Source organism: Cervus elaphus, chromosome 8 (assembly GCF_910594005.1).
Source record: "Cervus elaphus chromosome 8, mCerEla1.1, whole genome shotgun sequence".
Classification (NCBI taxonomy): Eukaryota; Metazoa; Chordata; class Mammalia; order Artiodactyla; family Cervidae; genus Cervus; species Cervus elaphus.
In genome coordinates, this window is record NC_057822.1 from 10,207,363 (window position 1) to 10,347,463 (window position 140,101).

At 54.2% G+C, this 140,101-nt stretch overlaps 3 protein-coding genes and 1 long non-coding RNA gene across 18 annotated transcripts; 1 reads left to right on the forward strand and 3 right to left on the reverse strand.

Moving 5' to 3' along the window:
- Positions 1–605: 605 nt before the first annotated feature.
- LOC122698423 lies at positions 606–6,018 on the forward strand. The gene is made up of 2 exons (XR_006342331.1): positions 606–1,133; positions 5,828–6,018. It is a non-coding gene; the product is annotated as an uncharacterized LOC122698423 (long non-coding RNA).
- A 1,341-nt stretch (positions 6,019–7,359) lies between these two features.
- AHDC1 (AT-hook DNA binding motif containing 1) lies at positions 7,360–72,343 on the reverse strand. 6 transcript variants are annotated; one of them, XM_043909408.1, is made up of 7 exons: positions 72,325–72,343; positions 71,537–71,634; positions 28,609–28,786; positions 23,250–23,361; positions 23,079–23,116; positions 17,794–22,704; positions 7,360–7,970 (listed from the first exon to the last, which is right to left on the reverse strand). In XM_043909408.1, the coding sequence occupies exon 6, from the start codon at positions 22,628–22,630 to the stop codon at positions 17,837–17,839; it is 4,794 nt and encodes a 1,597-aa protein (XP_043765343.1). In that variant the 5' UTR covers positions 22,631–22,704; positions 23,079–23,116; positions 23,250–23,361; positions 28,609–28,786; positions 71,537–71,634; positions 72,325–72,343; the 3' UTR covers positions 7,360–7,970; positions 17,794–17,836. The 6 variants fall into 6 exon arrangements, with proteins under 6 accessions (XP_043765343.1, XP_043765341.1, XP_043765340.1 ...); XM_043909406.1 differs by lacking the exon at positions 72,325–72,343 and adding an exon at positions 71,881–72,304; XM_043909405.1 differs by lacking the exon at positions 72,325–72,343 and adding an exon at positions 71,881–72,304 and having other exon boundaries at positions 23,250–23,466.
- Positions 72,344–78,977: 6,634 nt separating this feature from the next.
- On the reverse strand, positions 78,978–99,409 carry FGR (FGR proto-oncogene, Src family tyrosine kinase). Of its 9 annotated transcripts, none has more exons than XM_043909416.1 (13): positions 99,188–99,409; positions 91,725–91,787; positions 90,539–90,768; positions 89,962–90,064; positions 89,093–89,191; positions 85,447–85,550; positions 84,847–84,996; positions 84,014–84,169; positions 83,706–83,885; positions 82,862–82,938; positions 82,471–82,624; positions 81,564–81,695; positions 78,978–81,457 (listed from the first exon to the last, which is right to left on the reverse strand). In XM_043909416.1, exons 3-13 carry the CDS (start codon positions 90,756–90,758, stop codon positions 81,249–81,251), a joined length of 1,584 nt encoding a protein of 527 aa, XP_043765351.1. In that variant the 5' UTR covers positions 90,759–90,768; positions 91,725–91,787; positions 99,188–99,409; the 3' UTR covers positions 78,978–81,248. The 9 variants fall into 9 exon arrangements, with proteins under 9 accessions (XP_043765351.1, XP_043765348.1, XP_043765350.1 ...); XM_043909413.1 differs by having other exon boundaries at positions 90,539–90,771; XM_043909415.1 differs by lacking the exon at positions 99,188–99,409 and adding an exon at positions 98,632–98,688 and having other exon boundaries at positions 90,539–90,771.
- A 22,109-nt stretch (positions 99,410–121,518) lies between these two features.
- On the reverse strand, positions 121,519–125,089 carry IFI6 (interferon alpha inducible protein 6). 2 transcript variants are annotated; one of them, XM_043909420.1, is made up of 5 exons: positions 124,935–125,089; positions 123,541–123,644; positions 123,105–123,179; positions 122,870–123,019; positions 121,519–121,761 (listed from the first exon to the last, which is right to left on the reverse strand). In XM_043909420.1, the coding sequence occupies exons 2-5, from the start codon at positions 123,611–123,613 to the stop codon at positions 121,658–121,660; spliced, it is 402 nt and encodes a 133-aa protein (XP_043765355.1). In that variant the 5' UTR covers positions 123,614–123,644; positions 124,935–125,089; the 3' UTR covers positions 121,519–121,657. The 2 variants fall into 2 exon arrangements, with proteins under 2 accessions (XP_043765355.1, XP_043765356.1); XM_043909421.1 differs by lacking the exon at positions 124,935–125,089 and adding an exon at positions 124,596–124,678.
- Between the last annotated feature and the right edge of the window lie 15,012 nt (positions 125,090–140,101).

A 140,101-nucleotide genomic window follows, 5' to 3' on the forward strand; every position in this document is an offset into this window, starting at 1 on the left:
GGGTTCTGGGGATGGGCTATATCTTTCCCCCTCAGCCTGGTGGGGGGGGGGGGGCGCTCCCGGGGAACGAGCTGGTGCTGTTTCCTCCCTAGCGCTGAGGGTCAAGGGTACAGCCCAGGCTGTGTGGGTTCATCTGGAGCTGGTCTTGGAGCCACTAGGGCCCTCTGACCCCAGGGCACATCTGCTCCTCTCAGGGCCTGTGGGCAGGGAGGAGCCTCAGCTCGGCTCACACCCCAGGCAGGCATGTGTTTGTGCTGCGGGTGTTTGTGTGGGTGCGGGCGGGACATGTCAGGGCCCGTGGTTCTTCAGGGACCTGTGTCCCATTACATGTTACGTTCCTGGGTGTGTCTTCGCCTATGTCCATGCTGTCAGCAACGGCCTGCCTTAAACCTTGTGGGCAATCAATGGAAGTTTGGGGAGCTGGATGTTCCCCTGTGTGAATGTTCCTCTGTATGTGAGCCTGGGTTTCTTTCATAATGCAGACCTGCAAACTCTAGGCTGGAATGAACTGTGGTGCTGTGATAGCTGCCAGTGTTACCACACGGAGAATTCGGCATGGCGGTGTGTTGGAGTGTGTGTCTCTATCAGATGGTCAGTGCCTGTTTGTCCTCTGTATCAAGAGGTCCGCGAGTGTGTCTGTGTGTTGGGGTGTCCGCCACCTGATGACTCTGTTTCCGTGTGTCTGTGTGTGTCTGCCTGGATGTCATTTTGTCAACGGGCACCTCTGTGCCGGCGTGTGTGCCTGCTGTCAGCTTGATTTCGGGGGTCTGTGTGTCCATGCATTCCCGCAAATGCTGGAGTTGTCTGTGGGGTTGAAATCTGTGCACAAACTGAGCACCCCTGTCCCTCAGTCCTTTCTCAGTCTCCCACCATTTCTGTGTTGAAGGCCTCCGGCTTCATGCGGTGAATGTGTGTGTGTGTGTGTGTGTGTGTGTGTGTGTGTGTGTGTGTCTATCAGCCCCCAGCCCCAGTGCCTCCAGCTCTGAGATCTGCCCTCCCACCCTCTCTCCCTGGACTGAGGTGGGAGCTGAAGGAAAGAGGGCAGTCAGGACCCAGGCACGGAGCCCACCACAGCCGGGAGCCGAGGCCAGGCTGCCACCAGGGCACTGCCTCAGCTTTCCTCCGAGCAAGCGGTAAGCCAGAGCCTCGGTTACATGTAAACACCAGCTGTGTCAAGACAGCGCAGCTTCTTCTAGGTCAACAGACAGCTGTGGGGTTGCTAGGCAACCGCCTGGCTCCCCCCCTCTATTAAGCCCCCACCTCCCACTGCTTCTACCTGCAAACCCTTTGCTGGCTCCCCCCACCCCGGGATACGGCCACGCCCCCTCCATGCCAATTAAGACAGCGGGGCTGAGAGGGTAGGGGGTCAAGGCTGCGTGAAAGGGGGGCTCTGGGACTGGGATTAAGGTGTGGGGAGGTGTAACCCTTCTGGTGCCGCTGTCCGCTGGCCCCCAGTCCTCAGCACACTCCTTCACGCTCCCCCCTCCTCACCCGTCAGACAAGGGCAGGACTGGAGGGAAGGTAACTGATGCCCCCCGCCAGAACTGGAGAGATGCTGGAAGCAGATGGAAAGTGAGGGGTGCAGACCGTATTAGCGATTGGTCAAGTCCCCTCCCCCTCCCCGTCAAGCCTGGGGAAGACTGGCTGGAGGACCCTCTGGCAACGAAAGGGTTAAATCCCCCCTTTATTTCCCCCCTCTCCCAGGATAGCCACCCCCTCCTAGCCACCCCCCCGACCCCCCGTTTCCAAGACAGCACCTGCGCTCCCAGCTGCCAGTGCCCGTTTGGTGCCCGTGCCCAGGCCAGGCAGCCCCCGCAGCGCCCCAGGCCCTCGCCCCGCGCCGCCTTTCACCCGGCCTGGGCCTCCTCTGGGGGTCCCGCAGCGTCCCCCGCATCCCCGAGCCTCCCGACCGCCCCAGGCCCCAGGCCGGCGGGGTGTGTTGGCTCTCGGAGTGGGGTGCGCGGGCCTAGCCTCGGGGCCGGGCTGAGCGGGAGGAAGGAGCGGGCGGAGGGAGCGGGCCGGGCCGGGGCAGCGCCCGCGGCCGCCCCATTAGCATGCGGTCGCGCCATGGCAACAGCCTCCCCCTTGCAGCGCCGGCCAGGCCGCCCCGGGCGCAGCGCGCACCTCTCCTCCCACAGGTGGCGGCGCGCGCGGGCCGGGCACGCTCGCGCGGGCACGCACACTCGGGGCGCCTGGGGGCGCCTGGGGGCGAGCCGTGGGCGCCAGGTGCGCTGGGCCGCCGGGTCCCCGCGCCCGCCGCCTGTGGGCGTGTCCCCAGGTGCTCCAGAGTGAGCCCCGGGGTGGGGGGGAGTGTACCTCAGGATGATCTGCTTGTGCCTGGGTGTGTCCCTCAGCGCGCCTGTTGTTCCTCTGTGTCTGGTTGTCCTTGAGGGTATTTGCCTGCCTGTGCTCATTTGCCTTCTTACTCCTGATTGTCTGTGGCTCTGAGTGTGACTGCCCCAGCGTAATTGAGTGTGTGTCTGCCTTTGTGTATCTGTGTTTCAGCGTGTGGTTGTGTCTGTCCTCTTTGTGCCTGTGTGCCTGTATGTTCCTTAAGGGGCGTGTGTGTGTTTATGTCCATGTGTATGCCCATGGCCCTGGGTTTTCCTCGGGAAGAAGGCCATGTGCCTGTGACTGTATATCCAGGTGTGCCTAGATGAGTATTTGTCAGTGTGTACGTGTGATTTCTTTGCACATGACCCTCGGTGTTTGGCATCTTTGTGTGTGGTGGGGCGCAGCTGTGTGTTGAACGGTGTACTTGTGTGTATGTCCTCCAGAACCTACTTCTCCATGTATGTCATCATGTGTTCCTGTAAGTGCCCCGAGTTTGTGTCCTGGAGGGTGGCTCTGTGTCCAGGAGCTCCTGGCTCTGTGCCCTCCTCAACTTCACTCCCTGCTGCCTGAGTGAGCCGACACCTGCTCCCTGAGCACTGGGCCCCCTCCTCCCACCTAGCAAGGACAAGGAAGGACACGGAGACAGAGGCAGGCAGAGAGGCAGAGACAGAGAGACTTGGAAGGGGACACAGAGAGCCAAGCAGGCTGCAGAGGTGGTGACCCAGAGTCATGTGATCAGCCTCAGAGCCCTACACACAGAAGAGAGAAACAGAGATCCAAGATTCAGACATTAGAGAGACCCAGAGTCACACAGAGACCCAGAGCACCAAGTCCGGAACTGCTGAAACAGACCAGAGATCAAGGATGTGGCTCCCCAGCCTCCCTCCCTCTCTTCCTCCCTTCCTCCCGCTCTAGAGTTTCCAGCCCCAGCTGTGCCTCCTCCACACACCCAACGCAGAATTCTCTTGGCCCTGAGAGTTTGTGCCCTAGGACTGGAACCCAGCCTCCTCCTGCAGCAGCTGGCTGTGCGTGTGTGCATGCGTGTGTGCGTGTGCACATGCACGCGAGTGCTCCAGTGTGCATGTGCTACCATCTGTGTGCTATTCTTGGCTGGTGCCTACAATTGCACACGGCCCTCCCAGGGCCATGGGCATACACACGGACATAACCACACACACACACACACAGCCCTTAAGGAACATACAGGCCCACAGGCACAAAGAGGGCAGACACAACCACACGCTCAAACACATATACACAAAGGCACAGGCACACACACACCTCCCCCTTCACATACACACACACTGTTGTCCACATTTTCCCTGGCCCAGATCATGCACACCTTCATACACATGCCACACAGTCAGCCACACTCATTCACACCCGGAAATATGCCCTCAGTCTCCCTGTCTCTCCTCATCTATACACAGGGCCAGAAGATCCACCATGCGCACAACAGGTCTCACCTTCGTAAGTTCCCCCAGCCTGCCATTCACCCTTCAGCAACCCCTAAGGGGTTGCTGAAGGGGTCCCCTGGCACCCACAGGGAAAGACAGAAGACCAAATGTGTCAATTCCATCAGACCACACACACAAAGGCAGGAACCCCATCTGTCTTGTTCACTGTTGTATCCCCAGGTGCCTGGGACAGTGCCTGGAATCTTGTAAATGCTTAAGAAATATTGGTTGAATGAATGTGTTCACATCGTGTCTCTAACAGTCACTGAGAGAACCCATGGTAATTTACAACCATTCAGTGAAAAAGACTTGACGGGTACCCTAGTGTACACACGAGAGAGCATTTTATGCACACCTTGGACAACACGTTAAATATAGGTGTGTGCACACAGGTGGCTGCTTGTGTGCAAACATTCAGCACAATAGCTAGATTCAAGGTTTTCAACTTTGGCTGCACATTGGAACCACCTGGGGAGCTTTTAAAAATCCCCATGTCCAGGCCCCACCCAGGCCAACAGATAAAATCTCTCTGGGGTGAGAACCACTGATCTAGATGAATGGACTCGAAAATGTTGACGTCAGGATTATTACCAAGAATGGGGGTAGTGCGGGTTTTCACTTTGAACAGTATAGTGAAGCAGACTCCTGAAGATCGCTTGGGTTTCAATGGTGGTGTCACTAGTTCCTCATTGAGATGTCTTTATAAGTGACCTGTCTGTACCTGAGTTTCCTGTCTGTAAAATGGGGATGATAATCACTACAATACAGCCTCATGGGATTGTCATGGGGATGGAATGAGTTTATAGATCTAGTTTAGAACAGTAACTAGTACATAATGTTATATAATTATTTCTTGACCTTACTTCTATTATTTAAATTTTTAATCACAGAATCAATGAATTTGGGGATGAATTTTATAAGCAAGTCTTTTTTCCCTTTGTTATGAAAAAGCAATGGTTCAGAGTCAGACTCTGGGTCAACCTACTTCTGCCACCTCCTGTGGGATCTTGGGACAGGTTACTTTGTTTCTCTGAATCTGTCTTCCCATCTGTAAATGAGGTGAATATTTTTCTCTACCTCAAAGATTGTCCTGAGGAGTAAAAAGCCTCAGGGAGGGCCTTAATAAACAGTGGCAAAATCCAAATACCTAGGAGCCAAGTTGCCTTGACGTACTCTGGGATCAGGTGTGGGACAGTGGCTGTGAAGGGCCAAACTTCTGAGCAGGGTCTCTGCTCCCCTTCCTTCAGAAGCCTGAGGGCCCAAGGGCCAAGAAAACCTTCCATCCCAAGGGCCATGCCCTTGGCCCTGGCAGCTCCACTTGAGTCTGCTCTCCAAATACACCTCAGGTCCCGCCCCCCTCAGCCCAGACTAAGCCACAGACCCTAGACTGAGACCCCTCCACTTCCTGAGCTCCAGGAGCCTCCTTTTCACCTTTCAAGGAGGCCCGGTCCTCCTCACCCAGCCTCCCGCCCATCCCGGAAACCACAAGGCCTTCTCTGGGTTCCATCCCTCTCTGGGCGCCCCTCTCTTTTCAGTGAAACCTCACCCCTCCTACAGAGCCCTCTTCAAGTTACAGAGCCCCCTTGCAGGGCTATAATTACCTCCCTCAACTCCCATTTCCTTCCTGGGCCACCCCTCCCCACCCCCACCCCAATTCCCGGGCACACCACCCTTCTGTGTCCTTCTTCCTCTCGCTGAGCCCCTACAATGCCTTCCACCGAATAAGCCCTCCACTACCCCCTTCCCCCTCGGCACCCCCCTCCCCCTGGCCCTCAGCCCTGCTCACCGGGGCCCCACCCTCTACCCAGCCTGCCCCACCTGGACAGCCTCCCTAGGTCTCCTCTGCTTCCTCAGCAGCCAATGAACGTACTCATTTTCTCCCTGCAGGCGACTCTTGGGGCTGAAAACAAACATCTCAAGGCCTCCCCCGCTGGTCCCTTTGAGGCCACCCACCCACCCCTTCCAACCAGCCTCCCCCCCGCCCCGCCCCCAGCCCTGGGGTGACTTTGTGAAAGCCTTCTTTCCTCCCCAAACAGACTAGTGTCTACTCCTCGTCGATCTAGCCACGTGCAGCTTCCATCCCTGGCTCTTTCCTCCTTTGGGAACTCCCTGGTTCTTCTGCCTCGTACCCTGGTCTCGGCCTCCAGGAAACCCTCGCCAGGTCTTACCACCCCTGCCAGTCCCACCCCACTGCAGCCTGATGCCTGGGTCCTCACTGTGCAGGAGGGTGAGTCTTGAGACTGCAAAGGAGGGGGGCTTGGTGGGAGAATGAACCTTCACATCCAGCACAGAGACTGAAGTTTTGGGGGCTGTTACTTGCCCCCGTCTGAACCCTCCGGCGTCTTCTTTCAGACAGGGATGCCCAGAAGTTGGGGGTTTATCTTCTTCTCTCAGATCGAGGGTTCCTCTGACTCTCCCAATGCCTGGGCCATGCTGGTTGGGTGGGGTGGGGGGCAGGTGGTATGGAGCTGTCCCTTGGGGGTCACCTTGAGCCTCAGCAGGGAGGGACACAGAGCAGAGCTTTAATATAAACTGGGGCTATGGGAAAAGCTGCTTGCTTAGGACCAAGCAGCCCAATGTGGGCATTATTTGGTCAAGGGCAGCCAAGAGCTCGTCAAGGTCAGGGGGTGGGACACAGTTCGCCCTGCCAGGTCTACCAGAAATAGGCTCAGGATTAGGAGTTTTCTTTTTCCAAAGTTTACAGAAGCTGGGAGGAAATCCAGACCTGGCCTTTGGGGTTCAGGGTGGAAAGACAGGGGAAGGCAGAAATGTTGGGGTCACTGGCCTAGTCAAACCCTGCAGTTTGCAAAGGCGGGTGAAGGTGTGCTGGGGCAAAAAAGTGGGAGAGGGGGGTGCTGGAGACAAAGACGACCCAGGCCTTAGGATAAACAGGGGACAGGCAAACAGGGGATGCTCCAGTCCTTGTGGGGAAACGGGGTGAACCACAAGGGTTCTTGCCCTTAGGATGGATTGAGTGTCTCAAAGACAAGTATCCTGAACCGGAATATAACTGTGGGGCCCAAAGGCTGGGGGGACACAGGACAAATGAAGGGGCTAGAGTCAGAGACCCAGGGCTGAGGATGGAGGGAGGAGGTCGAGAAGCAGGGGGGGATCCAAGACCTGATTTATAATGGGGGTTCCTCAGGGAGACGAAACCTAGGACTTGGGGGAGAATAGGGGTCTCAGAATCAGGGGAGACCCAGGACCTAAAGCAAAATGAAGCTATAAAAGGTAGACTCCTTGGACCTGGGACAGAATGCATCAGGGCCTAGGAAACTTTGGGGCTAAGACTGAGGAGCTCAGAGGCAGGGGAGACCCAAGGCCTGGTGTGCAAAGAGAGGGGCCCAGATGCAAAAGTGACACAGATGTCAGGCAGAAGGAAGAACTCTGAGGGAGGGAACGTGGCGGAGGTATTTCAAGTTCTTCAGGGATCCGGTGGACGGTGATGACCCCCAGCTGTCACACCCCTTCCATTCTGTCCACCCTCATTCACCCCCTTTCACAAGACACGAGGTTGTTTTTTTGTTTTTTTTGTTTTTTTTTTTTTGCTTTTTTTCATTTCTTTTTAATACAAACTTGGATCTTTGGGTGTGTCCTGCCAACAGAAAACAACAACAACAACAGAAGAGAAAACCCAAAAGAGTGAAAAATAAGAAAGAAAGAAAAAAAAAAAAGCTCCCGCAAGAGGTTCTTCTCCCTCCCCCCCACCATGCGAATTTGCACACCACGGGACCACAGCAGGTTTACAGAATGCAATATACAATCCACGATTTATAATAAAACAGTATATACAATAAATAGGATATTGTTCATTTTTGTCAAACGACCTGTAGATAAATTTCTCAGTGCATACTTGCAGGGGCTCTGGACACCATGAGGCCCCGCTCGCAACCTCTTGCACACGCGCGCGCTCTCTCTCTCTCTTTTTTTTGTCTTTTTCTAAAACTGTGTTTTGTTTTTTAAGTTTTGTACATTTTTAAAAAGTATTTACAATTGCTGGTTTTGTGCAGAAAGGGCTCACCTTCGGCTTCTGCGTGGAGGAGATGGACAAGGAGGGGTGGGAGCAAGGGACAGGGCTGCAGGGGGTGCGGGCGGGGGGTGGGCGGCAGGAGGCAGAGGGGCAGGCAGAGGAGGACGATGTGGACGCTGGGAGGGGTCTTGGCGTTGGTTTTCTGAAAGCTGCAAAGAAACACAAGAGAAGAGGCAGAAGTCAGTGGCAGGGACAGACTCTGAGCTCCAAGAACAGGGAGTCTAAGAGCAGGACCCCCCACCCAGTTCACCCAGAAGTGAACTTCCTTGTTTCTCCTCCCAGAAAATTCCAAACAGCCCTGCTCATGAAACTCTGGCCTGCTTCTAGCCTGCTTTGAGCTCAATTTCCCCACTGGTAAGATAGATGTGTGCCCAAGGCCCACACCACTGAGGGATAAAGGATGTGCTGGATAAGAAGGTGGAGTTTCAGGCAGAGCAACCTGTTAAGAACTCGAGCTCCTGAGTCAGACACAGCTGAGCTCAAATGCTAGCACCTCCATTTCATAGCTCTATGACCTTGGGCAAGTCAGTGGATCTCTGCAGGCCTCAGTTTACTCATCTGTAAAAAGGGGATAACAGAACTATCCTGTGTATTTGTTGGGAAAATTCAGTGGTTTGAGGCAGATTACACCTAGTCCATAAATGCATCATAAGTGATACTAATTAGCACGAGTCATTATACTCTTGGGGCCCGGGCCAGCTAGGCTCTCCAAGTCTTAATTTCCTAATGTAACAGTAAGTTTAATAATTCCTCCTACTGAGGCTGTTCTGAGGAATGACATAATGGGAAGACAAGGCCCTAGCACAGCACAGGTGTGAACTGCGGCTTTAATTTCTTCCGAATCCAACCTTCTCCCCATTCCCTACCACTGCCATTCTGTTCCTTACAGAGGTGAGGTGATGAGGAAGTCTGTCAGAATAAAGGAAAAAAGACAACAATAGCATCTGTGTTGCCTGCAGCCCCTGCCTTCCAGAAGCTCAGAAACTTCCCCAGTCCCTACAATCATCAGACACTAGAGATATGAAGTCACCCACTTCCCTAGATGGTCCTAATTATGTTTGCAGGGCTCTGGGGACCTGATTTCCTATCCAGACCCCCAGCTTTGCTGCGGTGAGCAGGAAGATGTCCAGTGGGGAAGAGGTGATATTCTCAAGACCTCTAGTTACTAGCCTGGCTCTTTTGGGGCTCCATCTTCTCAGAGCCCTAAAATTCACATCTCCTATACTTGGTGAGTGAAATGCCACTGAAATTAACGGGCAGGCGTGGGGGGTGCTAGAACCACCTTTTGAGACTCCTCAGGGAGCCATCCCCACCTCCCCCCACCACCAGCAGCCACTGAAAGCCTTTCCTCTCTTGTCCTGTTTCTTGGCTTCCCTTTCCAATGGGGCCACATTTAAATTCTGCTCAGCCCCGGCTGCTGTCTGCTGGGCAGTCAGCCCCGGGGAAGACTTTTGTCCTGAGGCTGGACTTGCCAGGACTCCCCTCAAGGGCCAGAGGAGCCAGGTGGACCCCTGGGAGGTGGGACAGAATCCCATCCTGGTGCATCAGCCCAGGTGGCTTGCAGAGGCGTGAGTGGGAGGGCTGTGTCTTTGTCAGGCTGTCAGGTCTCCTGCTGGTGAGAGGAGGATGGAAAATTAGCCGTAGGGGTAAGAGGTGTGCTTGTTAGGGTGACAGGTGTATCACAACTGGAGTGATGGGGACCAGGGATGCAGTTGGGGTGGGTGCCAGTACTCCAGTTAGGGGAGTGATAAACGGGGTGGGGGGAACAGGTTCTGCTGGAGGGCTGGGGGCATCTATCTGTAAGACAGCTTTACTGCAGTTGAAGAACAGCTGCCAAGCTAAGGAACGGCCGCTGGGGTGACAGATATGGTGTACTGGGGTGACAAGTGAGGGGGAGATTCAGGACGAGCAGCTCCAAACCACTTAACAAGCAAACTGTACCGAACCCCAGCTTCCCCTGCTTCCCCTGCGGGCCCCAGGGCAGGCTGGGAGCCTCTGCACAAATCCCTGTCGCCCCCGCCCCCCTCCAGCCCTTAGCCACTGCCAGTGACCCTCTCCAAGCCAGGTCTCCATGGTGATCTCAGCCCAGCAGGCAGCTCCTGCCAGAACCATTCCCGTGGTGCCGGCGGCCAGGCAGCGGGGAGGCTTTCTCACCCTCTGCTAAGCCACCGCTGTCTCACCTTCCTCCTCCCACCGCCCTCCCCAGCTTTCATGACTTGGCCAGAATCTGGGGGATGGTGGGGGGGGTGGGGGATGGGGAGAGAATCAAAACCAGAGGCTTCTGAGCCAGGAAGGCAGAGTGCTGTGGCCATGTAGAACCTTGACCTCACTAGGTGCGACTCGCCCCGGCCCAGAAGCAATGCTGCTGGGCTAGGCGGCCCAGAGCTGGGCACTGGGGACAAAAAGAGGAAGACGGATCTGGTTCCTGCTCAGGAGGGGCTCCCAGGGCAGAGAAGGAAGCAAAGCAGACCCCCAAACCAGAGGATCACAAGGCAGGGAGATGGGGGTACGGCAAGAGAAGTCCTGGGGGGCTCAGGGAACACACCTCACCCAGCTTTGGTGGGAGAGACTGACTCTTCCAACTCGCTCGGAGCAGGGCGCCCAGCACACGCGGGGGTCAATGGTATACAGGGACTGAATGACGGAGCTGTGACTGGTCTACGTCCAGTGGGGGAGTCAAGGTCCAGCTCAGGTCTTGCACACCTCCAGACGCCTCCTCAGACCACCCTGTTACCATAGCTACTGAGGCACTTGTCATTCCCTTCCGAGCTCCTCCTGGGCATCCCGATGCCAGCACGCGGCTAGCGCCCCAGGACACCGGCCGTTGTTCACGAGACTTAACCTTTGAGTACCTCCATAATGAAGGGCTGCAGAGCTATATTCCACGGAGCCTGGTGCTCCAGCAGTTTTACCTGGTCTGTGGGGCCAGGTCTCTCAGTGGCCTCTGCCTGTCAGTGGGGGCTGGCACTGGGGGCACCAAGGGAGAGCTGAGTTGAGCAGGAATTTAAAATGCTGAAGACCACGGATAAACCAGGTTGTCCAGAGATCTGCTCTCCCTGGCAAAAGGAGCACACGTTCGTGCATTCACTCAAGCAAACCAGCGGAGAGGTAGTCTAAAATATAGCCCCACCTTCGAGTCTCTACCCTCCAGAAAGGGGGGTCTCAACATCAAATATGACAGTGGAACAGAAGGCAAAGAGTGTGTGAGAATTTGAGAGACTGATGTGCTGTGTGACCTAGGTCAAGTCCTTGCCCTCTCTTGGCTTCAGTTTCTATACAAAATAAGGGGGTTGAACAGGGAATGGGGAAGATCTTTAGGCACTGAGATAATGTGCCAAAGACAAGGGGGTCAGAGACAAGCCACAGCTGCCCAAAGGTGATCCATCCCCTGAGGTTTTCAGGCAAAGTCTGGCCTGTGAGTCCCTTAAATGTGGAGAGGACACTGCCATCAGGAGACCCAAAGCACACCTGGCAGATGGGGATACCCTCAGCTAGGCTGGACCCAGACACTGATGAGGGATGAAGCTTCCAACGGGCTGGGTAGGCTGTGGCGTGGGTGGGTGTGGCTCTCCCTGCTCCAGAGTTTTTCAGAATCCACCTACCAGTGACCAGAGGCATTCCTTCAACGCCAGTTCTGCCAGTCATTCCCTCTTTAGGGACCCTCCGTTGCTTCCCCCACCGCTGGGCACACGGAGGGATGCTAGTGAGACAAAGTGGGGTTTACATCCATGGCTGCCCACCCAGCTTGTGTGGCCTTGTGTGTATCGCTCACCTCTCAGAGCCTCACACTCCTTACCTGTCCTGGGAGGAGGTTATATATGTCCCCCTAACACCCATCTCTCTTCCCAACTGGAGATGCCTGTGTCAGGACAGGTGTCACCCACAGGTAATGTGTTGGGTATGCAACTGAATGGAAGCTGAGAAGTGGCAAGAACCTGGACCTGGGTGATCCCAAGGGTCCTCTCTGGCTCTTTGTTTCTGTGATTTCCTGCCTGGATGGCTGGGCGAGTCCCTCTTCCTCTCTGTAAACTTGAAGGGACTGCACTTGGAGAACTCCAGGAGCCTGGTGAGCCATGAGAGTTGGAACTGGTTTATTTACACACCCCACCCTTGCTCCATCCTTGGGAGCGTATGTGGTAACAGCGGGGTTGAGAGAAACCAGCTCATGTCCATGCCCCAATGCCTAACCCTTTCTCTCACAATTCTCCCTGGTCTACATGCCCTTCTTTGACTCAAGGGGGGAAAAAAAAAAAACACAAACCCTGACCTCAGAAATGTCCCAGGCACAATGAGACACTAAGGGGACAGTGCACAGAAATGAGTAACCCGCCTAAAGGAGCTGATGGCACAGTGAGGAAGTCATTCCCAGGAGAAGCTGTCACAGATGCATAAAAGGCTGCAGATTAATTGCGCCTGCGAAGGATCCTGGAACGCTTCTTGGAGGAGGTGGTGTCTGAGTGAAAGATAGGAACTGACAGGTGGGAGATGGATGGTGGCTAGGAAAGAGCGGCCCAGGCCAGGGAACAGCCAACAGCAAAGAGGCAGGCACGCTGGGGAAAGCTCTCTCCAGACCCCACAGTCTAGGGCTGGGAAGGGAGGCTGTGTGAACAGGAAGTTGGGGCTGAAGAAGCGGCCTCGAATGCCTAGAACACTAGGATAGGAGGCTGAAGGGCTGAGAATGCAATCAGAAGGTGTTAAGCAATGAAGCCACAAGAGCAGATATGTCTGAATCAATTCATCCAGTAAATATTCGGGAGTGGGGAGCTGTCCAGACACAGCATCCCACAAAGCTGAAGGATATTTGGCAGCCACAGTGGGGGTATGGGCTCCTGGGGTGGAGAGTGGGAGGATATTGGGGCAGAGACCTGCCAGGTGCTGGCTGGGCTGACCCAAGTGGCTGAGCCAAGGTTATTGCTTCCGAAGCCTCGAGTTTGTTCAAGACCCATTTTGCTGCCCCGCCCCCCGCGCCAGCTCTTCCTGCCAGTCCTGCCCCTGGTTCAAGAGGGTGGTCTCTAGTAGGTCTGGTGGGAGCGTCTTAGTCCCTCCCTTGGTGAGTGATGCCCAAGTGGGTGCTTGTAATGAACACCCATTTAAAGGCTGCAAACTCCATGAGGGCAGGATACTGCTCATCTTGTTCAGTGGCTCCTTTAGTACCACATGCAATGCCTGGCCCAGGCCAGGTGGTTCGTGTGGGCTGAACCCAGAGTTAACCTACTTTCTCCTGCCCTCCGGCACCAACGGAGGGCACTATGGTAGCCAAAGTTAGAAGACAAAGTGACAAGGAAATCTTTTTTTTCAGATGATCTGGACTGAGACAGAAAACTGGTGTGGATAACTATGTGGAGAGAGTTTCCAGCCGACCTGGATCATGCAGCAGTCTGGGTCCTGTTGCCCATCAGGCTTTAGGTCCGCTGGGGTGGGACCTGTGACTCACCTTGACTCTGGACCCCCCCAGGGAGGACTCAGCCCCATTATTAAGGCATGTAACCAGGTGGTATTTCACAGCCTCCCAAACCCAAAGGCCCCAAACCTACACTAGAATACCAGCTCCTTCCCAGGAGGGAAGCGGGGAGAGCAGGTGAAGGAGGGCTGGCTACAAGAGTCCTGAGCTTGGAGAAAAGGGTCAGAGGTGTGTGATTCACACACACTGTGAGGAGGGATGTTATTCACTCATCTACCAACCACTGATTACGTGCTTCCTGCGTGCCAGGGACTGGGCTAAGTGCTTCACGGGTAATCTCATTTAATTCCCACAAGAGACGCAGTGAGGTGACATGACTCACCAGGTCACATGGTTGGGAAGGGATGGAATCGGGCTCTGCACAGAGGCCCGTCTGCACCCACAGGCCTGCTCCCAGCCACCACCCTCCAGCCTCCTTGGGTTCTTCCGGGTCCGCAGGGATGCGGGGAAATGGGAGAGGAGGGGCCTGAGAAGGCATGCTCACGGAGAGATTACATTTCCAGGAAATAAGGGCTCAGAACAAGAAGGCCTGGCCTGAAAATGGCTGCAGGAGAGGCGAGAGATAGGCCGGGAGTAAGGACAGCCCCAGACAGTGGGGAGAGGAGCCCGGGCAAGCCTGCCTGACCCGAGGTGTGGGCCTCTTGCTCAGGGCCAGAGGCAAGATCAGGTGACCTCTTGAGGTTTCAAGACAGGGAGAGACAAAGCCCAGAGCGGTCAGGGCCTGGCCCAGGTCCGGGCATGCCTGCTGACCCTGGCTGGCTGGTGGCCTTGGAAGCTGCTTCCTGCCCCAGCTGGTATAACCTTGGAGGACCTGTGACATTTCTCTTGGCCTCAGGTCCAGACCCAAGAGGGAATGGGGAGGAGAGGGGGACTCGAGATCCCCGAACACCTTCGAGGGGCCCTTCCCACCCTCGCAGCCTGTCCCCAGGGTCTAGAAGGGGCTGATCTTCAGCTGTGAGGGCCCAAGGCGGAGCCAGTCTGTCTGGCTCTGCGTTCCATCTAAGGGACTAGAGATGTTTGCAGGCTCGGGCGCCCCCCGCCCCCCTCCCTCTCTGTCAGCTCAGCTCCCAGACGGTCAGGTCCCACATTCCCCACTCTGGTTCCTCCCAGCTTTCTTCTTCTAACTCACATGGGGATGTGACCTGCCCCTGCCCGCACTTTCCTCTGCCTGGAATCGCCCTTCCCCCAGTCTCTTGTGTGTCCACATCTTGCCTATCCTTCAAGGTTGAGCTCAGATGCAGCTTCTTTCACAGAACCTCAAAATCCGTTTAAAATGTCAGACCCAGAAAGAGCTGTGGGGAGCATCCAACCACTCCGTCATTTTGCAGGTGGGGAATCAGGGGCGCGGGGGACCAGCGAGGCAGAGTATCCAGGATCGGTGAGGGTGGGGAGCTGGGTTCAAATTCCGACTCTGCCATTTCCTACCCGTGGATTTCCTGGGCAAGCTTCGGAGCTGCGCCTGCGTTCCGAGAGATTTGACTCACTGATGGAAGAGGCAAGTACCCCGACCCCTCAGGCTATTGTGAAGGGCCAGCGAGGCTGTGTTGTACAAACGGCCCAGCACGAATACACATCCCTTTTCTTACCAAAGGGACAGAGAGGTGACTTCGGGCCGTGGCCCGCCTTCCTGGTGCACGAGGTTTGCTTTTCCCTACCATCTCACACCCAGATGCTTGAGGCTCTTTGTGGGCTTGGGTTAGCTTCCATGGGCCCTCAAGGACACGGGCTGTGCCTGGCATGGGGACAGGCATCGGAGGGTAGGTGGGGGTGATGCTCAAGATGTGAGGTTGAGCTCAGTGACTTCTCCCGCACCCGGCCCTGGGTCTTAAGGGCTTGCTGCCCTGCTGGTGAATCAGTGTCACTGTCCTCCTCGTTTAAGCCCTCTGTTGACAGTGACACTCCCTCTGTTAACTCTTCTTCCTCACCGTTCTCCTTCCTTGCATCCCCAACACTTCCTCACTCCCCACAATGCTTTTAATCAGTCCTTGGCACTGGGAGCGGGGGTTGCCCGAGATGAGGGCGGATGTGCCATCTTGGATGAAGAAGGGGGGACAGCCCTCCCGCCATCACGGTCTAAGCCAGCAACCACTGCTTGCCTGAGCTACCGCAGCCGGTCTCCCTCCTCCAGCACCTGCCTGCTCCGCCGCCGCGGTACCTCCGCTCAGAACCGTTCAGTGGTTTCCCATTTGTCTTGGAACAAACTTCAAATTCCTTCCAGTGGCTGCATGATCTGGCCCTGCCTCCTCACCCCGTCATTAGCGTTACTGTCTTCCTATCAGGTCGTCAAAGCTGAGGTGCTTTTTTGGCCTCCGGGCTTTACCCACTGCTGTTCCCCCTGCCCCGAATGCTCTTCCCCCATCCCTATCTAGCTGACGCCCCCTTATCTTTCAGGCATCAGCTCAGCACCTGGCCAGCCGGCTGCAGATCTTTATAGCCTCCTAGCTTTTATTCTCTTGCATGGTCCTTCCTCTGGCCATAATTACCAAATGCTTTGTGTTCTTCTGTTTTCCCATCTTTCCCTCTAAACTGGAAGCCCCCTGAGGACCAGGGGCTCACTGTGGTGTTCACTGCTGTGTCCCCAACGCCTGGCAGGCAGTGGGTGTTGGACGGATGTCTCTGGAACAACTGAGTGCCTCGGTCTGAGGACTAGTGCTGTCAACTCCCAGCTCTGAGTGGGGAGCGGGCCAGAATGTGGGGCTGGATGGCGTCCCAGTTCCTCCTGCGTTCAGGCCTCGCTGGGTGGTTCCATTATGTATCTCACTGAGCCGTGACCTGCCCAATAACCCAGCCCCCACATCGGTTTATTTTCCCACCCAGAGCCCGCGAGGAAAAGGTTTTCAGATTATTTCACATTTTCTGGATTATCCACAAGACATCTTCCCTCCAGTGAGAAGGATCAAGAGTTTGACATTTTAAGCCCTAAGCAGCTTCTCCCTGGCCTGCTTCAGATCTGTGACTCTGCCGCGTGCAGTGAGGTGCATGGGGAATGGAAGGCCATTTTAATCTTGGTTTGGCTTCATTATGAGGAAAAATATGCTGCCCCCAAGAAAGTCTGGTCCATTCTCTATGCCATGCAGAGTTTCAAGAACCCAAAAGATTACCAAAGTCAATTTCCTTGAACAGATGGGGAAAGAGAGGTTCAGGGGGTGGTGAGGAGGAGGGGTAAAAGCTTGGTCAAGGGCACGTAGCAAGTTGGCCAATTGAGGAATGGTCTTTCCCCAGGCTTCCTGACTCCCACGTGCTGCCCTTTGCCATCTCCATGCACCAAGGGAGCGGAGGTCAGGCGGAGAGAAGGTAATAAGTTTCCACTGACATGACTTCAGGACCCTGAGTCACCTTGGCCTTGAATGGCCTTCCCCAAGCAGGGATGGGGCTTTCCAGAAGCCCTGCCATTCCTTCTCCAGGAACAGACATTCCCAGGAGGCTGCAGCAGTCACAGAGGTGTGAGGTGGGGTGAGAGGCTCAGACAGACCCCCAGCCCACTCCATCACTATGCACCATGTCCAGGTCAATTCTGCGACAGGTCTGTTCCAAAAGGAGGAAATGAAGGGCCAGTTATAGCTGCATTTCTGGAGCAGACTGTTCATCAAGAAAATGATTCCTTCAACTCTGTCCCTTTAAGACCATTTTGGGGGCATTTCCCCCTCTTTTATTTTCTTTTTCTTGAACACAAAATCTTAAAGAATACTGAAGGAGGTGATAGTACCTGATAAAACAATATCTAAATACCTAACAATACTTAACTGAATTCTTAAGGAATGAATTTGGTTTCAGGAAAGGGCCTGGGATTTTTTAGGTAGGAAACATCCTACCTGGGGACAGACCCACTAGCTGGAGGCTCCCAGACAGTGATATCCCAATACCCTTGTGGAAGAACAGCTTCTGGGGTACCCTGTGAGGCCAAAAAAGGACATCCTAGCCACAGCCTCAGCCTGGCCTTTGTCAGACTGCATCTTAAATTAAATGAAGTTCCCAAGGAGACAAGGAAGCCTGCAGGATCAGGATCCTGGATGGGCCTTCGTGGGTAATTATCCAACCTGCTTTTTCCTTCATCTGTCTCATGCAGAGTGATGCAAACACCCTCCCTTACAAGAGGTCAAGTGATGAGTGTGTGCTGGGACTCAGGTGGTCCCTGCTCAGAACTGAGCATGGCTAAGGGGAATGGACACCTGATGAACCAAACCAGATGGCCCCATCCAGTCTTCGGTCCTCCAGCCATTTCAGTAATGGGACCCCTGAATGTCTAAGCCCCATCCTGGGTTCCCCACCCAAGCACTCACCTCCTCCCTAAGACTGTTCCAAAAAAAAAAAAAAGACCGTTCCCAACAGCTAATGCCAGACTCCCTGAATCCCAACTCCCTGTCCTGTTGTCGGGTCCCTAATCTTGCCCTCGAGTCCTTCCGGCTTGTGGCTATCCTTCTGCCCCCTGCCCAAGCTCTAATGTCTTCACGCCTCCCCAGCCCCAGCCCCCCGGTTTCTTCTGCCCACTGCACCCACATCCTCAGACTCACCCAGGAACAAAACCTCGAGGTCCAGTCGGCACTTCAGTTGGCACTACAGGGAGGTGACGGTGAATGTGTCCTCAGGATGAGGTTCCGCCATGGGCCCCAGGAAGCCGCTCTTGGGGCCCCCACCCAGGCCGGGATGCGCCTGCGGCATAAAGCCTGGATACCTATAGGCGGTATCCTGCAGGGGCAGCAGCGAGTCCCTTGGCACGGGGGACAGGGTCAAGTCACTAAGAAGTGGGCAGCCATAGCCAGCAGCGGCTGCAGCGGGGCCACGGGGTGGGCCGGGCGGCCGGGCCATCTCCAGCGGCTCCTTGTCGGCCTTGGGTGTGGCCGGTGGGCTAGCCAGGTGTGGGGCACTGAGGCACGCGGCCTCCGTCCTGCCCAGGAAGTCAGCCAGCAGCCCTGAACCCACCTTGCCTTCGTAGGGTGGGCTGCGGGCAGCTGAACCTGGCGGGTACCAATACGCTGTACCCTTGCAGCTGGGGGAGTCGTAGTGAGGCTGGCCCAGCGGCAGGTCCCGGCAGCTCAGGTGGGCTTGGGCTGCAGCCGCGTGGCCCAGGCTGGCCCCCTGGAGCCCGTGCTTGAGGGGCTCACAGGCAGCCAGCTTTGTGGGCGGCGGCCGCAGCTCTTCCTTGAAGCCCAGGGTGGGTGAGCAGGTAGGCGAGTATGCCTTCTGCAGACCTGCATCAAACACCGTGGGCGGGTGGGCCAGCGGTGGGAAATGCTTGCCATCCAGCTCAGGGGCACCCAGGCTAGGCGAATCGCAGTGGAAGCCTTGGCCGAAGGTGCCATCGGATGGCGTGGATGGGTTCATGGAGTAGGGTCCCATGAAGTCACAGGGGTCTCGCTCGCCCACACTGAAGGCCCTCGATTGGGAGGGCAGCGGGGACATGCTGCTGTCCCCACTGTAGTAGTCCAGGCCGAGGTCTGGGCTGTCCTGGAACAGGGGGTTGACGGGCTGCGGCTTGGGGATGAACTTGGCTTTGGCCGCCGCCCCACCCCGCTCCTTCTTGGCCGAGCAGGCGCCACCGCCCCGGCCACCCCGAGGCTGCCGGGGCCCGGTGCTCCGTTTGGACGGGTAGCCCGAGGCAGTGGCCGAGGCGGACGACGGGAAGCCCAGATGCGAGGCCTCGAACAGGTCCACCTTCTTCCGCCGGCCACGGCCAGGCTTGGAGCTGCTCTGGAAGAGGACGCTCTGGTTCCAGTTGTAACCGGGGGCGGACGAGGCCTCGTTCCAGTCCATCATCAGTTTCTCCAGGCTGGACAGGCTCGACTGGCCCTCGCTGCTCGAGGCCTCGCTGTTGGCACGCCGGAAACCGCCGCCGACCGGCTGATTGAATTGGGTGCTGTCGGAGGAGGACTCGGAGAAGGTCTCGGACACGGCTGTCTGCTGCTTCACCTTCTGCGGGGTGTAGTTGGAGATGTCCAGGATCACGTTGGGCTCGCTGACATGGCAGTCAAAGCCGGGATTGTAGAGCTGACTGAAGGCCTCTGAGGCCCAGTCCAGGCCTCCGTAGCCCTGCCGGAAAGGCCACTGAGAAGCCCCCGCAAACTGCCGACAGTTCTCAGGCGAGGGCTGGAAGGACGAGGACGACGAGGAGGCGGCGGAGGTGGCAGAGGCCGTGGTGCCCTTGGGCACCATGTAGCCGCCGGGCGAGACCGTGCTGGCCCGGCTGTCACAGCGCAGAGGTGTGGGGGCTGAACCAGAGAAGGGGGCCCCCTCGGAGCTGTTGAAGAAGGAGGCCTTGCTTGGTGGCAGGCAGGGGCCACCGGTAGGCGGTGGGGCATAGCCGGCGCTGTGGGCGCTGCTGGGTGAGGCAGGTAGGCTGTTGCCGCTGCCATATGCAAAGCTGCAGTCCTTGCTGTTAGCGCAGTCCTGGCCCGTGAAGGGCTTAGCCGGGGCAAATACGCTTTGTCCAGCCCCATAGCCGCCGTACTGCGGGGGATAGGTGTTGGCGGGCGGGTGGGTGGTAGGTGAGCGGGCCACGGCAGAAGGCGGGGGCGCCAGCTTGGGGAAGGTCTCTGCAGCCCGGCAGTCTGAAGTGGCCGGGGTGAGCCCATAGCTCGCTGCCCGCCCGGGTGGGAAAGTCTGGCGAGCGGACAGCACCGGCTGGAAGGAGGGCTCAGCCCCAGCCCCGCCACTGCCCACGGCTACTGGGCTGGCCTTGGCTCCCCGGCTGGGAAAGGTGGCCAGGCCCCGCTGGGCAGGCAGGGCGCTGGTGGGGGGCCCTGCGTAGGTGCCTGATGCCTTCCGGGACTCGGGCCGAGAGGCCGAGAGAGCAAAGTCCAAGAGGTCGGAGGAGTCGTCGGAATCGAGCAGGGAGCGGAAATAGCCGGTGAAGAGGTTTTGGCGCTCCTGGCTGAGCTCGGCCTGGCCCGCGGGCGCGGCCGCGCTGTAGTAGCTGCCACGGCCTGAAGCCCCGCTCTCTAGCCCAGTGGAGGCAAAGGCCCGGGCCTCGGTCCCCTGGAACCCACAGTTTCGGCCAGCCTGCCCGCCTGGGTGCCCGTGGTGAGGGGCCCAGCCGCCACCCTTGTCCCCGGCCCACTCAGTGCCCGCCTCCCCAAAGCCGGGGCCGCTGGGCACCTGCTCTGGGAACAGAGTCCCGTTCTTCCGGGACCGCCTCTTGCGTTTGGGCTTCCCAGTTACGGCGTCTACCTCCCCCCGGCCTCGCTTGCGCGGGTGCCCCAGCTCAGTGAGGCCAGGGCCCCCGACCCCCGCGGCTGCCACGGCCACCACCTTCTTCTTCTTTCCGATGCCCTCAAAGAAGTCACTGAAGGAGCACCGGGCGGCCTTGGCTGCATGGCCCCCACCCCGGCCACCGAAGCCGCCTGCTTTGCCACCTCGCCGACGGAAGCCCTGCACGCGATGCAGGAAGTGGGAGATGCTCTGGGTGTCGGGCGCCTGGTGCACGGACTCGGGTTCGCTGGGCGTCCAGCAGCGGGGCGGGGAGCACCGCCCGGCGCACTGACTCTGACGGTTCAGGAAGGCCAGCTTGGCGAGGACATCTGAATACTCGGCCTTGCTGTCGTTGGCGTCCGCCGCATAGGACGGCTGGGGGGACGCCAGCTTCTGCTTCCGCCGCCGGCGCTTCTTTACCTCCGGCATGGCCATGCTGGCTGCCGCCATGGTGGCCGCCTCGGCTGCCACCACCACCGGCTCCTTGGGCTTGCCGGGGCCCAGCAGCAGGTTCTTGGGAGGGCGGCCGCGCTTCCGCTTGAGAATGATGGGCATCTCGCCGGGTGGGAAGACCACCACCACGTTGCGGCCATTGTTCTTCATCTTCAGCAGCGGGGTGGGCTCGGCGGACACGCGCAGGCCCAGCTCCTTGCCCTCCACGCTCAGGCTGCTGCTCAGAGACGACACCTTGTACGTGGTCTTGTTCCGCCGCCCCAGGGACACGGGGATCTTGGCCATCTTCACCACCATGCGCCGGACGCCCCGGCACTTGCCTTTGCGGGGAGGGACCACCGGGGTCTGGGAGGCTTCGGGCTCCAGCTCCGGGACGGGAACTGGCCCGGGCAGGGCAGGAGGCGGTGGAGGAGGCGGTGGGGGTGGCTCGGCCAGTGCGGCGGCCAACCCGGTGGGCATAGGCAGGGGGAGCAGGTGGCCCTCGGGGCCGGCATCTGCCTTGCGTCCCCGTCCGGCTTTCCGTCGGCGACACAGGATCTTTGGCCTATCGGTGCGCCGCAAGGCGTATTTGGGGTGACCCTCAGGCCCCGGAGGGCCATGGGGTGAGCACAAGTCCAGGCGCAAGGGCTCGGCCAGTGGGCAGGGTCCCAGGGGCTGCTGGGGCTCCAGGCGGCGGCCGGGGACGTCAAGCAACTTGGGCAGGGGGTCAAGTGCCTGCGGGTCAAGCAGCTGCGACTCCAGGGAGTCGGGCAGGGTGTCCAGAGCCTGTAGCGCCAGGCTCGGCAACCCCAGAGGATCAGCCAGGGGCTGCAGGGGCGGCAGCTCCAAAGCTTCCCCGAGCGGCTCTAGAGCCTGCGGGTCCAAGAAGCGGGGTTGGGGGTCCAAGAGCTGAGGCTCGGGCTCAGGCGATGGCGGCTCGAGGGCCTGGGCCTCCAGCAGCTGGGCCTCGGGGCAAGTGAGAGAGGCCAGCTCACTAAGGATGTCGGCGTCAGCGAGTTCTGAGTAATCGGGCCCGTCGGGCTCAGGCTCGGGTGGCAAACCAGTGGCCGCGGCCGTGGCTCCGGGACTGTGGCCTTGGCCGGGCTGGGGGCTGTCCTGAGGCTCAGGCTCAGGCTCGTACAAGGGGTGGCTGGGCCTCTCGGACTTGGCGTGGGGGGTGGCCCGCTCCTCCGGGCTGCGGATGCTGTTGGCCAGGCTGGGTGAGGAGAAGAAGCTGTACTGCAGGTCCCCGGGGGGCGGGGCCGGGGGGCGGCTGAGCCGGAGACCACCACAGTCCAGGTGCACGCCGCTGTGCTGCAGGTCCTGGGAGAGCCGGGTCAGGTCCTTCATGATGTCGATCAGCTGGACCACTGGACGCAGGGTCGCCCGCCCGTTGTCCCAGCGCCTTCGGGAGCTGCTGCTGCTGTCTCCCGCGGGTGTGGGGCAGCGGGCCTGGGAGACAGGACGGGCCGCCCTTGGGGGCAGCGGGTCGTCCCCCTTGGCAAGGACTGGTGGGCGCCGGGTGCTGGGGTCCCGGCGTGGGGGTGGGCGCGGGTTCTCGGAGAAGGTGTGGGCGAAGGCCTTGTCGGGTGGGCTGGCGGGGGGCCGGGCGGGAAGCAGGGGCCGGGGGGTGGGGGGGCCGCCGGGGTAGTACTTGGGCTCCCGGAGGTAGTCAGGAGAGCTGCACACGGCACTGGAAGTCACCACCAGGCCCTGGGGCTTCACACGCATCCTGACCTTGTCCTCCGAGGGCCGCCGGGCGGGGCCGGGACTGACATGAGGGTGCGAGAAGCCGGGACCAGGACCTGCCGGGCGGGACAGGCAGCAGGTCCCTCCTTGAACACCCAAGCCCCCATCAGCTTCCCATGTCCCCCGTGGCCCCCTGCACCCCTCTCCTGAGTCCCCTCCTGAAGCCCAATCCCTCTGGTGACCCTCAGCATTTCCTAAGCCACCTTGTGCACCATGAACCCCCATGGGCCCCAGTTCTACTTCCTGACAGTGCACCCACTTTTGTCTAGACCCGGGCTAAGGACTGGGGGAGAATAATTCACCTGCTTTTGAGAGAGACGCTCATGAACGGGGTGGAGCAACCACTCCGATCAAATTTAAGGAGGGGGCCTGTCAAAGACATGGCCTCTTCCTTCTTGCCCCATCCCCCAGGCAAACCCTGGCCACTCACCCTCGGCTCTGCCGCCTGGGCTGTCACACTGGAGATCTCTGTGGGCAACAAGACAGATAAGAAGCCATCTCAGTAGTCTGGGAGCCATAGATCCCAACCACTGCCCACCTGCCCACGGGGCCCCATCTCCCCCCACACCCCAACTCCAGCACCCCAGGAACTCTGGCTGACCTGGAAGAGAGAGGGCCCCCGTGCCTGGGGGCTCTGCCAGTCGCTGGCTGTCAGCTGAGGGTGTTGTGAAGCAACTTTGGCCTGAGCCCAGGCCTCGGGGCGTGGACAGCGCCTGGAAAGGACCATCGCAGCTCAGGTTTAGTGAGCACCTACTGGGCGCCAGGCACTGGGCTGGAAGCTGTCCAGGCATCGTTTCATTTAATTCTTCATATCAATCCTGTGAGGTAGGGGCTATTAATAACCCCATTTTGCAGATGAGGAAATGGAGGCTCAGAGATGAAGTAACATTCATTCATTCATATACTCATTATTTGTGAAGTGCCTACTGTACACAAACACTGGGTAGACAAACACTGATGGGACAATCGTAAGTGACGTAATTATTAGTGGGATAAGAGCAGCAGAGAAAAACTTTAGAGCGCCTAAGGCCAGAGGTTCAACAATCATACCAGGAGTCAACAACAATAAAAGTTCATGCCCTGGGGGCACTTTCTCTGTTGCCAAACTTTGGACTAAGTTCATTATACGGATTATCTCATCTAACCCCCCCTGCAAACCTGAAATCAATACGATTATCACCCCCACTTTTACAGTCAAGGAAACCATCCATTGGAAGGTGGTAAGCACCATGAAGGCAAGGATTTCCGTCCTGCTGACTGTCAAGCGTATATCCCCCAACACCATGGCCCATAAATGTGCTTCAAAAAATGTCTACTGAACGAATGAATGAATGAGGCACACAGAACAATCAGCCTTTCTCCATAAGGCTCTCTCTCATTCTTCTCCAGACCCCAAAGTGGGACCCAGGTAGGATGTGGAAGAGGGAGGGAGATTAAGAACGTGAAAAGGGACATTCTCTGCTCCCCTGCCACCTCTAGCCTCAGCTCGGCCCTGCCACATACTTTCAGAGCCCCCTTTATTTCCCCTTCACAGTATTTACCGGGACTGTAGTCAATTACTTGTGTGACTGGCTGTTCAGTGTGCCTTCTCCCCGAGTGTGGGCTCTCAGGGGTAAGGACAGAGTCTGTCTTGTCTACCGTTGTATCCCCTGACCCCAGGGCCTGGGCTCTGGATGCTACGTAAACATTTACTGAGCAACTCCCTCAGCTGGTAGGGCTGAGTTGGGATTTAGATCCAGGCAGGTCTGACTCCCAAAGGAGCCTGGGGACTCAAGGCCCTGGCTGATCCCCAGGAGCTGGTTTGGGGGAGCAGGAAGATGAATGGGCCCTGATCACTGGGAGGATCACTTTGTACTTCACAGGAAGACAGTAGATTGACTTGGGGACAGGGAGGTGTGGGCGGGGCCACTCGTCCACTCCCCCACTCCCCTCTGGTGGGCAGCAACATGCCATCTACAAAGCATTTCCACATATATGACCCACTGCATCTTCAGTGAACCAGGGAGACGTGGATTATTACCTCCATGTTACAGAGGAAGCAGGTTCAGAGCAGTTGTATAACTTGCTTGAAGTCACATAGCTGCTAAGTGGCAAGATTTCTAATTCTGCCAAGTCCAAAGCCTCCTTCCACTCCCAGCTCCTGCAATGCTCCTCCGGCCACTCCTGAAAGTGCTTCTTCTAGAGCTGCAGTCTAAATTAAGGCTGGGAGGAACCTTAAAATCACCTAACCCTTGGGCTTCCAAACCTTGGGCCTGGGGAGCTGTGTAACCTTCCAGATACCCAGACCCTAGTCCAGGGAGTCTGACTCACAAATCTGAAGGGACATCTCGGAATCTGGTGGGGTTTTTTTTTTTTTTGGCTGCACTGTGCAGCCTGTGGGATCTTGTTCCTCAACCAGGGATCGAACCTGTGCCCTCTGTGGTGGAAACATGGAGTCTTAACCACTGGACCACCCTGGAGAAGGGGAAGCTACCCACTCCAGTATTCTGGCCTGGAGAATTCCATGGACTACGTCCACAGGGCTGCAAAGAGTCAAGACAGGACTGAGCGACTTTCACTTCACTTCACCCAGGAAAGGCCCTGGGAATCTGCATTTTTAATCGGCTCCCCCAGTGGGTACACTGTTCCAGTGTCACCTCGTGCCCCTCCCATTTTTCAGACAAGGAAACTAAGACCAAAGAGGGAAACAAACTTTGCCCAAGACCACAAGATAGCGTGGGGGGGGGCCCCCAGGGTGTTGCTCATCCAAGCAGAACACCCCCGTGTCTCTTCAGCTCCCAGGCCGCAGCTGTTCCTCACTGTCCCATTTACTAGATCACTTCGGGTTCTGTTCTCTCTCACGCCCGCCTGCAGACTGTGGTGGGCCCCTTCTAGGCCAGGCCCTCTCTGCTTCAAGAATCTCACCGCCGCTCTTGCGGGAAGAACTGTGGGTAAGACACTCAGGAAGCAGGGAAGGGGCTCACTCTGGAATCTCCGGGTCCTACTTCCAACAGCACGGCTGACCCGTGGCTCCCGCTGCCCTCTCGGAGATGCCTACCACAAGCCACCGCCCCTCTCTCGCGGAGGGTGGGGCTCACCAACCCTCCCTACTCTGGAGACCTCCCACCGGGGGCCTGAGGGTGTGACCTTGGCAGAAGAGACAAACCGCCTCTCCAGCGGCTGCTTCTGTTCCACCCACCCGTGAAGACCTCTGGGCGCGCCGTCCTGCCAGACCTCCTGACTGTCCACGGCCTCCAGGATCTGAGGGAAGCAACTGGCTCCCCTCCCCACCACACCCAGGCAGACGTTTTCTTGGACCCCCTCCCAAGGGTACCACCTATCCCCACGTCTGAGAACAAAGTCGCAAAGGTTCCTCTGTCCGTCGTCTGTCTGCTTCTGGGTCAGTGTGTCTTGAGCCTGCCTGTGGGGACACCCGCCGGCTGGGAGGGGGGCTGGGGGCCCCAACCTGCTGCGCGCAGTGCCGGGAAGGGCCAGCCCACATCCTTGAGTCCCCAGCCCCACCCTCCCCCGCTGCGGCTCTGACCACCCCACCCCTTCCCCAGCCAGCCTCCCCCTCCCCCACCCGCAGCCTCCCCAGGGGAGCCCGGCTGCCAGCCCCAGCTCTCACTTCCGGCCTCATGACCCTCTCTCCAGCCTCCTCCCCACCCCCACCCCCCCCACCCCGCACACACCATTTCCCTCCCAGCCGGGACTGAAGGCCCAGGGATGTCCTCAAATGGAAAACTAGGCCTCAAAGGGGGCTATCACTGCTGCGGTGAAACCTCCCGTCAATCACCTCCCTTGGAGGGGGGCCTTTATCTGCCAGGACCACCCCCACTCAGGAACTATGTACCCCCCCCAATTTCCTTCTCTTCAACCCCCTCCCACCCACCCACCCCTGAAGATCTCCTTCCAACCTGACTCCGGACCAGAATCGTTACCAAAAAAATAACAATGATGAAAATAACAAGGGGCAGCTGTCACTTATTTGGCAAGTAAATGAGGCTCAGAGAGGTTAAGAAAAGCCCTTAAGGGCAAACAGCCATGACAGGGAAGAGTGTCTGCACTTGGGTTAGCTGAGCTCCTCTGAACCAAACTTCTCCACTGTCCAGAGAGTCAGCTTCCTCGAACTGTCTTGGTCCCAACGACCAGTTCTAATTTTTGACATCTAAATCTACCCCCTCCTCTCCGCTTCTTCACCCCTCCCACCTAGGTCATTCGATGCACTACCCTCCCTCACCACTAGGTGTCCCCTTAGAGCCACTGATGCCCCCAAGGGGAGCAAGCCCCGCCCCACCCCCTGGAATCATCAGGGCCACCCCCCCTCAATAGCACAGCACACCCCACCCCACCCTACCCCCAGCCACACAGAGCTCCTTTGTGCAGCCCTTGCCCACCCCCTTCCTGCCCGGAGCAGGGCACCTGGCAAGCAGGTCTGCCCTAGACCCGCCCCCTGCCAGCCCCCTGCCCTGGGTGCCAGGTGTGTGGGCACCACCGCCAGCTCTGGCTGAACCCGAGGGTCACCCTGCTGGGCGGCCCTCCCTTCCTCTCTCCGAGGTCACCCAGGGACTGTGCTTCCCGCCTGCTCCGCCCCCATCCCCTCCTGCCCTTGGCCCTTCCAGACTCCTGTCCTTGTCTTTCCTTCTGTCTCCCGGAGGACACCCCTCCTCCAGCCCCACCAGGCCCTCCCCACAGCCTCACCACCGCCCACCTCCTTCCCCTGAGAGCTCCTTGTTCCGCCCCCCCACCCCTCCCCGCCCAGGTCTGAAAAACTCCTCCTCCTGGAAAGTTGCTGCTGGAAAGGAAGTGACTTCAGCAGTTTGGCCACAAGGCTGGGCACTGCTGAGCCCAGCTCAGCTGAAACCTTGCCCAGCCCACCTCCAAAGCACAAACGGAGCCACGTGCACACACCTCCCCCAGTGTGTGCAGCCAGAACCCTGAACACGCTTCCCTGGTGACACGCGGAAGAACCTCTGTGTACATGACCCACCCCACCCAGTGTGTACTCAAGTATCACCCCGGTGTATTCAGAGGCTTGTCTACACACCTCTCCAGTGTACACTAGCACCCTGCCCAGAACACCACCCAGCATGACACGCACAACACTCTAGCCTCCCCACACCTGCACAAGACATACCCTCACTGCACTCGCTCCCATGTACCACGTATGCAGCCTGTGAATGTCTCCCAGTCCAGTCCACCTAGACTTTTACGAACAGCACTCTGCACACCTCAGGACAGAGCCCTACACACGCCTGCTTGCACACAAGCTGGAGTACCTGCACACGAGATGCCCTGAACATTTACAGCTGGGTACACCCAGCTCTGACATCCCCACCCTGACAATCCCGGGAGACTCCACCCCCCAGACCTCAGGCCCCAGGAATGCTCTTTTGGAAGCTGGGTGGGGTCCCCAGGCAGGCTGGGCTCTAGGGAGCTTCCTGGAGCCTGAGGCTCCATGTGTCAGTTCGGGGAGTTGCCTCTCCACCTGGTCTCTGGCTCTCCAGCCTGCCTGGGTGGGCTTATCTGGGCCCAGGGTAGGGAGGTGGTTCCTGCCCCTGCCCCATCTCATCCCAGGAGGGCAGCCCAGCGTACCTCAACTCCCCAGGTCCTCTCAGGTTCCACAGACTCTAGGAGAGAGGGGTCCTGGGGGGTCAGCTTCACACAGCAGGCATTCTACCTCTGCCCTGGGTTCTGGTCACTGTCACAAACCCCTTCGCTTCCTAGTTCTCTCAGGTTATCCAGGTGCAGGTCCCCCAACTAGGAGGCAGGACTCGGGGGAACCGGCTGTATATCCATGGACCTCGCCTTTCTGGATAACGGGGAGTCTGAGGAAGTGTGGTTAAAGTATTTTGATACTAAAGGGCCTCTTTTTGGCCTAAGCTGGGAAGGGGGGATCCCTGATAGGATTGAGAAGGAAGTACCCCTGATCCCCACTTCCTGGGGTGGCCGGCAGACCCAGCTTCTCTGTACACTGTTACCTGAGCAAGCTGTGCAGACAGACCCAGCTCAGCAACAAAGGCCTGTCTTCACCAGTGATTCCAGGGTGGTCTCTTCGGCAGCCTGAGAATCGCCCCGAACCCGGGGCCCTCTGCACGCACTTAGCTGGGCAGGCTCTGGGGTCCAGGCCAATGGGTAGACAGGCAGGCAAGCTCCCATCTGTGAAAACAAAAACAGCACCCCAGACATAAGCACGGATACAGGATGAACCAGACAGAGGGACCAGGAGGCCATCCTAGGTGGGTCTAGTCTTGCACAGAAATTGGCTCCAACCTCATTTCACTGGGGACTATTAACTACATCTTGAAACCCCAGGCAGTATCTTCATGGTCAGATGTGTACGCATGAACAAGAACACATACGCTGTGGTGAAAAGAACCTGGTCTTGGGAGTCAGAATGGTCCTTGGCTCAACTTTCATCACCTGTGTGATCTCAGGCAAGTCAGTTAACCTCTCTGGCTCTCAGTTTCCTAATCTATAAAATAGGGAGAGTTTATGAACGGGGAGAAGTGCTCTAGGCAAACTATAAATGCTAAGAGCTCACTTACAATGCAGGTGTGAGAGTTACTGTTCAAAGTGACGGTGACTGCAGATTTTCATGAGGGGTGTATACGCAGCTGGCATTTATCCTTCTCCATCCGAGACTGGTTCTCTCTTTTGTTTCCTTTAATAACTAGGGCCCTCCTCACCCCCTCTGCTTCCTGCCCATTTGTCTGCCTCCCTGAGGTTTGTACTTGAGCCCCGAGGGGTCTGGGAACCAGGCCTCATAGACTGCTTATAGGTTTTGGTTGCCTGGGAATGTGTTTGTACATGCATGTTAAAGAGATCCTACATGTCTGTGAGCATTCAGCTGTCTGGGCAAATACACCTGTATGTGGCTTCCTGGGTCTGCTAGGCCTTCTGTATGTTTCTCTGTGTATTTCCATATGTCTGTGCAAGTATATGTGTGTTCAAGAGTGCCCATGTATAGGACTGTCTGTGTGTGTGTGAGCTGATATTTACTGGAGTTGGTGTCTTCACTTATACATGTGGGTGTGTGTATCTGGGTTTGTTCAGTTCTCTGTGTGTGTCCAGCTAAGTCTATGTTTGCACACCTATGGGGACACACAGGTATATGTGCCTAATGTGTGAGCAGGTGTACCCAGCTGTGATTGGGGCATGCGTGCCCATATGTACACACTCTGCATCTGGCCGTGTCAGGAGCTGAACTGACCTGCCCATTTCCGATTCTCTGGGCGTGTGCATTGGAGTGGGGGCGGGGGCGGGTGGACCCTCTGCTGTCCCCACAGGCTTCCAGTCTCGAGGCCAGTGAGTGGGGTCACTGGTGTCTGGATCAGTGCCGTCTCCCTCCTTCCCGCTGCCTTTCTCTGGGTTTTCAGGCTCACGGTGCGGTTGGTCACCGTGTCCCTGCGGGTCTGTTTCACCGCGGGTCAGTGTATGCTTGACTGTTACCCTGCATGTGCGTGTTGTATGACCTCATCACGGTGCACCTGTGTGTGTCAGTGGGCCCTTGTGCCATGTCACTGTATGTCTGTGTCAGTGTCAACACGTGTGAGTCTGTGTGCCATGGTGTGCCTGTCAGCACAATGGTGCTTCAGTGTTCGTGTGATACCTTTATGTAACTTGTCAGTGCGCGTGTGTGTGCGTGTATGTGAGACTCTTTGTGATAGTGTGTGTCTGTGTCACTGTGTTTGTATGCCTGCTTCCCTCCTCCCTCCCTATCTCCTGCTCTCTCTCTCTCTCTCTCTCTCTGTAGGAGCCAGACAACTCCCCAAGCCTGGATTAGGGACAATTTATCCACAGGCAGAGAAGGAGAATTTCAACCTGCCAGAGCCTCCCTCCTCTGATCCATCCCCCCTCCCCCCATGGTTGGGTGGGCACAGAAATGCAGCCAGGCAGCTCCCAAGCCCTCGGGGAGCCCCCACCTCTGTGGCTCCCCAGAGGCCCAGGAGGGTGGAAACGATGGAAATCTGGGTGGCCCCAGAGCCCTCCAGTGGGGGTGGCTTGGCCGCCCCCCATCCAGGCCCCCAGAGCTCAACTCATCTTGGCCCTGTTCTCCTACATATGGTGCTGGTGGTTGGGGGAGTCTGCATGAGGTCTGCCTGGCCCTGGGGGCTGGGGCGACCTGAGGAGTGAAGCGGTTCCCAGCCCCTCCCCAACCTGATATTCCCCAACTGATAACGGCCCCGCTCCCCCGCCCCTTGAGATGGAAATGACTGGGGAACTTGTGACTGTGCCCACACGGACTGGAAGGCAGGGGACAGCGTGGTGGGGGGAATGCGGCAAAGGGGGGGTGGTGGGAGCAGGGGCTGAGCTGGGACTAAGGCTCCCTTCACGGTGCTCCAGGCGCAAGGCAGCATCACATGTTTCCCATTAGCTGCTCTGGCCTCCTTGTTCAGGGGGTGTTGGCTGGGGGAGATTTGTTCTGGTTGCAGACACCAGCCGAGACCACACAAGAGAGAGAGAGGGAAAGACAGAGAGAGAGGGAGAGGAAAAGACACAGGGAGAGAGAGAAAGACTCAACAGAGATGCACAGGGAGAGAGACAGAGAGACAGGAGAAGCAGAGACAAGGACACACAAACCCCAAAGCAGAGAGACAGGACGGGGTGATGATGGGCGAGGCTAACAAACAGTGGGGGACAGGGCCAGTGACTGGTAAGGAGACCAAGGTGGAGAGAGGCTGGTCGGGGGCTGAGGAGCATGTCAGCGAGGAGGTGCAGGGTGCTAGTCAGACCTGGAAGGACCGAGGGGGAGAGGGTGGGGTGGGGGGCGCTGGGGCTGCAAGCCTGATGGAGGGGAGACTCAGGGGGAACCTGATGCAGGGTCAGAGAGGGCAGGGGCGATGGGTGGGCAGGGGGAGTGGCCGCCCTGGAGCAGCTGGGCGGGGGCGGCCAGCAAGCCCCAGAGCCTCCCGCCTCCTGACCCTGGAGCCTGGGAGAGATAACAGGCCCGAATAGTGCTGACTTGCGGTTCAGAAATCCAATATCCTCCGCGGCGCACTAATCGACTACCTGAGCTCCCGGCCCGCGCCGAGCTGCCCCGATTAATCCTGCGGCTCCACAGCCTTAATTAGTTTAACAGTTTCAGGGGCAGGAGAGGCGAGGCACAGGGTCCCCCAGACTCGTGGGGACAGAATCCCCCCCCATGCCAGCCCTGCCTGGTGCCCCGCCTACCCGGTCGCACCTGTCCCAGCCCAGCAGCCCTGGTCCACACCATCTGGAAAACAGCGGATCCTTCCTCCTGGGGAACGGTCCCAAGGGCTGGCACTTGGGTCACAAGTTAGGTCTTGGGAAGCCCAGACCCTCCCTCCTGCCCTGCACCCCTGCCCCGATCCCAGCTTGTCCTTGTGCCCATGGCCTGTGGGCTGGCTCTGGCCTGCTTTTTGAGGCCTTGCCCACTGACAGCCCCACGCCACTGGGCAACATGTCATCTCCTTAAGGCGAGAGACAAGCTCCCAAGTTCCTGACAGCCCCCCAACAGCACGAGATAACCACACGTCACTCCCCACCCTGGCATGAGACGGGCACGTGGTGACATCTCACACACACCCCCAACAGTCAGAGAGACAGGCGGACTAGTGGGTGACCACCCTCCTAACAGGAGGGGCCAAGCACAGAACCTGTCACTTCCTCCAAAGCCTGAGATGGGCACACCTGATAACCTCCAGACAGTCTGAGACAGGAACACAGGTTGTCACCCTCCAGAGGGTGGGGCCGACATACAGTCAAGACCCCAACAGGGTGTGAAATGCAGAGAACCTGTCTCTCTCTCTCTCTCTCACACACACACACGCGTGCGTGTGCCTCACTTTCCAGGTGTGACAAAGGCACAGACCCCTCCCCACCACACCGAGTACAAGCCGGGGACACAACCTTCCCCGTGAGTCCTCCCTGCAGACTGCAGGGTGGGTAAAGGACATGTCACCCCAGGCTGCTCTGGACAGGTGACAGCCCACCGGCCCCGCCCCCATCACCGCCAGCCTGGTGGTGCCGTCCTCTGCCTGCAGAGGCGTCACAGCTCACAGGGCATGAATGTCACCCCAGCACTGCCAGCGCCGGGCACAGCCACACGTTGCCCCAGTGACAAACACCGCTGGCCCCAGGAGTGGAGGCGCACAGGGCCCTGGGCGTGACCTTGGTCCCTGGACACCAGGAGGGGCGGTGCCGTGGCCTCCCTCCTGGGTAACCCGGGGCCGGGAAGATGAGTGCTGGCAAGAAGGCCGCCTGGGCGCAGACAGCCTGAAAATGCCGCCTCCCCAAGCAGCGCCACCCCCCCCTTTCTAATTGAACGTGTAGTTGTTCTGGGGAAACAGAACGCAGAGGGCAAAGAGGCGGTCCTGGCCCTAAGGCTTGAGAAGCAGGTCCTAACAGGACTTCTCGGAGGCTGTGGAGTCAGGCAGGGTAGGGGTGGCTGTCACCACACCCTTGGGGGCCCAGGAAGGATGGGGTGGGATGATTGCTTCAGACGCCCACTGAGGCCAGGGGAGCCCTTCTTTCTTACCAACGCCCCCTCTCCAATTCAGGCCACAGAGCCTGACAAGGAGGCCAAAGTCCAGGGGCATGACTCACCCAGGGAACAGGCCCAGCCTGCTGGCCAGAAAGGGAGGAGGACAGGAGCCAAGAGGCCTGGGTTCAAGTCTGAGCTCCTCCCAGGCCAAGCGGAGTGACCTTGGAGCAGAGGCTCAGTCTCTGGCTCTGGGGAGGGGGAAGAGGCAGCAAGCCAGGGAGCGCTGAGGCAGAAGGGGGACATGGCGGCTCAGCCCCCTGCTTGCTTCCTCACCAGGGACCTCTGCTTTCTGGAGCTCAGTTGCCTCGACTGGAAAGCAGAGAGGCTTCCCTGACCAGGGATCGAACGCACGCCCCCCCGCGTTAGAAGTGCAGTCTCAGCCACTGGATCTCCAGGGAAGTCCCGAAATGGGAACTTCTTATTGAAGAGCGGAAGATAAGACTAAGAAAGGGCAGGAGGCTTGCCCAAGCCACAGGGCAAGTTAGTATCAGTTGAACCTAGCCTCTGCCTCCAGGCTGAAGCTGTTTCTGTAGGACTGCTTGGAGGGAGAGAGTGAGTGAGTGAGTGAGTGAGTGTGTGTGTTTGTGTGTATCAGGGTGCTGTTGCCTATAGAGCTGACTTCCTGTCCACTGAAGATCAAGAAAATGGACAGGAGTTTGTCATATAGCCCGACTTTTACCCTAAACCCCACGTGGTCTACCTGCAGACTTCAAACCAGAAGGCTAGCTCTAAGGGAGGGAGAGAGCCCGCACCCCAGCCCCATGAGTGGCGCCAGCAGCTGGTGCTTCAAAGGACTGGGGCGGGGGGGGGGGGGGGGGGGGCGGGTCTTGGGATGTCAGCGTCCGGGGCCCTGTTGTTACACAGGAGCCCAGAGAGGGACAGGCCTAGCCTGAGGTCACACAGCCTGACAGCAGCAGTGTCCAGCGTCCTGGCCAGGGACAGCCTCGGAGCAGAGTTCTCCAGCCCCTGGGGTGACTGGAGCTGGGGGGCCCTGAGGGACTGAGCAAAACGTGGCGACAGATGGCCTGCCGAGGCAGCGGCGATCTGGGCGGCTGGCAGGCATGCTCGCTCCCGCGCAGGGAAGCGGCTAATTTTAGCTGAGGCCTCGATGCCAGCTTTGTTCCCCCCACCCACCCGCCGAGGGGGCCCAGCATGCCTTGCGTGCAACCCGCCTCCCCCAGGCACCCCTACTCCCCCGCCTGGCCCCTTGGTGAGTAGTGCCCAGACCCAGGGGTCCTAGAACTGTCTGCCCGCCCAGGTCTCATCACACCCAGAGGCAAGGGCTAGGCCCTGGAGGCCTGGCACCGCCATCCCAGGGTCTGTTTCCCATGACTTCGAGCTCATTCCAAAGAGGGGGTGTGAGGAGGAGGGCCTGACAGCAAGGCCTGCCAGTCGTGTTGGTCGGGGGGAGCAGGGGCATTGTCCTCTACCAGACACTTAAGGAGACAGGACCCTTATTCCACCCCAGCCCTGAGCCAAACCAATTCTTCTGTGCTGAAGTCCCCCTCCAGCACAGAAGTATTGGTGAGCAAGGGCGGCGGAAGTCACTCCACCCTTTCCCTGTTCTTTATAACCCTGATTTTGCTCCAGGAACTCAAAGCACTTTAGAGGAGTCAGAGGTAGAACAAGGGGAGTATACCCTCTGTACCAGAGGGGAAACTAAGGCACAGTCTGAGACAGCCATCATTGTATGAGGGGGAGGAACAAATCCCAGGAATCAGGGGAGGAGGCCTAAACATGCTCTTCATAGAGTCCTTAGAGCCAGGGGGCTTCTTGGGCCAGTTCAGCCCCTAAGAACTACCCTTTGCCCTCACCTGGGCTGGGTGAAGGTAAACTAGATGATGGAGCCCGTCCTCTGAAGGGAAGAGAGGTCTGGTAATCTTGGCTCCTTGTGCCCCACCCCCTGCTGATTCTTTGCTCTCAGAACCTCCCCATCTCATCTCAGGTTCAACTACATGTGCCCAATGGACGTCAGGATTATCTTGAAAGAGGACTCCTTTGGGGTGACTCCAGAGGGGCCCCCCATCCCAGTTCCATCCCAGGGGCCATGAGGGGAATGGCCAACTAGGAAACAGAGAAAGAAGACTGGAAAGAAATCTATGTATTTTAGGAGGAGAGAGTCAGAAGAAGAGAGACGAAGGAGAAACCAAGGCAGAGAATCGGATTCAGGAAGAGAGAGGTGGAAAGAGGAAGCACGTGGGGGACAAGAGAAACAGGGCAGAGTGAGGTTAAGAAGACAGAGATGGGGAGGGAGAGAAAAAGACAGAGAAAAGCTTGAGGAAGGAAAAGAGCCAGAAAGAGACAGGAAGTTTTCCCTTCAGGGAGAGAGGGATAGAGGAGGAAGAAAAAGACAAAGAGACAGAGAAGCAGAACAAGGCAGAGACAAAGACAGAGAGAGCGAGCGAGACACCTGCAGAGGGGAAGGAGATGGAGAAGGGGCTGCCACAGACGGGGCAAGGCACAGGAGACTGGAGACAGACAGAGGGACTGACCGACACACCCAAAGACCACCAGAGACAGAGGGAGCGGGTGAGAGGTACTCAGAGACTGGGAAGGGAGGAAGGGGGAGACACTAAGTGATAAAGTGTGTGGGTGGGGTGGGGTGGGGGCAGGAGGAGTAGACAGAGGCAAGGAGGGAGGGGGTGTGAAGAGGAGGAGGGGGAGATGTCGTCGCCAGAGCTGGGGGGGACAGCGGACAGAAATGGAATGTGAGTCTGGGCATGAGGCTCACAGATGCGTCGGCTCCGGTTTCAGCTGGGGCAGTTGGTTGCTGGGGTGGGGGGGGCGGGATAGTGGGGGGGATGAGGAGGAGAGCTCAGAAGTGGGGGGGCCTGTTGTCATGGCTGCGGGCACGGCAGGGGCACAGTCTGCTGGCACTTGGAGGTCTGGGCATGGTAGGGGGCTGACTGGGGGGAAAAACAGGGGGAGGGTGATGAAGAAGCCTGGCCCCTGCCCTGGGGGCTCTACCAGGAAGAAAGTTTCCAGAGGATGGGAGATGCTGGGAACAGAGGAAGGCTCTGGGCCCTGCTCCACTCCATGGGGGGCGCACATGCTCTGGGTTGCTGTGGGCATCCCTGGTTCCCACCTGTGCCTCAGGCTGGCCCCTGGGGATCCTCTTTCTTGTCCCCTCCAGTCTAGCTGAAGATCCCACATGCTGCTGCTGCTGCTTGCAGGGGAGCAGCAAGATTGTGAATTCAGGATCTGTAATCCTAACGCAGAGCCCAGGCCTACCGGGCTCCAGTTGCCAAGGCGACGGAGGGTCAGAGGGCAGCGCGGGGCGCCCGCTCCTCCAAGTCAGAATCCCAATTGTTAAAGCCCAAGAATAAACAGCTGAAGCGGCCGTGGGGGGGCCGGGAGGGGGGTTGAGGTCTGCATCAGCTCAGTGTGGTGTTGTCAAGCGAGATGTCACTAATTGTCTGAAGGAACGGGCTGAGGCAGCTCTTAACTGCTTCTGTACCACCGGAGACACCTTGGCTGCCTGGCCCCATCCCCCGGGCCTCCCAGCATTCCACCAGGCTGGCCGCGGTGGGGGGGAGTGCTGGCCCAGCACAAACCCTGCCTCCCTTGCACTCAATCCCTACATACCTTGGCTCCCAACCCTCCTCGTGGCCCAACTTGGAACCTCCCACCTGCAAACTAAATGCCTTATGTCCCCAGAACCAGTACCCCCAATTACTGGAACCACACTACTCCTTACGCCCAGAGGTACCACTTTGGCCTGCAAAAGCCCTCCCAGCTCCTCCATCACTGCTTCTTCCCCATCCTCTCAAGAGCCAGAGATTCTGGTTCAAGGTGTGTGAATTGCAGAAGAAAACAGATTTCGGGTTCCTCTGATCTTTGGTGGAGTTGGGGGGAGAAGCCCTCCTATGGGGAGAGAGGAGGATTATGCCATCCTTCTTTGCAACTCCCTACTCTTAGTCACACACCAGAACTAAAGGCCTGAATGGAGCCTGGATACCTCATTTCTAGCTTTGATTCTTCTACCTATTTGCTGTGGGACTTCTGCCAGGATATTTTCCCTCCATGAGCCTGTCTCTTCATTTATTATCCATCCTAAACATTCAGCAGTGCCTATTCTGAGCCTAGCCATGTCTGGAACCACTTCCCAGAGGAACTTCCAATCCAGTAGGCGAGAAAGGCTCATAATACAAGGTGGAAAGCAGAGATCTATCAGGTAAGGTATTCCATGAAAGACACGCAACGCCCTGGTACACAGTAAATGGTTCAGTGGACAGCTGCTGGGGTTAGTAGCCGTCAGTACTGGTATGACTGAGGGTCGCTAAAAGGGGGTAGGTAATAAGAAAACAGGTTGGTGGGGGGTGGGGGGGAGGTCAGTTCTGGAAGGCTTCCTGCAGAAAGTGGTACCTGGTAGGATTTGGACAGGTGGGCAAGAAGGTTGAGTGCTCCAGGAAGCGAGGTCTTGTGAGGTTCAAAGAGAGCAGCTCGGTTCGTTCTCAGGGTTCGTGTGCTCAGCCCCGCCCAAGGCAGGAAGGGCGAGGCCTTTCAATGGTCTCCCCGCCCCGTGGGCCGGCCCTGCCGCCGCCTCCACCCACGGCGCCTCCAGATCTCAGAGCGCGGAGCCTGGAAGGGGCGGGTCGCCCGTGGGCACGACTCCCGGAGATTGGTAGCACCTGGGGTGACGTCACATGGGCGGGGCAGGCCTCCGGACACGCCCCCTGTCCCAGACCACTCCCCGCACCCCGCACCCCCAGCTCCAAGCCCGAAGCGTGGGTCTCCCGGGAGGGGGCGCTCAGGCAGCCTCGCAGCCCCCTCGGGTGGCGGGCGTGGCTGGGGCGCTGTCCCGTGGGCTAAGAGCCGGGCGCAGAAACAGGGGATCCCCCAGAGAGGGCCCAACCCGGCCCGGGGCTGGGCTTGTACAAAAGGCGACTTGTTCTTTCTTGGGATGCCTGCGCCTTCTCAAACATACCTACAGCCACACTCCGGGGACAGGCTACACCCACATATGGCTGCACAAACCCGCAGGGGTAGGCAGCAGAGGGGCTGTCGCCAGCCTCAGAGGTCGGCTGTTAAGAAGAACCTTGCCCCAACCACCCCTTGCTACAGACTAAACATCATTTACCTCACCCCATCCAACCCCAAGTGACCTGGATACTCCCACAGCCTCACGCAGAGCCCTGGGGACACTGACCCCGTTACAGTCTCCTAACTCTCCTCTTCCTCAGACCAGCTGTAGCTCACCAACTCCTCTGGAGCCTTGGGACACAATAAGGCCCATTAAGGGTTACTTTTTACTGAGCACTTGTTCTCTCTCCCAACCCTCACGATTGCCCTTTATGATGAAGATGATCAGTCCCATTTTGTAGTTGGGGAAACTGAGGCTTAGGTTAAAAAGCTTGTCTGAGACAGAGGCAAGGATTTGAACCCAGGTCAGGCTTTACTTCAGAGTCCATGTTCTTCCATGTATTATCTCTGCCTTCCCACCACACCATCCTACACTCTATATAACGCCTCCATCACACACAGCAAAGCCATCTCAGAGTCAGGATAATTCACCACCCCAAACACATCCCAATGTCACTGTCTAGTAGCAGGCAGCCTCTCTCACTAATCAGTGTATGTGTGTTGAGGGCGGGTAGTCTCCTAACTTTAAGCTTCCTCAATCCTCAGTGTTGGCCATCAGAGTCATAAATGGGACACAGAATGGGAGCAGGTCCACAACACGCTACCTCTAACCTTTCCAGCAAGCTCACCTCCACCTCCCCTGACCTTAGGATGACAAAGCACTGCCATTCTGGCTGGGGCTCCAGGCTAGGAGCTCTCCCTGACCCCTTGGGCCACGACCCTCCCCTACCCCTCACTGCCTGCAGAGAACAAGTTGAAACAAAGTCTTCCTGGGGATGTCAAAGTACCTTTCCTGGGGGAGGCAGCTCTGTGATCCCCTGAGCAGGGCTAGGGAGAAGGATCGGGTTACTCCTTCCCCAGCTGTGCCTGGACTCCTTGGGGCTGACCTTTCACCTCATCCAGGCCAGGACCCAAAGGGGGCTGGAGTCCAGCCCTCACCTCCTGTTAACCCTGTGCATTCTTCATCTTAAAATTCCAGAGCCCCCATGAGGTGGGGGTGGGGGGGGGTCCTCAGGAAGTCCAGCCGGGCATGCCAACCTTTCCCCACCCTCCCATCCTGGGGTCTGGTTTCCCAGAGAGCTTTACAGAATGCTCCTCCCTGCCCCCTGCCCAAGCTGCCCTGCCCTGGCGGGATCAGATACCTCCGCCCAAGCAGCTGAAAATGACCTGGGCTATTTTCGCTCTGGGATCACATTGCAAACTCCCCCTGGCGCTGGCAGCTTCCCACAGTCCCTCCAGACCACTGCCCCTCACTTCCTCATCCCTCACCCAGAACCACTGACCAATAGGATGGGAGGGCTGTTAGAGACCACTGGCCTAAGCCCCTCAGATGGGGAGACTAAGACCACAGGGAGTCAGGCACAAGGTTGGGCAGAGAACCAGGCTGCCTGGGTCCCCGCCCAGGTCTCTTTCTACTGTCAAGCACGGCCTGCTCTGTACCCTAGATCTTAGAGCCTCCGACCCAGCCAAAAATCCAGCCGACCTCCTCCAAGCACCAGAAAGTCACAGTGGAGGCTACCCACAAATCTCTGCTCCATCCTGCATGTGGGAAACTACTTCCGCTACACACTTTTCTTTTGTTTAGAGTTGGGATCGAATCCGTACCTGTGTCACATCGATGGGGACCACGGGAATGTTCTGGGGGTGCAAACTAGGAGGAAAGACAGGGAGACAGTTCCAGAGGGACAGGAGGCTGATTCAGGCTTCCAGGGGTTTACATTGCACAATCCTTCCAAGTTCCCAGCAGCCCCATGCCCCACCTTCTCGGTACCCCAACCCCCCCAAATCCTACACACCCAGCCCCCTCCAGGTTCCTACCCCTCCACCTCAAGCCCCATCCTCCTGGGCAGGAATGTGACTGGTCAGGTCTGAGTTGACCACATGAGTGGCTATAAGGCGACAGACCCCCCTTCCTCCCATCCCCCCCCTCCCCCCCCCCCCCGCCTTGGGGGGAGCTTACATACCAAGGTGGGGGGAAGAACTGCTTTAACCCTTTGCAGCCAGGCTTTCAGGGTGAAAAAGAAGGGTCCTCCTCTATTTCCAGCAGCCCCTCCCCTACAAGTGCTGCCAGCCTGGGCGGTGCAGGCAGAACCTACTTCACCCAGGAGGTGGAATGGGGGTATTTGCCCTGCTAGTCCCTGTTAAAGCAACTTATCCTTTGCTACCCCAAATGTTTAGTCTCATCTCCCATGACATTTAGAAAAACAGTCATGAACCGGAGCTGAGGGAAGAGAAGGAAAGGAGGTATCATGAACCCCAACCTCAGGAGCTCCTAGTCTGATGGGAGAAATACAACCTCGCCCTAGGGAGTCTGAGGGGGGAGACCAGGCCCAGAGGCTGGGACAAAGAGCTGAGAGCAGAGAAGAGCTGCGCAGAAGTGGGAGGAAGCCAGGGCAGGAGCAGAACAAGCCAGGTGGGGTCAGATCGGGCAGGCTTCCCGGAGGCCCCTCTGCCCACACCCCTCCCCCTAGGCTCTGGAATCTCGGGGGTCAGGGCTGAGGGACAACCCCGCCCCCTGCTCCCCTCGGGCTCAGGAATTCCACCAGCCAAGGGTGGGGGGGGCTGCTTCGGCCTGAGTCCAAGTTGGCTCCCACTGGACCGGGAACTACAGCTCCTCCTCGGCCCCCCACCCCCACCCAAGCCCCTGGGCTGGCCCCCGGCCCCCTCCCTCCCCCTCCCTGGCTGGCACGGTGTGTGCCAGGCGCTGGCAGAAAACAAACCCGCCGGGGTGGGTTTGCAGGGAGCGGGGTAACCTTGACACAGTTGCGGCAGTCGCTAATGGCAGACACACACTCCGCCTGTTCTGGGGGGACTGTTGCCGTTGCTAGGAAACCGGCAGCCGCGTGAATGGAAATGGGTCAGTAAACCTGGGGAGAGATAGTGTGACACTCGAACCACTGCAGCTGCTCCAGCCCACACCGAAATCCCTCCTCTTCAATATTTATCACTCCCGCCTGGGCCCTCAGCTCCTGCCAGGCCCTGCACCAGCCTGGACCTCAGCATCCACCCTGAGTGCCCACCGCCCCTCCCCACGGCTCCACAGAGGAGGGGAAGAAAAGAGATGGTGGGGGCTGCTTATCCGCTCCTTGGGGGGGGCCCCCCCAGGAGGTATGGAACTGGCTCTGGAGGAGATTGAACAGGAAACAGAGTCTAATCCCCTGGCGGGGAAGGGGTTAAAAGGTCAATTCACGCCTGTTCCTGATTTAGGCACCGTGGTAAAATTACTGCAAGTGTGAGCGGGTTGTGACTGCCTGCTAGCCTACCTGCGGAGGGACTGATGAAGACAGACCTCTCTCCCTGTGTGTAAGAGATGGAAGAGGAAGAGGCACCTAAAGCATGGCCAGGATGCTCACACAGCCTGAAAACACTCCCCTAACAGCCTGGCAATGTCCCCAAGATGGCTCAAGGCTTCCTAGCAGCCAGAACCGACGCCCCTCATACAATCTGATAGCATCCCAAATAGACAAAAGCTGCCTAACTGCCTTATAATGCCATCCTGTACAGATACTCTCCGCAAACAGCCAGACTCTTGCTGTTCAGTAAACCTTGACAACACCCTGACACAGATACCCCCACATCAGAATGTGACAACTGCAATTCCGAACAGTGCGGTTCAGCACAGCACCTATAAACAAGCTGACAATCCTAGGCACAGGCAAAACTGTGTCAGACTGTTGAATATTCCAACACTTCCCCGTGAGGCTGGTGCCTCCCCAACAGCCTGCCCTAACCCAAAGCCTGGCTCTGTGGTTCATGTTTTTTTTTTCCCTCCCTCCCACTGTCAGCCTCCTTGTCTTGCACACACCAGTAAACTGGCCCTGTGACCACTCTTCTGGACACACCATCCCAAAAGTTAGCTGCCTCATGCACCGCGCCCCCCCATTCCCTGGAGGCTGCCTGGTCACTGACACACACATTCCCTTCCCCTAGAACAAGGAGTCTCACAGCTCCTCCCCCCCCACACCAGCTCTTGTTCTTAGGCACAGGCCTCTCTATTGACAGGGAATCAGTAGCACCACTTGGGTGATATGCCCCCCTCCATCCACCACAATCTCAGCCAGTATCCCTGGAGGGTGTGTCTTGGGGAGGGAGGCACTCCAGCTTTCTGGGGAGGGGGGTGGTGGAATATACCTCACCAGGAATCTCCCAGCTGACTCGGTTCTGTGTGCTCCTATCTCCTAGGATACATCAGTCAACACAGGCTCTGAGCCTGTCAGAGCTGGAAGGTGCCTTAGGGAGTCACTAATCCAGCCTCCTCCTCTAGGCAGGAGGAAACCGAGGCCCAGAGAGGGGAAGTGGCCTGCCCAAAGCCACACAGCCCTTCTTTTCTAGTCTCTGAGAGCCCTCTGTGATAATGGGTGTCGGGGGTGGAGGACACTCAGCCCAGAGATGGAACTGGATTAGCTGGGAGAGGGAGGGTCTGCAGTCCTGGAGAGCTTATGAGAACTGCCCTGAGGTATCTTCAGATACATGGGCCCCCGGCAGCCCTGGAATCTGGGGTCTGTATAGATTTGCTCGAATTTGTACTTTGCCAAAATGATCTGGTAGACATTCACCCCCAACCCACTTCCTATTCCAGAGCTCCAGAGAGCTCCCTCCCCAAACCAAAGGTGAAAGGGGGCTGCTCTGTTCCCTATGCCTAGCCTAGAATGTCTAGGGAATCCCCGCCTTTTTATTATTACTATTTTTGGCAGTGGCACAGGAGAGCTTAGTTCCCAGACCAGGATCGAACATGCGCCCCCTGCAGTGGAAGGGAACAGTCCGGACCACTGGACCACCAGGGAAGTCCCTGCCTTTTGTTATTTAAATAGATCTCTGCCAGGGAGCCTTTGGGATGCTGCGAAAGAGATTTTCTGCAAGGTAATTTTTATTTCAACTCCACTTTGCAGAAAAGCAAAATGAGGTTCACAGAGGTGGTGTAGTTTGCTCAAGTTCACAGAGACAACAAATGGAGCCTTGAGTTCCTTCCAGTACACAGGGAAGGCCCATCCAACAGGAAGCGGGGAGAACTGGGGGGAGGAGGGGGAGGAGGAGAGGGAAGGGTGGGAGTTGACACAGGCCCAGGCCCAACATCCTGGGCTGAGGGGTAGCCAACAAGCATTTGAATTTGAATCTGGGTATCTGGGTTCCACCCCCACCCACTCTAGCTGAGGTGGAGTGAAAGGTCAGCAAGAAGATGGGAGGGAGAGGAAAGCAGAATTCCATAAGCTTCTTAGCCAGCCTGGACCATACCCCAGGGAGCTGGGCCAGGGGCTGCCCCAACTTCTCAGGCCCAGAGCTCTCTGCCAGCCCCTGCCCCCGCCCCCATCCCAACAGCAGAAGTAGTGAGGAGACCCCGCCCCCTCCCTGGGCCTCAGTTTCTCCATCTGTACTAAGAGCTAGCCTGTGGTGGTTTTGTCACTAAGCTGTGTCCAACTCTTGCAATACCATGGACTGTAGCCCGCCAGACTCCTCCTTCCATGGGATTTTCCAGGCAAGAATCCTGGAGTGGGTTGCTATTTCCTTCTCCAGGGGATCTTCCCGACCCAGGGATTGAACCCGAGACTCCTGCACTGCAGGCAGATTCTTTACCAACTGAGCTACCAGAGAATTCTTAGGTTAAAAAAAAAGAAAGCCTAGCAGGAAGGATTTCTAAGGGCCCTTCCAGCTTCAACAATGTGGTGACCATCCTGATTCTCAGTCTCCAGAGCAAATGTGTAAGTCTCTCCCCCAGACTGGAGCTGAGAATAACCATAAATGTGTGTTCAGTGAATAAATGAACACTCAGTAGAACCAACCTCCTTCCATCTTTTCCAGCCCACCTGAGAGGCACCACTTACCCTGCAAAGTCAAATTTCTCAGGGCTTTTGGAGAAGAGATTCAAACACTTTTGAAGGCTCTGAATGGGGCTGGCTGTCTCATACACAGGTGCCCTTTATTTCCTGTCCTGACTGTATGCAGACACTATGGGAATTGCTTTAAGTATTGTGCAACTTTAAGCCCCACTACAAGGCCGCGGACTACCTTTTAATTCGTTATTGTTTTGTTTATCTTTGTTGTGGCCTACCTTCTACCATCCAGTATTTCAAATGAGCAAAGGGACTAAGGAGTGAAGGGGCTTGCTCAAGATGACTCAGCCATGGAGCGGCAGAGAAGGTATCAGAACTGTACCTTCGATCCCCTCGGCTTCTTTCACGCGGTGAGGGTTTGCTGGGTTGGCGCAGGAGGTGAAGTTGAACAGGGACCACTGGTAAGGGCGGGGGTGGGGTCCAACCCAGGATGGGGAGGCGCCTGCTGAGTTGCCAAAGGGTTCCTCGGTTTGCAGAGCACCAAATGGTACTGGAACTAGCGAAGTGGTGGGAAAGCATCCCTTCCCCTCCCCCACAAAGGGCAAGGTAGACCTCTTTCCCTCCCGCAAGCCAGCGAGCGTGCCAAGAGTGAGCCCTAAGAGGTCACTTACCTACTCCCCTGGATCTCAGAGCTCCTTGTAAAAGGAAGCCCTCCCAGGAGCCCTTTTCTGGACTCCCAGACCTGCAAGGTGCAGAGCGGGCCCCCCAAAGAAAGCTGCCGCCGCCGTCGAAAAAACCATCCAGGATTTTTCCGGCACATCCGACCCCCACCGGGTCCGCAGTTGCGAGGGATGGGGGTGGGGAGTGGGGGTTCTTGTGAGCTGGCTGCCTCACCTCCCTCCTAGAAGCCTTTGGGGGGCCATGAGCTTGAGCAGGAGGCTCTGGTCTGCAGGCCCAGCGGTTCTCGGGCCCGAACGGTCCGCGCCTTTTCCCGCCGCCGCCTCTCCGGCTACCTGGCAGGCCTGCGCGGCCCCCGAGCCTTGCCACCCCCGCCCCCCACCCCCGCCAGATGAGGCCGCAGAGCTACTGACTCCTGGAGGAGGTGACGGGCCGAGAGGGAAACCAGGCAGCTGGGGGAGGGGCGCCGCCTGCACCTGGTCCCTCTAGGCCGCCCCGGCCGGGAGGGGGCGGGACTGGACCCCCGCCAGACCCCCCGAAAAAGCGCGGCGGGGGACCCGAAGGCGGTGTGTGCTGCCCGCCTCGCCTGGCGCGCCGTGCAGGGGCGGGGCGGGAGATCTCTTACGCCCCCCCACCCCACCCCCGATTACCCTCGCCGCGGGGGCGCCCCCTAGGGTCGGGCTGCAAGGCGCCCCTTCCCGAGCCGCGCGCTCAGCCCGCTCCCCCGGCCGGCCGCGCTCTCCAGCTGCAGGAAATTCCAGAAGCTCTCCATCATCCCGGCGCAGCGCGCAGCCCGGGCTGCCAAGGCTCCCCGAAGGAGAGCCACATGCCGGCCGGCCGCGCGGCCCGCCCTCGGCTCCCCCCCAACCCCCGCCCCACGCCGCCTCCAACCCGGCCGGGCAGCCACGTCGGGCCGGGCGGGGGGCCCGGCCGGCCGCCCCTTCCCGCGCCCCGGGCCCAACGGAATGCGTGGCAGCCCCGGCCGGGGGCTATTTTCAGCGGGAAGGGGAGCGGCCCGGCCTCGGTGTTTTTTGGCTTTTTCCTGGCCCCCGGCCCGCCAGCCCGGGCCCTCGGCTGCCCGCGGAGTTGGGGGGGGAGGGGGGTCACGTGGCGGGGGAGGGCGGTGGAAAGGGAGGGCCGCCGCGATCCGGCTTGGGGCTCGGGCCCGGGCCCAGGCCCGGGAGGCGCCCGGCGGCGGTGCGGACCTGCGCTTCTCGGCCGAGGCCGAGCGGCGGGATTATTAATAGCGCGCCTGGCTCCGGCTGCGGCTCCAGGGCGCCCGCTACCTGCACGCCCCTCCTCCGGTGAACACGGGCGGCCAGGGCACTCCCTCCCCAGCGACGGACTCAGGCCTTACTGGATGGCGCGGCTACGCACCAGTGGCCAATCACCGGCCTCGATTTCCTCACCTGTAAATTGGGGATGAGCCTTACCTGGTTTTACAAGGGGAGTTACGGAAATAAAGGTTTTGCTCGCCGTATGCCTCTCCTTGGCCAAAACGACTTCTCTTTTGGGGGGCCTCAGTTTTCTCGTTCATAAAATGAGGGAATCCGAGAGGACTCTTAACGGAGGAAGAATCCCTTATATTTGAATAATGCATTTTCACTTACAACCCACTTGAGCTCATGGACTACCCAGGGGCAAGAACCAGCACCGGGCGCTTGCCCTGTATAATTTGCATTCAGTAAACTCATTTAATTAAAAAGTTCCCATAAAGGAGGTAATGTTCCTTTTTTGCTGATGAGGAAACTGAGGCTCAGGTAAGTTAAGTGACCCGCCAAAGGTCACACAGTGGCAGGGGCCAGAATCAGATAAGCTCTGGCTCCAGAGTCTGAGTAACCGCTGAACTAGAGTGCCCTGAGACAAGCAGGACAAACACTGTCTCCTTTTCTTCGGAGGGTAAACTGAGGCTCAAAGCGATCTGCCCCAAGTTGCCTTTGGCCAGTTAGTGGCAGAGCTGAGCATGTAACACAGATTTTCCAGCTCCTAGTCTAATGCCCTGTGCAGCACTCTGAAGCTGTTCAGCTCCTGCCCTGGGATGGCGAGTGTGGCCCTAGGATGGGATCTAGAAATGGGCACAGAACTGTATCCAGGGCCCTGAGGGATCATGCTCTGCTCCCAAGGGTCAGGCCCAGACTCCCGTGCCCCCAGGATTCACTAATCCACCAAATTCTAGACTTAGCCCAGCCTCCCCATGAGGGTGAGGACACGTGGGGGTGAGGAGAGATGACATGCAGGGGTAACAGCCTGGGAGAAAGCCTGGAGTTGCTTCCTGTCCCCCTCCACCACCCCTTAGCAAGGAAGCACAAAGGTTGGCAGGCCCCCTACTCCGCCCCGGAAACCTGGCAGTTTATTTCTGTCTCTGGGCCCCCTGTTTCCACAGAGTCAGTCCAGGAAGGCTGGCAGCAGCTGGCTTGGAGGGGTGGAGCTCCTGCTCCCTCAAGGGTCCAGCTGCTACCCTGCCCCACCCCCACCTGCCAGACCAGACCGGACTCCAGAGTCAGAGGTGACACTGGGAGGAGGGAGGGAAGAGCTGGAGGCCAGTTGGTCAGGACTCCAAGGGAGGGACGACACCACCACCACCACCACGTCCTCCCAATCCGGAGCCTAGATGCTCTCCCAGGATAAGCCAGTCTATACCCAGTTCAGGTCTGCTAAGAATATAACCTCCGGTGTGACCAGCTCTATTTACTCCAGAGCATTCTGGCTCATGACTCCTCTGGACCCTGGTCCCAAAGAAAAGCCTGCTTCCAAACTGCCCAACGCTGGATGAATATGCACCCAATGTGGTAGAAACTAACTACTGGGCTCTGGGAATGTGGTTAGTTGGAACTGGGATGTGCTGTAAGTATAAAATATACACTAGCTTTTGAAGTATAAATATGAAAAAAAGAATATAAAATAGCACAATGATTGTTACAATGGTTTTATGTTGAAATGATTGTATTTTCGATATATTGGGTTACATAAGCTATATGATTAACATTAATTCACTTCTTTCTTTTTACCTTATTTAACATGGCTACTAGAAAATTTAGATTCATATGTGGCCCCTATTACATTTCTATTGGACAGTACTGTCCTAGATCATATGGCGTTCTGGCTTTGGACCAAGACTTTGCTTGCTCTAGATCAATATCTGTGTGGCTTTGCTCATCCACTTCCCCATGTTCAGACCACAGCCTTGTGTGTGGGTCTAAATCTTACCACCCCACACCAGCCCTCCCCAGCTTTCTGTGAATCTGGCTCAGCCAGAGATTATGCTTTAGTTTGCTTGAAAGCACGGTCTAGTACATTTCTCGATCACCAGTTCCCAATATCTAGATCCAGCAAGAAGTGGCTCTAGATCACCCAGTCTTGTTTGCTTAGATTACTGTCTAGTCATATTTGAGATCTAGCCATCTACAGGAAGAATAAGGTTCTAGACCAGGGGTTGGCAACTATGGCCCAAGGGCCAAATCTAGCTTGCTGTTTGTTTTTATGATTCACGTTTGATTGGTTCAGAGCCATGCTCATTCATTTTATGTACTGTCATGAATGCTTTCAAGGTACAGTGGCAGAGTTGAGTAGTCATGACAGAGACCCAATGGTCTATAAAGCCTAAAACTTTTACTATTAAACTATTTACAGAAAGTTTCCAATCCCTATTCTAGATGACCAACAAGTCCCACCCACCATAAATCTAGATTCCAACCTGAAATGATGACCTAGTCTAATCCAGAAAACCTCCCCCTGGATGGTACTGCTGACCCGGATCTAAACCAGAACCTAACACACACCCATGCTGTCTGGGTTCCAGATTCCCCTCTGATCTCAGGAGATGGGCCTCAGTACTCTTTTCTGGGATGGAAAGGGTGTTCCCACTTCCGAACTTTCCTAGAGAGATCAAGGCCCATTGGCCCTTGTCAATGGCCTTGGGAAGAGGGAGGGAGGGTAGATTCCAGAGACAGCACTGGAGGCTGAGTCAAAGAGTCAGGGGTAAGCTCTTCCTGCCAAGGGGGCAGAACATGATCAAGCCAAGAAAACAGAAAAGCCCCTCCCCTTCCCAGCAGGCTCCAGAGCAGGTCATTTAGCTGGGGGTCATGTGGGACAGGTACCAACCCCCTGCAAGTTAGACAAGTCACCTCCAAATGGAATCTTTCCCTACAACCAGCTGTGCCCGTCATCTCAGGGCTCCATGGTTTTACTCTTGTGCTGCTTCTCCATGGCTTTCTTTGAAAATCCTCCCACATCTACTCTCCTCTTGCCATTTCTCCTTCCTCCATCCTAAAATCCTAGCCTTTAACCTAAGCAGCTAAGATCTCAAGTTCTAGAGCTGACACAGCCAGGCTTCGATTCCAGCTCTGACTTTGGGCAAGTCACTCCACCTCTCTAGGCCTAGGCCTCCTCAGCTTCCTCGTCTGATAACAGAATAAAACAATGGTACCTGCCTCATAGGGTTGTTGAGTAGACTTAACAGGATTATGATGCATATAGCACTTTGCCCAGCACCTGGCCCATAATAAGCATGTAATGCCAGGGACCTCCCTGACAGTCCAGTGGTTAGGATTTCATGCTTCCACTGCAGGGAGCACAGGTTTGATTCCTGGTTGGGGAACTAAGATCCCGCATGCTGTGGCATGCTCCACCCTCTCCCCTCCCCACCAAAAGCCTGTAATGCTGGCTGCTATTTTTTCTATTACTGATGATCTAGCTTGTCTCCATGAATGGTCTTTGACAAGTTTGTAAACCTCACGCAAATTTTAACCAAAATGTGTTTTAGTATTTTTTCTGAAGAGGTCCATCATCTTCTCAAAATGGATTCTTTGCCCACAGGGTTAAAAAAGGGGGCGGGGGGCGGGGCTTTAGTTCAATCCAAATGAGGAAACAGGTACAGAGGGAACAGGACTAGCCCTGGGTCCCTCAGAAAATGAGAGGCAAGGAGTGCCCTGCGGGATTCAGTGTTTTCACTGCTGAGGGTCTGGGTTTGATCCCTGGTAGGGAAACCAAGATCCCTCAAGCAGCATGCGGCGCATTCAAGAAAAAAAAAAGTAAATGCAAGGCAGACCCAAGGCTAGCACCTAGGAGTAGCGTCTCCCAGGCCCCACTCACTCTGTTCATCAGCCCAAGTGGTCTTTCTGATCTGACTTCCTCATCACTTCTTGCCCAGTCAGCTATGACAGTCCCCCAGAGGGTTCCTCACTTCCAAATGCCTCCCCTGAATCTGCTCCACCTAGTGCTAGATTCTTCTTCCTCCATCCCCATGACACCTGTGTCCCTGCTCCAACAACTTTTAAGAGCTCCCCACCGCTGATGACAACATCAAGGCCGAGGTCTCTACCCTGATATTCAAGAGCTGGACGGCCAGCTCTGGCTCTGCAACCTCCTCACTGTTCTCTCTCGTCTGGTCAGCCCTCCCCCCTCCCCCATATTCTCCACACCACCCCCACACTCACTCAGTTCTGGACAGCTTCTGCCCCTCTGTTCAATCATGCAGTGTCTCAGGGCCAGCCTGCTGCTGCCCCCGCTCTGCCCTCAGGGTTGCCCATGGGTCCGGCCACTTCGAACCCCCTCTGATCAGGCCACACCGAGGGATGCTGACCACAGCTCTGGCTCTGGAAGGAGGCCTCTGCCCCTCCTCTCCAGCTCAGCCCCACCCCGAGATGCTGACCCACCTTGGCCCCTGTCTATATCCACCCCCACCCCCCCACCCCCAATTAACCTCTCTCTCCTCTAGACTTTCAGGAACAACACTCTTCTTGTCACAGGGAGTGAGTCATCAGGAGTCAGGCGCTGCAGCCTGTCCTCAGAGTCATGATTCCAAGGTCAGATTCTTTTCTTTGAGCCTCAACATCCTCATCTATAAAATGGGAACTGCAATACCTACACCTCGAGTGATTCTAATGAAGGATAAATACCTCATAAACTGGAAGGCACTTTTTTCTGCTACAACCTGTTCTGCAAATAATGTTATAATATAGCCATACAATAATTCTACACAATAGCCTCCATTTATAAGTTTACTTAAAACTGCAACCACCCCGTAACCCTGGCAGGCCCCAAGTGCTTTCCATGTTTTATTTTCCTCCTTGGCACATATCACCATCCAGCAAACCATGTATTTCACCGGTTTTTGTGTCGTTTACCCTCTGAATGTAAGCTCTCTGAGGGCAGCGATTTTTATCGACTTTGTTTTCTGCTGTGTGCCCCAGAAAAGTGCTCGACACCAAGGGTGCACTTGGCGGTTGAGGAATAAGTGGATGAATCAAGCACTTTCTACATGCCCAGCACTGCACAAAGCGCGCCCCCACAGATGGTCTTGTCTTAGGAGAGAGGTACCTCATTTTGAGGAGGAGACATCAAGCGACTTGCTCTGACCACACGGTAGGAAGTAGCCCGACTAGAATGTCCAGGACCTGCTCTTGATCACTGTGCTCTACTTCCTGTCCAGATGGGAGGTTATTTCTATTTCTACGTTAGCTGGGCCTCTTGAATCTGTCACCCTCCCTATCTCCCTGGGGCTGTCACTGTCCCTGGGCCCCTGAGGCCTCCAGCCCTCCCAGTCCTCTTTCTGACCTCCCTCAGCCATCTCCTGCCACATCTCAGCCCCGTGCCATGCTGTGTGCTGACCTCAGGGCCTTTGCTGATGTTGTGCGCTCTGCCAGGAAGGCACTGGCTTCCCATCTCTTTCATCTCGGCTTGTTTCTCAAGACCCACCTCTTCTGAGAAGCCTGGCAGCTAATCTTCACTCACTCTCTTCCCTCAGTTGTTTACTGCTGGGAAAACCCACCAGAGAGACAGATGCTGACTTGTTCCATTCCTCACTATCTGCCCACGTCTGTCCCTTTCCTGGCCAGGTCTCTCCCTCCTTCCTCTCCTGGGTCACTGCCCCCATCCCATGCCATCTCTCAATCAGGTTTAAAGCTTTGTAAAACAAGGGCCTGGCTTTTGAGTCTCTCAAACCCCAGCTCCACCCCAACTAGCTGTGTTTCTTTGGGCAGGTCACTGCACCTCTCTGGACCTGTTTGCTACCTGCAAAAGGGGGATGACGTGATCCCCTGTTTCATGAGCTGACCTGCCCAGCACATAGTAAGCACTCATCACCTATCAACCTGTGATCAGCATGTCGTGCCTCCCCATTTAGGCAAAGATCCTGAAAACCCTCAGCCTCCTCTTTTTCTCCTCCCTGAAACAGTTCCCCACCCTCTGAAAATGACTGATGAAGATAATAAGATCACTAACGTGTATTGACTGTTTATTATTTGCGGTGAATAGAGATATGTCTGGCACCCAGCAGGTGCTCAATATTGCTTATTATTTGTTTATTTATTTATCTGGCTGTGCCGGGTCTTAGTTGCGGCACACCGGATGTTCGATCTTTGTTGCAGCATGCGGGATCTCTAGTTGCAGCATGTGCGATCTAGTTCTCCGATAAGGTATCGAACCCGGGGCCCCCACATTGGGACTGCGGAGTCTTAGCCACTGGACCACCAGGGAAGTCCCCTCAATATTGTTTATTGAATAAATGAGTTAACTAGTTTAATCCTCAGAATACCCTATGGGGAGGGCACTATTGTTATACCCATCTTACAGACAAGGAAATCAAGGCCTAGAGAGGGTAAGTGACTCATCATGGTTGGGATTTACACCTAAGCAGTCTGACTCCAGAGCCAAGACCTTCACTGGCCTCTTCATCCTCACTATTCCCATCCTGATCTGCTCCAAGGCCAACCCCAAGGGCAGGTCCCGTTCTTTCTCCAGGTGTCGAGCCTTTACATTTAGATGGGTGCTCACTGGGCCCTGGATCCAGAGCTCAAACCCTTTCACATTTCATCTCATTTGAGCCTCACAAAATGCAATGGAGTCAGTGCCATCATTATTTCCTCATGACAGGTGAGGAGACTGAGAGCGGAGATCAAATAACTAAGGCCACACAAGAGTCCAAGCCCCAACTCCTTCAATTGCATCGGGTTTTATGCTGTTTTTCTCCCACTTTCTTACACAGCTGTTGCTAACTGGTCACACATGCCTGCCTTGTTTTTCCAGTCAGTCAGATGCTAAGCTCTCTGAGGGCTCAGTTTGAAGCCAACGCTTCTGTCAGTGTCTCTGTGTCCCCCACCCCCTACCGTGGCCAGCACTGTGGCCGCAGGCCCAAGCTCCACAGAGGCTTCCTAACTGCTGACCTGCGCCTCCCAGCCAGGCCCACTCAGACACTCTGCCAGCTTCCCCCACAAAGCAGCTGTTGACTTGTGGGCTCTCTTTGCCCTATGAGATTTGGGCTTGGTGAGTATGGGGCTGGATTTCCCTTCAACTGAGGCTAGAGGCTCCCCGAAGATGCCACATCTCTGGGAATTCAGGGCTCCCCTCTCCCACGAAGAGCGTGGGAGGGATGGTTAGGGTGGCTCAGAACAGGGACTAATGGATCCCAGTGTTCCAAGTTCCAAGGCTGCTCCACCAGGTACTGGCTGTGTGACCTTGGACAAGGTACTTAACCTTTCTGAGCCTTACTTTTCTGATCTGTAAAATAAAGATGATGATAATACAGCTACTATGATGACTAAATGAATATCTGTTTATAAAGTTAGAAGAGTATCTGGGACACGGTAAGTGCTATGTGTTTGTTAAATAAAGAAATGTAGCGTTCCACCTAGCCACGGAAGGGTCACCCCGGTAAAGTACAGGGCAAATGACAAAGAAAGCCCCAGTTCCAAACAGACAACCGAAGACACCGGGGGAAATGCAAACAGGTGGCGGAGACCTCACACCTCGGGAAGCCCCTTGTGGCAGGGACCCATTCTCCTCCTCTCCCCACATCCTCAAGAGCCAGAGGACCCCATTTCCAGGCCCCTTCCTGACCGTATCCCCCTGCCCTAAGCCTCAAGCCACTTCCCCTCGCTTCCCTCTACCTATTAACTCTTTCCGTGCAGCCAGATTGATCATAGACAGAGTCCAGGCCCTGCTTTCCTTCATTGCTGTGTGACCTTGGACAAGTCACTTAGCCTCTCTGAATCTCACTTCCTCCTCTCTACAGGGGATAATCCTCCCCTGGAAGTCTGTCCTAGAGATCAACTGATAACTGACATCACACCCACGGATGTGTTCACAGGCATCTGAACATGTGAGTGTCTCACAGGCCTGACCACACGGGATGGGCGTGCTGTTTGGCACCAGGGTGGGGAAGGGAGCTGCTATTTAAAACTGACCCACACTTCATAAGTTTCCCCAACGGCCCGTAAGCACCACGTAGGTTGCAAGCCAAGCGCTCTGTCCTTTAGTCCATGACCTATGACATAAAAATACAGTTCTTGGGGGACAGGCAGGGGCTTCGTGTCAGCCTCTCTTCATGAAGTTACGGCATCTGAGGCCCTGAGGCAGGCCTGAGGGGAGAGGAGGAAGAAGTAGAGGGGCTACCAGTGAGGGGGAGGCGAGGGCCCCCCTTCGGAGAACTGGGGAGAACAGAGAAGACCCCTGGAGTGAGGGACAGAGGGGCAGGCCCCCAAGGCCGTCCAGTGCCCCCACTGCCAACTTGGCAGTTGCCTGGCCTGGCCTTCCACCCTTCCGAAAAGAAAGAGGAGCCAGCGGCAGGCAGCAAGTTACGATAGACCATTACCCGCCGTTAATTAATTAAAATAAACAGCAAATTAAATACAGCAAAATTAAAATAGCACAGGAAATTAATTCTCTGCCAGCCCCACCTCACAGGTGAGATGCTTAAAGAGCCCCTTGCAGCCAGGATCCCGGGCAGCTGGGGGTCACCAGGACTTGCCTTAGACCAGCAACACCAAGTATCCATGAACCCAGCCACCCGTGGGCGTTTACTGGCTCCGCCACCCTGAGATTGGCCTCCTGGCTCCTGAATCTCAGGGGACTCTAAGCCCTCGGCCACATTCCTGAACCCAAGCCCTGCTCCTCTGTCAGTGGGCAAGAAGGGTCCTGATGCCTTCTGGGCCAGGGACTGGGCACTGTGCCCTCCTGGGCACATGGCCCACATCTGCCACCATACGGGTCAGGGCAGGAGGGAAGAGGGACCTTGGCCTTCTCTTCTGGGTTCCCTCTGGGGCTGGATTTGGGTCCTGGTAGAGACCTCTCCCTTCTGTGCGGGCTCCTGGCCCCTCATTTGGAGTGCCCAGAACCTCCTCCAGGGAACCCCTCATTTTGTTCCTTTCTTTGGCTGAGAATGCTCAGGAAGGAAGCACCACTGAGGCCCAGAATCCCATGTCCAGCAAAGCTGGCTGGACCAATCCCAGGACGTGATACTGGAACTCCCTCCTAAACAAGACTAAACACTTCATCACACAGATGGGGAAACCGAGGTCAAAGAGGGCAAGGCATCTGTTCTCCGTCACCCCATGGCTTCCTGGCAGAGCCTGGAGCTGAGTCTCTAATGGACACATTCCATGTTACCACCAAAACATGGCATTTCTGGAGTGCAGCTCAGTCCCGTGCTGACCTCCCTCTTAGCCTGGCCACCACTGTCTTGCCTCCATAATCCCATCCCATGACCCCCCTTTCCTGTGTCCCACACAACAGCCGGATTAGACTCCTTGCCCTTGGGCTGTTTTTCACATGGCTCCGCCTCGCTGAAGATCCTTCTCCCACCTCTGCCCGTCCAAGTTCAACCCAGCCTCAGTGCCAGTTCCTCTGTGACCCCCCAGAGCCCTCCTGCTCCCTTAACTTTCCAAGGTGCTCTGTCCTTGGGGAGAGTCCTCCACCCCACTGGGGAGGACCCTCTGCTGTCCACGTGAGCTGTGGTTGTGGCATGTGAGCTTCCCGAAGCCGCAGACCACCCTCGCCTCTGGGCCCCAGCACTTCGCACAGTACTCAGCACTCAGTAGGTATGCAGTCTCCTCTTCATCTGATTGCCCTGCTATGTTCTACTGATGACTGACAATAACAGCTATAGTTTATTGAGCATCTACTATAAGCCCAGCCCCTGTCCTGTCCCATCCTCCCATGATGGACCCAGGGCACAGAGGTTGTGTGACTTCCCTGAGGTCACAGCTCTGAAGCTGGACCCCTACCACGGGGCCTTGCTCTTGGATGAGTCTCCTTTCCTTCCCACTCACCTAGGTCAGACCACCATCATCTCCGCACCCTGTCCTGTCACTGAAGACGTCCCATGACTCTGTGGGGCCACTGGACAAAATTCAAACCCTTGAGCATGGCCTCTGAGCTTTGTGACATCTGGCTTCTGCCCTCTTGGCAGCGGTTCCTCCAGTCTCTGAACATCACCTTGGTTTCCAGCCTACCATACCCTGATTCACTGGTAGGTTTGGCATATGCTGTTCCCTCTGCCTAGAACACCTGCCCCCTGTTCCTCCTCCTGTGAATCCCTACTCATGTCTCAACATCAGAGATCAAGGGTTACCTTAACAATCGAGTCAGACGAGACAAGCAGCCAACAAATGGGCCACAAAACCGAGAGCTCGACGAGGGAAGGACCTCTGTCACCAGTGTGCGCGTGTGTGTGCTCAAGCCACTCAGCTGTGTCTGACTCTTTGCAACCCTATGGACTGCAGCCTGCCAGGCTCCTCAGTCCATGGGATTCTCCAGGCAAGAATACTGGAGTGGGTTACCATGCCCTCCTCCAAAGGGGATCTTCCCAACCCAGGGATCGAACCCATGTCTCCTGCACTGCCGGCAGATTCTTGACCGCTGAGCCACCAGGGAAACCCATCTCCATAGTATTCCCAAAGCTTAACCCATGATCAGTGCTCCATCAACATTTGCTGAATGAATTAAATGGACACTCCGTGTATTATTGTTGAGTAACAGAAATGACCGAAGAACACGAGGCCCCAGTCTGCGGGTCTGGAGGTGGAAGGGAAGAGCCCGAGGCCAGGGAGGACGTGATGGAGAACAGTGACAAACACTTCGGGGGCTGCTCTGCGGCAGAGCCACCCTCTTGGCAGAGGGAGTGTTTGTGAGAGACAGAGGAAGGAAAGTGATGGTGTGAGGGAGGCTCTGAAAGTATGTGTGTGTGCACGCATGCATGTGAGAAAGTGGTGGGGATGTATGCGGGGGAGTGTGTGTGTGTGCGCGCGCGCTGCATTTGTGAATCAGTCTGTGAGCAGCAGCGAGGAAGGTTGTGCAGGGGCGCACGGACGTGGCTCGTGGGTCTGGGAAGAAGAGCCCATGCGTTATCCTCGTGCATGGGGGTCCATGTGAGGGGGCGAGGGTGTGGGCCATGAAGGCTGTGGGGCCGGGGGGCAGGGACTGAGGAAGACAACCAGGAGCGGGGCACCTGAGGGGGGGTGTGAGTGAAGAACTGTCAGTGTGTGGGCGTGGAGGGCGTCGTGAGCGTGTGCGGAGGAGACGGTGTGCCCGTGAGCGTGCACAATGAGGTAAGGGACGTCAGGCTCTGCTGAGGGTGTGGCTGCCACGGCCTCGGCCATGGGCCCGGTGCCAGAGGTGGGGGCTGGCCCTGGGCCCAGGGTGGGTGGAGGGGGGGGATCTGACTGAGCAGAAGATTCCTCAGAGTTCTCCCCCGAGCCACAGGCGCCAGCTTACCACGTCCCCAGGCAGGCAGGTCGAGCAGGAGGCCCAGATGTGTGTGTGCGCCTCACATGTGTCCACAGCGAAACCTCTGGGCATGTATTTGTCTTTGTCTGGGTCCGGGTGTGCACGCCTGTGCTTGTGTGCGCGCTGCCGGCTGTGTGTCGCCGCCTGTCTTTGTCTCTGTCTGTATCTGGGCCTTTGTCTCGTTGTGTGTGGCTGTTGGTCCAGGCCTGCCCACAGGACTGTCTCTGGGGTGCTGTGTGCGTCTGGGTATATCTGTGTCCATGGAGCGCTGTGTGTCCTTGAGCTGTGCATGCCTCAGGAGGGCTGCCAGCATGCCCTGGGCCGCCTGTTTCCGTCTCTGATGGCTGGCCTTGGTGTGAGTGAGAGAATTGTGCTTTTGAGGCTGTGGGTCTAGACCTCGGGGTACCTCAGTGTGAGTATGTGCTTGTATTTCTGTTTGTGAGACTCCTGCCACGCGTGGTAATGTGGAAATGCTCCTGTGTGCCCGTGGGATGTGTGTTTGTGAGACCAAGGATCTGTGCGTGTGCCTCTATGTGTGGATGCGTGTGTTGGATGTGAGGGTGTGAGGGGTTTGTCACAGACTGGTGAGCAAGTTAATCTCAGACTCCGTGACACGTGGAATAAAATCACGCTCCCATAATGGGATCATTCGTCTTCCTGTCCAAGGAGAGAACCAACTCTTCACCCTCTGCCCTGGGGGAGCCCATGGGGCCAGGGCCAGGCTTAGGGCCCCATCCAGACCCCCTTGTGGCCTCAGCACCCCACCCCCACCTCTCCTCTGCCACACCAGGCCCATTCTGCCTCCAGAGTGCCCTGGTGCCCACTGCGGGCTGGGCTAGGCTCCAGGACATGTGATGGAGCCTTACAGGCCTGTCCTGGGCCCCCACCAGCCCCACCCACTGCTGAGGAGGGCCCTGCCCCAGATGGGAGGCGGGGGGGGGGGGGGGGGGGTTGCAGGAAGGAATCTCTGGGCCCCTCCTCCTCCCGGAGGGGAGGGATGAGCTGCAGGCCCGGTCGGGATTTTCCATCTCTCAGCAACAAGATTCCTGGTGAGCAGGCTGCGGGGCTTGGCAGGGCGCCTGCTGGAGACCCGCCCTCACCCGCCAGGACGCCTGGGTCCCCAGGGCCAGGCAGCAGTGGGTTCCCTGGGGAGCTAGGAGGGCCCCAGAACTCGAGGCTACAGCTGTCCAGACCTATGGGAAAGCCAGACCTTTCCGGGCTCCAACGCCGACCATCGATGATGGCTCCCTGGCCCCCCAGGCACAATGCCACCCTTCTCCTGGCGTCTCCCCAGCTGCAGCCTTTGCTTCAGAGAGCCCTTGCGGACCAGCCACCCAGCACCATCCACTCCCTGCCTGAGCCTCCGCACACACCCAGCCTGGGTTCAAGACCTCACCTCTGGTGTTTGAGGGCTCGCAAGGCCAGGGCTGTGCTGCTGATCTCAGAATGGGGCTCCCCAGGACGGGGCCATGTGTCCTGCAGCTGTGACGTCCCACTTAATCTTAGCATTCCTTCCTGACTGAGCAGTCAAGCACCAGGCCAGGATTTCAAATCTAAGGCTGGGGAAACTGAGGCAGCGGCACCTTCTGCCCTGCCTGCCATCATGAATCAGAGGCCACATCCAGGCGTCTAAGACACACAGGTTTTCAATTCTGCCTAACAACAGTGGTGGCAACTCATTCTTCTCCATAGAGGGTGCATTTGCAGGACAGGGGAGGCATCCATTGGAGGGAGAAGAGAATGAATGAGCCAGGTGGACTCCCTCAACCCCCAGCCTTGGACGAGCAGCCGGAGAGCAGGTTTGGTAAGAGATTAAGGTCGAGGAGAAGAGAACCAAGACGCTCCAAGATTTATGAGCCTAATTCTTCTCCCTTAAATTCCCCTCCAAGCCCCCCAGCCCTAGCCTGGTCCCTCCAGGGTCATGCTGTGGCCCCAGGCCAATGTCAAGGCCCTAACCCATCCATCAACTGTTGCCAGGGAGTTTCCACCCCAACGGGTCCCAAAAGGAGGGGGCTCAACTGACATGCGGGGCCCAGATTGATGGGGACGGGGCAAGGTCCTAAAGAAGCAGCTGGACAGCCCCCTGCACCCTCCCAGGAGGTAAGGGCTCACAACTTCTAGGGAAGAAGCTATGCTGGAGGGTGGGGCCCAGGAGGAGGTGACCTCCCAGCCCTGGCACCACACCCAGCCCCGCTCTTCCAACAGCCCAGGAGACCTGGGATCCCGGAGAGGGGCCCGTAGTGCACAGGGTGTGTGGCCTTGGGCAGTTGCTGGTCCTCTCCAGACCTCAGCCTCCTCACCACATGACGCAGGAAGTGGTTCAGATCCCAGGTGTCCCCCCCTTTAGCTCCGCTCCCTCAGGGCTAAGCCTTGACCTCTCTCCAGTCCAGGGCTGTCACCGAGAATCTGGGCCAGATGGGGTGAGGCCTCGGGGTCACCTGGAGGAGTCCCTGAAGGCACCCAACTCAGAGCTGAAGAGCCTGGTGATTCCCCCCACTCGACTACACATCTGTTTTCTAGAAGAGTGAAACTGAGGCCTTGAGAGAGCCTTGGGGTCTGCACCAAGACCTGAGCTCTATTGGTGGGATGGTTAAGAACATGCGCTTCGGGGTCAGAAAGACCTAGATTAAAATGCCAGCTGCAACAGACACTTGCTGTGTGAAGCCCCTTGCCTTCTCAGCCTCAGATTTCCTCATCTGTAAAATGGGCAATAGTGCCTCCCTCCTACAGGCTGCTGAGGTGAAATGAGAAACAATGCATGTAATGGGCTCGGCCAGTGTAGCAAACGCTTCGACAATGGTAGCTATCCTGACTGTGGGTAGTATTAACACAAAGCCAAGTGGCCAGGGGGGAAGAGGAGGAGGGGTCCCGACCTGGCTCATCCTCCGGCCCAGGAGAGCCAGCCAAATTCCTCGAAGCCCCCCAGCTGTCTCCCCTCTTCGTTAAAGGCCTCTCATTAGTGTGCCTGGGCACCTGCCCCTCCGCACGTAATAAGCCTCATTAGTATCTTAGCCCCAAGCTCTGAGCCCAGAGTCTGTGCATGTGCACACGCGTGTGGGTGGGGGGCTGCAACAGGCCACCAGCCAGGAGGCAGCATCCCCGCCAACCACACCCCCTGCCTGTCATCAGCAGGGCCCGTCACCACCCAGCTTGTCACCTGCCTGCCTTGCACCCGCACCACCTGTCACCCACCCAGCTCGTCACCCACCCAGCCCATCACCTGCACCACCTGTCACCCACCCCGCCTGTCACCGGAGCTGCCTGACAGGCATCTGGGTGGGGGGACAGGAGATGGGGAGGAGAAGACCACAGGGGTGTGGAGCTGGGGGCCCCAGAGACCCTGTAGGACCCCCACTTCAGCTCGGCATCCTGCAGCATCGCCATGGCAACCTCTCAGCCGCAACCACTTTCCCAAACATCCCCCACCCCACACCCCCCCCCAGGCCCTGCTCTTAGCTGAGCTGAGGCTGAGAAGAGTCTTGAGTGACAGCAGAACAGGGCAGGAAGGAGGCACTCATCAGCTGGCTGGCCTTGGCCATCCTGCCCTCCCTGGACTCGTTTACTCCATCTGCAAAATGGAGGGGCTGGAGACAGGGGAGGTTCCTGAACGGCCAGCCACCCCTTCCCAGCCTGGATGTGCTGAGCCAGTGGCCAGTCCACCTGTGAAGCCTGGGGGGGAGGTGGGCGGGGTACAAGCGGGCAGGGGATTCTAGGTTCTTCCACACACCTTTGCCCCTGGTCCAGTCCAGAGAGACTGGACCTCTGGCCCAAGCTCACACAGCCAAAGAAAAAGAGCAGGCTGCAAGGGAGAGGACGGCCAGCTGGAGCTGATGCCCCCAGGGGGTGACCCAAGGTGACTGGGGGGGGGGGTGCTGAGTTGGCCCCCACCTCCAAGCTGCTTTATTTATAAAACCCAGCGCTCCAGGCCCAGCAACAACTGCAGTGCTGCCCCTCCAGGGGGCACAGGCCGCAGGAGACGGGAAGGGTGGTGCCTCCCCCCAGGAGAGGGGTGCCCTGGGGCCCAGGCTCCCTCCACCGCTGGCCAGGGCAGGGGCTGAGGTGGGAAGGGGGCGTCCGCCTGCTCTTCCCCTCCCTGCCCCCCTCCTCTCCTCCAGGCAGGCGGCGATAGGATTACTTCTGCATGACTGCCCGCTCCACAGGGTTCCTGAGACCCTCCTGCCTGCAGCAATCTTTAAAATTCCTCCAGCCCGGCCTCGCTCCCTTTCTGCCCACGGTGAAGGCTCCAGCTCCTATCACAGTGTGCCCGCGGCCGCCACCGCCGAGCCTGCTGGAGGCCCAGGTCCCAGGACCCATCCTCAGGGTGTAGCCCGGTGTCCCCTAGGACCCTCTGAGACCCAGGTGCTGGCCCATCCCCTCTGGCCCCAGGTGCCCCTCCAGCCCCATAGGGCGCGGCTCAAGCTGGGGTCGGGCCTGCCAGTGGCGCCAAGGCAGCCGGGGCACATACGCGCAAACACACCTGGTGGGTTTTGTCGTGCCTGCTCTCGTCCTCTGCTGCCCAAAACCCCGATGTCCCCACCTCTGTTCTAACCGCCCCCTCCCTACCTCACCAATTCCTTGCTACCCCTGGGGTGGGCAGACAGCTGGGCCAGGCCTGTGCCTGTGGCTCCCCGGGGCTCACGAGGCAGGCAGGAGATCGATCCACTGAATTTTTTAAGGCTCTAATGGAGCCTGCATCCCCAGACTTGGGGCCTGGGACGCGGGCGATGTCTCAGGGACCCCTCCCTCGGCACTGCAGTTGCTTCCTCTTTCAGGTCTAGGGGGTCAGGGCACCTTGCTAGGAGCCTTCCCCCAGCAAGAGAAGAGGCACGAGGGGCCCCTGGGGAAGAGGTGGGGTTGGGGGGCTGTGAGCAATACCCAGAGCCCCCCCCACCCCAATCTCCTCAGCCCTAATGCAGGCAGAAGCAGCTCAGCCTCTAAATCACTTCCCTCACGCTGCCCTCTGAGGCGGATTCTGTGCATCTGTAATTAGGGGGTGGAACAGATGGTGGAGATTCCGTTTAAAATCATGCATCTAGTAAAGTAACCTTCACTGTCGGAACTGACTCCCAGGGAGACCAAGCCCCAAGCCCGGATCCTGGGGGGGTGTTTGGGGAGGGGGTATCAGGTCAAGCCAGCACCTTCCCCATCTTTTTCCCTGAAGTCCCAGGCCTGATGTCCCCCTTCAGGTGAGCCAAGGAGGAGGGGGATTTGGCAAGCACCTGACAAAGTGCAGGCTGGGGGTAAATCCCCCTGCCCAGCCCCAGGCCACCCCCGCCCCCACCATACATGCCAGAGTCAGGGCAGGGCTGGGTACTCAGAGTTCTTGGCTGAGAGACCAGGATGACCAGGTGCCAAGAGCCCCCAAAGAAGCCTCAAACCCCCAAAGCCTAGGCCAGGGTGCCCAGAGCACAGGGTCTTGGGTGGGGCAGCTTTGAACCAGATGTACAGTCTCACTGTCCAGGAATGAAAGGCCTGGGGCAATGAGGCGGGGTGGAGATGCCTCCCCAGGCAGAGGCGGCACTGGGAAGTGGGGGAGGACCAGGCAGCAGAGAGAGAGAGACAGCACAGAAGAGTGGGCCAGTGTGTGCGTGTGCGTGTGCAAGGCTTAGGCTATCCAGAGGGGGTTTGGTGGGCGGGGGGTGGGAAGAACAAGGGAGGCTGTGCTGCAATGTGCGACAGTGGGTGTGAGGGCTGCAGGCTGAGGTGGGGGTGCAGGGGGCACAGGGCAGCTCTGCTCTGAGGGGTGAATGGGTGCAGGGCTGTGATGGGGCTGGGGCTGTGTGTGTGTGTGTGTGTACACGAGTGAGGTACTGGCCTTTGGAGAGGGCTGGAGGCTGTCCCTGGGCCCTTGGATGGCAGAGGAAGGTGCTGGAGCTTGTTGGGGGTGTACAGAGGATCTCTTGTTTGAGATGTTGTGGGATCTGGGGAGTGTGTGTGTGTGTGTGTGTGTGTGTTGCACAGGCATGCCCGGGAAGGCATGAGAAGCTGGGGGACCACTGCCTGTTCAAAGATACAGTAGAACTGAAGCCATGTTTGTGTGTCTGGGGTGAATGGTGTGGCCACAGGAGGTGTTGTCGTTTGAGCGGTTGTTGTGGCAGCCTGCGTGAGGCAACGTGTGTGTCTGTGTCTGTGTGAGGGGTGGGAGCTGTGAGTTTGGAAAGGTGTAGGGAGCTGTAGAGGGTGTCTTCGGACATGCTGGGCTCCAGCTGGGGGAAACGTCAGGGCTGTATGGAGAGTCTGTGGGTGTCTTGTTAGGTGTTGGGGCTCTGAGAGTCAGGGTGTGTGGGAGGTATTAGGGCTGGAGCGGGGTCCTGGTTGTATCTGGGGAGGTGTTGGGTTAGAGAGGGGAGTTGATGTTTGAGGATGTGATAGAAGCCGTGTGTGTGTGTGTGTGTGTGTGTGTGTGTGTGTTGGGGTGTTAGGGGATATACTGGGGGTCATAAAAATCTGGGTTTTCAGTACTAGAGTTGTGACTATGTGTGGGAGGGTAGGCGTGTGGTGGTGCTGTGTTGGGGCTGAGAGTGCACGCAGCAGCAGATATGAGGAAGGTGTTGGAATGTGGAGAGGTTGTGTGTTTGTGGAGAAGCTGGGGCTGTGTGTTTGGGGGTGTTGCCGCCGTGAGTGGGGAAATAGCTGTATACTCAGGAGGCGTGAGGGGGCTGCATTTGGGTCCCCCCCCGGCTGCCCCGACAGGTTGGGGGGGGCTGAAGGGTGAGGTGGGGTACCCCTCTGAGGAGGTGAAGGGCAGAGTCCTGGCCTTTGCAGCCACCTGGGGGCTGTCTGCTGCTGGAACCCCTCTGCTGGGGTGGGAGGGGGGTGCCTGCCCGCCCTCAGACCCCCTTGTGGGGGTGTTGAGACCGGCTGTCCATCTGTATCAGCCTGTGCCCGGCCAGGCCGGAGGAGCAGAGCCGCCTCCTCGCTCCCCAGGGTTGGGGGGGGGGTGCGGCAGCGGATCCCAGCCCACCCATCTGCCTTCAGATGGTCGAGGCAGGAGCCTCCACAAAGCTGCCTGGAGGGCATTGCTGTGTTTGAAGAGACACAGGCTGGGGGCTGGGGGCTCTGCAGAGAAAACAGCCCTCCCGGAGGCTCCTCTGAAAACCACTGATGCCGGGAGAGAGGGCAGGGGAGGGTCTGTCCTTGGACGTCTGTGTGGGTCAGCGCCCGACTGTGCGCCTTGGAGCCCCTTCTTCGCCTGTGTTCATGGCGGCGGCCTTGCCTTGGAAAACAGCCCTCCCTCCGAGCCAGGCTCCACGCTCAGAGGCTCACACAGGCAGCTACCCCTCACACATGTACCCTGCCTACACTCCCGCACACACAGCCCCCACACCTTCACATCTGCAGAACCTGCGGCCCAGGGTCCCAGTCCTTTGCATGCACGCGCCCATCACACCCCACCCCATGCTGCAAAGCCAGGTACGACCACACACACTTGTCACATATACATGCCTACACACATATATACCTGACAAGTAGTGATCACACCCACACGCCACGCACCTCGGATCTCCCTGTCACACCCATAGCCCATCTCACGTGCATTCAGTCTCTCACACACACCGTAACAGACACTCACCATCCCTTACACCTGCATGTACGTGCCCAGGTTTGTACATGTGCACACACGCACACACACTCTCACCAACTCTCAGCTCTTTCACACCAGCCAGCTGATCAGTGTTCAGGACAGGCCTTGTCACTTCCCAGGAGGGCTCCCACCAGCTCAGAGGGCCTCCACTCCAGCCAGCCAACTCAGAGTTGGGGGTAAACCCCCTCCGCTGCCCCCACAATACCATGGCTCCTGGGACCCCTGATCTTCCCCTCCAGAAAGGGTCCTCTCTCTGCTGTGGGGTGACTGTGTACGGGGGTAGGAACAGGTCCTGAGAACCCACGATCAGTCCTGGGTGTCACTGCCCGTGTGGGTGAGAAGCCCAGGGACAAGTTCACTGGGTTCTGTTTGTGAGATTCAAGAGGAGTGTGAGAGCCACAAAACATGTGTTTGTGAGTGTGTGTGAGGCCAGGCCTGTGTGGACAGGTATGAGTATGGGGCGGGGGGTGCACTTATATGAAGAGACACACACCCAGTGAGTGGGGAGGATTCTGGAACACTTCCTGAGACAAGAGATATGTACATCTGTGAATAGGGGTCAGGGCCAGGAGAGGTGCCCTCTGAGACTCCCTGCCCCCACAAAGAGATCAGCAGGGAGGGTCTCTGGGATCTGGCCAGTGTGTGTGTGTTTCTTTTTCTCTTCCTCTCTCTCCCCCTCCCTGACCTCTTTAGCAGCTGGAAACTGAGCTGGGGGTGGAAGGAATGGAGACTTGGCTGGCCTGGGGGTTTGGGGAGGGAAGCAGGAGAAAACACCTTCCAGATTCTCATCAAATCCTTGTTTGTGGTTTGCAGCCTCCAGCCTCTCTCTCTTTCTCTCAGTCTGGGTTTCCCCCTCTCTTTATCTCTTCCTGCCTCTCACTCTCTCCCCGTATCTCTCCTTCTCCCATCTCAGTCACCTTGTCTCTTTCCTTGGATCTCCCTGTCTCCAAGTCTCTTGTCTGTTTCTCTCTCCCCAGACCCTTCCATGTTTCTGACTCCTCTCTCTGCCAGCACCTCTGTCTGTCCGTCTCTCCCTGTCCTGGTCCATCTGTCCGTCTCTCTCCGCCTGCCTGTGCGTGGGTGTCTGTGTCCATCTGCTTCACCACCCATCTGTCTGGTTGTCTGTGTGAGTCCTTTGGAGGGTACCCGCTCACTCACCAAGGCACCCTCCCCCAGGTCAGCAAAGGCCTCTTCTGGCTCATAGGGTAGGGAGGGGGGGTGCAGAGCCGCAGCTTCTGGAAGCTTCAGTAGCAGCTGGGCTGAGCTGGGAGTTCGGGGCCAGCCAGCTGCAGAAGCGGTCCCTCCCCTGGGCTCCCAAGCCAAGGACCCCAGAGCAGAGAGGAGAGAAAGCAGGGCCTCACTGCAGCTGAGTCTGTGTGTGTCTCTGTGTGTGTGTGTGTGTGTGTGTGTGTGTAAAGAGGAGGCAGGGGGCCTCACTTTGCCCTCATTTCACCATTTCCCCCCCAAAGCCAGGCCCTGGAGGAGAGGAAGCTTCTATGCCCACCTTCCTCATCCCCTCGCCCATGCAAGAGACACCGGGGGATCCAGGAGGGAAGGGTTGGGGGACGCCAGGCCTTGGGTAAAAAAGGGGCTGGAGCCGCAGCTTCCTGTCAACTGGGTGGGAGGGGGGCTCCTCCCCGCCTCGCCGCCCTTCCCAGCAGTCCCTGGGGACCCCTCCAGTTCTGGTCCCAGCTCCAGATACGACATGAGGGGCTGCACATGCAGTTCTCATCAGCTCCACAGGGGTCATTTCCACCTCCACTCTGCCCTAGAGCCTCTGACCCACAGGGATATGGCAGGCAGAGTTGGGGGTGGGGGGTGGGTGGAAATCACTTGAATGTCTCCCCCCTTCCCCAAATGGAGGTTGGTTCTGGACATGTAGAGATCGTGGCTGTGTCGAGGCACTGGTCATCAAGAGACCCCAGGCAGTCCACCTACCACGGCCAGCCCAGCACCTCACACCCACATATACACACACTGCCCCCCCCCAGCACTCACAGCCTAACACCCCACTCTGTGGCCCAGCGACTCAAGAAGGCTTAATAGGAGCCCCACTCCAGAGACCTGCCCCCTACGCTGACTGGCAGCGGCCTCCAACAGGGTCCCCGGCAGGAATCCAGCGGCTGCAGGAGGTAGCCCTCAGACCCCTCTCAGGAGTCTCTGTTCCCCTACTACCTCTCTGAGAAGAGCTCACGGTCCTGATCTCACGCTAGATGGGGAAACCGAGGAAGGGAAGGGGACGACACAGTCAGGAGCTCCTGAGACCCTGGGGTGGGGTCACAGATGACGAGAGGGCCCCGCAGGGGCAGGACCTGGCTCCTTCCTGACCCACTGTGGGCAGAGTCCATGTTGGCTGCACCCTCCGCAGGGCGCACAGCCCTGCGCAGCCCTGCCGCTGGGCCGGGGCCAGGGGCTGGCTCCCTCCCTCCAGAGCTCTCCTTGCCCCTGGCTGGGCCCCCTCCCTCTCCTCGCTTCGGAGCAGCGCTCCCTGCCCTCTCCCTCCCAGCTCTGGCTCTCTCATCCTCAGCTCTTGGAAGCCTGACTCACTGTTTCCCTCCTCTCTCCCCTCCCTCTCTCTCTCTCTCCCGGCAGCGGCGCCTCCCCCTCCCCTGGGGGGGCTCTGGCCACAAGGGTGCCCGCCTGCTCCTCTCCCCAGGCTCTGGCCCCCCCCTGCACACCCAGGAGGCCCCCCTGCAGCTGTTCCAACTCTCTAACTACAGAGAGGTGGAGGGAAAGAGCCTAGGTCCCAGATCTGGCTCTGCCGCCTCTGACCCCTGGCAAGCAGGGGCTAGGGGGTGCTCTCTAGACTGGGTTTCCTCCCCTCAAACAAGGAGGGGGGGATGCAATTGCATGGCACCCTGCTGCCTCTAATGTTCCTGATGTTCCCTGCTTTTAAAAGCCCGATGCCTCCTGGCGCAGAGCGCCCACAACCTGTGGGGCGCTGTACCTGCCTCCGGCCCCGCCCCCATGTCCAAAGAAGAGCCAGGCTCCATCCGCAGACATCTGGGCAAAGCAGTGGGGAGACCCTGCGTGGGGCAGCAACCTCAGTCTAGTGACCCTTGGAATCCCCCGGTCTCCCCGTTCTTCCTCCTCCTGTGGGAGTCCTCCCTTCTCCCCCTCCCACCTGTCTGTCCTCCTCCCTCTTCCCTGAGACATTTGCTTGTCTCCTCTCCAAACACAATCCTAGCAGCATTTGATCTTGGGCAAGAGGCTCTCAAGTGCCCGCTCATTTCGGGCTTTGAGGTGGGGAGTGGCACACACCTAGGCCTTCTAGGTCGCCTGGATGCCCGTCTCCTGGGGTTTGCTCCTGGCTCTTCCTGACTGTTTTCTCTGCTCCCCCTCTGCCCGCTCCCCCCCACCCCATCACCATCTTTCCCTCTCTTCACCTCGCCTGTGACTGGGTCTCTTTCCTCCCCACCTCCCCCAACTCCAGCTCTCTCCCTGGGGGGCCCATCTGCTGACATTAGCAACAATGTTGCCCTTGCTCCCCCCTGTCTTCAGTTCCCAGCTCCACCCCATCCTGGCTTCCCCCTCCCCAGCTCTGTCCCAAGAGACCCAGGGGACCCAGCAACGGAGCTGGGCTCCATCCCATAATAGCGAGTCTGCTTGACCTCACGAATCAGACCAGAAGCGCCTGGGCATCTGGTACGAAGAAGGCAGGGCACCCTGTGGTCTTGGGTGGCTGGCATGAGACACAGCGCTCTGTATTCCACAAACCAAAAAAAAAAAAAGTTGCCCTGGGGTGGGGCAGAGCTGAGAAGAGGGGAAGTGGAGGGGGTCAGGTTTGCCTGGAGGAAGCCCCTGTCCAATGGGGAACAGAAGCGACAGGAGGCAGTGGCTCCAGCCAGTGCTCCAGGCTGACCTGAAAACCAGCAAAGTCCCTTGGGGGCTTTGCTGGTCCACAGCAGCTTTACCCCCCTCAAAAAAGGGTCTTCTGCCAGGGACTGTCTGCCCCTCAAGCCTCCGGCACAGGCACACCAAGCAGGTCAAGATCCCATCTCTTAATCTCCTTGAGAGTCCAAATCCATCCTCGCTACAACACACCTCCACTTAGCTCAGCAGGGGGTTCCAGAAGCCTCTCAGCCAAAATCTAACCGGGTGGAATTGTGGGGGGGGGGACAAATCCCCCAGCCCCCAGGCCCCAGGCCCCCTCACCAAAGGCCCCATCAAGGGCTGGGGAGCAAGGCAAAAGAGTCCTGGAAACCACACACCTCCAAACTGAGAAGCACGGCTGTCCATCACAGCACCTGGGGGTGCTGGGGCTCTTGGCCCCCACGACCCTGTTCCAGACCCCCCAGGCCAGCAAACATAATAAACAGTAAGCTCTTTTTCTTTATGACACCAAATTCCTCCAAGCCCAACAGCTCCTTCCATCACTACCTCAGCCATAGATCACATTAAAAACTCACAGAGGGCAACTTAAACACATCACATTTGTTTCTCTCTATATTATTTCAAAAGTAACGGCATTAAAAATGGATTTTACTACAGAAAATAAATATCAGCACGTGGGCCAGGAGCCCAGGAAGGGGGAGACAGCCCACCAGGAGAACGTCCCCTGAGGGCTTGGGCACAGCTTAGGCGCTGACCAAGGAGGTGGCCTAAAGGACAGACTACACTGGGGGAGTAGGGGTGGGGGGGATGCCTGGGGAGGGGGAGATGCCTGCCCACCTGGGCACCTGCCCCAATGCCAGAGAGGGACAAGAATCACCAGTTTGAACTGGTGCCCACTGGTCCCCCAAAGCTCATGCCCTCACTGATCTCTGCAACCTCTGGAGGGTGGGAGCTTTGGGGCAAGAAGTCTCTGGGGGTTATTCCAACTATTGACACAGCAGAAGAGAAAAAAAAAATGAATTCAACTTACTATCCAGTTTGATTTTCCATTACTATAAAAATAAATATACATCTGTTCAAAGGAGGGAGATGGCAAGCTGCAGGCACATGCCACCTGGGGGGGTCCCCCACAGTTCACCACCACAACCCAGCCTGCCCCTGACGACGGGCAGCTGGGGAGGGGGGGGTGGTGGTATGGGGGGTGTGGGTGGGGGGGTGGACAGACTGGTAATCTTTCACTTACAGCCCCAGCTCACACAGCTACACACACCGGGCCACACGGAACAGGAACAAGCCAACAATAGAAACACCCCAAATGCTCCTGGCAGGACTCTGCCCAGGCCCGGGCACATGCCCCCGCCCCGCCGGTGGCGGCAGTGGCGGCGGCGGCAGCAGCAGCAGCAGCAGCAGCAGCGGACAAAATGTGGCCACCCTGACCCAGAGGCAAAGCTTGTCCTCACACCCTGAGCTCTGCCCAGGGAGCTGGGGCCAAGTCCCGCCTGACACCAACTGGTCCGGCGGGAAACGCCTGCCCAGCCAGACAGGCATAGGCCCCCCAAGGGTCCCTCCTTGTGCTCAGGGACCAGGCTGGTGCAGGCTGGCCCTGCCTCCCAGGGTGACGCCTGGGCCCAAATTCAGCTGGCCCTGCCAGTCAGGCACTTGGTGCAGAACCCAGGGCACCAGGCTCAGCCCCTCCCAGCCCAGCCCCCGGGGCCCCCAAGCTAGCAGGGAGGGGGGACTCCCCACCCCTCCACATCTGGCCCCGGCCCCCAGGGTCTGCGGTAGAGAATTCCCGCCCCCGCTGCTCTCTGTCTCCCTCCTCCCTCTCGGTGCCCGCTGCCCGCCTCGGGGACAGCCCCAGCTCCCGCCTCGGGCCAGCAAGGCCCACATCCTTCCTCCCTCGGCCGGCCCCTGCGCCTGGCAGGAGGCTGGGGGGTCAGGCTGCTGGGGAACCCCTCCGGCTCCCATCAGTCTTCATCCCCAGCCCCCAAACTCTCCGGGTTGCTGTCCCTTTTCCTGTAGAACAGGAAACAAGGTTATTTCCTAGACTCGGAGCCAGCCCCCTACCCCTCTGGCTCTGCCCGGGGACCAAGACCCAGCAGGGGAATGCGCCCGGAGCGAGCGGAGGGATTCAGCGATTCACCCCCCAGCGACTGGCCCAGGGGGCTGACAGCTGTCACTCAGCACCCCACCCCCTGGGGAAGAGGGGGCCCCGATTCAATCAGAGCCTCAGAGGAAACGCATTGATGGGCGATTATTTATTTATTTATGCAAAAGTGAGCCGACTTTGTTCGCCAGGTAACCGGGCACGCGGCCCAACCCCTCCGGCCCCGGCCGCCCCCAAATCCCTCCTCCGCCCCACACCCCCTCCGGGTCATTAGGTCCCCGCCCCTCAACTCCCAGAGCACAAGCGGAACCTTGGGATTTGGGGGTTGGAGGGGAGGGGCTCCTCCCCTCCGCAGTCTCCCCCTTTCCCAGCGCCGTTCCTAAAATCCAGCCTTGTTCTCCGCTCCCACGGTCCCCCCCCCTTCACCCACCCCCCCACATTCTCAGCAAGCTGGAGAGCAAATTGCAGTTTTAAATCCAAAGACGGAGGGAGGGGGAAGGAGGAGGGGGCGCGCGGCAGCGCTGGGCGCGCACCTCGCCCCCGAGCCGGGGGAGCCGCGGGGCGGCCAGGAAACCCGAGAACCCCCCCTCCCCGCCCCCCCCTTCTCGTCCACCTCCCCCTCCCCCTTCCCGGCGCTGCCTGCCAGGCTTCGAGCCGAGCCCAGCCGAGCCGCGGGCCCCGGTGGAAACAAAGACCGATCGCACCGCGGGCACCGCAGCCACGGGGTCCGGCGGACCGGACCGGGGCGCGCGGAGGGGGCGCGGGGCCCCCCCGGTGCGCTGCACAAAAGAGCCCGGCCGGCCGGTCCCCAGCGGGGGTCTAGGGCTGGGGAGGAGGCGCCACTCACCGGAGTGCTGGGCTGCCGGCTCCGTGGGTCCGAGCCAGGCGAGGGGCTTCGGGGGGCGTCTGTCTTCCGGCGGCGGCAGCGATGCGGGCGCCCGGCAGCTGGGGAGAGGAGTCGTGGAGGAGCCCTGAGCCGCCCGCCGTTGCTGACAGCATGGCTTGCGCCTCGGCTCACATTCTCCGCCGCTAACTCCGCTGGACCCGGCCCCCCAGCTCCCGCGGCGCCCCCCAACCTCGATCACTCCTTCGCTCTCTCTCTGCGCCCCCCTTGCTCCCCCCACCACCACCACCGCGCACACACTCTCACAGCCCTGGACACCCCCGCCCCCACCCCCCCCAATTGCAAACCTGGGAGGGAACGCGCCCCGCGTAGTCCTCCTCCTGCTCCTCCTCCTCCGCCCTCCTCCCTCCCGCTCTCTTCTGGCTGTCTGTCTGTCCCTCTGACTGTCTCAATCTCTCGCTCCCTCTGCCTTTCTCTGCTCTCAGAGCTGGGTGGGAAAGGAAATGAGGACAGAAAGCAGACGCTGGCTTTGGGTGGTGGTAGCTGGATTCCCTCTCTCCCTCCCTCCCCCTCCTCCCCTCCCTCCTCCTGCCTTCTGCTCTCTCCGCGGCGAGCGGGGCTGAGCGCAGCCTGGCGGGTGGCTCGCGTTGCCCGCCCGCCCGCCTGTCTGTCTGTCTGGGCTGCCTCGCTCGCTCCCTCCCCTCGCCGTCTCTCGCCCTGCCTGCCCGCCTGCCTGCCTGCCTCTCTCCGTCCCCGCCGCCGCCGCCGCTGCCTCTGCGAGCTCGCCTTACCTTCGCCGCTCACCATCCGGAACCCCAGGGGGGAGCGCGCGCGCGGCTCGCCGGGACTTGTAGTCCCCGCCTCGGCCGCTCCGCGCGCGGGGCGGGCGGGGCGGCGCCGGCAGCTCCGACGGCGCGGCCGGGAGCCCGCGGGGGGCACCCGGCGCCCGAGCCGCTTGGGCGAGGGCGCGCGTCCTCTTTACCCAAAGGGGGATTGCGTCCTTCCCTAAGGATCGCCAACGTTTCCCACGTTCCTCGTCCCCCCGCGGGGGTCTCTGGCCGGAGCGGAGGTTGCGGGTGGGAGTGAAGGGGCGGGGTCTGAGAATGTAAAGAGAGTAGAATGGGGGAATCGAGGGATTAGCTAAAAGGGCCTGAGACTTTCTGGGGGCGTCCCAATTAAACGAGAGGGGAAGCGGGAAGAGGAGACGGCTGGCTCCCTGAACCTGGAGGCGTTCTCCCTTCAGGGAAGGTTTCCTATTGAGTAAAGAGCAAGGGTTGATGGAGAGAGGGCTGCTCCAGAAAACTCAAAGCCCGCCCGCACCTCCTCCTCCTCACTCAGGGACCCCCAATCTCAAGTTCTGAGCCCTGGGTTTAGCCACCCCCACCAGACTAGTTTTTCTAGAAGTCCGAGGAAGACAAGAGCATGAAGTCCTGGATTCTCTACCGATCTCTCTCTCTCTCTCTCTCTCTCACACACACACACACACACAACCGTTGCCTTCCTGAATTCGACTGAACTTCTTCCTGGTGTCAGGAAGCAGCATTCAGATTCAACAGTCCAGAGCTCCTGCTGTGCCCAGGGGGCTGGACTCAGCGCTTTCACCTACCTCCTCTGCAGGTCACATCTGTTATCCAGCCCCTAGCCCCGGCCCCCTGCCTGGCCTATCCCCACAGATGGGAATGTGCACTGCCAGGGCCTGGTTACCAAGGAGAGGTCTCTGGATAGCCCAAGAAGGAGAACTGGTGCTGCCACTCCTGATCACCACAGGGCTCTTGAGTCCTGCAAAGACCTGGTAGAATGATTTTGTTCTCATTTCCATTTTAGAGATGAGGGCCCTGAGGCCCATGACCCCTACTGATGAAGTTGGTAGAGCCCGCCTGGACCAGGGTCTGTTCTATTCCAAAGCTCACTGCTTAACCTCTGGGTCAGGCGGGGAGCTGTGACTCCCCAGCTCTCCATCTGACCTTCTCTCCCTGCGTCTGTGTGTCCTCCCTTGGCACTTCAATTCGACAAATGTTAACTGAGGTGTGCAGGGCTCACAGGGGACACGGAGATGAATAATGCATGGTGGCTGTCTTGTCCCCTGCGTCTACCAACACCGGCCCCGACTGGTCCTGTGCTAGTCCCGCTTCATCTGGGTGTCTGACATTCCTTTGTCCAATGTCGGCTGGCTTTTTCTGTCTTGCCCCACGTCTAAAGTCCCTTCAGCAGTGCCTTTGTCCTTGGCCCACCTGTTTTGGACTCTTCCTTTGGCCCTGCGGGGTGATACGAGGTGATGGCCAGCGTGTGACAAAAGGCAGGTGGTGTCGTTTTGCCAATGGCAGCTCCCTGTCACCACCTTCCCTACACCTCCACCCTTCCCAAGCCCCTCCTCTAAGACAAAAAAAGGGGGGGGGGATCTGGGGGACACTCTGTTGGCCCTTTGCAGGGACTGGACGCACCACAGCCATGGGAGAGGTCTAGGGCTCTAAATAGTTCCATCTATTGATCTGGCATCATGGGGCTGCTGACCAGTCGCAGAGGCCCCCATTTGGGAGCAGCTTCTCCTTACAGGCAAGCCCTGGGTTCAAAGATTTATTCATTGAATGGGGACCATTGTAAGATCAGATATTAACGAAAGCAATGGTTAAAGTCATTAGGGGCCCTTTGCAGCTCCCAAGCCTGACCTAAAGGTATCACAAATAGCTGAGGCTTTGGCATCCTGCCCCAGCTGGTCCCCCACCAGTCAGACTTTAGCAGTGGGGAGGCTCAGAGAGGCCCAGGTTCCCCTTTCTTTTATACCCTCACAACATCCTTACCTATTAGACTCTGCCCCAGGGCATGAAGACCCCACCTAAGCTGAATCAAGTTTGAGGAGGGAATTGGGGGGCAATACAGGATGGCTTCTGGGAGATAGGGAGCCCCAGGTGGGGTGGGATGAAGAGGAATTTGGGAAATCCAGGAGAGGAGAGGTTAGGTGATGAGGTACAGGGGCCAAGATTAGTAGGGCCCATGGCTCTGTAAGTGAGAGGGGAATAGAAGTTAGGTAGGGTTGTCCATGCAAACCCCTCCCACCCCAGTCTGCTTGAGCAGCCCCCTTCCCAGGGAGGCTGGGTGCTCTTGGCCCCCAAGGTGTTGGGCATCGCTGGAAACCAAGCGCTACAGGGTTTCCCAGGCACCTGGGGGCCGGTCTTTTTCTTGGAGCCTCTTTAAATTGTATTGTGGGGAAAAAAAATAATTTGTATTGGGGGGGGGGTCCTCTCCAAACTCAAGCAAAGTCTTCCTGTGGGTGGCTGCTGCCACCTAGTGTCCAATTGCTATATCTGTTTATCAGCCTAGTCTGAAGGGGTCTCAGTTCAGTTCTGTCGCTCAGTCCTGTCCGAGTCTCTGTGACCCCGTGGACTGAAGCACGCCAGACTTCCCTGCCCATCACCAACTCATGAGTTTACTCAAACTCATGTCTATTGAGTCGGTGATGCCGTCCAACCATCTCATCCTCTGTCGTCCCCTTCTCCTGCCTTCATTCTTTCCCAATATCAGGGTCTTTTCAAATGAGTCACTTCTTCGCATCAGATGGCCAAAGTATTGGAGTTTCAGCTTCAGCATCAGTCCTTTCAATGAATATTCAGGACTGATGTCCTTTAGGATGGACTGGGGGCTACCCAGTCTTTAAAAACAGCATTTGGAGTCACCACAGACTGGGCAGGGTAGCTGTAAGCTCCCAGAGAAAGCAGACTTGAAGGAAAGGAAGAACCTAAATCATCCCTTTCTAGGTTCAGCTCACTGCAACCACTTTTGTCTCCGTATAAGCAGAAGGTGTTGTGTAGCTAGACCTAGGAGATAGAAGTAAGAGTCCAAAGGGTCTAAAAGTTGTGGGGCCTAAGGATTTGGAGGGCATGTGGAATAGGAAGCAGACAGACTTGGTTCTTTTTATTTTTCAGCTGTGCTGAGCAGTTTGCAGGATCTTGGTTCCCTTCCCAAAGATTGAACCTGGACCCCTTGCTGTGGAAGCATGGAGTCCTAACCACTGGACAGCCAGGGAATTCTCCAGACCTGGTTCTGATTCTGCTTTTGCTTGTGTGTCCTTAACTTTCTGAGTCTCCATTTCCACATGTGTAAAACTGAGAGTAACCCCTTCTCTGTGTTACAGGCAAGGCTGTTGAGAAGATTTACTAAACACATGGATATGAAAGCAGTTTGAAAAACTGGCACCGGCATACTGGGGGATTATTGAGCCATATAATAGCAATAACTGAGAGGTCACAGCAGCCTGGACCAGGCCCCTGGAGCTCCTGGAAAGGGCAAAGTGAAGTGAGCCTTGGGTAGGAATGGGCACTGTCCTCTCTGACTACAGAAGTTCTGGGGCTGGCCTCATTCTTGGAGCTACCCCCAGGAAAGGTCTGGATTGTTGCAGAGGGATTTGACCTAGTCCCCAGAAGGAGAAACTGAGGCCCAAAGAGGTGGAGGGCCTGTCCTGAACCACTGAACTACAGATTCGGGAACAAGAGGCCCGTTGGACTGCAGCCATTACGGCCTTGGTTTTCCCCTCCTCTGGATGGGAACAGCTCAGAGCTGGGGCCCCAGAGACCGTGGAAGCAGGAAGCTCTCCTTCACTGTGGTACAGTGGGAACCAAGGCCCCCAGGTCCCCATTATCCCTCCTCCTGTGCTGGCCTCCCCACACTCGCCCCTCCCTGCAAGTCCTCCCACATTCCTCCAGGCAACAGGAAGCCCCAGCTGCAGCCCAGACTTCAAACAGCTCCTCCCTCTGGGCAGGGGGTGTGGGAGGAGAGGCCAGAGGCCAGGGGGCAAAGGTCAGCTTTGTTCCTGCCCGAGGTGGTGAGGGACGGAGGTGGGGGTGGGGTGGGGCAGGGTAGAGCCCTTGACAGCCACAGTACGTGCGGTTGGATTCCTTCGTCCATCAGAGTGCTGGGTTCTCACTGTCAGCCTCTGGCTGGGAGTGAATGTGTGTCCTTGGCCTCCTTTTGGTTCGAGGTCCTGAGTTGTGGGTTTGCGTATATGTCAGTTTGTGTGTGTTTGTCTGGGTGCTCAGCCTGGGGTCCCACTGACAAGTCTGTAGGTGTTGTCATCTGTGACAACGTCTGGTTCACAGGCTTGACCAGAGCTCTGTGTCCTCCTATGAGTGTGACCTGGTGTGATTCTTTGTGTCCAAGAAGTGTTCATTTCCCGCTTCTTACCTGCCTATCCTTCCTCCGCTTGGGTCACCAGTGGGTTCCTTTTGGAAAGTGGATCTGCCTCTCTTACTCCCCTGCTCAGAACTCTTCAGTGACTTCCTGTGACCCAAGGTTTGGAATCCTAGCTTGAGTACACAGCAGACAACCCCTGCCGACCTCGCCATCTCCTTCATCTTTAGCCACAGATCCCCCTCAAATTGTTCACTCCAATCACAGCTACTTAATTTTAACTCTCTTCACAGTCCCATTTCCTGCCTCTGAGCTACTTAATTCTATCAAGTCTGGATGCCCCTCTCTTGCTTCTTTACCAACCAAACTTTTAATTCCTTTTTCAAGTCTCTGGTAGTGAAACACCTCCTCCGAGAAGACGTCCCCCTGCCCAATTGGGTTAGGACCCTCTCCTGATCTCCAACATCTTCTGCTTTGCCTGTGCCCTTCACGCTCACCACCAGTAAATTGTGAGCTTTCTGAGAGCATGAAATGTACTGCTGTACTGAATGACTCTCTCTCCCATCCTGAGGGATGGGAAGGTTCTGAAGGTTTCTTCTGTCCCAGAAAGTTTCCTGCAGTTTTGGCTGTAGTGCCCAGAATGGCCACTAGAGAGAGTACAGACATCACTGCAAGACCATCCAGGGGTGGGTGGTTGGGTGGGTGTTGTGTATCTCCAGGAGCGGGAGGGAGACTTTGATGTGGTACCTGGGAGAGAACTCCTGGAGTGGATAGTGGGTCCACCCAGCTCAGTACCGGAGCAGTGGAATCCAGAATAGACTCATCCCAATATGTCCTAGGCCACCCAGGCTTTTTCTGTCTGACTTTTCTCAACTCAGGGACCATAATCCTTGGTTTCCTGACCCCCCAGTATCTTTTGTCTCTGGCCTTCCAACCTCCTTCCATGCCTCATCCTTCACCTCAACCCTCCCAAATATAATTATTTATACTTGCCTGACTTGACCTTGCTCTATAACACCTCTGGACCTTTGCACAAGCTATTCCCTCGGTGGGAGATGATCTCACCCTCTGGCTGCTTCATCAGGCAGACTTTTCTTTCACTTCCTCCAAGAAGTCTCCCTTGGTCTCCAGACTGACCTTGCCCCTAAGTGTTGTAATTGTTTACTGTTCTGCCTCCTGGTCAGGACCAGCCTACAGGAGACATCAGTAGATGTGTGTGAAATTAATAAATGAGTTGGCTCTTTTATGAAAACAGTCCAGCACATGTGGGGCTACCCCCACCCTAGTCTGCAGCATGTCCTCCCTGGGCCTAACTCTGGATTAGTATCACACTGTCCCATGCTGTTCCATCAAATAAGGGAATGAGACACAGAGGGATGCCCGAGACTCTGAAGTCACAGGAATCTGGGTTCAAATCCTGACGCTGTTGTCCAGCTGAGTGACCTTGAGCAAGCGTTGTGGCCTTTCAGAGTCTTTGTTTCCACTTTGGTAAAACAGGAATAATCCTACTTCTGCATTGCCTCATGGTGAAGCTCAAATTAGATGATGCATGTGAAACACCCAGCATTAGTCAATTAGGTGTCTTCCTCCCCCACCATGAACTTGGAAATAAAATTGCCCTCTGAGTCTCAAGCCAGTAAAATCACGCATCGCAGAGGAGAAGAGCCAGGTGGGGGAGTGAATGAGGCGAGAGATGGTTTTGTAAATGACTGAAGAGTTTTGTGAACGGTGGAAACCGCAATCAAGGTGACCCGCCTGTAATCTCAGGGAGGCAGGGCGAAGATGTGATTGAAATTGAGAAAACAGAGGCCTAATCAATTGCATTGTGCTCTATCTAAAGGGAACAGAAGGATGCACAGAAAAGGGGGTGCAAGGGAGAATTCATTCGGCTACATCAGAGGGAGGGACGGGGAGCCAGTAGACAGAGGGATTCCAGGCTCAGGCAGCTCTGGTCTCAGCTGAGGAGTCATGGGGACCGGGGGGACTCCAGGTGGCTCACTGCCCTGCTGGGCCATCATCTAAACTAAACGGATATCCAGGTACCAGGCAGAGCCCCTTGGGGGCAGACAGGAATATTCTGGTCCCCAAAAAAGACTCTAGAGACTAAGAACACTGATTTTGGAGTCAGAGGACTTGGTTCAAACCCCTGCTCTGCCATTTATGTCCTAGAATCTACTTCACTGTGCCTCAGTTTTCTTATTGGCAAAATTAAGATATAATAGCTATTTCCTCATAAGACTTTCCAAGGATTAAATGGCAGCATGCGTGTATAGGATGCCTCACATAGAGTGAATGATCTATAAATGGTAGTGACAAAGACAACTAACATGTGTTGTGCATTTTATTGCCATTTCACAGAAGAAGAAATTGAGGCTTGGCGCGATTAATAGCTTGTACAACATGACACAATTAGCAAGTGGTAGAGGTAAGATTCACAACATCACACGACAGTTCCAGAGCTGTGCTCATTGTTTGCTTACTCCATGGCAATTGGAGACACTGGGCCTCTGATTTAAACATCAGGTTCTTGTGAGTTTGGTTGGCCAGAGACCATGGCCTACTGGAAGCATTGGCCCTGAGACTTGGAGTCTGCAAAGCGAAGGCTCCCAACGCTGCGGCCACTTCTCTAAGCAGCCATTTGGCTTCTCTGCATCTTATTGCTCCAGTTCAGCCATCCCTAGCAGAGGGCTGAGCACAGGGAATGCTCCATCTGCACTGGCCACCTCATCCTGTTTCCTTTAGGTCGCTCAACTTGGGGAGTTTCCAGGGAATCCTTCTACCAATATTTAGAGACAGAAGCATCCCCTAAACATCCACTGGGGCAGACAGGATCCTTTCCCAAAACCCAGAGGTAGCAAGGTCTGGTAGACAGATCATGGGCCTTGGTTCAGATCCCAGCTCTGTCTCATATATGTGTGTGACCTTGGTACATCAGGTAATCCCTCGGCCTTAGTTTCCTTGCCTGTAAATCGGGGGCTGATCATAGAACCAGATTCAGGACTCGATTAAACAAAAAGATGACCGTAAACACATCTGGCATTCAGCTGACATCTAATAAATGAGTTATTATTATTACTATTTCTCCCGGGCCTGACTGTGAACTCCTCCAGGACAGGGACAGGTCTTGTTCAGGTCTGTGTTCCCAGGCTCCTGCCTAGCAAAGGGCCCTTCACAGAGCCAATACTTAGTCATTGTTTGCCAAGCATAGCCTTGATTCCCAGTTCCCAGACTCTTTCCCCTGGCTATTCCCTTAGTGAGTTAAGGGTCAACAACTTCTTGATGGGAGAGGTGGGAATCCTTATTCCCTGTTCTTGTTTCCACCCAGAGTCACATCAGCTGCAGGAGTTTCTCAAAGGGGGACCCAAGGGGTAGAACAAGTCTTCGCTGCACAGGTACATGTCAGGATGTTAAGTACCCCACTCCCTGTCCATTACATGCCAGCAGGAGCCCCTCCCCTCTCTGCCATCACTGTGACTAACAGAACTGCCTCCAAACCTCTCCAAAAGCCCCCTGGGGGCAGAGTTGCCCCAAGTGAAATCCAAGGAGCTAGACTCTCAGGCTTCTGCCCACCCAGCCCTACCTCTGTCCCTTCTGGGGAGCTGCAGAGGATTCACTGTGGTCCTCCCCCTGCCTCAGTGGAGGAGGCCTGAGGTTCTGCTGAGGTGCCTGTGATGAACAGTAAATCTGTTGAAATCAAGTAAAGACTTAGTGAAACCACTGCATGCAGACTGAAAGCCATATCAGTAATGAAGGGGATATTTTGATCTCCAGTTACTTGATTCTATATCCATCTCTCAGCTCATCCTAAGCTCATATGAGGATGAGATTCAGGACTTTGGGGTGTCCTAGAACACACCTTGGGTGCCCTGTGATTAGCAGGCATTAGGGCTCTCTCTAACCTCCTCCTCCTCCCAGCAGCCAAAGCAGGCCCACTCACCTCCCACTGACCACCGTCCCTCCCACAGAAAGAAATTTTCATGGCTCAAGGATTCATATGGTCACTCTTCTTATTTACAAAATCAGTAAACACAGACATGATTCAGAGAGGTGATGAGCCCTCAGCAACCCTCTCCTTCACCCTGGCTTGGACCCCAGTCATGGACAACAGCATCCACCCAGCGGGAAAGGGATCTGACAGAAATTTTTCCTGTGTTTGTAAGTTACAGACATGAGGGAATTGAGTAGGAGGTGAATTCTGGGGGTCTGGACCAGGGTGGGTTGACAGGCAGGAAAGCATGGACAGGAGGTAAGTGAGGGAAAGGATATACAATTTTATAAATAACTAGAAAAAAATCTCAGCATTTCTTTTTTGGGGGGAAGGGGCACAGGCAGGAAGACTAGAGGCATGTAGGGGCTTAAGTGGGAAGAGGAGAGATAGAGCTTGGGGCCAGAGAGGATGAGGGATGATCTCTGAGCCTCGATTTGCCCCATTTTTAAAATGAACAGGTTGCCCTAGATGAACCTAAAGCAACTTGCTTACTCTGACATGCTAGGACTCTATAGGGTTCTAGGCCTGGGGGTTTTGGGACCAGAGCCCTAGGAATAGGAAGGGGTTGGCAGGCACCCCCAGAGAGGTGGTTGATGCCCAATCAGGCTATGTCTCATCCCCAGGCTGGTACTGGGGTTCTGTGGAGGTGAAATAGTCCTCAAGGAAGGACTGAAGGTACTCGAAGGTGGGTCTCTCCTCTGGGTCCAGACGCCAGGTTTGTTCCATGACTTCATACAGGGATGCTGGGCAGCCTGGGGGGCACGGCATGTGGTAGCCATGCTCCACTTGTTCCAACACTTCGCGGTTATTCATGCCTGGAAGGTAGGGCTCTGTCAGTCAGAGGGCCTAGCCCTCTGAAGAGGCAGCTAGGAAGAAGCTCTTCCCATGACCACCTTTCCACCTCCCCATCCCCCAGCAAACCTGGGTAGGGGACTCGGCCCTTGGTGATGAGTTCAGTGAGCAGGATCCCAAAGGACCACACATCTGACTTGATAGTGAATCTGCAAAAGAGGGCAGCCTCTGGGGCTGTCCACTTGATGGGGAACTTGGTCCCTGGAGAGGTTGAGAGAGAAGGGAAAGTTAGTGAAGAAATCCCTGGGAATAGCTGGATTAAAAGAATGGCATCTTTAGGAATGGGAACCCTAAGCACAGAGGTTTCTGGGCATAACAGGAAAGACCTGGTATCTAGCCAGAACTTGCTAAGGGTCTAGTATAGTGCTGGGCACTTTGCAAACATTGTAATAATTCTCATCATAATTATAGCTAACACTCGTATAGCCTCGACCATGTGCCAGGCACTGTTTTAAGCAATTTACGTGCATTAACTCATTTTAACCTTCAGGAAAACCCTGTGAGTTTTATTACTATTTTTTTTTTTTACTAGTATTATCCCGATTGTACAGAAGAGGAAAAGGTAGCACTAAGTCGTTAATAACTTGCCCAAATCATACAGCTTCCAAGTGGCTAGGATTCAGACCTAGGCATTCTGGCTACAGCGTTTTTGCTATTACACTCTGTGGTCTTTCACTTGAGATTTATAGATGTGCCTGGCACATAGGAAGTGCTTGATAAATATCTGTTGTCTGAGTATTTTCATTGGGATTATTCACTGAGAATTCCATTGTGAGAAAAGACAGTTCCCAGAGAGGTTAAGTGACTTGCCCAAGGCCACATGGCTGGTAAATGGAGGAACTGGGTTTGAACCCAGAGTTGCCTTTTACATTATATCGGAGTTGGAGTGTCCGGGATGGTCTGGGAGGAGGCGGGGCCCCAGGGCAGCCCCTTGGTGCACTGGGGAGCTCTTGGAAGGAGGGGTGAGGCAGGGCACCTTGCTGGGGGTTGTACTCGTCATCCTCGATGAGACGGGCCAGCCCGAAGTCAGCAATCTTGCACACCAGCCGCTCCCCGACGAGGATGTTGGCTGCTCTGAGGTCACGGTGGATATAGTTCATGCGCTCCATGTAGGCCATGCCCTCAGCAACCTGGGGGCGAAGGAATAGAGAGATGAGGACACCATATTTGTGTAAGCGATCATTTGAAAAAATCCCGTTTTTCAGACTGGGACCCAAAGAGAGAGGCAGGGTCCTGCCTCAGGTCGCACAGATGGTCCAGGCATTGGGGCTGCACTTCCAGGAGCAGGCTAGGTGCTGGAGGACCCAGGGGTTTGTGGAAGATAATAGGAGGGGCTCTGAGAGATAAAGGCGGCTGTCCCAGTTTACCTGTGCTGCCATGTCCACCAAATGGGGCAGCTTCAAAGCATGACCCTCCCGGTCCTTGAGGAACTCCAGCAAGCTACCTGGGGAGAAGAACTCAGAAAATCAGCAGCAAGAAGGAGAGGGTGGGATGATTTGAGAGACTAGTATCCAAACATGTGCATTACCATATGCAAAAGAGATAACCAGTTTGATGTAGGAAGCAGGGCACCCAAACCTGGTGCTCTGTGAGGACCTGAAGGGATACGGATAGGCAGGGAGGTGGGAGGGACCTTCAGGGTGGAGGGGACACATGCATCCCTATGGCCGATTCATACTGATGCATGGCAAAAGCCATCGCAGTATTGTAAAGTAATTATCCTCCAATTAAAATGAATTAATTAAAAAGAAAGAAAGAAAGAAAAGCAGCAGTTAAGACCCTACTCCCAGCCTAGGGCCTGCCTTCTCTCGCTTGGTCCAGCCCCCTGCTCCCAGGTCTCCCACCCTAGATCTGCGTCCCCCCAACCCCACACACACACACCCACTCGGGATCCCGCCAGGTGCCTCAACCCCTCAAGGATTTCGCCCGGACCCTACTCCCACCGACAACCCTATTCTGCCCACATGTCTTGGACGGCCCCCACGAGGCTCCGCCCCCGGGCACAGACCCCGCCCAGTCTACCTTGGCCCCGCCCAAACTCCCGGTGTTTTTTTTCTCATTCTGGGGCCCCTCACTCGGTCTCTGCCCAGCGTTCCTCGTCCCTTCACAAATCGCCACCCCGGTTCCTCCCCCAGATAAACCCACCTTACACTGGGAATCCCCCCGCAAACCCCGCCTTCCCAGGCCCCGCGTGCTGACCCCGCCCCTCACCGTGGCACATGAACTCGGTCACGATGTAGATGGGCTCCTCGGACACCACCGCGTACAGCTGCACCAGCTTGTCGTGGCGCAGCAGCTTCATGATCTGCGCCTCCGCCAGGAAGGCCTTCGGGGACATGGTGCCCGGCTTCAGCGTCTTCACCGCCACCTTGGTGCTGCCGTTCCACGTGCCTGTTGGGTGGAAAGGTTTGTCTGGACCAGCTCCCTGCCGCCCCCAGACCTCGCCCCGGGCTCGGCCTGGATCCCCCACACCACCACTCCCACCCACACCCCCTCCCCCGCTCTCGGGACCTCCGTACCCAGCCACACATCCCCGAAGCAGCCGGTGCCCAGTCGGCGCTCCAGCGTGATGGAGCTGCGGCTGATTTCCCAGGCGTCCTTGGCCAGGCCCAGCGTCTGCGGCTTCATGGTGGTGCAGGCCGCAGTGAGCAGATGGCACAACCCATCGTTCACCTCTGGGCAGCGGGGCATTGGGAAGTTGAAGGTCAAAGGCGGCCAGGATGCTCCACACATTCCTCATTCCAACCCCAGCCTCCAAGACCAGTTATAAGTCACTAGAGCACAGCTGAGGGTTACAGGCCAGGGCAGAAGGCAACCCAGCCCACTGAGTAGGTGAACATGTTGGTGCCCAGGGAAGGCACCCGAGGGAGAGATGATTCCTGTAAGGATTGATGGCCTTCCCTTAAGAGGTGGCCTCCAGCTGGGCCTCCAAGGATAAGATGGGATTCTGACAGGAGGAAATGGACTTGGGAATTCCAGACAAAGGTGTGGACACGAAGCCTTTGCCCTTCCACAGACCTATGCTTGGCCTAACCAACCAAAGCAAAAACTGGGATTGGATGCTAAACTTCTCCTCCACCCTAGAGCCCATCCTCCAAGTCAGGTCCATTCAGTCTCCTACTCAGCTCAGACATTAGGCGGGGGCGCTCTCTGGCCATGCAGAGCTTCACGCCTCAGTTTCCTCTGGAAACTTACAGAGCAGGATCCTGGGCCAGGCGTCCAGACCACTTGGGTTTTAGTTCCGGTCCGGGCACAACTGTTTTGGGAGCCCCTTCCCTTCCCTGGGCACCTCAGTCGCAGCCGATTGGTTCAGGAATCTCAAACGCACGCCAGCCTGAAGGGCTGTCCTCACCAAGGTAGTGCTGCACCAGCTCCTGCACGGAATCAAACTGGGCCCTCGTGGTGATGTAGTAGCCCCCGGTGTCCAGCTTCCGGATCTTGTAATGCTTCACGTGATCGCCTCTGGCCTGGTCCCAATCCCGGATGGACAGGGAGTAGGCGCCTGTGGGCAAGGATCACCTTTGGGTCTGCTTTCCTCCTTACCACCCCTAGTCTGGGAGCCTGGGGAAGCCCAAAAGGCTGGGGACTCTGAAGTTGGATGGCCACACCCCTTGAACCCAGTCCCCGTCTTAGCTCAGCCCCTCCAACCCTGTCCCAGTCTTGGCCCTGACGCAAGCCCCACCCCACTGCTCCTGAAAGTGAAGTGAAAGTGAAAGTCGCTCAGTCGTGTCCGACTCTTTGCGTGGACTATACAGGAATTCTCCAGGCCAGAATACCGGAGAGGGTAGCCTTTCCCTTCTCCAGGGGATCTTCCCAACCCAGGGGTCGAACCCAGGTCTCCCGCATTGCAGGCAGATTCTTTACCAGTTGAGCCACAAGGGAAGCCCATTGCTCCTAGCCCCACCCAAACGGCTAGCCTGCCCCCATTGGGTGGGCAGTGCAGAACCCTCACCTTTGGTGGTCTCGCTCTCTCTAATGAGAAAGGCCCCTCGGGAGTTCCCTGGGGAGAGTAGCTGCCTCTCAGCATCCTTCCTCCCGATCTTTCCGAAGTACCACCTGTTGGGAAAGGCCATCGAGAGTCAGATACACCTGGCTCAACCCCCAACTGAGCCTCCCAGGAGAAGTCACCTCACTAGCCAAGATTTGATTTCCTCACCCATGAAATGGGGATCACACACCTGCTTTGCAGCCTGACAAGGAGGATCACAGAGCAGAGATGTAGAGAATGCCTGGCACACAGAAGTTACCCAATGAAGCTTAGGCTTCTCCTCTTCACTCTCCGGGTTTCCCTCTTAGTTATTTATTTATTTGGCTGCAAGGGATCTTCCTTTCACTGTGAAGGCTTCTCCCTAGTTGGGGCTCACACAATCTAGAGGGCGGGCTCAGTAGTTGTGTGCCAGGGCTTAGTTGCCCCCACAGCACGTGGGATCTCAGCTCCAGGACCAGGGGTCGAATCCCTGTCCCCTGCATTGGAAGGTGGATTCTTAATCACTGGACCACTAGGGAAATCTCCTCTCTGAGTGTCTCCTGAATTAAAATTGCCAGACGTCATCAGGGGGTCACTACAGTTCCTTCCATAGGCTCATTTACAGATGAGGAACTTGAGGTTCAGAGAGGAGAACTGACCTGCCCACAAGGCTAGCTGATGAGCTCTATCTAAAACCTTTGCCTCCCACCCTACTTCTTTTCCCAACATCACACGCAGTCACTCTGGTTCCTCTCTCCACATGCCCCTCAAACCCTTTCCTCATTTGGCGTCCAGGACAACACTCTTTTCTTCTACTCTTCCTTTCTTTTTTTACCCCCTTGGCCATAGAGCATGACTTGCGGGATCTTAGTTCCCTGCCCCAGGGATTGAACCCAGGCCAAGGCAGTAGTTAGGATGCTGAGTCCTAACTACTGGACCACCAGGGAAGTCCCCTTCTCCCTCTTTTGAACTGCTCCTGCCCAGTTCTGACTGCTGCTTTTCCTCCACTTTCTAAAGTCTGGATGTTGTTCTAAGTCTCAACTTCAACTGAGACCTCAAGCATTCCTGTTATCTCTTGGATATACCTCCTGGGACTGAACTGTAGCCTTGAGCCAATGGTGAGAGTACAATGGGAGGAGAGCCAAAGTGACCACAGGTGCCACAGAAGACTCAGGTGTCATTTGATCACTAAATTGGCTTATGATCATTTTGGGCTGAATTAAAAGGAGCACAGTTTTCAAATTAAGGGAGGTGGCAGTCTCAGTGAACTCTGGGACTGTCAAGCCATTCCTGGTTACTAAGCACAGTCTGGGGAACAAGGAAAGGTATTGGCGAGTAGTGTCCAGGCAGGCAGGCAGGGTGGGGAAAGGAGAAGCTGTGTAGACAGATCACATTCTCAAGTTTTTTCAATGCTCTGCCCCCTCCTTACACCGGGATCTTAGCTACTTCCTTAATCATTGACACAACAATAACGGCACCTATTCTGTGTCAGGCTCTGCTGTCTTACATGTGTGTATCCATTTCATTCTTATAACAATATTGTGAAATAAGTACTGTTATTAACCCCCATTAGACAGATGAGGAAATTGAAATACCTAGTGGTTAAGCAACTTACCCAGAGCTACACAACTCTTAAGCTCTGCTGCCAGAATAGGAACCCAAGCTGTCTGCTCTCGGGCCTGCGCTCTTAACCACAACAGCGCTCTTAACCACGACGCTGCACGGAGCACCTCTCAGAGCTTCATGACACTGCCTCTGAGATGTAGACCCCCAGACTTCTCACCTGCCTCATCACCTCTCCTCTCTTCCAAGAAGCCTCCTATCACCCTCTCCGGATGAAGGCCTTATGCCATTTGAGCTCTGAAGCCCGTCCACTGGCCTCTGCTCAGGGACACCTCTCCCCCAGCGACCAGCCCCCATCTGCCTCCTCTCCATCCCACCAGCCCCTACATGTGGCCACACTTCTTCTTTCCCCAAAGGAAACCATTCTAAGCTCTATCTTACCACCAACGTTCTGCTGTATCTCTCACCTTCCTTCACTTGAAAAAGCCCTTCACACTTGGGTCTCTGCTTCCTCACCTCCCACTCCCTCCCAGGCTCTGCTGTCTGGCCTCCACCCTGACTTCACGCGGAGGGATGTCTGACCAAGGTCAACCCTGTTGCCAAATCCAGTGGCAGCTTCTGACATTCCCTCTCTTGTTTCCTGAAACCTCCCCTCTGCCTTCTTGGTTGTTCTGACTTGGCTTGGCCTGGTCTGCCAATAGCTCCCTCTCCCTCATGTCCAGCTTTTTCCAGAGTTGGGTCCTAGGACCAGTCTCTTTCATTTTCTTCCTTCACTCCTCTGTGCAGCTCTGATGATTCTTTCCACTCTGAAGAGTCCTGAATTTCCACCCCAGCCCAGGCGTGACCTCTGCAAGAGCCACAGCCAACAAACTAAGGAATCTCAGTGATGGTTAGAAAAGGATGCCCCTTCATCTGGGCTAATGCAAGCACATGGCTTAGCATGGGCTGGGCAGTTCTCATACAAAGCATACCCAATCTAACTGCTGACCTAATTGTGAGTGTTCCCCTCCATGAATTCCACCTAACAAGCAAACCCCTCCTCATGTATCTGTACCTGTTCCTGGGTTCCCCACTTTAGCAAACAGCACCCACTTGGCTCCACAAGAAGCCTTTGGGTCACTTTGGATTCCTCTCACTTCCCACAACCCAGCAGCAAATCAGTCACCAAGTCCTCGTGACTCCTACTCTGCGGTCTCTCCAATCTCTACTTTTCCTATATATGGATGTATATGTGAAGCTAAATAAAAAGTGTTTGTGAGCCTCAGTTTCCTCATCCGTAAAATCCATAGAGAATTAAATGAATCAAGGTATATAAAGTACCTGTCACAGTATCTCAATTTCATCAGGGTATTAAAAAATGATATTTCTTTGATTCCTTAACAGAATTAATTCTAAGTAATGTCTCCTTCTATGTGTTTAGCACTTCACAGTTTTTTAAAAAGCTTGTACACTGTTGTTATCGCTGAGAGAATATGTATTTATATATGGCTTCCCTAGTGGTTCAGTTGGGAAAGAATCTGCCTCCAACGCAGGAGATCCAAGTTCAGTCCCTGGGCTGAAGGGAATGGCAACCCACTCCAGTACTCTTGCCTGGAGAATTCCATGGGCAGAGGAGCCAGGCAGGCTGCAGTCCATGGGATCGCCAAGAGTTGGACATGACTGTGCGACTAACTTTCACTTTCATATATATATAACGCTTAGCAAATGTAGCCAGACTAGCTGGGTTCAAATACCAGCTCCAGGTACTTACTAGCCATGTGAACTTGGGCAGGATATTTAATTTCTCTCTGCCTCAGTTTCCTCATTTGCAAACCAGTATAGTATTAGTTTCAGACTTTGTTAATACACAGAAAACACTCTGAATAGTGCTCAGAACAAGGTACGTGCTGGATAATATTACCAACTGTTAGTATCATCTCTCTTATCTCCTCGTATCCTCACAATGACCTTACAGGATTATAGATAAGGAGACAGGCTCAGAGTGCAGCTGCAACTTGCTCAAGAGTGGCCTTGAATCTGGACTCCAGAGCCCTGCCCTTAAGGCTGGCGTCCCCCCATCCTTACTCACTCTTCAGCCTGGATGGAGTCCACAGGGGCCACGTAGTTGCTGGGAATGTAGCCAGTGTGTCCGGAGCTAAGGGACCGAGCCTCCCACCAGTCACCCTCGCTGGAGAAACAGAACAGAGGGTTTCGTTGGCAACCTAGCCCCTGGGGCACCGTGGGGCCAGGCAGGGTCACATCAAGGATCAGGCGAACACTGGCCCTGCCAACCTCTCACCCTGAACACACCACCCCCAGGGCTTTTGCCTGTTTTGCCCCCAGCCACTGCAGCTGCCCTGGGAGATTTTTCTCCGCAGAAGGAGTATGTGTGGGGACATCTGGGCCTCCTGGCGTTCTTTTCTGGCACCTCAGCTGGGCTGGGGTTTGGGCAGGCAGTGAACAGCTAACTAGGTCACTTCCCCATTAAAAACCCCTCCAATGGCTACATTTCCTTCTTGATAAAATCCAGACTCCTCAAGATGGCTTAAAAAGCCCTGCGGAATCTATTCCCACCCAGTCCTCCAGGATCTGTTCTGCACTTCAGACTTTATGACCCTCCTATACTGAACCACTTGGTGGTTTCCAGAAGTCATCATTTAGTTTCATTCTAACTCTCTTCCTTTTTTGTTACCTCTTCTTTCAATGTCTCTTCATTTTTCTAGTCTCAGTTTAGAAATCACCTCCTACAGAAAGCCTGCCCTGATCACTGCTACCCTCGAGGCCCTGGTTGGTAGTCTTTCCGTGCCCATAGTTCCTCAGGCTTCCCCTACATAGTAGCAGTTACCCAGAGATTGTTATTGTCATGTCTCCTTCTCCAGTTAGACTGGCATTTCCTGAGGACAAGGACCAGGTAAGATTCCTCTCTGGGTCCTGAGCTGGGGGGCCCTGATCACTTACGTGTTGTTCAGGATATGGAACTTCTCGCCCTTGGTGAAGGTGAGATCGTCCTCCGTTCGGGCCTCATAGTCATAAAGGGCGATGAACATGGTCACCCCAACCCCTGCAGAGCCAGGGTTACTCATCAGAGGGCCCCCCAGAGGCTGCACCCCCAGAGTCCTGTTCCCCATACAGGCGCTCTGCCTCCCTACTGTGACAGTGCCCTGGAGCTCAAAGGTCTTTGGAATCCAGTGGATTTCTGATTTGGACCTCATGGATTCAGGACACACACCATTGAGCTCATCCCTCCTCCCTTGGGGGCTCCCTGGGAGTCCCTTCTGCTCTCCCCCACCAAGCAGACATCCCACTGGTAACTGTCTTCAGAGACCTTTTGTCAGACGGGGAACAGAGCTCTGTCTGCCCCTCAGATGGGGGTTTCTGAGGGTAGGGCTGGACGCACTCCCTCAGACTGGACGCTAAAAGCAGGGCTGTGTCTCCCAAGTCATCCTGGAGGTTACGAAGGACAAGGCCAAGTCTCTCCTCCCCCGAGGTCCTGCGAGGGTCCAGTCAGTGCCTGCCTCCAGCCCCCTGGACTCACCTGAGATGCCCCGGATGGTGCCCGCATCAAGGAAGGTGGAGCTGGCGGGCTGAGGGGAGAAGCTGTTGTAGTTGGGGATGTGGGGAAAGGAAGATGTAGGCCGGCTCTGAGTAGGGTCGGGGCCATAGCGGTCTGCAGCCCCATAGCTCCTGAAGTCCCCTTCTAGGCTACCATCCTCCTTGGCCCCCGGCTCCAGCTTCTTGCAGAACACACAGCCCATGCCAGGTGCCCTGCTATAGAAGGGGGGCATGCTTCACTCGGGGGTCCCTGTGAAACCTGCCACCCTAGGAACACGTGCACGCACACTGACATACACGCACACAGGCGTGCAGCTGCCTTGCTCAGGCCTGGGGGGAGGGGGTCCTCCCCAAGTGGAGGGATAAAGGGGGGCGGGGTCACCATTCCGTCCACCCCTACAGCTGCTTTAGTGTTTCTGGAGAGTATGTATCTCCTCTACGGGACTGGTTTTCTGTTTCGGGATGTTTCTGTGTTTATTTATATGTTTTTGCCTCCTATTGCTTCAGTGTGTTGGGTTTCTATGACCCCCTCAGAGTGCTTGTGTGTGTATCTTTCTTGTGTCTCTGAGTATTTGTGAGTTTGCTTGTGGGTGCGTGTCTTTGTGTGTGTCTGGGCAGCTCTTTGTGAATGTCTGTGTCTCTGTGTATGTGAGTGTGTGGACGTTCTTGTGTGAAACGACTCTGTGTGCTCATGTCTGTTGGAGTGTGTCCATATGCACACGTTTCTGTGTCAGCATGGGTGTGTGTGTCTGTGTTTGCAGGCGTGTGTGAGTGAGTGCGTCTGTGTGTCATGACCATGCGTGTGGCCCTGTGTGGGAGTACTTGTGCCTGTCTGCGTGTGTGTATCTGTGTGTGCAGGTCTGCATCAGTCCGTGTGGGTATGTGCGTGTCCGTGCGTGTGCGCATGTCTGTGTGTCGATGCGTGTTTGTGTGTGAGTGCGTGTGAGGGCTGTGTGCCTGCACCTGGAGAGTCCCTGCAGAGGGGGATCAAGGCCATTTCCTGTCGTGGGTCCAGCCTCTGGCCTTTCAAGCTGCCTCACTCTGGCTCCCCCATCTGTTACCTAGCAACAGGGCCCTTGTAGGAGGAAGGGGCTGTGAGGAATTGTGGGGCCCAGAGAGGCCACCGCCACCCCATTTCCTGACCCGGGGAGCCCTCAGCCCCCACTCACCCCTCAGGCCCCTACTCCTGCGTCAGTGGGGCTGCGGCATGGTCCTTGGGAGGGGCCGGAGACCTGAGGGCGAGACAGAGGACACGGAAGATGAAGTCCCTGCCAGGCTTCTGGCGGCCAGATGCCCAAGCCCGTCCTCTCCAGGGAAGCCAGGGGCCTGGGCTCTGCCCCGACAGGACTCCTCCTTCCTTTTCGTCCTGGCCTCCATGGCTCATTTAAACATCCACCCTCACACAAGACCCACCACCCACGCCAGCCCTCTCACACTCATCTCCACCTGACACATTAGCACATGAGCAGCAGAGTCACACGCAACACACACACACACCCCTGCGTGAGCGGGCTCAGCAGCACCACCACACAGCAACACAACTAAGCCACATGAGCCCAAGCCCCGGTGCACGGTAGCGTGCACACATGCACATGCACACAGGTTGCCCGCTCAGGCTAACAGACTCGTACACTCACGTATGCACATCTCTGGGTTAGACCCAGGTCTCTGTCAGCCCTGTTCAGTTCCCCCTAGGCCTCTGATCACTGTCTTCTAAAACCAAGCCCTCCCTCTGGGCTCTGCCTTGGCACCCATCCTGGTCTGGGTAAACCCCAGCAACCCCAGGACTACATTGAGTAGCCGAGGGAAGGAGGACTCCTACCTCCAGAGCTTGTTCCACACCACGGAAAGGCCCAAGTCCGAAGTCAGGACCACCAGGTCTGACTTGGGGTGCCCCCAAGGGAGCCAAGGCTTTCCTGGTAGCTGTGTCCTCTGAGTGACAAGGCAGGCAGGTCATTGAGCAAGGGCTCTCCACGCCCTGCCAGAAACTCCGCCATTGCAACACTTAGAGAGGAACTGCCGGGGAAAGGGCTCGACTTCCTCAGATGTGAGCTCCAGGGTGGGGCCAACCCAGTGTGCCTTCGTTTCTCCCAGAGGACCCTCGGGACAGGTGTCCCGCCTTGCCTTTCTTGACTCCGGACTCCTGAGTCTGGTTCCCTTTATGGATATCCCCCCCTCCTCTCTATGGGTCCAGTCCCACCTGTCCAGCCAGCACTACTCACCTCTTCCAGGAAGCCTTCCTGGATCCACCAGATCTAGCTGCTTGGCTGATGGCCCTGTCACATCAGTGCCTTGTGACCCCCGCTCTAGACCCACCAGCCTGTCTCATGCTCCGCTGCAGCCGTTCTCCCGTGTATGTGTAGGGGGTGACACCCATGTGGTGAACTACGAGGCGGGCTGTGGTTTGAGCTCTAAAATAGCCCCTGTTCACCAAGCCATTGCCGAGATCTTCGCCTCAGACCTCAGGACCCCTCCCCTGGGGTGAAGCCACTGTCTGAAGGGCTCCAAGGTGCTACAGGGCTGGTGAGGCTCACGGAGAGTATAGACACAGGGGTGGAGGAGGGGCATCTCCAGCCAAGGGAGGGGATTTCAGGCACTCAGGGGACGGATGGGGGTAAGAGGAAAACACAACCTACAGGGTGAGAATGGAGGTCTTCTCACAGGAAGACACGCACACACCTCAGACGGCACACAGCCGTGCCAACACATTCTCAGACACCCCCGTCACCTCGGCTACACAACAGAGCCTCACATGGAGTCTCTGAGCTCCTCTGTACAGATTCACAGACATAGACATCTAGGAATAGACACACACCTTCAGCCTTCACCCATCTACACACACACACACACAGCCTCTCCCATTACAGCCTTCCTCTATGTCAGCCACTGCATTAAACACTTTATACATATTACCTCAGCTTATTCTCACGACAACTCTACAAGGTTAAGTATTATTATTAATGCTAAGGCACCCAAGGCACAGAGTGGTTTAGAAACTTGCTCAAGGCCACACAGATGAGGTATCCTGGCGTTTGGTTCCAGGATCTGAACCACTTCTCTCCATTGCCTGGTCACAGACACAGAGGATTCCAGCCATTCCTTCAAGCACACACAGGTGTAATGAGCCTCCACCAGGAAACCCAGAGATATATGCAGTCTTCCTCTCCCCCAGTCACAGACCCACACAGAGCTCCTCTCAATACGAGTTTCAAACTTACACGATCTCTTGAGTCCCCACTTAGACATGATGCCGCCACTGCCAACAATACACAGGTATATGTTACCCCCATCTTTAAAAATCAGCCTAAGAGGATCCCTGAATTCTGCAAACCTGGAATGGGGAGGGGGTTCAGAGACCCTCCAAGAAGGAGGCAGAGGGAGAGCCCTGGCAAGGCTGATGGCGTGGGCAGCGGGGGCAGGGGTGAGGGTGTGTTGGTATCGGTTTAGTTCAGTTCAGTCGCTCAGTCGTGTCCGTGCTGGTACACTGACTCTTAAAAGAAACAGGGGAATAAAAAGGCCCAGATTTGTAGCATTTGCTGATTTCCATGGTGTAAATATTCCCACCATGGCCGATTTCAAGTTACCGAAGTGACTTGCTAAATGCTGGGCTGGAAAGAGATTTGCAGAATCAGCTCCCCAGGGCCGGTACTAGGTAGCTGGCTCCAGCACACCACTGCCGGAAAGAAACAAAGAGACAAACAGAGACTGAAATGAGAGGCAGCGAGACAGAGGGGGACAGAGGCTGAGAAACAGAGGGGTAGAGACAGAACGAAAGAGAAAAGAGAAAGGGAACACGGAGGGTCCTCTCTGCTTGGCATCTGCATGAAAACAGCCCCCAGGAATCTTTGTCCTCCTAGCTCTCATCTTAGCTACAAGCTACCAATGCCTAGGAGCATAATTTGACTTCCTAGAAATCTGGGGAAGCGGGTGGGGAGGCGACAACTATTAGTTTTAAAACGCTAATGTATTAAACACCTACTCTGTGCCTGGGGCTTCCCTGGTGGCTCAGACCGTAAAGAATCCACCTGAAATTCAGGAGACCTGGGTTCCATCCCTGGGTTGGGAAGATCCCCTGGAGAAGGGAATGGCCACCCACTACAGTATTCTGGCCTGGACAATTCCATGGACAGAGGAGCCTGACAGGCTACAGTCCCTGGGACTGCAAAGAGTCGGACACGACTGAGCGACTTTCACTTCTCTTCACTTCGCTTCACCCTGTGCCTGGCACAATGCCAAGCAAGTCCCATGATTGATCTTATTTAGTGACCCTATGAGGTAGGTTTTATTATTACCCCTATTTTACAGATAAGGAAACCAAGTCACAAAGGTGTTAAATAACTTCCCAAAGACTACCTACACAGCGAATAAGGGGAAGCTAAAACACAACCCCAATCAATTTGGCTCCAACGTCCATCATAAGCACTGCTGTATTTTGAAGTCCTCGTGAAATCAATACAGTATGTACCTTCATGAGCCCTCACAGAGTGCCAAGCCCCGTGCTACACACCCTGAATCCTCATTACAGCCCAGCGCGGGGGAAGTGACCTGCCCAGGGTCTGTCAGCAACCACCAATTTTCAATAGCCCTTAGAATCTGAATCCAGGTCTCTCTTGTCATAGCACCGATATAGTTTGCCTGCTTACAAAGGGAGCGGCTCAGAGACCCGCCACAAGCGTTCTGGTTACTGCAGGGACTTGAGTCTGTTAATAAACAGGCCTCTTGAACATCTGGTTGACAGGAGTTGGCTTCCAAAGTCTGATCTGGGTCAAAATCAGGCTGTGGATGTCAGAGCTGAGGTCCAATCCTGGACCATGGTGTTCCCACCTTCAGCATCTCCCCCTCTGTGTGGCCCTCCCGAGTTTTGGGGCCTTGGTTGAATGACATCAGCCTTCTGAGCCTCTGTTTTTGCATCTCTATCTTCTGTGCAGTTGTTGGGAAGGCTCTTGGCCAGTGTAATTAAGGGAGGCTGAGAACCACAAGCAGCAAAGCTAGAAGGGCCCCCAGGGATGATTTATCAGTCTACCTCTCTCTTGTGTGGAGAGGGGAAGTGAGTTGCTGGAGGTCAAACAGCCAGACCTGGGATTCAAAGCCAGGACTATCAATTCATGTACAGAATTCTGTTTCCAGCTGTGCTCTCCAAAGCCTGAGCAGAGGGGTCATGCTCTCCCTGATTGGTGAATGTCATATTTCCTACCCAGTCCCTGGACAACTGATCATACCACCCCTGCCATATATATGGCTGCTGGCCACAAAGCGGAGAACCTGTCCACCTCCCACCCCTCCTCCCGGACATAGGAGCCCCATATGCACCCATCCTTTCTTGAGGTCTATACTTGCCAACAGCACATCAGGGCTTTGATGTAGACACAGGATGTCCTGTTCCCCCCTGACTTCTGCCAAGTATCTGTGGGATCTGGAGACTGATTTCGGCTCAAATTCTACCCGACTTGAGACATTGGGCAGGTCGCTTCACTTCTCGCTGAGCTGCAGTTTCTTTGCCTAGAAAATAGGAATCTAAATCTCTGCCTCCTGGGGTTGCTCCTGAGCCTCAATTGCGGTCAAGCCCCTAAAAGCACCGGGTGCACTGTAGTTGCTCTGTGAACTTTCACTTCTGATCCCTTCCCTTGAGGAAGCCCCCTCCAAGGCCGAGGGAGGAGACGTGATGGGGCAGAGAAGAAAGAGAAGTGCTCGGGGTGAGGTAGGAGGGCTGAGCTGGCCCAGCCGCCTGGGGGATTTCACCAAAAGGGAACTGGGACTGAACAGGCACAGGAAACCACCATCCAGCAAGAGTTCCGGCTTCTCCTCAGGGCTTCAGGCTGGCCCGGTGGGCAGGCCCAAGTCTCAGGCTCCCTGCAGCCCATCCCTCACCAAGGCCTGGCCCCTCTGATGAAGGCTTCCATTCCTCACTGAGACCTTCCACCCCTCCCTGGTTTTAGTGCCCTTCCCGAGCCTCCATCTCCCTCACTGAGGCCTTCATCTCTCATAGAACCTCCAACCATCTCACATCACTCAGGCCTTATCACCCCCACCCCTAACACCCAGGGGCTAAGAAGACAAAGCCGGCTCTGATTCTATCACTCTGGTAAGGCCAGTGTGTGGGGGTGAGGGAGGGGCCACACTAGCTTTCCCGTCCGCAGGGTCCTCACCGTGTCAGCTGAATTTTCTCCACTTCTTGTTGGTAAAAGTGTTTTCTCATCGGTTGCTGAAAACCTACCCACTAGCCTCTAAAATAGAGATCTTGAGGGACCTGAGATTCTTGGGGGATGGAAAGCCATGAGTTGGTCCAGGGTGAACTGACGGAGTAGGAGTCTGAATTTCACAGCGCGGCCAGACAGGAAGTCCCCTTCCCCAGGTCCGGTCAGAGGCCAGCCTGGGTGACTGTGCAGGAAGGGCCCTGGGTCCTCTTTCCCCCGCCCTGGGGTCCCCCTGCCCATCCTCCCAAGGTCTGGCCACTTCCTTTGCCACATCAGCCCCAGGTGGCTGCAGAGAACACCCAAACACCCACACACATGCTCACACGCTCAAGCTCATTCACTCACAGCCCAAACCATACTCACAAACACTCTCCACCCTCCCTCACAGCTTCACACCCACTGGGAAGCAAGAACCAGCCACACAGCCCAGGAAACCCATATGTTTTTTCACCACTGCCCCCCTGGCTCCCCTCTCCTCTCCAGAGGGCAATGGAATTTGGTCGGGATGAGGAGAGAATGTAGGCTTCAGTTCTGTCTACATCCTTCACCACATCAGGGACAGGATACCCCGGCTTCTGGGTCCCTACTGCTGACCTGTCAGTTATTCACTCCCGAACCTCCATCTTCCCATCTGAGAAGTGGGAACAGAGCCTCGCTCTCCCACCACCACACTCACAGATGGAAGGATGTCAAAAGACTCAGGGATCACTGGTTTCAATAAAACGAAGTTTCAGGTCTTCCCTGGCAGTCCAGAGGTTAAGACTCCACGCTTCCAATGCAGGAGGCATGGGTTCAATCCTTGGTTGGGGAACTAAGATCCCACATGTGGCACAGCATGGCCAAACATTTTTTTTTAAATAAAACAGTTAAAAAAAGAAAACAAAGTTGCAATAAAATGCATATTCTTGAACTTTGCATTATTTGGAATTGAGAAGAGCAAAACTTGCTGACAAACCAGTGTTTATACCATAAACACACACACACAAAAAATCACCAAAAAAAAAGAAAAGGCGGGGGGAGGGTCAAGGACAGTCTCAAACTGGCTGACTTTCCCAGTATGGGGCCTCAACAGACCCACAAATATTTATTTTATAAGAAGTCACCTGTGTTTTTGTCCCTGGAGGCCCTGTCAGGCTTTCTGGTCCAGCTCTATGCTTATGAGAAACTGAAGAGGCTACCCCCAAGACACCGGGTGGGGTGGGGGATGGGGGTGGGAGAAACTGCTTACTGCACCCGAGTCCCACGACTGGGGATAAGCTGGGGGGTGGAAGCTGGGTAGGGGCAGGGGTAATTTCCTACATAATGCAAATGAGGAAATTAAGGCCCAGAGAGGGCCCATAATTTGCCTAAAGTCACACAGCAATCAAGGTTCCAGTCTGGCTAAGACCCTGAGACTGCAGATCTCCCGCCGCCCCGATCCCTGAACACTTGCACATCGTCGCCTTACTTCTCTGCCCCACAGCTCGCCCCCAACTAAGGACTCAAAATGGGGGCGGGGGAGGGGCCCACAGAGGGCAGCGCGGGCGTCGAGCCCCGCGGCTGCCCAGCGCAGGGCTCAGTCCCTCCGCCCTCTTGTAACCGTGGAGACAGCCCCTCCCGGCAATCGCGGTCAAAGGCAGGATTTCCGTCGGGGCGGCCAGCAATTCCCGGATCCCGAGAGGAACGTGGACCGAGATCACCGCTGCGGGCGGGGAGGGGGCACCCAGAGAGGCCCATCCCTGCCGAGGGCGGGGACTTCCCCAGGAAACCTGGACCCACGCCTCCTGCGCGTTGCAGGAGTCCCCTCGCCAGCCGGGACCCGCCCACCTGTGCGGGGCTGCAGCGTCTAGGGGGGCGCTTGTGATAGCCTCCCCTCCCCTCCCGGCCGCTGGCTTCACCCCACCTCCGACTTCCGCTGATTTCGGATAGAGAGACTTCCTGGACCCTCGGGATTGCGATCCACATTCCGCGTCCTCCAGCAACGGTTTTCCTTGACTCCTTTCTGGCAGACTCCCTCCCCGCCCACCTAAAAGTCGTTCCTCTCTTCCAGACCCCTCAGGTTCTCCCCAGATTCTCACTTTAAAGGTCCCTTTTAGTTTCTCAACCCAGATCCTTTTGGGGATCCCCCCAGTTTCCCTCTTCCGACTCAGCCCTTTCCCAATTTCGTCTCTGCAGGTTCCCACCAGATCTTTTTTGGGGGGCGGGTCCTTTTAGTCTCCTTTCCCCGCGTTCCCTCAGCCCTCTCCCCAAATTGTATCAGTTTTTCACTCTCCAGGGTCTCTCCGTTTTCCTTCTTATGTCCTTTTCGGGGTGAGGTCCCTTTGGCCTTCTACTCCCTCAGCTCTCCTCCCCAAGTTTAGGGCTTCCTCTCCGCACCCCACGTCCCCCTTTCTTCCTAACCACGAAGGGGTTGGGGGCGGGGCACCGCCGGCCCTTCCAGCTCCCCCGACGGCTCCTACCTGGTCCCAGGCGAAACCGCTTCTGACTGACCCTGAGGCTAGCCGGCCGGGGCTCCCAGCAGCCACGAGTGCCGAAAGGGGTGGGGGCGAGCAAACGGGGGTGCTGCCCGCCTCTGACCGCGGTCCCCCTCTGGTCAGGGAGGAGGAAGCCGCCTCGTCGGACTTCTCTTATTGCAGAGGCGGCGGCGCGCGCGGTGGCGGTGGCGACGGGGAGAATTTGCAGTCACGCCCCAGCCCCAAGCCAGCTGCCCGGCGGCAGCGGGGAGGGGCCCTCACATCCCAGGCCCTCCCGCCCCCGCTTCCCACCTCCCCGGAGTTACCGCTGCTCAGCTTTCCCAGGCCTCTCCCCGCCCACCCTTGACCCCACCCCAGCACCTCTCTGCTGACCTGAACTCTTAGCATAGACTTCCCTGAGACCCCCTTCAAAGTGGCAGGCTCCTCACACCCAGAAGCACCTGCTCATTTAGAATTATTGCATTTGAGGTTAAGAGGGGGCATTTCTCTACCACTGCTCGGCCCTCTGGCCTTTGCAGCTGTGGAGGACCACACGGGGACAGGCCTTAACCCAAATTCTCACAGCCAGTTGACCCAAGGCTGCTATTATCAGGGCCGCTTGGTCTCCAGTCACCATGCTCTGCCATCTTTGGGGAGTGGGCACTGGAGAGGTTTTAGGACAGTGAGGAGCAGCGGAAGACCCTTCTCTGCTTTTCAGAGGAATCAGTCATCCCGCTACACTGAGCAAGCAGGAAGGTGTCAGCCTCCCCCACCCACCTACCTTTTAGAAAAGCGAAGTATAGCAATTTCTATCACAACAGTTCTAGCCTTTCCAACTAGTAGGGTTCGAGGCCCCTCCCCTCAACCTGGGGTTCAATTTCCACCACTGTTACTTCTTCAGCCTTCAACCAGGACCACAAGAATCTCTCTTGCCTGGGGAGGATGAGATGTGTGTGGGAAGGCTGTTTGGTGGAGAAGTATGTGTGTTGGGATGGTGGGGAGGCTGGGAGGGGGTGTAAGCACAGATGTGTGAGTGTGTGGTTGTAGGCAATGAACACGATGACTGCAATTTTGGAATCAACAACGGGGACCTATTATGTAGGCGTGTGTGAGCAGGGATGCATGTGAATGCCTGTGTGTGTTTGTGCACATGCGTGTGCTCAGGTATGTCTCAATATGATTGCGGGATGGCAGAGAACAGTGGGGTGCAGGTAAGAATGCCTTTCTCATTGGAGGAAGAGTGGGGAGGAAGACACAGGGGAGGAGATGGAGGTGCAGGGTCTTGGGGAGGGTGGCTTCACCCTGGCTGGACACTATCACCTCCACTATCAAGCACTTCCTGCCTGACCATTGCCCCACCTGTTCAATTAACAAACATATTTACCATTGCCGGTCAGTTGTCAGGTTTAGAGACCACAGACATGAAGGACACTGATCCCTGTCCCTGAGGACCCCCTCCCCCCACAATCTATCAGGCCCTGGCATCCTTCAAGTTCTGGCTTCTCATCTCCAGCAGAGCACTCAGCACCATTTGCCTGGTGACCACTGGTTCCTGGGGTGTGGGGTGTGGGATATGTTTTTCTCAAGGGCAAGGACTATGTCTGGTTTTTGGCAATGCTCCTGGAGTCCAGGCAAGGTTTGGCACAGAGAGGCAGGTTCTCTGAGTACAGGAGTGCATGAGTCAATCAAGAAGCAAAGGAACTAACAGGCAAACAAGTGAAAGTCCAATGAAAAATAAATGACTGAATGTAAGAACTAAAGAACAAATGAACATATCCAAGAATCAATGACTGAATATCCAAATGAATGGAAGAACAGAACTGTTTCTGCTTTTAAAATGCAGATCAGACCACATAAGTTCCTTGCTTAAAACGTTAATGGCAAACAAACAAACTCAAAAACCCAACTCTAACGGCTTACTTCTCATTTTGCTTGGAATAACAAAAATACAATTCAATAATAGTGAAAAATAACTAAATCCAAACCCTTTTCATGGCTTCGCAAGAGTCGTGGCCCCTGCCCACCTCTTCAGTTCCTTTTGGGCCATCTTCCTCTTCAGCCACACTGCAATCCTTTTCAGTTCCTAGAATACATTGACTTTTTGCCTCAAGATCTTCTCATATGCAGTTTCCTCTTCCTAGAACACTCTTTCCCTTGTTTTTCACAGCACTGGCTCTTTTCTATCCTTTACCTGAAGTGCTGCCTCTTCAGAGAAGCCGTCCCTGACCATGTCATCTAAGGAGGTCCCTTTATTCTTGCCCTTAGCACCGAGTTTGTCTCCTTCATGGCTATCGTCACAATCTAGAACAGAGTGGTTCTCAGTTCATTGATGATTGTCTTGGCTCTCTCTTGACCAGATCTGGGCTCTGACCACAAGAGATACCTGGCTTCACCCAGCACAGAGACAAGCCGATTCTATGACTCTCATTCATCCATTCAGAATAACCTAGTGATGAGGAATACGGGCTCTCTGGGCCCAGACTGCCTGGTCTGTGGATCACCTCTGCCTCTTTCTAGCTCCATGACTTTGGACAAATTATTTTAGCTTTCTGTGCTTCCATTTCTTCATCTGAAAAATGGAAGTCTACCTTACAGGAGTCTTGGGAGAAATCAGTGTGCTCAGACATAGTAAGTGACTTGTACATGTGTACTAGTGACCTGTACATAGTGAGTGCTATATAAAGTGTTTGCTATCATTCTTTCAATTCAGTCAATCAAACTCAACCTTCCCTGTCACTAGCCCGTGCCAGGCTGGGTGGTGGAGGCTCGAACAGGAGTCAGATCCAGTCCCTGCCCTCCATGTGGCACTTACTCCCCACGGTGGGCACAGGACAAAGAGGCCACAGGAGGGGCCTGTTGGACACCCTCCCTCACTGTCATTAGTGCTCACAGTTCCCATGCTTGCATGTTCCTTTAAATCAATTCTGAAAACTGATATCAAAACTAAAAACCAAGGGCTAGCAAGTAGCTGTGCACTCCTATCCATTTCCCATCCAGCCATCACTCTCTTGCTCTCACTTCTGTTTTCAACCATATTGGATTCTGTGGTCAGTTGTGATGGTGCCCCTTTGCCACGCCCCTCACCCTCCAGGGTGCTTGCCTGGAAATCCCCAGACCTACAGCAATCAAACCATCCACCTTCTCTGGGTCTGGAGGAGAAAAGCACCTGCCAGACAGACAGGGTGACAGCTCCCAGGTTCCAACAACACTGACGAGGCCCAGTGGGCTTCCTGGGCGGTGCTCGTGGTAAAGAACCTGCGGGCCCATGCCGGTGACGTAAGAGATATGGGTTCAGTCCTTGAGTCAGGAAGATCTCCTGGAGGAGGGCATAGCAACCCACTCCAGTATTCTTGCCTGGAGAATTCAGAGGAATTCTGAATTCTGGACAGAGGAGTCTGGCGGGCTACAGTCCACAGGATCGCATAAAGTCAGACACGACTGAAGCGACTTAGCATGTATGCAACCAGGCCCAGCAATCCTCCGGCACATTTCTTAGTAAGCTGGCCTTGTACATCTGCCCAGATGACCAGTTCACATCGTTTCTTCTGCCCTCCCCTTCCTTCCTCCACTTGCACTCCACATCTTCCCACCTTTTTAGGACTTCACGCCTTCTGTGACCTCCTCTCTTACGCTGTGTCTCTCCCTCTCTAAAGAATTAACCTGTCAGCATACAAACAGGTTCTAGAAGTTCCCATAAAAAATTAAAAAAAAAAACAAACAACTCCAAACTATCCTTTAGAAAATGTAGCATTTATCCTGCCTCTTTTTGGAGAGGCTGCAGTTCATTGCTACTTGAAGGAAAGCTTTTCTTTGTAGAAAAATGCCAACTAATATACTAGCAGGAATCTGAGAACTAGAAAAGCTTCATCTTGTTACCTCAACTGATAATCGATTTAGGCAAGAACTCTCAATGATGTTGCGTTAGTCACCTCGGTCTGCCATACCAAAGCCATAGACTGTGTGGCTCCAACAGTAAGCATTTATTTGTCAGGGTTCTGGAAGCTAGCAGTTCCAGATCAAGGTGGGTTTCTGGTAAGAACTCTCTTCCTGGCTTGCAGATGGCCACCGTCTCTATGTGTTCTCACCTGGCAGAGAGAGAAGGCACTGTCCACTGTCTCTTCTTATCAGGATACCCACTGGATTAGAGCCCCACCTTTATGGCTTTGGGTACATGAATGCATGCTCAGTGTCTGACTCTTTGCGACCCCGTGGCTCCTCCGTCCATGGGATTCCCCAGGCAAGAATACTGGAGTGGGTTACCATTTCCTCCTCCAGGGGATCTTCCCAATCCAGGGGTTGAACCCATGTCTCCTGCGTGTCTTACATTGGCAAGTGGATTCTTCATCACTGTGCCACCTGGGAAGCTCCTTATGGCTTTATTTAAGCTTAATTATTTCCACAAGGGCCCTATCTTCAAAGATAGTCACATTGGGGTTCTGGCTTCAACTTATAAATTGAGATGTATTGATTCATACACCCAATTCATACACCCAATTCAGTGTATTGAAGGTGCCAAAAACACTAGGTAAATGGGTTTGTTTTTAACTTTTTAAAAAGATTAGTTTATTTTTGGCTGTGCTGGGTCTTCATAGCTGCATGTGGGCTTTCTCTCATTAGAGAGAGTGGGGTCTACTCTCTAGCTGGCGGTGTTGGGCTTCTGGCTGTGGCGGCTTCTCGCGTCTTGGAGCATGGGCTCTAAGGTACGTGGGCATCAGTAGTTGTGGTGCACAGGCCTAGTTGCCCTGCAGCATGTGGGAGCTTCCCCAGCCAGGAACCCATGTCCCCTGCCTTGGCAGGCGGATTTTTAACCACTTGACCACCGGGGAAGTGCCTCGGTGAAAGGTTGTGAGGAACAGTATTCACGTGATGCAGAAGGAGTCCTGCACGGCTGACGGGCTTCTGCAGAGAGGCTCTCTCTTTTCAATGGAGAGATTTAGTGGACATCCCATAACTCAGCCGTAACTCGTGTAAGTTGGCCCTTGTGCCTCCTCCTTCAATGACTGTTAGATAATCACCATCACTATGAAGAATTCTTGTTACAGATGCTTAACCTAAATCCAATCAGGGCTTAGCAAACCATGGGTCAAAGACGGTCTCTGCCTGTTTTTGTGCAGCCCGTGAACTGTGAATGGTTTTTACATAAAAAAAAAAAAATTTGCTAATTTTTTTTGGTTGTGCTGGGTCTTCGTTGCTACATCCAGGTTTTTTCTGGTTTCAGCGAGTGGGAGCTACTCTTTATTGCTGTACTCTGGCTTCTCACTGCGGCGGTGTCCCTTGTTGAGGCTCTAGGTGTCGGGGCTTCAGCAGCTGTGGTGGGTGGGCTTAGTTGCCCTGCAGATTGTGGGATCTTCCCGGACCAGGGATCAAACTGGTGTCCCCTACGTTGCAAGCGGATTCTTAACCACTGGACTAGCAGGGAAGTCCCGGTTTTTACATTTTTAAATGGTTCCCCCAAATCAAAGAATAATATTGCGTGACATACGAAAATTACATTAAATCTCAGTTTCAACATCCTGAAATAAAGTTGCACTGAAACGTAGCCGTGCTTCATTTGCGTGCTGTGTGTATGCTACAGTGGCGGCGCTGAATGCTTGCAACAGAGACTGTATGCGCTGCAAAGCCCCAAATATTTGCTTTCTGCTCCTTTACAGAAAATGTCTGCCAATCTGTGCTCTCCACCTAACTTCCACTTACAAGCGATACCAGATTTAGAGGAAGAGGGTAAATAACACTAGAGGGAAACTTCACACTCACCTATAATGTGGAACATTCTGGAAGACCACTGACCTGGGCATTTTAAAAACTTGTTGTCTTTTTTTTTTTTTTTTAAAGGCAAGACAGGGGTCACTGTGCTATATGAAAAGAGACCAAAAAGCCAACATCATTGCCAAACGTAACATATAAAACTTGGCTACAGAGTTCTTGGGAAAAACACAGCTATCATGGTGTGTATTGGTCAATGTGTTTTCCTCTCTCCCTCCTAGGCTTTCGGCTCCACTAGGGCGGGGGTTTTGTCCCTAGATCTTCCCAACATAGCAATAGTTCCCAGCACATCAATAGATAGGCGTTGGTTGAAAATAAGAATGAAGGGAACGTCCCTATTGGTGCAATGGATGGGAATCTGCCTGCTAATGCAGGAGACACAGGTTCAATCCCTGGTCTGGGAAGATTCCACATGCTTCGGAGTACTAAGCTCCTGTGCCACAGCTGTTGAACTCTCGGTCTAGAGCCCATGGACTATAACTACTGCTGAGCTAGTGAGCTGCAGTGCTGAAGCCCAGGTGCCCTAAAGCCCATACTCTGCAACAAGACAAGCCACTGCTGTGAGAAAGCCTGCACACTGCAACGAAGAGCAGACCCCACTTACTGCATCTAAGCAAAGCAACAAAGACCCAGCGCAGCCAAAAATAAAAATAAGTTGAATAAAGGAAGGAATGAACCTTGCTTGAGGGAGAAGGATGACTCCCCAGAGGAGGGAGTGTCTGATGGGTTCTCAAGGAGAAGTAGGAGATGGCTCACTGGCGAGAACTTTGGTAGAACCGCTCCCCTACCCCAGTGGCTCTGGGTTGATGCTCCTTCTGGAGACCCAGACAGCAGAATTCTGACCAGCGGGCGCAGCCTCGGGCGGCCGAGTTTCAGTTCAGGAGCAGGAAGAACCACATTCTCAGAATAGCTCAGCAGCAGAATGGTTGGTCTCAGGAGGCACCAGGGTGATTCACAGAGGGGATCCTCGTGGCCTGGCCTCTTGTATGGGCAGGGGATGGACCCCCTGGTGATGCACACTAGTCCGATTGCCAACCCTTGGCCCAGAGGTCCCCCTGACCGGCAGCCTCTCTCTCCTTTTTTCTTGCGCAGGCTCAGTCTTCTAGGCAGGTTGCATTTTTTCCCCCTTCTCTGACCCTCAAGCACTTCTGGTCTGTACTGTGCTAAGTCGCTTCAGTCCTATCCAACTCTTTGCAACACTATGGACTGTAGCCCACCAGGCTTCTCTGTCCATGGGATTTCTCAGGCAAGAATGCTGGAGTGGGTTGCCAAGCCTGCCAGGCTCTTCTGTTCATGGGATTCTCCAGGCAAGAATACTGGAGTGGGTTGCCATCCCTCCTCCAGGGGATCTTCCCGACCCAGGCAGGGATCGAACCCGTATCTCTTATGTCTCCTGCATTGGCAGGCAGGTTCTTTACCACTAGCACCATCTGGGAAGGAGGGCTATTGGCATGCTGTCTTTTACAGGCAACAAGTCTTCACTTGGGTAAGAGGCAGGGCCCCTCATGGGCTGTGTGACCTCGAACAAGTGTCTATCAACCTGTGGGCCTTTGTTTCCTGATCTGTACAAGGACAGGGTGGGGCAAGATGCCCTATGAGGGCTATTCAACCTTCAGATGTCTGGCTTGGAGTCCGGTCTTCTTGTTTTGTATGGACCAGGGACTCTCAGAGGATAGAAGTGGTCCTGGCTCCAGGAACAGACCTGGTTCATGGAGGGCAGCAGGGCGTGGTGCTGCTCTGACCTCTTCTTTGTCAAAGGAAGGATGGACCAAAGTTTAGGCCCCATAAGTTACTATGTTATCTTAGACCATGACTTAACAACACTAAGCTTTAGTTCTACACCAGTAAAACCAGAACTCCTCATCTCCCAGGATGAGGAGTAAAGGATATGATGTCTTTGAAAGTACCTTGTACATAGCAGGCATACAACAGGCTGTTAGGAGCCAGTGAGGGATGTCTGAACAGGAGTTTTGGAATCTCTCCACCACCACTCTATATTCTACCTTCTTCATGCTCATAAACTGGTTGGTGCAGGGAGAAATAATAAATATATTATGTCTATGTCTGATGCAGATCTGGTACATAGTAGGCACTCAATAAATATTTATTAAATGAAAGATTCATTCTATAACTACTAGTTCACTTGAGCCTTGAAGCAAACTGGTACAGGGCAAAATAAGGGTTATTATCTGGAGACTCTCCTGGTGGTCCAGTGGTTATGAATCTGCCTTCCAGGGACTTCCGTGGTGGTCCAGTGACTAAGACTCTGTGCTCCCAATGCAAGGGGCCCAAGTTCAATCCCTGGTCAGGGGTCTAGATCCTACATGCTGTAACTAAGACCTAGCACAACCAAATAAATAAATATAAAAAAAAAATAAAAAAGAATCTGCCTTTCAATGTAGAGGACACTGTTTAATTCCTGGCCAGGGAACTAAGATCCCATATGTTGTGGAGCTACTGAGCCCCAGTGCCACAACTAAGACCCAATGCAGCCAAAAAAATAAATATTTTTTTAAAAGAGATTATTACCTGTTTCAAAGGCTAAGCCACTGAAGGTCAGAGAAGGTAAGTGATCCACCTAAAGTAACACAACAGAGCTGGGCTTGGAACCTAGTTCCTTCCATTTGCTAACCCACAATTAATAGCCCCTTCCATGGAGCCACCTTGTGGTCAGGGACTTGCTAGATTCTGGCGACATTCACCCTCACATAAGGGTGACCCAGTGGGTGACCCTTAAGCAAAGAAAAGGGCCGGTGGCCCCCAAACCCTCCCCATGGGCCCAGTTCTGCTCTCTGGTGACACAGGGGCCATACTGGGTCACTGTGTTCTTTGAACAGAGGCCATTTGGCCTTGGCCTAACTGCCTTTTTATCTTAGACCTATGGAGCCACAGGACAGGTGTCTCAGAGCAGCACAAGGGGAAACCGGCCAGGCGCTGGGGCTGACTGAACCTGTCGGATTACCCTGGGTGGCTGACCCAGGCAGGGAGCTCCTGACCAGTCCACCAGGCAGGTCAGCAGTGTACTGTCCCCCAGACCCTGGGTGCCCCTAACCTTTGGGGACTACAATCATGTTTGGTCAGTGGGGCTCTTAACTTGAGCAGAGCGGGGGGAAGATTTCTAGAAGGAGAGTCTGTTTGGCTGGAGGACTGTGAGGAAGCTGGTGGGAGCCTCCTCCCAGAAGGGATACTGACACTGTGTGCTATGCTGACGTCCAGGAGCCATATAAGGCTCAGAAGGGCATTGGAACAGCAGACTGAGTTGCCAGGGCAAGTCCTACCTCTCACTGCGTCCTAGGCAGGCCTGGGAGTCCATCTTTGGGGCCAGGCAGAGCATTCCAGAGGTTTTGGGCTATAGCGTGGGGTTGGAGTATTACTGAAGGGGCTGGAAGATCTTCACTGGGGATGGAGACTATAATGAGAGTGAGGACTAGAGTACTCTAGTGGGGTGAGGAGTATTAAGGACGTTGGCATATTGCAGACAGAAAACAAGAGTACTGAACTTGGAGCACACATTGAAAGTTGAGCTGCAGTTTAAAAGTGGAGTGCAGTTTCAAAGCAAGTGCTGGAGTACTCAAGAGACGATTGGAATATTGTCTGATGCAGAGCGGGTGAGCTACAGGACTTCACCAAGGGCTGGGTTCAGAAGATGCTAGAGCAGGGGACCCCAACCCCCAGGATCTAATGCCTGATGATCTGAGGGTTGAACTGATGTAATAATCATAGAAATAAAGTGCACAGTAAGTGTAATGTGCTTGAATCACTCTGAAACCATCCTCCCACCCCTGGTCTGTGGAAAAATTGTGAAGACAAAAAAGTTGGGGACCTCTGTGCTAGAGTATGGGGAGTGAGGAGGATCTACAGTATTTCAGAGAGAAGCTGGAATGTTAGAGAGAAGGTTGAAGTCTTCTGGGGGAGGCTGGATTATTTCAGAGGGATCAGGAGTCCTTCAGAGGCAGTTGAAGTCTTTCATGGGGTGGACTGGGATATTTCAGAGGTGAGTGAGAAGAGTGGTGGAGATTGTGTATGGCCTTGGAGGCTGCCAGAGAACTCCTTCAGCCCCGAGTCTGCAGTCCAGTGATTCTGGAGTGCCTGGAAGTCCAGTCTCATGCTCTCTCCCGCCCCTCAGGGTTATCACACTCCAGTTCAGCCACATGCAGTCCCTTAGTGTGGTTTCCAAGGTGATGCTGGAGACCAAGGCCTTGGGGTCCAATATCCAATGTTGCCTCCAAGTCGGTGGCACCAAGGAGAAGCCAGTCCTGATGTAGCCTCCCATTGGTGCCCTGGAGCTTCCAGATAAGGGTCAGGTTAACTTGGCCATCCCTCTGCCTCTGGGCAGGACTCCTTTCCTTTCCTCAGCAACCCTTTCTCAAGTATGGGACTCCCGGTTGAAGTGGGGAGCGTTGCTGAGCTCAGACCCTTGCTTCCAAGGGTGTCTCTGCAGTCTACCTGCAGTCCCTCCTGTTTTATGGGGGGCTTGCTGATTTCCTGAGTATAGGAGCCCTGCTGGGGTGGGGGAGGTTACTCTGCCCCAGTGGTCCCTGGTATTTCCTGCAGCCTGTGAGACCCGAGGCCCTTGGGGGCCAGGGTGCTAAGTAGGCAGTGGCAATGGGCGGTGGGAGGAAGAGAGTGAGCCAGTATGGCTCACTCGGGGTACAATTCCTGTTTGCTCCACCATGTGTTGCTTTAGAGATCAACTGGGCTGTCACTTTGACAAGTACCAGCTGGACCGTGCCAACAGACGTCCACACAATGCGCTCACCTCCCAACAGGTCATGGTCCCAGCAGGTCACTCAACATAGAGCAGAGGGGCAGACACTTCCCCCCGCACCGCCCCCGCTACAGTGCCAATGCTTCTATCTCCTGTGTGCACACCACAGCCACACACACACTATGCAATGAGGTGGCACAACGCTGTGGTTTCCGCGTCAGGCCTGGGGCTGGGATCTTCCTTTTCTGCTTGGGCTGTGTCTACATCAGACTGGAGACCATCCCTCAGATGGCCGCAGGCTGAGGCTCCCTGGGAATGGAGAGACCCTGGGAGTGGGGGATGCCCCCAGCAGTCCTCTGGTCTTCATCAATATGGGAGGAGGGAACACCAACTGTGTCTCGATTCAGCTAGGTTAGCCCACAGGACTGGAAATCCCTTCCAGAGGAGGGAAAGAAGCAAGGGAGAAGGCAAAGAAGGAAGGGGGCAGGGACACTTTTACTGAGCACCTACTGTAGGTCAGGCCCTGTTCTAGACATTCAACCTGCATCATCTCCCTGCAAAGTAGAGTCATTCTTCCAGTGAATAAGGTTAGAGGCCAGAGAGCTCCAGAGACTTATCCAAGGTCACACAACTAGTGTATGAGTGAACAAGCTGGGGTCTGACCCAGGGTCTGCTTGAACTGATTAACACTGCCTTGTCTCCATAACCCTGACATTGGCCTCTAGACAAACCCTGACTCCTTGATTTACTGGGTGACCTTGAACAAGCTGCTTAAACTCCTTAAACCTCCTCATCTGTAAAATGGGTATATTGATAAAATCTCCTATGTGATGAAGTGAAATGATGCGTGTGAGGTGCCTGTTGGGTTACTGTGCACAGTAAATGTACAGAAAGGTCAATATCATTGTTCCTATTTCACAGATGGGGAAACTGAGGCCCAGGGAGGCTGAATTACTTGTCCAAGAATATAGAGACTCAGTGACTGTTGTCTCTCGGTATCTGCTGGGGATTGGTTCCAGAACCAATGAGAAAACTGGAGCACAGAGAGGCTGGCTAAATAACTTGCCCAAGATGACACAGCTTCTAAGTAACTATATTACCACTACAGCTACAAGGGTTGCTAGAAGAAATGATCAAAAACGGGGTAGCTTAAAACAATCGAAATCTATTCTCTCACAATTCTGGAGACTAAAAGTCCAAAACTGAGGGGTCAGCAAGGTTCAGTCCTTCTTGGAGGCTCTGGGGAGAATTTGTTCCAAGCCTCCCATCTCCTTGTTTCAGGTGGTTGCCAGCAATTCTCGGAATTCTTTGGCTTGTAGATGCATCACTCCAGTCTCTGTCTTCATATGTGTGTGCCTGTCTCTGTGTCCAAATTTTCTTCTTTTTATAAGGACATTAGTCATACTGAATGTAGGGATGACCTTGTCTTACCTTGATTACATCTGCAAATAAGACCTTATTTCCAAATAAGGTCACAATCATTCCCAGGTTCCAGATGGACATCAATTTTGGTGGGACACTATTGAACCCAGCCTGGCACCCAAAAGTACATTTGCACTCAGGCAGTCTGGCTTCTGAGCCTGTGCTGTGAATCACCGATTATACTGCCTCTCAGTAAGATTATGAATATACAGTCGGCATTTGAACAACATGGGTTTGAATTGTGTGGGTACACTTATACAAGGATTTTTTTCCCCAATAAATATGGTACCTAGACAAACCCCAGCTGTAAAATGGGTATATTAAGATCTGCAGGAGATTTCAAGTGATTTCATTTTATAGATCTTTAACTTAATTGTGTGGGGGAAAGTTTGTGTTTGATTAGAGATCCCAGTCCATGGAATCAAAAGAACTGAAGTTGAATCCTGATTCTATCTGAACTGTTCCCACTTCCTGCTTTTTTTTTTTTCTTTCAAATATTTATTTTTTATTTATTTGGCTGTATAGAGTCTTAGTTGTGGCACGTGGGATCTAGTTCCCTGACCAGGGATCGAACCAAGCACCACTGTATTGGGAGTGCAGAGTCTTAGCCACTGGACCACTAAGGAATCCCCCACTTCCTGCTTTTGTGTGAGTCATTTACCAATTCCTTCGTTTTTGAGGCAGACATAGCAGTACACAGATTTTCGACTGTGCAGGGATTCAGAGCTCATAACCCTGAATTGTTAAAGGGTCCGCTGTATATATAATTCTCCCCCTTTCTCCTACAAAAGGTGGAATATCATATATGCTGCTCTGCACCTGGATTTTTTAAATTAAACATATATATTTTAAAATTTATTTGTTTATTTGACTGTGTCGGGTCTTAGTTGTAACATGCGGGATCTAGTTCCCTGACCAGAGCCCCTGCCTTGGGAGCATGGAGTCTTAGCCATTGACCACCAGGGAAGTACCTGTACCTTGCTTTTAAAACTTACTATCCCTTACAGATATCCTTTCCCTGTCAGGATACATGGATCTCCCTTATTCTCTTTCACAGTTAAATAGTACCTCATTTTGTGGATGGATTGTACTCTGCCTAACCCAGCACTTACTAACAGACAGTTGAGTTGTTTCCAGTCTATTGCTATTGCAAACAGCGCTGCCGAAAATAATCGTGTCCATACATCATTTCTCACTTCTGCAAGTATATCCGAAGGATAAATTCCCAGAAGTAGAATATCTGGATGCATTTGTAATTTTGATAGATTTTGCCAAAATGCCCTTTTGGGGACTTGCACCAATTTATATTTGCAGGTGTGAGAGTATGGTTTCCTTACAGAAAGGCCCACAGAGTATATTATTAAACTTTTGGATTTTTCACCAGATGGATAAGACATGGTATTCCACCATGTTTTTCCTGATTTTCATTTTTTCAACTGTGTTTGATCTTCTTTCCATATGTTTAAAACCCATTTGTATTTACTTTTCTGCAAACTGTCAATTCATATCTGCCTATTTCTACTAGATCATTGATCCTTTTAGTGGTCTTCCAGGAATTCTTTATAAATTAGAGAGATGACCCTTTGTCTGTGATCTGAGATGTGAATCTTTTCCTCTATTTTGTCATTCATCTTATGACTTGATTTATGTGATTTTTTAATTTATATGATTTTTTTCCATGCAAAAGTTTTTGATTTTTATATAGTTGACTTTATCAATCTTTCCTAATGACATTTTAGTTTTTGAGTCATCAGTTAGACTTTTCCCACTATGAGATTACAGATTCTCCTGTTTTCCTTTAGTGCTTTTATTTTAATTTTTTAACATTTAAAACTTTGACCCCTTTGGAGCTTATCCTAGTGCTTTAATGTGAGGTAGAGATCTCATTTGCCCTCCCAGTTGGCTACCTAGCTGTCCCAACACTATTTATTAGCAAGTCCATTCTTCACTTTGAGATGCCACTTTGATCAAGTACTAAATTCTTGTGTACAGTTGGGTCTATTTCTGGACATTCTAGCCCAGCCCACTCCTTTGTCTCTTCCTGCAGCCAAAGCAAGTTGTTTTAATTACTGAGGATTTAAACATTATCTATAGTAGTATGGTGAGTGTTGCCTTTCTTTTTTTATAGTTTCCTGATACTCTTTTCTCTCCCTCCCTCATTTTTTTTTTTTCCCTTGAGGGGTGAGGAACTATAGGAGATTTCATGGGACTTACAGTCTTGAAAGTAGGGGAACACACAATAAGCAAATAATTATCTGTCACTTGATAATGCCAAGAAAACATCAATAAAGCAGATAAAAGGACAGAAGGCAGTAGGAAGTAGTATTCAGTATTTCAAGGAAGCCCTTGAAAGAGTTGGAGACACCTGAGTGATGGGAGGAGGTCACCGGGATACCTGGGGAAGACATTCCAGCGGCACCAAGGGCAAATGCAAAGGCTTGAGGCGGGAGCATGCCTGGCATGTTGAAAAACAGCAAGGCAGACCGTGCAGCTGGAATGGAGCTCTCAGAGGGGAGAGTGGGAGGCGATGAGGTAGCTCAGGCAGGCCGTGCAGGTCACAGCAAGGACGCTGGCTTTTCCTCTGGGCTGGGGAGGCGTGGGAGGGGGTTGAGCAGAAGAGTGACATGTTCTGACCTCCCTTTTATCAGGATGTAGAGAGCAGACTGCACCGCTGAGGGCAGAACCGGGGAAGGCAATAGGACTGGGGATGGGTGCATGAATTATAACTCGGTTTCCTTGTCAGTCTCCTCCTTTGCAAGGACTGGCACTGAGCTTATTCAGTGACGGATGCACAGAGTAGGCATGGATAAACAATTGTGGGCAGAGAGGGGGCGGTAGAGAAGGGAGAGAGGATAACAGAAGGAGGCAGAAGAGACAGGGTTCCCCTGGGGAACGGCTCTGCAAAGGCCACAGAACTGAGAGGGAGTCGAGGTGATGAGAGAGCGGTTCCTCAGCAGAGATGGAGGCCAAGAGCGGCTGAAGCAGCCTGCCCCACGCAGGATCTGTGACTTCCATCAAGGACCAGGTTATATGCAGTTTATGCTGGCGTTTTGCCATCACAGGGACCCTGAAGAGGAGGCCATACTCTCTGAGAGGGTTCAGGAGGGTTTTAATTATTGAGGATTTAAATATTATTATCTATAGTAGTACGGAGACCTGGGAGAAAGAAGAGCAGTTTTCCTGAAAACCGGCACACAGAGACCCCGGGGAGGGATAATATTCCCCCTTTACAGATGATAAACAGAGGCTCCAAGAAAGGAAACCACTGAAGGTCATGCAGGAAATAACTGGCCCAGTCTAGTTTCAGGGACTTGATGGCTACCAGAATGCTCCTTGGCCACTGCCTAATTTTACTCTAGGTCCCTCCGTGGTTTTGGGCAGTGACCAAGTACAGAAGGAAGGGGCGACTCCTGATATACAGTCAGCTCTTAGCTGGCTGCCGAGGCCCCAGTGTGGGTGGGATCCAGCTGTGTGGAACAGGAGCCGTGGACCCTCAGGATCTCATGATGCTTCTGGAAGCAGGGTCAGTAGACAAGAGGCTCCAAGCTGAGAGGTAGAAGAAAGAGGTTGGGCTTTCAAGTCTACCCTGGCTTGGCCACTATCTCATTTGTGCAACCTTAGATAAAAAGCAGCCAACCAGAAACCCCAGCTCACGCGTCTGTAAAATGGGAACAGCATCTCCCGCCTTACAGGGCGGGCATGGAGCCTGACGGAGGCAATAGGAATCCAGGGCTACTCCTCGTCCAGATCTTTGGGGTCTGAGTTTGCGGTGGGGGGTTGGGGAAGAGATGAAGCGTGTCCAGAAGAGTTGGGGGGTGGTGGTGGTGTGTGGGGCTGTGTTTCTGGGACTTTCCTCGCTGAGGTCAGAGGCCCGAAATAGTGGCGCTTCGGCGAGCGCTCAGAGGTCTGGTCACCAGCTCTCTGCCCCGCCCTCTGCGGGGAGCGGTCCAGCCGCAGCGCGGGCCCCCTGCGCTGTCCCATCTCCCGGCAGAACGGGGAGAGCCTGGCCAAAGGCTCAGCGCTACGTGAACGTGCCCCAGGGGACCCCGATGAGCCGAGGCCGGCGCATCTGCAGACGGCGTCGCCGAGGTCCACGGGGACACCTCGCCGAGCTCCCTCGGCTCAGCTCCCACGGTTCCACGCCGACGGCAGTGGCGGTGAGAGCCGCGGCCCGGGGCGCCCGCCAATCAGGAGGCAGCGGCCGACTCCGGGCACGCCCCGTGACGTCACTCATCCGGCCCTGGAAGTCCCGCCCAGTGGCCGGGCCTGGGAAAAGCCTCGAAGGGCCAGTGGGTGGGGCTTGTCGAAGGGTGAAAATAACTCCCTTGTAAATCGCGCACGTTATAGCTACCCTGAGAAATGTACAGGCAGGTGAATCGTTTTCTAAGTTTTAAAATGTATTTATTCACTCATTCACTCATCCACCCATTCATCGGTCTGTGCATCCAGCTGTCCATCTTAACTGTCCGCTCAGCCAAAGCTTTGGGGCGTCTCTTGTGTGCCAGGCGCTGAGCTGGGTGCTGGTGATAAACACCGATGAGCCCTGTGCTTGTATCTCAGAATGCTCAAGTCTAGTGAGCAAGTCTGACAGTAACAAATGTTTACACCGATCATGCTTTTATTACAACCGTGATCAATTCTAGGAACATAAGGAACCAGCTGCCGGAATAAAGGAGTGTTGAATTTAGATTGGGGGCTCGGGTCTCTGGAGAAGTTACCTTCCAGCTGACTCCTGAAGCAACGAAAGTGTTCCAAGCAGAGGAAAGAGCTTGTGGAAAGGCATTGAACTTGGCAGGCTCTTGCAGGGTTCTGGGAAGGGAAAAGAGGCCGGTATGGCTGGAAAAGAGTTGGGGGAGGGGAAGCACAGTGAGATAAGACTCTGGAGATTTGGGGGAGCAGATTATTAAAGACCTCAAAGGCCAAAATAAAGAAGTGAAACTTTATTCTAAGTGTGATGGGTTGGGTTTTTTGGGGGAGTGTCACTTGATCTCCTTTGTTTTCAGATCTCCTTGGCCCTGTGTGGAGAATACATAAGAGTGAACACAAGGATCAAGAGTGGACCCAGGGTGACCTCTTAGAAGGACTTTGTGGGTGCCCTCTAGGCCTGAGGCTAGTGACCTGGATGCTGAGAGGAGAGCCATGTGGGTGGAGACCCGTGAACAGACTCAGGAAATAATTAGAAAATAGATCTACAGGCTGCCTGGTTGCTCAGCTGAATGGGGTTGGATGGTTGAGGCAGAAGGAGATTAAAGTTAAATTCCTTGCTTGGGCAGTTACTTATAGAGTGCCCTCTGGAGGCCAGGCACTGTCCTAGTGAGGCTGACTGGGTTCAAGTCCTTGCCAGCTGTTCACCTCAGGGAAGTGACTTGACATCTCTTTACCTTCATTTCTTTTCTGTGAAATGAAGCTCCTAATAACATCTAAGGAAATTGTGGTAAGGATTAAATGAGGTGATATAAGTAAAACCTTGGATCTGGGTGTTTGGGACTAGGTTCTGAGGTTCCTTAGACTTGAACTTGGGGTTGAGTGTTTGGGTCTGCTTCTTGAAGCAACCAAGGCTCCATTCTTTAATTTTTTTTTTAAAGATGCTCTTTTTTTTTTTAAATTTATTTTTTAAAAATGTATTTATTTTTGGCAGCGTGGAGTCTTTGTTGCTGCACGCAGGCTTTCTCTAACTGCGGTGAGCTGAGGCTGCTCTAGCTGCGGCGTGCAGGTTTCTCATCACGGTGGCCTCTCTTGTTGCGGAGCACGGGCTGTAAAATGCAGGCTCAGTTGTTGCGGCACAGTTGTCCCGAGGGATGTGTAGTCTTCCCAGACCAGGAATCAAACCAATGTTGCCTGCATTAGCAGGTAGATTCTTAACCAATGGACCACCAAGGACCTCCAAGTCTCCAATTCTTTACTGGCCTTATACAGAAAATTAAAACAGGATGACATGTGAGCACAGTGGTTCCCACACTTGTCTGTCTGCACCATAAAAATCACCCAGAGATTTTTTTTTTAACTTCCAAAGCCCAGGCTACACCCCAGACCAGTTAAATAATTTCTGTGGGTAAAATACATATCAGTATGTTTTGATCCCTCCAGGTAATTCCAGCTGTAGATAAGTTTGGGAACTGCTGTGGTAGCAAGAAAAAAGGAGGCTCCTTTAAAATGTGGTCAAGGGGGGCTTCTCAGAGTAGGTGACATTTGAGTGGAGACCCCAGAGTAAAGAAGGCTATCGTTGGAAGGTCGGTGGGGTAGGAGGGCCCCTTTGGGCAAATGTCTAGCCTAGGTTCCTACATACCTGGCGGTACCTTTGGGCCTGTTTCTTTGAGCCATCAAGACCCCATTTATTTACTGATCTGGTACAAATGAGCCTCCCCCAATCTGACCTCCCTGTGGCTTCACAGAACCTGGAAAAGGTGTGACCTTGCCTGTCCGCTCTGTCTGTTCCATGGAAACCCCTAGAGGGAAAGGAAATAGAAGGCTGCTCTGGGCCTCTTCATAGGGTCTTCCTAGGGCCTTCCTCTCCCCCTGAGCCGGGAAGTCCATGCTCCCTAACCTTCTGCCCCTCCCCCACACCGGCTAGCTTAAAGGAAGTGGCTCTTCAGTTCTTCACAGGAAGCCACAGGCCCCCTCTGCCTCCACTCCCTCCAGCTGCTGCTGACCCAAGCCCTCTCCTGGCCCGGGTCCCCTTCAAGGCTGGGTCCAGAGATGCCCTGTTCCGGGTATCACCGTCTCCCGTCCCGACAAGAAGGGTCTGTGTGGAGTGCTCCTCTCGTTGCCTTTAAACCCCCCGTGACTCAGGTCTGGGAACACGGGCTGTGAGCCTGGAAGTGAAATCCGGTCTCAGGGTGTCCTGATTGCTGTGGTCAGGAGTTTGGAAATCCCAGCATTGCAGGACCGAGGGCCTGGAAGGAGAGGAGAGGGCAGCCCTGCAGGCATCCTCAGCGTTGACCACTCCTGTGAGCTTCAGGAGCTCCTGCCGCAGAGCCGGCGCAGAGCCTGAATCATTTTGGTCTCTAGCATCCTCGGTGGGGCTGGCCCCAGGGAGAGCTGTTGATTATAGTGGAGCTGCGGGAGGATGAGTCAGGCTGAGGCGGCTTTCAGGCTGGGACAGCACTGCCACCTGGTGGTCATACTCGTGCATAGCACAGTGAGACTGTGGGAAGCCTGCCCGGAGAGGGAGTGAGTGGACTTTCAAGGGTCTTGGGGGCCAGGGGGCCCCTTAAAGAATAAAATAAATCTCTAGATAAAGGGATTTTTATCAAAGAGCAAGACACCTCTAACTTGAGCACTTTGGAAAGACATTCTAGGTCTAGACGAGAGTCCAGCTCTCCCCTTCTTCTGTTTTATAGACTAGGACCTTGAGGTCCAGAAAGAAATGATGATGTCAGAGGACCTCAACGTTGTTTTCCATCAAGTCAGCCACACAGATGGGATCTATTTTTGGATTTGTCTTAGGGTGCGGTCCCAGAGTGAGGAACGGCCCTGCTAGTTTCTAGCCACCCTTATTTGTGACCAAATAGGCATCTCTCAGCACCATCACCCACCTTAGTCACCAAAGTTGGCACCACAAGATGGCTTTTGGCTGCTTCCAAAAATAAAACCTCAGGGGTTGGGACTGACAGACCTAGGGGATTCAGAAGTCTGTGCTTCAGGCTCAGCAGTTTTAGAGCAGGAAGTGCCCAGAGACTCAGATGTCCAACCTCCCCTTGTTTTAAAAAGGAGGAAGCTGGGACTCACGGAAGGCAAGTAACCTGCCTGAGCGCCCCACTCTGGAGCTGGGCCAGGATTTGGTGCTGTGTCTTTCTGAAGACCATTGCCAGGGAGGAGTCCAAAGGTGATTAGTGTCTCCTGACTTGTTGCACTAGCGAATTCTGGGTTTATGTTCGTCATTCTGTCTCATATTTTATGGACAAGATGATTGCAGTCCATGAAAGTTGACAAGGGCCAGGATGGGTGAAAGGAGATGGGGGCGAGGAGGTGATGACAGGGAAGGAGAACCGGGGGGAGGGGGGTGGCCATGAATATTCTGAGGGGCTTCTAATTTGTATGCAGGGGCTCCAAGTAAGTAGGAACTGGGTCTCTTCCACTGCGGTGTCCTTAATATTTGGCACAGTGCCAGACATAGAGTGAGTGCCCAGTAAATGCTGTGGAACGAAAGTCAAGAGTTATCCTGCACCAGCCCAAAGGGATCCTGTGATAGGCAGAGGATCACCTTAAAGACAGGTCATTGCCAGTGTCACTCAGCTTGAGAACTGCTGAGGCCTCAGATCTAAAATCTGGAGCCAGAGTCGTCCACCTCTTTCTGGCTTTAAATGCTGTTCAGGGCAATATGATATCTAAGGATGGTGTATGCCCCTGGGGGCAGGATGCCCACCCTTAGGAAGGAAGAAGATCCAGGGCTGTGAGCCCTACAAAGTAAACCCAGACTCCAAAGTTAGATTATCTAATTCTTGGTTTTATTTGGCTATTTCCTCTTTGCTTTATGCAAGTCCCTATTCATAATAATAATGGACATTTACTGAGTGTTTAGCATTTGTCAGGCATCGTGCTAAACTCTGTTCATGATTTCATCTAATCTGGTCTGATAAGAAATGGCAATCCACTCCAGTATTCTTGCCTGGAGAATCCCATGGACAGAGGAGCCTGGTGGGCTACTGTCCATGGGGTCACAAAGAGTCAGACACGACTGAGCGACTAACACACAGATGCTGTTATTGTTCTCGGTTTACGGGGGAGGAACGCAGCACAGGGCAGTGAGGGGACCTTGCAGGGCATGAAGCGTGGTCGGAGAGGGCAGGGCAGCTTCGAACCCGGGTCTGTGGGGCTCGGAGGGACACCCTTAACCACTCTGCTCCTCTGCTTCATGGAAAACCCAGCCTCACCTGTGCTAGAGAATACTGAGCAAAAGTTAGGGGCCTGTGTTTACCTGACCACAGCGTTAAAGGGGGTTGAGGCCCGCATGGCAGTGACAGCGGGTATTATCAAGGGCTCCCCAGGAAAAGAACAAGCGGTCCAGCCCCTGCCTCCCGTGAAGGTTGGGGGAGGTGAAAGGATTGGTGGATGGAAGGAGACTGGCCTCAGGTTCAATTCTACCCACATATATTGAGCACCTGCTGTATGCCAGGCGCTGGGGAGGTGAGATGAGTGAGATGCAGTGCCCGCTGTGAAGGGGCTGAGGGAACACACTTCCATCTCTGGGATATCAACTCTGTGGACAAACTGGGGTGCAATCAGCAGGCCTGGGAGAGTGTGGCGCCTGAGACGTGGGCGGAAGTCCACCAAGGCGGGAGTCAGCTGATGCCCTGTGGTGACTCTGAGGGCAGGGAACTAAGCTCAGCTTCCGCTCCTGGAACAAACTGTGGAGACAGTGTTTGAGGTGCCGGTGGGGCCTCCAGCACCTGTGCCCCCTCTTTCACAAACCCGGCTTCTCTGGGGGCCTGGGGTGAGCCAGCTGAGGCCAACTGTTTGCCACCTGCAGGGTGGCGTCGGACCTGGAGACAGGAGCGAGCACGATACAGCCTCTTAGCCGCCGTTGCACGTTGGTATTCGAAGGAGAAATTCTGGGTTAGCAGTGGGGCTGGGTGGGGGAGGCCTGAGGACAGCTGGCTGGGGCCTTTAGTGACCGGCTTTCTGGTTCACACACGGCCACTTCCCAAGGGGTGCGGATCTCTCTAGAAGGCTGGTCTGGAATCGTGGCTGGCACGCCCACTCAGGCCGGAACCAGAGCTCGAGTCTGTCTCTCTCTGCATTAGTGCCAGAACCAGCCTGAGCTTTACTGCTGACTGGTTTCCGGGGCCTCTTTGCCCTTCCCTAACCGAGGTCCTGGCACTCTGGTTCCCTGGATGGGCCTCCTGAACCTCAGATCCTCCCAAGGGCTGGGCCTCCCTTTCCCCCTCAGAAGGCGTGTGGGCTCCAGCTGCAAACTCCCCACCCTGTCCCCAGAGCTCTCTAAAGGAAGGGAGGCCTCGCTGACCACCCCCATCCCCACAAAAGCTGCTCTTAAACCATTTCCCCACGACAAAGGCCTGGCCTTATCTGAGGGAGACCCCTCTAGCGCTTCTTTGGGGAATGGAGATCTGGCTTCTCCATCCCTACCTGATCAGGGAAGTACCCGGAAGCTTTGCTCACTGAGAACAGGAAGAATCTGCCCCCCCAGACACCCTGTGAAATGGAGCCTGGGCGCTCCGGCTGTGACAGGGGTAGCAGGAATGCTCTGCTGGGAAGGAGTCCTGGGGGATGAGGTATGTGTGAGGTGGGTTGCGAGCTTCAGAAGGACGTCCTAGGCCGAGAGACCAGAACTCACCAAGGCTCAGAGGCAAAACCAGCTGGTGGTGCTCCAGGAGCTGTGAGGGGCTCTGGGGAGGGGCGTGGGGGTGGGGTGTGTGGATGAGGCACACCAGAGCAAGATCTTGTTGGGCTTCTCATAGCAACCACGACTCACAGCAGGCCCGAGTGTTTTCTGAGAGACGTTTATTCTGTGTGTGTGTGTTTTTTTTTTACCTCGGTCATTGCCAAGTGTTACAGAAGAAGCTCTGGACTGCAGCTGGAAAAGGAAGACAAGGAGGAAGGAGGGGCTTCCAGGGAGCTGCTAGCTACTTCTTCTCCTTTCTCTCCTGTCTGCTTTCGACTTGTTTGTGGACAGTATAGCCCAGAAGGGCCCCGATCTTGGCCATGAGGGCACTGCCACCGCTAGCGCCTGTAAGACAAATGACAGCCGGGTCCCTTGGGGCCCAGGCACCAGGCCCAGGGATCCAAATGTGGGGAAACAATAGGTCAAGTGTACCCTCTTATTTCCAGCCAGAGGAACGGAGGCCCAGAGGGGACAGGACTTCTGCGAAGGGACTCCCATCGCCACCCTGCCAACTTGCCATCTCAAATCCGAGATGAAAATGACAAAAATAAGAGCGCATTCTCTTCATGTCTGCAGCAGACGCGCTGTGCTATTGGTAATGCGAACCGCCTCCTTGGTGGAGGCCTCGGTGGGTGCTGGCGCTTTGCAAGTGAGATATGTCCACCTTGTCCCCGCCATGTGGGACAGGACAACCTGTCACGACCCTGTGACATGTGAGAGGACAGCTGGGCTTGCCCACCCCCTTCCTCTCCCACCGCTGGGGGTGTGGCTCCGTCTGCGTCTGCCCGCTGCCCGCTGCCCGCTCTGAGAAGGGCCCTGGCCTCTTGGGCCGCTTCTTGGGGCTGTTGTCATCCAGAACCGAGGGAAGAGGGAGGGAAAGGCAGAGGGGCAGTTTGTCAGGGGTGGTTTTTCTGAAGGATGTGGGAGGCCTTAGAGAGAGGGAGAGAGGGGAAACGAAAAAAGAAAGGGCTGGATGGGGAGACAGAAAGAGAAGTGAAAGCAGGTTTTTCAGAAGCACCACTCTGTGCTCTGTATCTGTCCCCGTCATGATGCTCAAGAAATGCAAGACCAGGGTGGGCAGGACTTTGAATTGGGTCACTTCTCACTGGTTCGTTGCCACTCTGATTTTCTGGGATGGATGAGCTTCATAAAGTGTTAAAGTGAGGATGCTTATCCTGGTTAACGGGGAAACTGAGACTTGTGACTTGGCCAGAGCATGGGTGAGGCCTCCGTAGTTACAGGCTGAAAGTGAGAAGGCCTGCTGACTGGGCTTGAATACTGGCGATGGTACTAACTATATGGGAGAACTGGAGTCAATCCCTTAGTCCCCAGGTGGGTGCCTCAGTTTCCCCACGGTGTGTAGAGCCGAGTTAGGCTGTGAAAAGGGCTCAGGACAGTAAAGGAGGCCCCTGGCCCGGGTGTTCCCGCCTCCAGGAGCCCTGCCCGCACTCACCCAGGCTCTGCAGTGTGGCCACCAGCCCCCCGGCCGGCACTCCGCCCCCGTTCGCCACGGCCGACCAGCTCATCAGTGAGGCGGCCACCGAGTTGGCGGCGATGCCGGTGCCCGCGAAGCCCAGCACGGGCAGTGCCGCGGCCATGAGTCCTGCAGGGAGAGGAGGGCGGTGGGCGAGGGACGCCGGCTGCAGGGCCCGCCTGCATCTTCCGGGCTCCCCACCCTGCAGACCTACCACCTCCGACGGCCATGTAGGTCACCATGCCCCAGAAGCTCGAGTCGTTGTTTTCCTCTGAGCGTCTTTTCTCGTCTGGAAGGAGAATGGACAAAGCCCAGTGGAGAGCAAGGTCCCCTATTCTGTGCCCGAAGCTCCAGACCACCCGGACAGGTAGGACCACCATCCTCCCATTTTGGAGAGCCTCAATGAAGGATAGCGGCTTTTCGCAGGTCGCCGGGCCTGGCACAGAACTGGCTTGAATACATTTCGAGAGAATGGACGAACGGACAGAGCAGGGATTCAAACCTGGGGCTCTGGCTACAGGGACCACCCCCCACCCCCGCCGCGCTGTCCGTTGGAATAGCTCCTCTCATTCAGAGGCATGCCTGGGTCTCTAAACGAGGGATCCTGAAACTCTCCGCTTCTTAATCCTTAGGTGCCCCAAGATCCTTACCTTCCTCCTCGTGGCAGCCGCAGGTGTAGAGTAGCAGGTAACACAGGAAGAGCGATACTGCCTTCTGCCGCATGGTGGCGCAGCTCAAGGCTTTGTCACCGTCCCTGGGACAGGGGCAGAGGAAAGAGACGGTCCTCTTATTGGAACCACGCCCGTTCGGTGGTAATTCCCTTTCGATGCGAGGATAAGTCCACAAAAAGCATCAAGGTGCTCTGGACTGAGCCCAGGACCCCCTCTCAGGAGCCGCAGGCTTTTCGTTTCTTCGCTGCACCAGCGACGCTGATGTTTTTGCCCCTCTAGTGGTCGTGAGAATTTTCTGGCTGTGTGACCTTAACCAGGAAACCCGGGACTTCTTTGAACCTCAGTTTCCTTAACTCTAAAGTGGGGGTGTTAATAGAGCCTATTTTAGGGGGTGGCTGTGGATTTTGCAACTGTGCACCATTGGATCTCTAGCATTTAGAACAGGACCTGTCACATAGGGTTTTCTAAACAATGGTTGTTGATAGACTTATTCTTCCAGTGCATTGAATATGACAGGCACCAAACGCTGCCTCAGATTAACTTCACTTTTCAGAAAGCAGAAAGGGATAAAGGAACTTGCCGGAGGTCACTCCCAAATCCTGCAGCCTAGACACACAATCAAGACCGGCAGAATCCAAGACCTATGCTCTTTCCATTACACCACAAAATAGAAACACAGTTCCCTGCCCCCACCACAGTTTACCTTTAATGTGATCTTTGTCCATTCAATGCATTTTCCTTGAAATAAAAACAAGCAAGCAGAAATCCCCCAAAACTTCCCCTGGACTGAGCACTTACTCAGCACTTTATGGCACGAGGTTAATTATACCTATAACAACCTCATGAAGTAGGTACCATTGTTCTCAACCACATGTTATAAATAAGGAAACTGAAGCTCAGAAAAGGGACACTCCTGAGCCTACCCAGCTAGGGAGAAGCAGAGTAAAGATTTAAAGCCACAGTTAACTGATGCCACACCCACACTTTGAACATCTGCTTCGGATCCCTTCGTCTATCCTCAAAGATAAACTCACCATCACATTAGATCCTATAATAAAGGGGTTTCAGAAATCATCCAGTCCTTTGGGCAGGTGAAGTAGCTTGATCCTCATTTTTACAGAACTGAAGCCCAGAGAAATGAAGTGACAGGGTTAAGGCCACAGGCCGCTGACACAGCACCTATAAGCTAAATCTCATGACTCTTGGGGTTTCTTGCAACCCAAGCCCCTAAAAGCCCACCAACCCATCCCTTCAGACCAGTCTTAGTCCGGGCACTCAGGAGTATAGCCTCCCTGAGGAATGGGCATTCTAGCTCTTATGGAATAAGGCTCCCAGGCAGGCAGCCTGGCACACTTTATAGCTTCTGGGTTTACCTTGGAGGAGAGCAGAGAAAGAATCTTCCTGCCTGGATGGAGCCTGCTGCTAGAAGGGAGCAGAAGTGAAGTAACAGTCCTCAGGCTGGTTTTTTATCACCCTTTCAGATTGCCTCCAAGTGGCCAATCAGTGTCAGAGTTTCTAGTTTCGGTTTTTTGTTTCAGTTTCTCGCGCTCTGCATCAGCTTTTCTCCTCCGTTCCAGTTCTGCTCAGTGACAACATCTCTGCTGAGCTGCTTAGTGGCTAAAAGACGTAATTCAAGCTGGAGACTTTCTGAACAGCTCAGAGTATTCAAAGCAGGTCAAACTAGACTGGGATCCACAGTCCTACTGGGCTTAGTGAAGCCAGACCACCAGCTCCTCCTAAGGCAGAAAGTCTCTGACAATTTAATTGAGTTAATAATAATGCCTACCATTTATTGGGGAGCTTCCCTGGTGGCTCAGAGGTAAAGAATCCACCTACAATACAGGAGACTCAGGTTTGATCCCTGGGTCGGGAAGATCCCCTAGAGAAAGAAATCACAACCCACTCCAGTATTCTGGGAATACTGGGAAATCCCATGGACAGAGGAGGCTGGTGGGCTACATACAGTCCATGGGATCACAAAAGAGTCAGACATGACTTGCATGCATGTGTGCTCAGTCGCTTCAGTTGTTCCCGATTCTTTGTGACCCCATGGACAGTAGCCCACCAGGTTCCTCAGTCTATGGAATTCTCCAGGCAAGGATACTGGAGTGGGTTACCATGCTTCTTCCAGGGGATCTTCTGACCCAGGGATTGAACTCGAATATCCTGCATCTCCTGGATTGCAGGCAGATTCTTTACTGTTAAGACACCAGGGAAGCCACAGACACGACTTAGTGACTAAACAACAAGTCATATATTGAGTACTTGCATCCAATCTCACAACAGTCTTGAGAAGTACAATCACTGCTCATAATCGTGTTTTGCAGATGAGGAGATTAAAGCTTGTGGAAATGAAATCATTCCATTGTTCTCTCAACCTGGCTGCTTCTGGGTGATGGGTATATAGTAACACCAGTGAAGCCCATGTTCATGAGGCCATTGTCTCAGATCCTTTGCCATAAAATGGGTCTTCTTGCCTTGGGTATTGGATTGAGCATTCTTTCAACATTTGGATGGTGATGATTGAAGAACTAGAAATGCCACCCATATTTGGAGTAAATAACAATTCCAGCTTTTTGGGGGGCTACAAAATCACTGCAAATGGTGACTGTAGCCATGAAATTAAAAGACTCTTGCTCCTTGGAAGAAACGCTATGACCAACTCAGACAGCATATTAAAAAGCAGAGACATTACTTTGCCAACAAAGGTCCATCTAAGCAAAGCTGTGGTCTTTCCAGTAGTCATGTATGGATGTGAGAGTTGGACTATAAGGAAAGCTGAGTGCTGAAGAACTGATGCTTTTGAACTGTGGTGGAGAAGACTCTTGAGAGTCCCTTGGACTGCAAGGAGATCCAACCAGTGCATCCTAAATGAAATCAGTCCTGAATATTCACTGGAAAGACTAATGCTGAAGCTGAAACTCCAGTACTTTGGCCACCTGATGTGAAAAACTGACTCATTTGAAAAGCCCCGGATGTTGGGAAAGATTGAAAGCGGGAAGAGAAGGGGATGACAGAGGATGAGATGGTTGGATGGCATCACTGACTCAATTGAGTAAACTCATGAGTTGGTGATGGACAGGGAGGCCTGGCGTGCTGCAGTCCATGGGGTCGCCAAGAGTCAGACATGACTGAATGATTGAACTGAACTGAACAATTCCAGTAAGGATGAATCATTGCCTTCTCCAAGCTGGAAGGTGGTTGATGTAACTGACCTGCGCCCAGGTGACTGGCTGCTCTCCCTAACCAACGTTTCTGTGCAGCTGCCTGCTGCTGCCTGGTTGGCTAGTTGTTGGCTGTTGTTAGATCAGCCTCGATGGAAGGGAGCCCAAGTTGTCAGGTGCATTCATAGCCTCCATCCTTGCCACTGGGGCCATCCTTGTATGGGTCTTTTGCAAAACAGCAGGGTGGCTAGGTTTAGACGATGGTTGATTTCCACAAGGTGGGACACCTGACCCTCTGACTGGAGAGCCTCGATGGTCTTTGGTGAGTATTAGCGCGAGACACAGAGATCTGCATGCCTTGCACCCACTCCCAGAAGTCCGTGTATATGCCCCTTACCCCGACCTGCTTATGTCCGAAATCCCACCCTTCTTCTGTGCCCTTGACCAACTAGCCAAACCATTTGCTAGTTAGTAGGAGTTAGTGTATGTCTGTGCTTCAGTCCATTGCTTCCTTCACACAAAGGAAATGACAAAGTATATTGCTTGGAGTTTTGCCCCCAGGGAGGGTTGACTGCTGTCCTTTGGGGCTACTCCTACCTGCGGTTATAATAGAGTGGTCCATTTCCATCTGGTGCCTATTCTGTTGTTGTTCAGTCACTAAGTCATGTCCAACTCTTTTTGACCCTCATGGACTGCAGCACTCCAGGTTTTCCTGTCCTTCACTATCTCCCAGAGTTTGTTCAAGTTCATGCCCATTGAGTTGGTGATGCTATCTAACCATCTCATCCTCTGCCACCCTCTTCTCCTTTTGCCTTCAATCTTTCCCAGCATATTCGCATCAGGTGGCCAAAGTACTGGAGCTTCAGCTTTAGCATCAGTCCTTCCAGTGAATATTCATGGTTGATTTCCTTTAGGATTAACTGGTTTGATCTCCTTGCAGTCCAAGGGACTCTCAAGAGTCTTCTCCAGCAACACAATTCAAAAACCTCAATTCTTTGGCCCTTAGCCTTATTTATGGTCCAACTCTCTTATCTATACATGACTACTGGGAAAACCACAGCTTTGACTAGACGGACCTTTGTTGGCAAAGTGATGTCTTTGCTTTTTAATACTCTGACTAGGTTTGTCATAGCTTTCCTTCCAAGGAGCAAGCATCTTCTGCCTGCAATGATCTATCTGTAAAATGTATTCTACTCTCTTCCTCCTTTATCAGTTGGTTGCAGGGACTCCTCCATGAGGCCATAGGTATGAGTTAAAGAAGTGTCAGGTCCATAGAGTTAGATGTCATGGGAGTCTGAGATGTCTGTTCGTTTGATTTACTCATGCCTCTGGATCCTTTGAGCATAGCCCTGAATGTACCACTTCCATCATGTTGGATTGCTGCTGTGCCCATCTGATAACATCTAGCTTTAGATATATAGCCACCTGACCTCTGGTGGTCACATGCTCAGTCACTACTGGGACCCAGAGGCACAGAAGAACCTTTTTGTTCAAATGGACCATGGTAATTATGGCCTTGCTCCAGAATCCTAGGGGTCCTCACTGCAGCCCTTCTATCTGAGCTTTCAGAGACTCCCCACAGAAACTATATTCACCACAGATTCCTCCAGCAACATTGTCTCTGCAGGATCATATAATCCAAAGTGGCAGCATTGGCTGTTTTATGATCTGAACCTGCTATAAAGCCCTCTCTTGGTCTGGGCGCCACTCGAAATTGGCAGCTTTCCAGGTCACCTAATAAAGGGTTGGAGAAGTACTTCTAAGGGGGTATATTCTGACTCCAAAAATCCAAAGAGCTCTCCACTGCTCTAGCCAAAAACTGCATTTTTCTAAGAGATGTGTGGGATTAGATAACTGAGCCTGGAATGCCTCAAAAAACACTGAACCCCTAAAAATATTCCCAGTTGTAGCAGGACCGTGAATCTTCATGCAATTTATTTTCCACTCTCTGGCGAACATGGTGCTTTCCATTTCCTGTTCATATCCAGTGAGTGAGCATGATGTCATCCATATAGTGGACCAACATGATATTCTGTGGGATCTCAAGGTGGTCAAGGTTCCTGAGGACTATAGATAACAGAGAGCTGGTAAGCTAACAAAGCCCTTAGGGGAGAGAGTAAAGGTGCTCATTGTAGTATTGTGATGTAAAGGCAAACTAACTGCCTTTGATCGTCTCTTCTCGTGGGTGTTGAGATGAAAGCTTTTGCTAAACCAACAACCACACACACAAGTGCTGGAGTTGTGCTGATATGCTCCAGTAAAGGTCCCACATCCTGAAGAGCAGCTCTGATGGAGGCTATCACAAGATTAAATTCACAGTAGTCTATTCATCATCTACCATGATCCATCTGTTTTCCTGGAGGCCAGACAGGTGGATTGAATGGGGATATGATGGGGAATCCAAGCTTAGCCAAAGTATTAGATCAGAAATAATACTGCACAAATCATCTGTAGGGCAGTGTGTGGTTAATTTTATGTGTCAACTTGGCTAGGCCACAGTACCCAGATATTTGGTCAAATGCTACTCTAGGTGTTGCTGTGAAGGTAGTTTTTTCATGAGATTTACATTTAATCAGTATACTTTGAGTAAAGCAGATTGTCTTCTATAATGTGGGTGAGCCTCATTCAATCAGTTAAAAGCCTTAAGAGAAAAAAAGAGACTGACTCCTCCTTGGAAGAGGGAATTCTGCCAGCAGTCTGCCTTTGGGCCCAGCTGTAACATCAGTTCTTTCCTGGCTCTCCGGGTGGCTAGTCTATCCTGCAGATTGTGGACGTGCCAGCCTCCACAATTGCATGAGCTAATTCCTTAAAATAAATCACTCCCTTTCTACATATGTACACTTCCTATTGGTTCTGTTTCTTTGGAGAACCCTGACTAAAGCAGGGAGTTTCAGGAGCTTCTGCTTGGCTCTTCCTGTCATAATAGCCATTACTCCACAGATCATGGAACCAATGACAGGATTCTGTCAGCTTCTATAGGACCCACTGGACTTAGGCTAAACTCCATCTGTATCACTTGGCCTCCTTTACTCCCTACTTTAGCCAGAGAACTGTGATGGTGTTTTGTGTCAACTCAGACTCCATTCCTTTAACAATCTTTTAAAATTCTGAATATTGTCCTTTTTCCAACACCCAGTTATCCTGGCAAATGGCATCAGATTCCTTTGGGGAAGGAGTGGAGGAATATTTACTATATATAATTATGACCTCACTGTAGAGTTGTTTCTGAAGGGAAATGGCCTCTCCTGTAGCCAAGGGGTTCTGGCTCTGTGAGTTTATATCTAGAATCTAGATGATGGACTGTGGTGGTTTTCTATTGTAGCAGCTGATGTCGCTCTTCTGCTTACCAGCTCTTGCTTAAAAAAAAAAAAAAAGCAAAAATAGAGGATCATCCATTGAGCTATCCATCCATCCCATCCCCATAATCAACTTGCCATAGATTCCTGCAGACTGAGGCATCCTCACTGTCACTCTGGCCTTGCTGCCCTTGACAGCAATTATATTCACCTGGTCTTGGATGCCACCTCTGCCATTCTGGAATCCCAACATTACTATTGACGTTAGTGATCCCAATTCTACAGCAGCATCTCTTACTCTTGATCCTAGGGTACCCAAAACAGTCACCACTGAGCTACTCAGAATGCTGGTGTCCCCTTTATCATGAACCGCTCACTGACTTAGTGCAGAGTGTCCTGTGGGCCCTCCTAGAGAATATCGGTGCTGGGTTCTTAGATCTTACATTCCCACCTCCCTGAACTTTCTGACCTCTTCCTAAATATTCTACCAAGGATGTTCTAGCATCTTGACCTCATTTATTGTAGGTCATCATCCTGTTTTAATCAAGCATACTTGCAAACTATTAAGATCATATTTCAATCATCTACTGCTGAATAACAAACCACCCAAAATTTAAAGGCTTAAAACGACAGCAATTTATAATTTCTGACAATTCTGCAATCTGGGTTAGGCTCAGGTGATTGTTCATATGCTTCATCTGTTGTTTGCAGGTGTTGCAGGAGGTAAAATGTTCAGGATGTCCTTTTCATTCACATAAATGGCAGCTCAGCTGGAATGGATGGAACATCTTGGCTCGTTAGGCGTCTTTCTTTCTCAGTATGGTATCTCCACATGGCTAGCTCATACCTCCTTACTGTGTGTCTCCCTGTGGTTGGATTTCTTACATGGTGGCTGGCATCCAAGAGGGAGGACATGGGAGCTGCCCATCTTCTCAAAGGCCAGGTCTGGAACTGGATCAGTGTCATTTCTGCCATATTCTGTGGGTTATGGCAAGTCGTAAGGCCAGTCCAAATTCAAGAAGGGGGTGGAAATAGATGCCATTTTCTGTTGTGAGGAGTGGCATGTACATAAAGGGAGGGAAGGAATTGATGATTGGATTTTTTTAAACATTTATTTATTTATTAATTTGGCCATGCCAGGTCTTAGTTGGGGCACATGGCATCTTCGACCTTCATCGTGGCATGTGAGGTCTCTAGTTCAGTACACAGAATCTTTAGTTGGCATGTAAGACCTTAGTTGTGGCATATAGAATCTAGTTACCTGATCAGGAATCCAATCCCAGCCTCCCTCACTAGGAGTATGGAGTCTTATCCACTGGACCACCAGGGAAGTCCCAGTGGTGACCAGCTTTGAAAACTACCAGAGACCAGCTCAGGCGTCCTTGCATGCATATTAAAGCCTGATTTACTTGAGACTGGTCCATGATGAGGGCTTCCCAAATGGCGCTAGTGGTAAAGAACCCACCTGCCAATATAGGAGATGTAAGAGATAGGGTTTGATCCCTGGATCAGGAAGATTCGCTGAAGGAGAGCATGGCAACCCACTCCAATATCTTGCCTGGAGAATTCCCATGGACAGAGGAGCCTGGCAGGCTACAGTCCATAGGGTCACACAGAGTCGAACACAACTGAAGCGACTTAGCAGCATGCATAGTGATGCAGTCCATGGGGTCACAAAGGATCAGACATGACTGGGCGAGTGAACAAAATGTTCCATGATGATGGATTCCCCATAAACCAGTCTGATATTCTGCTATGCCTGCCTCCTCACTAACATGTCTAAAACTCCCAAGGTCACTCCCACATATGTTTTTGCTAGGCCTTTCAATTCCTTTGATTTGGAACCTATTTTTCCAGGGTCAGTACTTCAATCTCCCCACTTAAGAGTTGCTAGGAACTGACCCCAGTTATTTGAGTGTGCAATGGAAATGATATTTGTATTGAAGAGAACAAATATCTTATGAGGGACCTGCTTCATGTGAGATTATTGTATAGTCTCAAGACAAGGAGAAGCTGTTATTCGTTAGTAAAAGGACAGGAGCTGCTTCTGCCACCCAGGAGAACTTATGAGGTAAAGAATCTTAGGTTTGTCTACCCTGACGTCCCTAACCCAGGTCTCAGGGCCTTATTCTTTCCCTATCAGGACCCTGACACTGACATAGGACATCTACTGACACTGTACCTGTAGAGACCTTTGCAACTCTGCCACTTATAATGTGATTGGGTGTGCTTTTTCCCCATGTAGCCTTCCCTTCACAACAAGTGAAAGCTTTACTAATTGTGATGCCAACTGAAGGGCAAAGTTATTATCATTCCATTTGCTACCAGCAATGAGATCCCTCTTGCTTTCACATGGGTGAGAAATTCAACTACAAAATCACACCCAAAGGTCTGTTTTCTAGAACTTCTTCTGGCATTAAATATAGCCTGCATTCCTTTGAAAATGGAGCCTGAATAAAAGATTGTATGTTAATGCTTCCTTGGGGGTTGTAATCCCAAGGAAGCAAAAGCAATGGTGGTGGATGGGACGGGGGGAAGAGAAGTGAAACAGAGAAGGAAGGAAAGAAATACAAGCTAAGGGCTTTACTTAGCTAGCCAGAGCTCCACAAAAATCAAGGTCAGTTGCTCAGTCACTTGGAATCTCTTCAGTGAGGTCACATGAAACCAGTATGTCTTGGAATAGTCCATAGTAAGGAAGAAGTGTGAGGAATTTATATGTCGGCAATTTTTCTTTGTCTAGTCCCATGCTTGCCAACAGGGTCTTAACAGTCTGCACTTTGGAATTGTGTTAACTCCTTCCACTGACCCATTGCTGGGAAAGCCAGAGCCCTCATAAGTCCAGCTGGGTCAGTCGTGAGTGCCAAAGCTTCTGGGGTTCCTACTGTAGCAGGCTTAACTGAGTTCATGCCAAAGGTTAGCGCTTGCCTCCTGATGATGCTGAGGCAGCCCATCAAGTTTGGAGATGAGGCAAGGATACAGACTGCTGAGAGACATCTAAACTGAATATGTGCCGCTACAGGAAAGACTTTGGCATATATTTAGAGATGGGAAGCTATTGGAGAGATTTGAGCAGAGAAGTGACATGTCTGAAAAGTTTTAACAGGATCACTCTGGCTGCCCAGGAGAGCAGGGACAGACCAGAGGGGACCAGTTAGGAGTCAATTGCAATAATCCAGATGTATCCATCAGAGTTCCATCAGAGAAGCAGAACCATTAGGAATGATAAGAAGAGGGCATTTGTTAGAGGTATTTGACCAGGTGTAATTATGGGTGCTAGTTACACAGTTTACGTACAGCTGTTGCTTGCGTATCTGATGGTGGGCTAGGAGTTAGCACGTAAGTCCTAAATGATGGGTGTTCTGAAAGGTGGACATGAAATGGTGGAGGGCAAGGTCAAACTGGCACCATGAAGATGAATGGAATCTGTAGACACCCCCCCATTTCTCTCTCCTCACCTCTACGTCTCCACTTTTGATGACGACCAGCGAGAGAAACTGGTGCCCTTCATCAACACATCCTGGAGTTGGAGAAGCTGAAGACAGAGATTGGGGCAGGAAGGGGCTGCTGTGGCCCGGCTGCAGCCTCACACCAACGGGGGAGGTGGGCAGTAGATCAGTGAAAACATGCATAGCACTTGACCCTGTACTAGCCATCCAAATATAATCATGGTCGCAGCTTCATTTCACCTTCTAGACCCTGCCTAAATCTCCCTCTGGGACTAATTGTCACCCAAAACTATACAAGGAAAGGAACTCTGTCTGGGAAACATAGTTGCAGCTTAGCTTAGCTGACATAATACAAAGCCCACCAACCCAGAGGATAAATTGAAATGACTGGGGCCAGAGTCGGTTGGATGGCATCACCGACTCTATAGACATGACTTAGAGCAAGCTCTGGGAATTGGTGATGGACAGGGACGCCTGGTGTGCTGCAGTCCATGGGGTCGTAAAGAGTTGGACAGGGCTGAGCAACTGAACTGAGTTTAACTGGGCCAGAGTTTTGACAACAGGGGTGTGAGAAGTGCTTGAATTCTGAAAGTATCCTGACTATCCCTCACTGTCTGAATCTATTTGGTTTCTGAGCTTGGATGGTAAGTTCTGATGTGACAGTAGTCATGTCACTTTGAGTCTGATGAGGAGAAACAAAAAGGTCCACTGCCCACTTCTACAGGGCCTGGGACAATGCTGTAAGTGGAAGCTCACCTACCTGATGTCTAAATATTTAAAAACTCTAAATCAAGACAAAAATCTATTAATTAAGACATCTTCTATCTTCATACTTTAACAAACATAGTTTCAAAATGACAAAATGAAAAATATATATGGAAAAACTATGGTTTTATATGACCAATAATTTATTAAAATAAAAAATAAAATGACTGAATTGTCATAGTACATATCTGGGTATTCTACTGATGGACTGGAAATACTTAGGTGAGAAATAAAAAATATATATACTCAATTAATAAGTTATTATGTATTTATTCCATATGAGAAAAGCTCCCCTGGTAGCTCAGCTGGTAAAGAATCCATCTGCAATGTGGGAGACCTGGGTTCAATCCCTGGGTTAGGAAGATACCCTGGGGAAGGGCATGGCAACCCGCTCCAGTATTCTTGCCTGGAGAATCCCCATGGACAGAGGAGCCTGGTGGGTTATAGTCCATTTGGTTGCAAAGAGTCAGACACAACTGAGCGACTAAGCACATAGCACATATAAGAAAGGAAAAAAAAAAAGAGGAGGCTGGCTTAGTACTCACAGCTAGGTCATGGTATTGAACATAAATGACCACACTGAATACCAGTCTCACACAAAGTTACTCTGAGACCATGATTAAATGAGACAAAACAAGGCCACTTTACATTTTGTCTAAGCATAGACAACAAAGTCACTGTGCCATCCATAAAATATCAAACAACCCCCCTTAGCTAAAATGAGTGACTGCTGCGGCTGCTTAGTCACTTCAGTCGTGTCTGACTCTGTGTGACCCTATGGACTGTAGCCCCCACACTCCTCTGTCCATGGGGATTCTCCAGGAAAGAATACCAGAATGGGTTGCCATGCCCTCCTCCAGGGGATCTTCCCAACCTAGGGATCGAACCTGGGTCTCCTGCCTTGCATGCAGAGTCTTTACCGCTGACCCACCAGGGAAGTCCGAGTGACGGCTACTTCTTACCAACTAGTTTTACCCTTGTGCTAGTCACCTCCATCTATAGATCAAATTTATACCCCCAATCACAGAATTGCCTTTGCTTTCTGACATCTAATCTGGAGCAATCCCTCACTTTCTCAGACCTTCCCCCAAGTCATTCATCCCTAGCCAGGATCCTATAACAGGTTCTTCCTAACACTCTTTGCAACATCCCATGATTTCCAGTGGTGTGTATTCTCCCTCACTGCTGGGAGGTATAAATCCAAATTGTTTAACCACAGGTCTGTTTCTGGTGAACTGAAGGGTACCGGTGCACCAATGTGTTTTTCTTGATTTTGTTTCTGCAAAATTACTAACAATTTTTCACAGTCAAAATTTTCACATAGGGCTTCCCTGGTGGTCTGGTGGTTAAGAATCTACCTGCCAATGCAGAGGACATGGGTTTGATCTCTGGTCCAGGAAGATCCCAAATGTTGAGGAGCAACTAAGCCCATGTACCACAACTACTGAAGCTTGCAAGCCTCAATGCTGTGGTCCAAACAAGAGAAGCCACTGCGCCACAATGAGGAGCATCCCCTGCTCGCCGTAACCAGAGAAAGCTGGCGCACAGCGATGAAGACCCAGTTCAGCCAAAAATAACTAAATAAATCTTTAAAACTCCTTTTCACATGATCTGTGTTTTCCTGACAGCATTTGGAAACTATAACCTGCGGGCCAAATCAAACCTGTTGCCTGTTTCTGTAAATAAAGTTTTACCAGATAACAGCCACACTAATTCATTTACATATTGTCTTGGCTGCTTTTACACTATAGTGCAGAGTAGTTACAACAAAGACCATAACGGCCCACAAGGCCTAAAATATTTACTCTCTGTCCCTACAAAGGAAAGTTTACCAACTTCTGAGCTAAAGAATTAAAGTTAAAATGTGACTGTTTTCACATAAATGCTAGAGAGGGCATGGAGAAAAGGCAACCTTCTTGCACTGTCTGTGGGAATATAAATTGGTATAGCTACTATGGAGAACAGTCACTATTTTCAAATGTTATTGAAAAAGACACATGTGCACCAGTGTTCATTGCAGCACTATTTACGATGGCTAGGACATAGAAGCAACCTAAATGTCCATTGACAGATGAATGGGTAAAAAAGTTGTGGCATATATATATAATGGAATATTACTCAGCTATAAAAAAGAACCCACTTAAGTCAGTTCCAGTGAAGTGGATGAACCTAGAGCATATTATACACAGTGAAGTACATCAGAAAGAGAAAAACGAGTATCATTTATAATACATATTTATGGAATCTACAAAGATGAACCTATTTTCAGGGCAGCAGAGGGGACACAGACATGAAGAACAGGCCTGTGGACACAGCTGGAGAAGGAGATGGTGGGACAAATTGAGAATAACATTGAAACATATACATTACTACATATAAAACAGTCAGTGGGAATTTGTCGTATGACCCACGGAGCTCAGATCTGATGGTCTGTCACAACCTGGAAGGGTGGGATGGGGTGGGAGGTTTAAGAGAGAAGGGACATGTGTATACCTATGGCTGATCCATGATGATGTATGGCAGAAACCAATACAATATTATAAAGTAACTATGCTCCAGTTAAAAATAAAGTAAAAAAATAAAATGCAAAATAATTAAATTAAAATGTAATTTTTCAGAATACACAAATTTGCATATATTCTTATAAAAAATTAAAATAAATATGAAAATTTAAAATAAGAAATTTTTATATATTTGTTTTTAAAAATTACTACAGAAGATTTAAATCATCAATACAAATAAAAAAGCAAGCTCTACCTATTAATATAACATTTTAAATCAAAATTGAAAGGTCATATATTTTGTTTTGGAAGATTTTATCAAATCTTTTTTTTTTTTAAAGAAAACTTTCTACCACTTTAGGGTGCAGTATCTATGAAAATGCTAATAGAAAGAATTGGTACTATGCTTCACATATGATCCAGATCTATATATACACAGATAAATAATAAAGTGAAAGTGAAAGTCACTCAGCCGTGTCTGACTCTTTGTGACCCCATGGACTATACAGTCCATGGAATTCTCCAGACCAGAATCCTGGAGTAGGTAGCCTTTCCCTTCTCCAGGGGATCTTCCCAAACTAGGGATTGAACCCAGATCTTCCTCATTGCAGTTGGATTCTTTACCAGATGAGCTATGAGGGAAGCCCAGATGAGTAATATGACTTGTTTAGTTGGAAAACTTCCCTTTGCTGCCATGCGCAGCTGTTGTGCTTGCCGAGGTTATTTATGAGGACCTCTTGTTTGGAACTGAAACTGGAAGAGAAGCAAGAAAATGGACACTTGGGCACTACTTGTAAATAATGTTTTGTCATGCAAGGATTTATGACTACATTCATGGTATCAGAGAGAAAGGATTTGGCAAGTCAACCAATTTGTTGTTTCTCTTGCGTAAGTTCTTCTAACTCTCAGTCTTCCCCAGACTCTGAAGCAGTGTCTGTCTCTTGTTGGCAGTGACACAAGTTGTAAACCTTACAGCATCAACACAGTCAACTTTTATTTTGAGGACATAGGTCAAGAGATTTTAGAAGCTTTCCCTGGGGACTGAATGGCACTAGTCCTAGAGCAGATATTTCTGATTATAAGTTGTTCCGTGCCAGCGCTGAACTTCAGAACCTGACAGTCAGAGGCACTTACGTGTTCTTTATTTGATGTGTGTGTGTGATTTATGCATGCGTGCATGCTTCAGTCGCATCTGACTCTTTGTGACCCCATGGACTGTAGCCCACCAGGCTCCTCTGTCCATGGGATTCTCCAGTCAAGAATACTGGACTGGGTTGCCATGCCCTCTTCCAAGGGATCTTCCCAACCCAGGGATCAAAACTGCATCTCCTGAAACTCCTGCATTGCAGGTGGATTCTTTACCACTGAACCACTGGGGAAACCTGGGATATATGCAGGGCCTCCTAAAACATAGGACCTAAGTCTAAAGATGGTTGTAGTTGTAAAGGCTCAGATACTGAAAGAACACTTCTAAATATTTATCTGTGTCTTTTTGGTTTCTGAGTTTGGAGACTAGGAATTCAACTAGTGAGGGATACCTCAGGCATTTACCGACAGACCAGATGTGAGATATGAGAAAAAGAGACGTCAAGGATGACATTTTTGACCCAAACAACTGGGAAAATGGAACTGTTGTTAACTGAAAGGGGGAGGACTCCCAGGACTCTATCCTTTTCCTGGCCAGTTGAACCCCACATAAACCAGTCTCAATCACACAGACAGGGGAGGAACCTAGGTGCCTGGAGGACAACAGGAAGCACGGCCACCAGATGAGCTGGACTGTGAGTCTTAGACCATGATTGTCTTAGTTAGTCCAGGCCACTATAGCAGAAGACCATAGACTGGGTGGGTAGTCAACAAGAGAGATTTATTTCTCCCAGTTCTGTAGGCTGGGGAGTCCAAAACAAGGTGCTGGCAGATTCAGTGTCTGATGAGGACACATGCTTTCTGGCTACTGTTTTCTGGGTCCTCACTCGGTGAAGGGAGCCAGGGAGCTCCCCAGGGCCTCTCTTATAAGGGTACTAATCCCTTCGGTGAGGGGGTAGCCTCTTGAGCTAACCACCTGTCAAAGCCTCCACTTCCAAATAACTATCATATTCCAGATCAGGTTTCAACACATGAATTTTGGGAGGACATATGCAGTCCATTACAATTTTATAAGAGAAAAAGGAACTGCCATTTTGGTCAAGCTGCTGAATGATTGTTCATTCTCCTTGTAACAGCAGCCCAGGCTTACCCTGGGTCCCCACACCCAACCCAATCCGGGAGCAGTAGAAAAGGAATAGCTGAAGGTTGTGAGTCTCTGTGCTGAGGGTGCACAGGGGACAGTGGCACATTTTCTGTGGTAGCCTTGAGCAGACTAGTTGTAGCAAAGTTGTTGGCAGACATGAAGAGGAGGACATGGCAGCAAGCCACATGGACCATGACACCAGATGGCAAGGGCCATGTTAGGAATCGAAAGTCAGAGTGTTAGTCGCTCAGCCGCGACTGACTCTTTGCAACCCCATGGACTGTAGTCCACCAGGCTCGTCTGTCCATGGAATTCTCCAGGCAAGAACACTGGAGTGGGGAGCCGTTCCCTTCTCCAGGGGATCTTCCCAACCCAAGGATCGAACCTGAGTCTCCCTCATTGCAGGCAGATTCTTTACCATCTGAGCCACTAGGGAAGACTAGATATTCCTTACCTGGCTCCATTTCACCTGTGTCTGTGATTCAAAAGAACTTCTAGAACTTAGATGCAGGCCCTGAGGAATGTGTAAGGAACACTCTAAATTATTTTTCCTGCTATGCCCATGGACAACTTTCAGTTTACAAACTGGATCCCATCCCCACTTACCCACAAAGACTTTGTTCCTGCACATTTCTCTTCCTTCTCTTGTAGCATTAATTTTCCCTTTACTGTAATAAACCCCATTTGAGAAAAAAGGCACAACTTCCCTTGACCCCCAGGCTTCCCTTCAATTATTAGTCTATTTTTGTTTCCCACTTTCTCTAGATGCTTCTCTATAACTCCCTGACTCCACTGCCTCACCTCCCATTCTCTCTCTCTCTCTCTTTTTTCTTCCCCTGTTCTGTCTTCAACCCATCCCAAGCACGCTTTTCTTCCTGCCAACCCGGTGAAACCAGTCATGGCAGGGTCACCAAACCCCGTTTACCACAAGTGGTCACTTCTTTCTTGAAGCACTTTCTTCACTTGGCTTCTGAGACACCAAACTCTCTTGGTTTTCTGCCTGCCTCACTGGCTGTACCTTGGCAGTCTCATTTGCTTATTACTCCTCTCTGCCTCCTCCATCCCATCCTCAGTTTCCAACCTCATAATATTTGGAGCTCCAGGCTTGTCTTTGGAATTCTTCTTTCACTCTTCCCAG

Coding starts and splice junctions, on each gene's coding strand:
- AHDC1 (XM_043909408.1), bottom strand. CDS start 22,630: ATGCGTGTGAAGCCCCAGGGCCTGGTGGTGACTTCCAGTGCCGTGTGC.
- FGR (XM_043909416.1), bottom strand. CDS start 90,758: ATGGGCTGTGTGTTCTGCAAGAAGCTGGAGCCGGGGGCCAAGGAGGAT. Junction 90,065..90,538: donor CACCATCCGGGGCATCTCAG/GTGAGTCCAGGG, acceptor CTGGCTCTGCAG/GGGTTGGGGTGACCATGTTC. Junction 81,696..82,470: donor CGAGTACAACCCCCAGCAAG/GTGCCCTGCCTC, acceptor CAACCTCTCCAG/GGACCAAGTTCCCCATCAAG.
- IFI6 (XM_043909420.1), bottom strand. CDS start 123,613: ATGCGGCAGAAGGCAGTATCGCTCTTCCTGTGTTACCTGCTACTCTAC. Junction 123,020..123,104: donor CTACATGGCCGTCGGAGGTG/GTAGGTCTGCAG, acceptor CTCTCCCTGCAG/GACTCATGGCCGCGGCACTG. Junction 121,762..122,869: donor GGCCACACTGCAGAGCCTGG/GTGAGTGCGGGC, acceptor TTTGTCTTACAG/GCGCTAGCGGTGGCAGTGCC.